The sequence below is a fragment of the Amblyraja radiata genome, chromosome 16 (assembly GCF_010909765.2).
Source record: "Amblyraja radiata isolate CabotCenter1 chromosome 16, sAmbRad1.1.pri, whole genome shotgun sequence".
Taxonomy (NCBI): Eukaryota; Metazoa; Chordata; class Chondrichthyes; order Rajiformes; family Rajidae; genus Amblyraja; species Amblyraja radiata.
Window position 1 is genome coordinate 29,356,661 of NC_045971.1, and position 144,179 is coordinate 29,500,839.

General features: G+C 44.9%; 2 protein-coding genes across 7 annotated transcripts in view; one reads left to right on the forward strand and one right to left on the reverse strand.

Moving 5' to 3' along the window:
* The first annotated feature begins 23,139 nt into the window (after window positions 1–23,139).
* gjc1 (gap junction protein gamma 1) lies at window positions 23,140–118,982 on the forward strand. 5 transcript variants are annotated; one of them, XR_004414346.1, is made up of 3 exons: window positions 91,925–92,104; window positions 104,288–107,057; window positions 118,971–118,982. XR_004414346.1 is itself a non-coding variant. In XM_033035387.1 (2 exons), exon 2 carries the CDS (start codon window positions 104,316–104,318, stop codon window positions 105,486–105,488), a length of 1,173 nt encoding a protein of 390 aa, XP_032891278.1. In that variant the 5' UTR covers window positions 23,140–23,485; window positions 104,288–104,315; the 3' UTR covers window positions 105,489–108,558. The 5 variants fall into 5 exon arrangements, 4 of the variants coding, with proteins under 4 accessions (XP_032891278.1, XP_032891280.1, XP_032891277.1 ...); XM_033035387.1 differs by lacking the exons at window positions 91,925–92,104; window positions 118,971–118,982 and adding an exon at window positions 23,140–23,485 and having other exon boundaries at window positions 104,288–108,558; XM_033035389.1 differs by lacking the exons at window positions 91,925–92,104; window positions 118,971–118,982 and adding an exon at window positions 88,679–88,705 and having other exon boundaries at window positions 104,288–108,558.
* A 22,057-nt stretch (window positions 118,983–141,039) lies between these two features.
* Window positions 141,040–144,179, reverse strand: part of adam11 (ADAM metallopeptidase domain 11) — a 140,530-nt gene continuing 137,390 nt past the window's right edge. The window contains exons 26-27 of one of the 2 annotated variants that reach the window (XM_033035391.1): window positions 143,546–143,563; window positions 141,040–142,525 (exon numbers count right to left, since the gene is read on the reverse strand). In XM_033035391.1, coding sequence (XP_032891282.1) covers window positions 142,510–142,525; window positions 143,546–143,563 — 34 coding nt within the window. In that variant the 3' untranslated portion in view covers window positions 141,040–142,509. Of the gene's footprint in view, window positions 142,526–142,840; window positions 143,564–144,179 lie in introns of those variants that run through there. The other variant, XM_033035390.1, reaches the window with a different exon arrangement.

Sequence of the window (144,179 nt, forward strand, 5' to 3'; positions counted from 1 at the left end):
TTTGTAACGCACCAGTGCAGGTGTGGAGCGCGTGGAGCGCGTGGAGCGCGTGGTTCAATGCACACGCAGAGGTCTAGAATACAGACATGTACACGGCTGGTAGACAGCTCTCCATGGAACCACCCCTCAGGGTGAAGAAAGAAAAGTTTAATTGGGTGTTTTTGAGAAGGTCTGGAAAGTTGGAAGTGGTGCTGAATTTAATATTACTTTGATCCACGTCCATGACAGATGTGGCAGCCACAGGTTCCCGTCCAGTGCACAATGCCAAACGTATTACAACTGTTGCCAAATCAATAATGAGATACAAGAGACCGCAGATGCTGAAACCTTGAAAAAAACTTCTGGAGGAACTTGGCGGATGCCCACGTCTCTCCTCAGCATCTGTGGGGAGAGACGCGGGCATCTGGTGTTTAGGATTGGGACCTTTCTACAGACTGATGGCGCAGCGAGGAGTCGGCTGGTGGTAAGACATAAGGAGAAGGCCAGAGATGCCAAGTGAGATCAAGGGAGGTGGGTTAATTGGCAGATGAGTCAGGAAGGGGAGAGGGATGGAGACAGTATTTCTGATTGCAGATGATAAGTGGAGAAGACAAAGTGGGCAGCATGGTGGGGCAGTGGTAGAATTGCTGCCTTACAGCGCCAGAGACCCAGGTTCGATCCTGACTACAGGTTATGCCAAGCTTGCAATGAAAGAGCTGCATACTGCCATTAGCAATCAACAGACTCACAACCCCGAGGCAGCCTTCATTGTTGCGGGTGACTTCAATCACTCTAACCTGAAGACTGTACTCCCCAAATTCCACCAACATGTATCCTTCCCCACTAGAATAGACAAGACACTGGACAAAGTCTACACCAACATGGCTAAAGCTTACAAAGCCGTCCCCCTCCCCCACCTTGATCAGTCTGATCACGTCTCATTGTTCCTGCTCCCTAAGTACTCCCCACTCATCAGACGGGTTAAACCAACTGTGAGGACAGTTAAAGTCTGGTCAGAGGAAGCGGACTTCACACTTCAGCAGTGTTTTGGAAACACTGACTGGAAGGCGTTTGCAGCCCAGGCCACCCTTGACTCCCACACAGACATTGATTCCTACACATCCTCTGTTCTGGACTTTATAAACTCCACCATCAATAGTGTCACCTCCCTCAAACGGGTGACCATATTCCCGAATCAGAAGCCATGGATGAACAGCGAGGTCAGGCTACTGCTGAAAGCACGGGACACCGCTTTCAGGTCAGGTGATGCTCGAGCCTACAGTTCAGCCAGGGCTAACCTGAAGAGGGGCATCAAGAAGGCCAAGCACTGCCATAAGCTCAGGATTGAGGAGCACTTCAACAACAACTCCGACCCCCGACGCATGTGGCAAGGCATCCAGGCCATCACGGACTATAGACCCACCAACAGCACCCCCACATCCAGCGGCGCCTCCTTCCTTGAGGAGCTTAACCACTTCTATGGCCGCTTCGACAGGGACAATCTAGAGACAGCCATCAAGGCTGTGCTACCTGCCGATCACCAACCCCTCACACTCACCCCCTACGACGTGTATGTGGCACTGAGTAGGACTAATGCACGTAAAGCTGCTGGCCCTGACGGCATCCCCGGGCGCGTCCTCAGGGCCTGTGTTGCACAGCTGACAGACGTCTGGACTGACATCTTCAACCTGTCACTTGCCCAAGCAGTTGTCCCCACGTGCCTTAAAACCACCTCCATCGTGCCAGTGCCAAAACACTCCACTGCGGCAAGCCTCAACGACTTCCGCCCAGTTGCACTTACCCCCATCATCACCAAGTGCTTCGAGAGGCTGGTCCTGGCACACCTCAAAAGCTGCCTACCCCCCACACTGGATCCCTATCAGTTTGCCTACCGCAAGAACAGGAGTACGGAGGATGCCATCTCAACGGCACTTCACTCCGCCCTCTCCCACCTCGACAACAGAGACACTTACGTAAGAATGCTGTTCATCGATTACAGCTCAGCATTCAACACCATTATACCATCAAAACTGATCACCAAACTCGGTAACCTGGGCATCGACCCCTCCCTCTGCAACTGGATACTGGACTTTCTAACCAACAGACCCCAGTCTGTTAGGTTAGACAAGCACACCTCTTCAACCCTCACCCTGAACACCGGTGTTCCACAGGGCTGTGTGCTGAGCCCCCTCCTCTACTCCCTCTTCACCTATGACTGCACACCTGTACATGGTACTAACACCATCATCAAGTTTGCAGATGATACAACGGTGATTGGCCTCATCAGCAACAACGATGAGTCGGCCTACAGGGAGGAGGTCCAGCACTTAGCAGCATGGTGCGCTGACAACAACCTGGCCCTTAACTCCAAGAAGACCAAGGAGCTCATTGTAGACTTCAGGAAGTCTAGGGGCGGCACGCACACCCCCATCCACATCAACGGGACGGAGGTGGTACGTGTTTCTAGCATCAGGTTCCTGGGGGTCAACATCTCCGATGACCTCTCTTGGACCCACAATACCTCAACTCCGATCAAGAAGGCTCACCAGCGTCTCTTCTTCCTGAGGAGACTGAAGAAGGTCCATCTGTCTCCTCAGATCCTGGTGAACCTCTACCGCTGCACCATCGAGAGCATCCTTACCAACTGCATCACAGTATGGTATGGCAACTGCTCTGTCTCCGACCGGAAGGCATTGCAGAGGGTGGTGAAAATTGCCCAACGCATCACCGGTTCCTCGCTCCCCTCCATTGAGTCTGTCCAAAGCAAGCGTTGTCTGCGGAGGGCGCTCAGCATCGCCAAGGACTGCTCTCACCCCAACCATGGACTGTTTACGCTCCTACCATCCGGGAGGCGCTACAGGTCTCTCCGTTGCCGAACCAGCAGGTCCAGGAACAGCTTCTTCCCGGCGGCTGTCACTCTACTCAACAACGTACCTCGGTGACTGCCAATCACTCCCCCCCCCCCCCCCCCCCCCCCCCCCCCCCCCCCCCCCCCCGGACACTTATTATTATTTATTCAAATCATTTGCTATGTCGCTCTTCCAGGGAGATGCTAAATGCATTTTGTTGTCTCTGTATTGTACACTGACAATGACAATTAAAATTGAATCTGAATCTGAATCTGAGGTGCCATCTGAACGGAGCTTGTACTTTCTCCCCTCTGGGGAGAAACCCCTGGGTTTTCACTGGGTGCTCCAGTTCCCTCCCACACTCTAAAGACATACAGCTTTGTAGGTTGACAAAAATGCTGGAGAAACTCAGTGGGTGCGGCAGCATCTATTGAGCGAAGGAGATAGGCAACGTTTTCTCGCCAAAACCATTCTGAAGAAGGATTTCAGCTCGAAACATTGCCTATTTCCTTCACTCCGTAGATGCTGCCTCACCCGCTGAGTTTCTCCAGCATTTTTGTCTACCTTCAATTTTCCAGCATCTGCAGTTCCTTCTTAAACAGCTTTGTAGGTAAATTGGCATGCATTAATAAGGGTTAATCTACATATGTTGTATCACTAACCTATATGAACATAATATTAAGAGTGAGTTATCGAAGTAGAGGAATGTTTAATTCGTTGTTGGGCTAAATTTGACGTTGACGAGATGGTAGTCAATTCATGGTCTTGGCTCAAAACACAACATTGGCTGTGGCATCACATTCTAGATCAAAAAACATAGAACATGGAAAAACAAAGCATAGGAACAGGCCCTTTAGCCCACAATGTTTGTGCTGAACATGACTCCAAGCTAAACTAATCTCAGCTGTCTGCACATGATCTATATCACTCCATTCCCTGCACATTCATGTGCCCATTTAAAAGCTTCTTAAACACCACCATTGTATCTACCTCCATCACCACCCACGACATTCCAGGTACACACCACTCTCTGTCCCACTCATCTTCTTTAAACTTTGTCCCTTTCAGCATAAAGCTATGCCCTCCAGTCTTTAACATTTCCACCCTGGGAATAAGGTTATGACTGTCTACCTTATCCGTGCCTCTCATAATGTGATATACTTCTATCAGGTCTGCCTTCAGCCTGCAACATTCCAAGGAAAACAATATAGGTTTGTCACCTTCTAATCCAGACATTCACATGGGTCCCAGCTATGCCTGCCTCTTTGTAGGTTACGTCGAACAATCACTGTTCCAGGTGTACACTGGCTCTATCCCCAAACTCTACCTCCGCTACCTCCTGCGCCCATGCAGAACTCACTGACTTCATTAACGACTAATTTCCATCCTGCACTCAAGTTCACATGGACCATCTCCGACATCTCCCTCCTATTTCTAGATCTCACCGTCTCCATCGCAGGAGATAGACTATAGACTGACATCTATTATTAACCCACTGGCTCCCATAGCTATCTAGACTACACTTCTTCCCACCCTGCTTCCTGTAAAGACTCTATCCCCTACTCCCAATTTCTCCGTCTACACCGCATCTGCGCCCACCTTGAGGTGTTCCATACCAGGTCATCGGAGATGTCCTCATTCTGTATGGAATGGGGGTTCACCTCTTCCATTATAGATGAGGCTCTCACTAGGGTTCCCTCAATAACCCACACCTTTGCTCTTGCTCCCCTTCCCTCCATTTGTAACAAGAACAGAGTCCCCCTTATCCTCACTTTCCACCCCATCAGCCGTTGCATATACAGCACATAATCCTCCAACATTTTCGCCACCTCCAACGGGATCCCACCACTAGCTACATCTTCCCATCTCCACCCCTTCCCGCTTTCCGCAGAGACCATTCTCTCCGCAACTTCCTGGTCACCTCGTCCCTTCCCACCCAAACCATCCCGTCCCCAGGTACTTTCCCCTGCAACCTCAGGAGATACAACACCTGTCCCTTTACCTCCCCCCTCGACTGCGTCCAAGGGCCCCAACAGTCTTTCCCGGTGAGGCAAAGGTTCACTTGCACCTCCTCCAACCTCATTTACTGTACCCGCTGTTCCAGATGTGGACTCCTGTATATCGGTGAGACCAAGCGCAGGCTCGGCGATTGTTACGCTGAGCTCCTCCGCTCAGTCCACCTAAACCCACCTGATCTCCCGGTTGCTCAACACGTTAACTCCCCCTCCCATTCCCACTCTGACCTTTCTGTCCTGGGCTTCCTCCATTGTCACAGTAAGGCCCAGTGCAAATTGAAGGAACAACACCTCATATTTCGCTTGGGTAGCTTACATCCCAACATTGACTTCTCTAACTTCAAATTGCCCTTGCTTTCCCTCTCTCTCCATCCCCTCCCCCTTCCCATTCTCCGACCACTCTTACTGTCTCCGACTACATTTTATCTCGGTACCGCCCACTCCTCGGACTCATCAGTCTGAAGAGGGGCCTCGACCCGAATTGTCACCCATTCCTTCTCTTCAGAGATGCTGCCTGTCCCGCTGAGTTTCTCCAGCATTTTGTGTCTATTTTCAATTTAAACCAGCATCTGCAGTTCTTTCCTAGGCAGCATTCTGAATAGGATTTGAGACGTTAATCGTGTGTGGTATAGTCACAGAAAATAAAAGCCAGCCATGACATAAGTTTTGAATAATAACTATTCATTTCTCATCAGCTTCTACTAAAAAGCAAGAACATATGACAATTGCATCAAGAGCACTGAGCTTATTCTACCCTACAGGTCTAAACACAATCTGTGTGCCAGTTCTTTATGCAGAGGTATACAATTTATAATCTAAAGAAGATAAATAATGTATGATCCATACAATGTGTCACAGCACAACAATATCAGTGTTGAAATTACGTGAAATAACTCTTATATTCTTTTGAAATGGAATTAAAATATTTTTATTCTCTTTTTCTTTTAAAACATGTTTTCAGATTGAGAAGGTTGAGAAGCTACAGTTGTAATTAAAAGGCTAAACGCTGCCGTGAATGATCATTGAAGCATCGAGTTGCTGCTTTACATGTCCAATTCCTCATGTTCCGTCCATACCTCTGGTGCTGAGGGGGGTTTACACATTCACCCTGCGACAATGGGGATATCCCCCTGTTTACCCGCATCCTAAAGACGTGCCGGTTTGCAGGTTAATCAGCAATAGTCCCTGCAGAGTAGGTAATTGACAGAATCGCAGGGCAGATGATGGGAGGATGGACTGATGTAGGATCAGTGTAAATGAGTGGTGGCACAGTGGCGCAGCGGTAGAGATGCTGCCATTACAGCGCAAGAGATCCAGGTTCAATCCTGACTACGGGTGTTGTCTGTACTGAGTTTGCACATTCTCCCTGTGCTCACATGAGTTTTCTCCAACTGCTCCGGTTTTATCTCACCCTCCAACGATGTACAGGTTTGTAGGTAAATTGTCATCAGTTAAATTGTAAGTTGTAAATTGTCCCTAGTGTGTAGGATAGTGCTAGTGTATGCAGGGATCGCTGGTCAGTATGGACTCAGTAGGCCGAAGGGCCTGTTTCCGCGCTGTATCTCTAAAGTCTAAAGTAAAGAGTGCCTGAGAGCATTGGGCTGAAGGACCTGTTTCTGTGCTGTATGTTCTCGCCCATGTTGTTCATCACAGCACAGGAGCAGGCTGTATTGGAAAACATTATGTTCTCCCATTGATAAAGAGTTATTATTTACAGAATTACGAGATCAGCCAAAATGCTTGTGCTTGCAATCTTACTTTTGAGCCTATGTCAAGGCCTAATCCAGATACAATCCCTTTCGGTCCAGACTCTGACCAGTCAATGGACATAGAGTCAGTGTCATAGTATCATACAGCATGGAAACAGCCCTTTGACCCAACTCGTCCATGCTGACCAGGATGCCCCATCTAAGATAGTCCTTTTTGCCTGTGTTTGACCCATATCCCTCTAACCTTTCCTATCCATGCCCCTGTCCATGTGTCTTTTAAGCACTGTTATAGTACCTGCCTCAACTATCTCCACTGACAGCTCGTTCCATATGCCCCACTGTCAGTTGCCCCTCAGGTTCATATTAAATCTTGCCCCTCTCACCTTAAACCCATGTCCTTTGATTTTTGATTCCTCTACTTGGGTAAAAGAATTGATGCATTCACCTAAGATAGACACAAAAAGCTGGAGTAACTCAGCGTGAGCTCTTTCCCGCTTAATGACGTCCTTCCTAAAGCAAGGTGACCAAAACTGAACACAGTCTTCCAAATGTGTCTTCATCAAAGTCTTGAGCAACTGTAGCAGGTGATCTTTGACGAAAACCTGAACTTTTATTGAAGGGTCTCAAACCGAAACGTCACCTATTCCTTATCTCCAGAGATGTTGCCTGACCCCCTGAGTTACTCCAGTGTCTATCTATATTCGGTTTAAACCAGCATCTGCTGTTTATTCCAACACATATTAGTATAGAAAGTTATTTAACGTTAATTTAAGATTAAAATATTACATTTTCCACTCTTTCTGCAAACATGTATCTTTTTTTCTCTGCTCAAGATAATACAAATTTCTTGAAGAGAATAAATTAATTTATTTGCATTAGCATCTTCTTATCTGAATTCACCTGAGAATTCCAGAGGCAAAGGGATTTAGTGCAAAGGAAGTGATGTCAGCCCTCAAGCCACATATCTTCACACAAATAATATGTCCTTATGATATTATTTATGGTAAACTTTGAGGAAGGCCCCAACATTTAGTGCTGCTCTTCAGATCAATTCTGCATGGGTAATGTACAACCCAATAGTATGAATAATAAATTCTAACTAACCAACAAACACACCCTCCACCCCCTTTTACCACCATCTATGTCCCACCTAGATGCGCACTTTTCCCTTCCATAATCCCAACCCTCTTGCTCCTTCCCCCCTGTCTCCTTCCATTTATACCCCTTCCTCCGGCTTTACATTTTTATGCCTTCCATCTCCTTATCTCACATCCTTTTATCTTTTGATATCTGGCCTTTGTCCAAACATCTGCCAATCTCACCCCCCTCACCTGTATCCACCTATCACTTGCCAGGCTTTGTCCTACTCCTACTTCTCTTCTCGCTTTCTCCTCCCTCCGCCATTCAGTCTGTAGAAGGGTCCCAACCCTAATTTGAGGAAGGACATTCTTGCTATTGAGGGAGTGCAGCGCAGGTTCACCAGGTTAATTCCCGGGATGGTGGGACTGACATATGATGAAATAATTGATTGACTGCGCTTATATCCACTGGAATTAAGATGGATGAGAGGGGATCTTATAAAATAAACATACAAGATTCTTAAGGGATTGGACAGGCTAGATGCAGGAAAAATATTCCCCATGTTGGGGGAGTCCAGAACCAGGGGTCACAGTTTAAGAATAAGGGGTAGGCCATTTAGGACTGAGATGAGGAAAAACCTTTTCAGCTAGAGAATTGTGAATTTGTGGAATTTTCTGACACCGAAGGCAGTAGAGGCCAATTCGCTGGATGTATTCAAGAGAGAGTTAGATATAGCTCTTGGGAATCAAGGGATATGGGGAGAAGCAGGAACGGGGTACTGATTCTTGATCATATTGAATGACGATGCTGGCTCAAAGTGCTGAATGGTCTACACCTGCACCAACAGTGCTCTCCATAATGTTTGGGACAAAGACCCATCATTTATTTATTTGCCTCTGTACTCCACAATTTGAGAATTGTAATAGAAAAAAATCACATGCGGTTAAAGTGCACATTGTCAGATTTTAATAAAGGCCATTTTGGTTTCAACACGTAGAAATTACAGCAGTGTTTATACATAGTCACCCCATTTCAGGGCACCATAATGTTTGGGACACAGCAATGTCATGTAAATGAAAGTAGTTATGTTTAGCATTTTGTTGCATATCCTTTGCATGCAATGACTGCTTGAAATCTGCGATTTGTGGACATCACCAGCTGCTGGGTGTCTTCTCTGGTGATACTCTGCCAGGCCTGTATTGCAGCCATCTTTAGCTTATGCTTGTTTTGGGGACTAGTCCCCTTCAGTTTTTTCTTCAGCATTTAAAGGCATGCTCAATTGGGTTCAGATCAGGTGATTGACTTGGCCACTTGACCATTTTTTAGCTTGAAAAACTAATTTGTTGCTTTTGCAGTATGTTTGGGATCATTGTCTTGCTGTAGAACGAACCGCCGGCCAATGAGTTTTGAGGCGTTAGTTTGAAATTGAGCAGATTGGATGTGTCTATGCACTTCAGAATTCATTATGCTACTACCATCAGCAGTTGTATCATCAATGATGATAAGTGAGCCAGTACCTTCAGCAGCCATACATGCCCAGGCCATAACATCCCACCACCGTGCATCACAGATGAGGTGGTATGCTTTGAATCTTGGGCAGTTCCTTCTCTCTTCCATACTTTGCTCTTGCCATCACTATGATATAAGTTAATCTTTATCTCATCTGTCCACAAGACCTTTTTCCAGAAGTGTGGTTGCTCTTTTAAGTACATCTTGGCAAACTGCAACCTGGCTATCCTATTTTTGCAGCTAACTAGTGGTTTGCATCTTGCAGTGTAGCCTCTGTATTTCTGTTCATTAAGACTTCTGTGGACATTGACAAATCCACACCTGACTCCTGAAGAGTGTTTCTGTTCTGTCATCAGCTGTGGAGGTCTTCCTTGGCCTGCCAGTCCCTTTGCGATTAGTAAGCTCACCAGTGCTCTCTTTCTTCTTAATGATGTTCCAAACTGTTGATTTTAGTAAGCCTAAGGTTTGGCTGATGTCTCTAACAGTTTCATTCTTGTTTCTCAGTCTCATAACGGCTTCTTTGACTTTCATTGGCACAACTTTGGTCCTCATGTTGATAAACAGCAATAAAATTTCTAAAGGTGATGGAAAGACTAGAGGAAAGACAAGGTGCTGTGAGCTCTCTTATTCCTGCATTAAGGAGGCAATTAAAAACACATGAGCAATTACAAACACTTGTGAAGCCATGTGTCCCAAACATTATGGTGTCCTGAAATGGGGGGACTATGTATAAACACAGTTGTAATTTCTACATGGTGAATCCAAAATGTATAAAAATGGCGTTTAATAAAATCTGACCATGTGCACTTTAACCACATGTGATTTTCTCTATTACAAATCTCAAATTGTGGAGTACAGAGGCAAATAAATAAATGATGGGTCTTAGTCCCAAACATTATGGAGGGCACATGCATTTGCAAAGACAATCTGGAGAACGATGCAAGGGTTCTTATCAGGGTTTATCCCAAACAGCTCTCCGTAACAAAGGACTGTTCCCAGGGACACTTTCGAAGACGGACACCAGTTGCTGCTGGAAGATCATTAACTCGATGAAAGACGTTCTTTGTTGACCTCCCAGCAGAGACTTGTTGACCTTCCAGCAAAGCAAGATGTCCATCGGGGAATGTGCCAACTGGCCCGCTGCAGACGGCAGGAGTACGTGCTGAGGGACATACTGAAGCTCGGTGCAGCCAACGCCAAGGCTCTGTGGGGGAGAACCAAAGCCTAGGGTCCTTCCGCTGCTGGACATCCGGTGGGAAGGGATATCACCCCAGGGGGCCACATGGATGGCAAGGGTGTTTGGCATAAGGATAGTTTGCAAACACTACCAAATGTAACACTAATGAATGTCGAGACACTGAGAATATCGGAAGAGTTTTGACATTGTTTTAGTTCTGTATATATTTTTTATTCTGAATAAAGTTTATATTGGGGAAGTGTTTTTATCGGTGTTCTCCAGAGATGCAGCCTGACCTGCTGAGTTACTCCAGTACTCAGTACCTTTTTTCTGTAAACCAGCATCTGCAGTTCCTTGTGTCTACCTCAGACAAATTTGGTGGTTTTCAGAGGTCAGAATTTTCTTACAGGGATCTGAGACAAGAAACAAGAGACTGAAAAACAAGAGACTGCATTTGCTGATATCTTCTGAGGAAGGAAGGTTCAGTCCATTTTCATTCACAAACATTGCCTAGTCCACTGAGTGCCTCCAGCAGTGTGTTTTTGTGAAGATAGGAGTTAAATAATCACTGGAGCACCCATTGCTCTTGCAAGCGAGGGGCCACCAGTTTGTTTAAAAGTCATCAGCGTGCACATATTTGATTATATACACTGAGTGTGGTTCTGATTTATTTACTGAACGAGTTGCTCCAGTCCTGGTTTTATTCTTCTCCTTCCCAACTATTCTCATCTAATGTGCATTTTCCTTTACTTACATCTCTGTATTAAGAGTTCTTGTTTCCAGTGAGTCTCAGAAAAGAATGTGGATTGGAACAGATTGAATCCCAGCATTTTGTGTTCAAAGACACAGCTTCAAGACACTTTTCATTCTGAGACATGTTCGAGCCAATTTTGGAACTTAAATGGAAAATGAGAAATGCACTACTACAGAAACATGTTCAAGACAAAGTAGAACTTGTACTTTAGTAGGGGTGACACTGTAACGCAGCTGGTGGAACTGCTGCCTCCCAACGCCAGAGACCTTAATTCGATCCTGACCTCAGGTGCTGTGTGTGGAGTTTGCACATTCTCCCTGTGATCAGGTGAGTTTCCTCCGGGTGCTCCAGTTTCCTCCCACACCCCAAAGACTTGAGGATTTGTAAGTTTGTGGCCTCTGTTAATTGCCCCTAATGTGCAGGGAGTGGTTGAGAAAGTGGGATAACATAGAACGAGTGTGAACGGGTGATCGATGGTCGTCGTGGACTCGGCAGGCTGGAAGGCCTGTTTTAAATGCTGTATTTTTCAAACAAACTGAGGTACTGAGCAGAGGCAGAGAGGAAATGTGAGGAGTCAATTGCACTGTGATATGCCCCACTTCAGACCAAACCTTTGCTCCAAACAATAAGGATTGACAATAGACAATAGATAATAGGTGCAGGAGTAGGCCATTCGGCCCTTCGAGCCAACACAGCCATTCACTGTGATCATGGATGATCATCCACTATCAGGACTCCGTTCCTGCCTTCTCCCCATATCCCTTGAGTCAGCTTTAAGAGCTCTATCTAACTCTCCCTTTAAGGAGCTCTATCTAACTCTCTCATGAAAGCATCCAGAGAATTGGCCTCCACTGCCTTCTGAGGCAGAGAATTCCACAGATTCACAACTCTCTGGGTGAAAACATTTTTTCCTCATCACCGTCCTAAATGGCCTACCCCTTATTCTTAAACTGTGGCCCCTGGTTCTGGACTCTCCCAACATTGGGAACATGTTTCCTGCCTCTAGCGTGTCCAATCCCTTAATAATCTTATATGCTTCAATAAGATACCCTCTCATCCTTCTCAATTCCAGTGCATACAAACCCAGTCGCTCCATTCTATCAACATATGAAAGTCCCGCCATCCCTGGAATTAACCTCGTGAGCCTATGCTCCCTCATTAGCAAGAATGTCCTTCCTCAGATTTGGAGACCAAAACTGCACACAATACACCAGTGGTGGTCTCACAAGAACCCTGTACAACTGCAGAAGGACTTTGCTCCTGTACTCACCTCCTCTTGTTATGAAGGTCAACATGCCATTAGCTTTCTTCACTGCCTGCTGTACCTGCATGCTTACTTTCAGTGACTGATGAACAAGGACCCCCTGATCTTGTTGTACTTCCCCTTTTCCAAACTAGATACCATTCAGATAATAATCTGCCTTCCTGTTTTTGCCACCAAAGTGGATAACCTCACATTTATCCACATTAATCTGCATCTGCCATGCCTCTGCCCACTCATACAACCTGTCCCAGTCTCCCTGCATCCTCCTCACAGTTCACACTGCCACCCAGCTTTGTGTCATCTGCAAATTTGCTAATGTTTCTTTTTATCCCTTCATCTAAATCATGAATGTATATTGTAAACAGCTGAGGTCCCAGCACGGAGCCTTGCAGTACCCCAATAGTCACTGCCTGCCACTCTGAAAGGGGCCTGTTAATCCCTACTCTTTGTTTCCTGTCTGCCAACCAATTTTCTATCCATGTCAGTACCCTACCCCCAATACCATGCGCTCTAATTTTGCCCACTACTCTCCTATGTGTGACCTTATCAAGGGCTTTCTGAAAGTCCAGGTACACGACATCCACTGGCTCTCCCTTGTCCATTTTCCTAGTTACATCCTCAAAAAATTCCAGAAGATTAGTCAAGCACGATTCCCCCTTTGTTAAACCATGCTGACTCGGACCGATCCTGTTACTGCTATCCAAATGTGCCGCTGTTTCATCTTCATTGGCTGACCTTGCTCTTTCCTGCTTTAAATCCACTTTTTATCAGATCCAGCTTCGTACAAAGTTAGAGGCGGGTCACAAGAATGCAAAGAAAATGTGTATTCATTAAACCCTTATTTCTGTAGAGTACTGGCAACAAAGTCAAGCATATGCTAACAATTTAGGAAGTGCTTTGTGTGCGATGGAAATTTATAAATTGCTTTGCACTACACTAAAGACTATTATGAGGCCTAATGATAGATAATGTCGACATTTTGTACAGAATTACTCACAGCATAGCCCTGCCAAGAGACTCGCCGCTTTTCCATTCAATCGATTTCCATTTGGAATGATCTGCCTGAATTTATGATGGCACGGTGGCGCAGCGGTAGAGTTGTTGCCTGGAGACCCGGGTTCGATCCAGACTACGGGTGCTGTCTGTACGGAGTTTGTACATTCTCCCCGTGAGCTCCCGTGGTGTTTCTCCGAGATCATCGGTTTCCTCCCGCACTCCAAAGACGTCCAGGTATGTAGGTGAATTTGCTTGGTAAATGTAAAAATTGTCCCTGGTGTGTGTAGGATAGCATTATTATGCGAGGATTGCTGGTCGGCGCGGACCAGTTGGGCCGAAGGGCCTGTTTCCGCGCTGTGGCTCAAAGCTAAACTAAACTAAATAAGTGGCACAGCAGCGCAGATGGTAGAGTCGCCACCTCACAGCATCAGAGAACCGGGTTGAACCCTGGCCTCAAGTTCTGTCTGAGTGGAGTTTGCAATGCGTGGGTTTTTCCGGGTGTTCCAGTTTACTTCCACATCCCAAAGACGTGCGGGTTCGTAGGTTGATTGGTCTCTGCAAATTTCCCCTTGCGTGGCATAACATGTAAGTAGTGTGAATTGGTGATCGATGGTCGGCATGGACTTGGTGAGCTGAAGGGCCTGTTTCCATGGTATCTTTCAATCAATGAAAAGTACAATTATTGAATGGTGTTTCTTTCCGAGAAATGGGATTGTAAGCGTGTACGGAGCAATGTCAGCTGGATGAAAGATATGAAGATGATCAACAAAAGCAACAGTTATATAAGGTATTTAAGAAGGAACTGCAGATGCTGGAAAATCGAAGGTACACAAAAAAGCTGGAGAAACTCAGCGGGTGCAGCAGCATCTATGGAGCAAAGGAAAAAGGCAACGTTTCGGGCCGAAACCTGAAGAAGATCTGAAGAAGGGTTTCGGCCCGAAACGTTGCCTTTTTCCTTTGCTCAATAGATGCTGCTGCACCCGCTGAGTTTCTCCAGTTATATAAGGTATCCAACATGACATGGGATTTAATAAAATTATAATGGAATTACAGGTTAGTTAACAAACAAAAGGCTATACACTAGATCACCCATTCATACTATATCCCTACATACTATATACATATTAGAACGGAGACGAGGAAACACTTTTTCTTACAGAGAGTGGTGAGTCTGTGGAATTCTCTGCCTCAGAGGGCGGTGGAGGCAGATTCTCAGGATACTTTCAAGAGAGAGCTAGATAGGGCTCTAAAAATAGCAGAGTCAGGGGATATGGGGAGAAGGCAGGAACGGGGTGCTTGGTTCTTGGTTTCTTGGTCCTCCAAAATATTCCAAATGGAATTTAAACTGGAGGGGATGATCAGCCATGATCACATTGAATGGCGGCGGTGCTGGCTCGAAGGGCTGAATGGCCTACTCCTGTACCTATTGCCTATTGTCTATTGTCTATCCCACTTGCTCATCCACTCTGTACACTCAAGGCAATTTACAGAGGCCAATTAACCTACGAACCCACACGTCTTTGGGATGTGGGAGGAAACCGGATCCAGGAGGAAGCCCATGCGGTCACAAAGAGAACGCACAAACTCCACACAGGTAGCACCTGAGGTCAGGATCGAACCAGCGTCTCTGGTGCTATGAGACAACAGCTCTACCAGCTGTGCCACTGTGCCGCCCAAAACATACAGTGTCACCCTGTGCTGAGAATAAGATTCATCATCAACCATGACACATGAGGAACTGAGGATCCAGAATAACTTATTGCAATTCCACACGTTGATGGATTTATAGTGATGGAATATCTCTCACAAATTTGACCAAAATACTTAAAAAAAACAGCAAACTAAATTAATTGGGAGTTATCTCGAATGTTACAATCAAGCCAAGTACAGTGTAAGATACATGATACGGGAATAATGTTTCGTGCAAGGTAACACCCGTAAAGTCCGATCAAAGTTAGTCCAAGGGTCACCAATGAGGTAGATAGTAGGTCAGGACTGCTCTCTAGTTGTGGTAGGATGATTCATATGCCTGAGAACAGCTGGGAAGAAATCCCCTGAATCTGCAGGTGTGCGTTTTCACACTTCCATAACATTTGTCCGACGGAAGAGGGGAAAAGAGGGAGACTCACCCTTGATTCTGCTTGGGTACACAAAATTGCTGGGGAAACTCAGCGGGTGCAGCAGCATCTATGGAGCGAAGGAAATAGGCGACGTTTCGGGCCGAAACCCTTCTTCAGACCCTTTCTACTCCACTTGATTCTGCTTGTCTGCTTGTCACATCCTGGAGTTCCAAATAAGGGTCCTGACCTGAAAGGTTGTCTATCCATTTCCCTCCACAGATGCAGCCTGACCTGCTACGTTCTTTCAGCAGTTTATACATTCTCCGTGTAGTTGTTCTGGTTCATAACTGCTGGCTAATGTTCTACATGCATATGTATTAGATGGGTGACTACTGAGTTAAAATGAGCATTATTTCTATCATGTTTTCCACTGATATGAGAAAGCTGATTAATGTAGCTTCATTCTGCATGATCCAAGGCATGACGATTCTATTGAATCTGCCTTATGCCCCAACTGAAACCCATCCCGGGTGTCAATAAGTGACTATAGTTATGCTATAGGTCGACAAAAATGCTGGAGAAACTCAGCAGGTGAGGCAGCATCTATGGACAGAAGGAATAGGCGACGTTTCGGGTCAAGACCTTTCTTCAGACTGATGTCGGGGAGGGAGGGGGGGGGGGGCGGGAAAAAGCAATGAAAAGGCGGAGACAGTAGGCTTGTGGGAAAGCTGGGAAGGGGAGGGGAAGGAGGGAGAAAGCAATGACTATCTGAAATTGGAGAAGTTAATGTTCATACCGCTGAGGTGTAAACTACCCAAGCGAAATATGAGGTGATTTTCCTCCAATTTGCGCTGGGCCTCACTCTGGCAATGGAGGAGGCCCAAGACAGAAAGGTCGGATTCGGAATGGGAGGAGCAGTTGAAGTGCAGAGCCACCAGGAGATCAGATTGGTTAGTTCGCATTTGTAGAAGACACCACTGTAGTGGGTTGAATCAGGAACAATGGTGAAACAGAGAACAGGCAGGAGATACAGAATGGAAACATGCTCGTTGGCCGACCATATCCATGCCGACCATCGATCACCTATTTACACTAGTTCTGCGTTATCCCACTTTCTCACCAACTCCCTACACACTAGGGGCAATTTACAGATACCAAGTAACCTGCAGACCTGCATGCATTTGGGATGTGGGGGAAAACGGAGCACCCGGAGGAAACCCATGCAGTCATAAAGAGAACATGCAAATTTCACACACAGACTGCACTCGAGGTCGGGATTGAATCTGGGTCTTTAGCGCTGTGAGACAGCAGCTCTACCAGCTGCGTCACTGTGCCGCCTGTAGATTGGTTATTTCTTACTATCCAATTGCAGCGCTTGTTAGTAGTTGCTTCGCCTAATATGCAATTTATATTACCAAGATCGTGCTTACGTAATTCAGTCTGAGTAACTAGTTACTATAATGTCCTGCAGGCCAATGCTGTAAGTGGACTTTAATAAATACGTGTTGTATCTTGACGTGTGTACGACTCGACTCGACTCATGACATGGTGTCAGAAGTGGGATTTGAACCCACCCCTCCAGATGGACAGGTTGTTCGCCTCCAAACCAACAAGAACTATGACCATCTAGGGTCACATCCACAGCCCTGCCAAAGAACCGCGCTCCCACCTGGTTAGCGCGGACAGGGCCATTTTCAGACGCAACCGTCAACATCTCCTTTCTGTGAAGGAACCACGTCCTGTGACTCCTTATCCAGAGGTCTCACGTTTTGTATACCCTCCCACTACCGGGCCGGCTGCTCCACTATCAGAGACTGTGTCATCCATGGCGTTCAGCGCCCAGCTCACCTACTTCACCACCTCTACCCGGCAGGTCTACGGTGCCATCTCCGGTCACATCCCCTGTCACCTGCCCAGTCACTTCACCGGTGAAAGGAGGAGATGCGGATTCGTACCGCACACGTGCCGGATGGATCAGCAGGCCACCCATTAGATACGGCGATTTTGGATATCCATTTATACTTCCCCATATGCGTTATTAATGTTTCGGCTACTATATTGTTTAGCCACCATGTTTCCACGTATCTATGCTTTATTTTGTTTCTACAAGGAAAGATGTAGATTGGTTATTTCCTACTAAAATTGTAGTGCTTGTTAGTAGTTGCACCGACTAATATGCGATTTATATTACCAAGATCTTGCTTATGTAATTCAGTCTGAGTAGCTGCTAGTTACTGTAATGTCCTGCAGACCAATGCTGTAAGTGGACTAATAAATATGTGTTGTATCTTGACGTGTGTACGACTCAACTCATTACACCGCCCATCCCATTAAGTCACCACATCCCAATAAACTGTTCAAGAAGTGTTTAAAGTAGTGCAGTATATAATATTGTTTACGGCAGAGAGAAAGAAGGCTATTCTAATTGCAAAGAGACATGTTTAATTTTTGATTTTGTGGTGGATGGGTTTTGTGCATCAGTGTCTCCGTCCAGGTTCACGGCTATACAAGTATGTTCACTACAGTGCTTGGCTTCATGGCTTGACTATATCTGTATGCTTAGAACATATCTGGAATAACAAATCCCCATGGATTGCAGGAGGCTGAGAGATGATTTTATAGATGTGTATAAAATCATGAGGGGAATAGATAGGGTGAATGCAGTCTTTTACCTAGGGGATTGGAGTCTAAAGCATGAGGACATAGCTTTAACGTGAGATGGGAAAGATTTAATAGGAACTTGAAGGGCAACCTTTACACACAGAGGGTGGTTGGTATATGGAACAAGCTGCCAGTGGAAGTGATTGAGGCAGGTACTTCAACACATTTAATAGACATTTGGACAGGTACATGGATAGGAAAGCTTTAGAGGAATGTGGGCAAAATGTAGCGAAAGTGACTCGCTTAGATGGGACATCTAGGTTCGCATGGACATGTTGGCTCAAGAGTCCTGTCGCTGCACTGTGTGACTATAGCTCTATGACAAGAAGAGATGTGTTGACAACATTTTGCATTGTGTCATCTTCTCTTCCCATTCCCAAATGCATGCATGGTTCACCTGTTTGTGAATAATACATTTATATTCCCCTCTGCATTCCAGAGATTGTACATCTTCAACTTCAACTAGAATCTCCTCAGTCTTGCTGCTGGAAGTGCCTTCTGCCCATTGAGTCTACTCTGCCATTCAATCATGGCTGATCAACTTCCCTCTCAGCCCCATTCTCCTGCCTTCTCCCCATAACCCTTGACACCCATACTAATCAAGAACCTATCAATCTCCACCTTAAAAATATTAATTGCCTTGGCCTCCACAGTCTTCTGTGGCAATGAATTCCACAAATTCACCACCCTCTGACTAAAGAAATTCCTCCTCATCTCCTTTCGAAAGGTCTGTCCTTTTATTTTGAGGCTATGGCCTCTGGTCCAAGATTCATAGGGGAAACATCCTCTCCACATTCACTCTATCCAGGTTATTCACTATTTGAGGCTGGAAGCCGGAAGAACGGGAAGATAGATGGGAATTATGAGCATTGTGAAGGAGTTTTTCTCTACAAATGGCTTAAGTCCAGAGTGTTTTATTGTCATCCGTTTCAAATCAGAACAATTAAATTCTTATGTAAACACAGTACACACCATAATAAACAACAAAAAGAAGTAATCAATATATAAAAAAAACAATATATTGCAAGACAAAAACAATGATCCCAAGTTCAATCAAGGCAGTTGATGTTCATAATGTTCAATAGCCTGATGATTGTTGACTTTAGTTTTTGTTTAGTTTAGAGAGACAGCAGGAAACAGGCCCTTTGACAAATCCTTGCTGACTAGCGATCCCCGCACATTAACACTATCCTACACAGACTAGGAACAATTCACAATGATACCAAGCCAATTAACCTACAAACTTGTACGTCTTTGGAGTGTGGAAGGAATCCAGAGCTCCTGGAGAAAGCCCCCGCAGGTCACGGGGAGAACATGCGAACTCCGTACAGACAAGCACCCATAGTCAGGATCGAAGCCAGGTCTTTGGTGCTGTAAGGCAGCAACTCTACCGCTAAATACCACCATGCCGCCCCCAACTTACATTATCAAATTCACACAAACAGTATTTAGGCACGTTGGATGCTAATGGACTTAACTGACTACTGGATGCCACAACAAAGTGGACTCAAAAAGAAAATTTTAGAATTCATCTATCTCACAGTAAGATGTCTATTTATCTTTATTTTTGTTGAGCCTAAATTAAGTAGACATTGACCAATGTAATGCTGTGTGATCTGGTCTGTGGACATCTGTGCATTCACTCTTGGTATAAACAACACAAATTTTCCACCTGACCAGTTTGTAACTGCTGCCAATTGTGGATTCCAATTCAATTGTTGAACAAGGTCAATAAACATTGATAATTCTAGTGAGGCATCTGGGGCCAGGGGAGATTACTGTCGGTAACGTTCCAACAGAAGCCAGCAACTCTTAGATAAGCACGTCCAATACCTGACATATATCTGACGACCTATGCTGGACTCCACTTGCCTTGATGTAATCATAAAGAAAGCTCATCACCACCTCTCCAACAGGAGATTTGTTATGTTGACAAATGCTCTCTTGAACTTTTACAGGTATGCAGTAGAGAACACATTGACTGGTTGCATCATGGCCTAGTTTGGCAACACCAACGCCCGGGAACGAAGAAAGTTATAAAAAGTGGCAGACACCACCTGGTCCATCATAGATACTGACCTCCCCACCATCGAAGAGATCTATAGGAGGTGTTGCCTCAAAAAGGACACACACCACCCTGCCTACAAAGAAGGAGGCCACCTCGGCAGATGCCTCCCAGGAGGTCGCGGAGAAGCCGGGCGGCAGAGCCTTGCGGGTCGGTGGAGCCTTGCGGCCAACGGAGCCTTGCCGGTCGACCCACGGTTGGCAGTACGGCGGTTGATGAGGGTGCTGACGGTTGAGGAGGGGTCACGTGGGAGCCGGAGGGCGGGTTGCCAGGAATAAAGGAGGACCCAGCGTGGGGAGACCGCCATGAGGAGGGAGGGGGACGACGACAAAGGAGGACCTTGCGCGGGATACTTTGTAGTTCTGTCAGCGCCCTTTATGTGGCATCTATTTACATACCTTGAGTATGTATGCAAGCAAAGAATTTCACCCAGACTTGCCACATGTGACAATAAAGCATTCATTCATTTATTCATAGGAGTCTGAAAATGTTGACTGCCAGGTTCAAGAATAGCTTCATCCCAAAACCCATCAGGTCACTACACTACACTACTCCAACGTGACCCCACCATTCGCCACATCTTCCCATCTCCCCCCATGTCTGCCTTCCGCAAAGACCGCTCCCTCCGCAACTCCCTCGTCAATTCTTCCCTTCCCTCCTGCACCACCCCCTCCCCGGGCACTTTCCGTTGCAACCGCAAGAAATGCAACACCTGTCCCTTCACCTCCCCCCTCGACTCCATCCAAGGTCCCAAGCAGTCATTCCAGGTGCGACAAAGGTTCACCTGTATCTCCTCCAACCTCATCTACTGCATCCGCTGCTCTAGATGTCAGCTGATGTACATCGGTGAGACCAAGCGTAGGTTGGGCGATCGTTTCGCCGAACACCTCCGCTCAGTCCGCAATAACCTACCTGACCTCCCGGTGGCTCAGCACTTCAACTCCCCTTCCCATTCCCAATCCGACCTCTCTGTCCTGGGTCTCCTCCATTGCCAGAGTGAGCAACAGCGGAAATTGGAGGAACAGCACCTCATATTCCGTCTGGGGACCTTGCGTCCTTATGGCATTAACATAGAATTCTCCCAATTTGGCTAGCCCTTGCTGTCTCCTCCCCTTCCTTAACCCTCTAGCTGTCTCCTCCCACCCTCCCATCCGCCCGCCCTCGGGCTCCTCCTCCTCCTCCCCTTTTCCTTCTTTCTTTCCCCCACCCCCCATCAGTCTGAAGAAGGGTTTCGGCCCGAAACGTCGCCTATTTCCTTCGCTCCATAGATGCTGCTGCACCCGCTGAGTTTCCCCAGCAATTTTGTGTACCTTAGGTCACTACACTAACATCAACTATGAACTTCCATGGAAAGTAGACAAAAATGCTGGAGAAACTCAGCGGGTGAGGCAGCATCTATGGAGCGAAGGAATAGGCAACGTTTCGGGCTGAAACCCTTCTTCAGAAGAAGGGGTTTGGCCCGAAATGTTGCCTATTTCCTTCGCTCCATAGATGCTGCCTCACCCGCTGAGTTTCTCCAGCATTTTTGTCTACCTTCGATTTTTCAGCATCTGCAGTTCCTTCTTAAACAACTTCTATGGACTTGGTTTCTATTCTACTGGTATTGTGGTATTAATTTATAGATTTTTTTGTTAATGATGGATTATCTATGAGTTTAGCATTCATAGGCCTGTTATGCTATAGCAAGTAGGAATTTCATTGTTCTATTGTGGGCACATATGACAATTAAACTCTTGATGATCAGTAGTTCAAGAGGTTAAGCATCTGGGAGGTTTCCTTCAACCTTTGTTGTCAATATAAAGCAGAATTCATCCAATGTATGAACATTTGAATTGGAGCTGGGTTATGATACTTGCTGCTCCACTGTTAATAATATCACAGCCAACCTCTCATCCCCTTGCTTATCAAGAATCTCTCTAATTAAAAAAATATTCCGACTTTCCCTTTGAAGAATAGTTCCAAAGCTTCGTGATCTCCAGAGCGAAGATTTGTAGCCTGTCAGTCTTCTTGGATGACCCCTTATTTTTGAACAGTGATCCCGAGTCTAAATTCTTTGAGATTGACAGTTTTGTTTCGAGATGCAGCAAGGAAATGAGTCCTTTGGCCCACTGAGTTCACGCCGACCATCGATCACCCGTTCATACAAGTTCTGTTGTTCCACTTTCTCATTCACTCCCTACACACAAGGTACAATTTTACAGAGGCCAATTAACTTACAAACCTGCACGTCGTGGGCATGTGGAAGGAAACTGGAGCACCCGGAGGTAACCCACGCAATCACAGGGAGGATGTGTAAACTCCACACAGACAGCACCCGAGGTCAGGATCAAACGAGATCTCTGAAGCTGTGAGGCAGCAGTTCTACCATCTGCACCACGGAGTTGCCTTTAAGATTTGTATTTGCTGTTTTAATCAGGATTCTTCTAGTTTCCAGCAAATACATTCCTAGAATACACAAAGTAACTCATGGGGTCAGGCAGCATCTCTGGATAACGTAGATAGGTGATGTATGAGGTCCAAGCACTTATTCAGACTGATTCAACCAAAGATCATAGAAGGCTATATCTCTTGCTCTCTAGTACCTATGGATTCAGCTGATCAGGCTAATCCTATTCATATTCTCCAGAGATGCTGCCCAAAGATCTAGTATCTTTGATGCTGCCTGAGGCACTGAGCTACTCCAGAAATTTGTCTTTTGGTAGACACAATATGCTGGAGTAACTCAGAGGGTCGGGCAGCATCTCTGGAGAGAAGTTTCTGGGGGCGAGACCCTTCTTCAGACTGCTCTTTTGTTTGGTGTCTTTTATTTTAAACCAACAACTGCAATTCTTTGTTTCTACAAATATAATCCTGGCCTGTCCAATCTCTCTTCATTAGACAATTCCGAGTATTAACCGAGCAAACATTCTCCAAACAGCTTGATGCCCACTAACTTCCTAACCTCTGAGCTGCTTCCAATTTATTCACATCATGGAACGCTCCGGATCCCATTTATCCATGACAGGGTTTCTTTAGCTCCTGGTTGCTTCAGTCCAGACTCGCACTCACACACACACATTCACAAAATGGGAGCCCCTTTCTCGCATTAAGCGCAGCCTAACCCCGACCACTGATGTGTGGAGTTGCTCGATGTCATCGCTTTACTGGGCGAGAGTTGCTGCACGGGTCGGTGCCGCACTGTGGAAGTATGTGGACGTTTACCTATGTGTGGGTGAAACTCTGCCAGTCATAAATAGACACAAAAGCGTTCCCACCACTGACGGGCCGTGTGGTTTTGTGAGTCAGTGGCTGTGAAGGAGTCTTGTCTACAACTCCCCATGGCGTGAGTTTGAATAGCTGGCTGCAAGTTGATGGACTATTATTGGAGGTAAGGCTGATTGGAAAACTCCGACCGACAGTAAACTGTTTAGGCTCGCCGTGGCATTAACTATCAGCGCTTATAGTCGCTTATAACAGCCACCGGGAGCAGCGGAAATCTAAGTAGCTCTAACGCTATAATGCGTGCGGGGGGAGTATGTATATGCTCCAGTGTGTGTTGTGAAAGTTGGAGACGGTCCGTTGTGTTGGAGCTCCATCAAGTATGTCCATTCTGTCCGCTTCTGAAGCCTTTGCGTTTGTCTTTTGCTTTTTAAATCATATAACTGGTATCGGACTGAAAATTGATTCATTTTCTTTAAGTCGGACCATGACACATATTTCAACACGAGGGAAATATACTGTTGTAGGAACGATACGATTTAACTTTATTTATCCCAGGAGGGAAATTGATCTGCCAACAGTCATAAAACACAAGACACGTGAAATTTAAGCGACGAGTGGAAAGGATGGGGGATGTGCAAATATTGGGGAGGGGAGAAGAAGAGGGGTAAGGGGAAGGAACTGCAGATGCTGGTTTACACTGAAGATAGACACAAAATGCTGGAGTAACTCAGCGGGACAAGCACTAGCATCTCTGGAGAGACGGAATAGGTGACGTTTCAGGTCACGACCCATTTTCAGTCTGAGTTTCCCGCGGAGTTACTTCAAGTTTTTGTGTCTATCTTCAGGGAAATATACTTTGCATGTTCGTTGTTTGTAAACGTGACTTGGCAGGAGCCACGTCGTCCCAACAATGTCAGTCTCCACAAGGCGCTGAGATCACTCCAGTTTTGTGCAGCAGCTTCTGAGAGCTTGCAAACAACCCAAAGGCGTGTAGCTGAGGCTAAAACTAATGCCTACTTTCACCTGATTCCTACACAATCCATTGATTTTTATCTTGTATCCTATTTTCCACATTGGAGCACAGCCACTTGGGTAGCTTACAACCCAGCGGTATGAATATTGATTTCTCTAATTTCAAGTAACGCTTATATTCCTCTCTTCCTGCCCCTCCCTGGCCCTCGTTGTCCTGCCAGTTCCACTGTTTGCAGCCATATATTCCTTTGTTGTCCCCTCTTCCACAGCCAGCAATGGACCATTGTGTACTCCACCTTTCCTTGGTCATCTGATTTCCTCGGCTCTGATTTGTTCTGAAGCTTTTCATACTTCTAGTTTCCCTCTCCCCTGACTCACTGTCTGAAGAGGGGTTTCGTCCCGAAACGTCACCTTTTCCTTTTCTGCCTGACCCGCTGAGTTGCACAAGCATTTTGTATCGGTCATCGGTGTAAACCAGCATCTGCAGCTCCTTCCTACACACTCATCCAGCCCGCTCCCTTCTAGCTCGGGATGTTTAATAGAGACTGTTTCATCTTTAACTTGCATCGTAATACATATGTGTCATTCTGCCTTCTATAAGAATTTGGCATTGTTATAAGCAAAGCAGTATCGTATTTGAGCAGAGTAACACAGAGACATAGAGTCATAGAGTGATACAGTGTGGAAACAGGCCCTTCGGCCCAACTTGCCCACACCGGCCAACATGTCCCAGTTACACTAATCCCATCTGCCTGCGCTTGGTCCATATCTCTCCAAACCCGTCTAACTGTTTCTTAAACGTTGGGATAGTCCTAGCCTCAACTACCTCCTCTGGCAGCTTGTTCCATACACCCACCACCGTTTGACCCACAAACAGTTAGACCATTGGTTTTAGGTCTAGGAAGACAGAGAGCATTTCTTCAGGGAGTCAGGGGAATTCCAGGTCTACATTTAATGTGCCAACTAAAGACACCTCTAACAATGCAGCTCTCCGTCCATGTTAGGTAGAGGCACCAACGCAGATGACGTGTTCATTCCCCAACTAGGCATGAACTCTGAACTGAAATATATGATGCCATGTGTTCCTGTGCTAGAGTGTTGTGTGTTTATACACCAGTGTGAACGTTGGGATGTATGGTTAGGGTTGATACCCTATTGCAGTACTGATGGAGTCCAAGTCTCTGTCCTTTAGACATGCCTTTGAACCAGATACACAATTGGCTGCTGCTCCCTCTACACTACGCCCAATTGTTACACTTTAGTTTAGTATAAAGATATAGCATGGAAACAGGCCCTTCGGCCCACTCTGTGGAAATGGATAAAACCTGCAGTGTTTGGCTTTTTGATTTTTAACTATCCCTCACCTTTTTCTGGGACCAATGCCTTTCACCCAAATGATTTTGCATTGGGTGAAACTCCACTATGACTCACTAGTCTTTTAGTTTAGTTTTTTTTTACAGATACAGCATGGAAACAGGCCGCTCATCCCACCGAGTTCGTGTCGACCAGCGATCCCCCATAAACTTTCACTATCCTACACACTAGGGACAATTTACACTTTTTTACAAAAGCCAATTAACCTACAAACATCCTTGGAGTGTGGGAGGAAACTGAGTACCCGGAGAAAGCCCACACGGTCTCAGGGAGAATGTAAAAACTCCATACAGACAGCACCCATAGTCAAGATCGAATCCGGGTCTCCAGCGCTGTAAGGCAGCAACTCTACTGCTGCTCCACCATGCCGCACCAAAATGATGAATTAGGTATAAAGCAATGAGGGAATTCTACAAACGAGTGGAAAAGTATCATATAAATGTAATTGACGATGCAAACCTTGTGTATCTAATCTTTCCCTTTTGTTTTTGTTAAAGTCGTCACATCTTCTAACTTTCTTTCACCACTACAACATGGAAACAAACAAAACATGTTTGCCTATGTAGAAACAAAGAACTGCAGATATACCAAAGATAGACACAAAGTGCTGGAGTAACTCAGCGGGTCTGGCAGCATCCCTGGATAGGTGACGTTTTGGGTCGTGACCCTTCTTCAGACTGAAAGTATACGGGGTGGGGAAGAATTGGAGGCTAGAAAAAAACCTCTCGTCCAGCTCTCCCTCCCTCACCCCCACCCCCTACTTTCAGTTTGAAGAAGGCTTGCGACCCGAAATATCACCTGTCCTTTTCCTCCAATGATGCCGCCTGACCCATTGAGTTACTCCAACACTTTATTTCTATCTCATGTGTGTCTATGTTGGCTTTTATCCGCCTCACCATATTTTTTCAATTCCCCTTTCTTTTATATTATCCGGTATCCATTTGAATGCATTTATGCCATTTGCCACAGTGATTCATTGGAATTGCAAATTCTCACTGTTTATGGGAACTTTATTTGTATAAAGATTTTATTTTCCTGAGTTCATAGTTGGACATTTTATTTACCATTGTATATTTATGACTAGTTTTGAACTGTCACTGGTGAAAGCTTTTTCTCTATCTATGTTACAATCGCTTTCAGTGTTTTTCAGAATACTTATCAGATCAACCCCCCTAGCAGTCCAAAGAGGGGTCTCGAACTGAACGTCACCCATTCCTTCAATTTAGAGATGCTGCACATCCTGCTGAGTTACTCCAGCATTTGTAGCTATCTTTGGCTTAAACCAGCATCTGCAGTTCCTTCCTAAAACACCCCCTCCACATTATTAGTTGCAGAGGCAGGCGAGCAAGCTTGTTAAAACTTAGATAGACACAAGATGTTTAGTTTAGTTTAGATTAGAGATACAGCGTGGAAACAAGCCCTTTGGCCCACCGAGTCGGCACCGACCAGCGATCCCCGCACATCAACACTACACACATTAGGAACAATTTTACACATACCAAGCCAATTAACCAAAAAAAACTGTACCTCTTGGAGTGTGGGAGGAAACCAAAGATCTTGGGGAAAACCCACGTGGTCACTGTGAGAACATACAAACTCCGTACAGACAGCACCCGCAGTCGGGTTCGAACCCGGGTCACTGGCGCTGTAAGGCATCAACTCTACCGCTGCGCCACCATGCCGCCATGGAGTATCTCAGCATGACAGACAGCATCTATGGAGAGAAGGAATGAGTGACGTTTTGAGTTAAAACCCTTCTTCAGACTCTTTCCTGATATATCCCCTTGGCCACAATATTGAAGCACAATCTTCTTTGCAACTTTTTAACTGTGTCTTGAGAACCAAGAATCTGCACAATTTTCCAAGTGGGTTGGCGTAGCAAAATTATTCTGCAGGTTTGTGGTGACTTTATGCATTAGGGGCGGAACAGTGGTGCAGCGGTAGAGCTGCTGCCTTACAGAGCTAGAGACCCGGGTCCGATCCTGATATTGGGTGCTGTCTGTGCGGAGTTTGTACATTCTCCCTGTGACCGTGTGGGTTTTCTCCGGGTGCTCCGTTTTCTCCCACATTCCAAAGACGTACAGGTTTGTAGGTGAATTGGCTTCTGCAAAATTGTCCCTACATGTGTGGAATACAACTAGTGTACAAGTGATCATTGGTCGACGTGGATTTGGTGGGCCAAAGGGCATGTTTTCACACTATGTCTAAACTAAACAAAAAAAAATGAGGGATTGCTTTTTTTTAATGTGAATGGTATTTCTTATGCATTTTTCTTCTGCTGATCTGTAGCTTGGCAGCTTTCAACCTAAAAGTTTAGAAAGATTTAAAATTCAATTTGGGAACTGTATAATTTGATGATATTTTTTCAAAAGGGTCGAGTATCTGCTTTCCAAGATGTCTTAGACAAAAATTGTTGTGGCAATTTGGGGGAAAATACCACGTTTGGTTGGAGTGATTACAAAAGCAGTATTGCATGCTGAAACATGTGGGCACCTGGTGGAGTTGTGACTATTCTAAATAAAATCACACTTTAAATCAACTTTTCTTTTCATTTTGTACTATTTCTGATACTTGGAAATTGTTTTTCTGAATTCAAGACCCGCAAACTGTTAACTGCTCCCGTCTTTTTCAGTGAGGGGTGAAAGAGGTCAGATTTTCAAGAGCTGGTATCTCTTGCATAAAACCTTAGATCTGTGTCTCCTAGTTCTTGTTCCACCAGCTAATGGTAACAACCTTTGCTAGTCTATGATACCACATCTCAATCAAATCTTGTGCAAACTCTTTGTTCCAAGAGAAACACCCAGCATCTCCAAGCCACCATTCATCCCTCCCTGGGTCCATTTTGGCTAATCTCCTCTGCACAGCTGCTGAATGTTGACATCCTTCCTAAAGATCTAGATACAGTATTCTAACTGTAGCCTAAACAGTGCCTTATAAGGAGATACAAGGAACCACAGATGCTGGTTTACAACAAAAAAAGACACAAAGTGCCGGAGTAACACAAGGGGTCAGGCAGCATCTCTGGAGACCATGGGTAGGTGTAGTTTTGGGTAGGTACCTTCTTCAGGCTGATTCAAGCCTATAAGGTTCAGTTGCTTTTGAACTCAACACCTCAATTTATGAATCCTAAGAATCTGTAAGTATTGTTAATCACCCATTCATATGTCCTGCTATTCCATTTAGTTTGGAGATACAGCATGGAAACACACATTAGTCCACTGAGTCCACGTTGAGTATCGAGCACCCATTCTTATTATGTTCGCCCACTTTCTAATCCACTCCCTTAATACTGGGGGGATTTTACAGAGCCCAATTAACCTACAAACTGCACAACTTTGGGATTGCGGGAGGAAACCAGGGCACCAGGGGGAAACCCACGTAGTCACAAGGGGAATGTGCAAACTCCACACAGACAACACCAGAAGTCAGGATGGAACCTGGGCTTCTGGTGCTATGAGGCAGTGGCTCTACTAGCTGCACCACTGTGCCACTATCTTCAAAGATCTATGCACATGGCCATCAAATCCCTCTGCAATTGCAAACTTTGTAGATCTATATCATTTAGTCTCCACCCATCCGCCAAAACACATCACTTTATAGTATGTGTTAAACTTTATTTCTATGTATGTGCAATATATATCTTCAACATTTGCCACATCTCCAAGCTTGGAATCGGTGACGAATTTTGAAATTGTATTGTATTTGAATGAAATCATTTACGTACATCAAAAAAATCACCTGTAGCAGAGAGACCTTCTTGCAGCGTTACTACCTGCTGCCCACCAGATCATTTGCATGGCTTGTTCTGTTCTGTCCCACAACCAATGACTTTAGATGGGGTGGATGTGGGGAGGATGGTTCCACTTGTGCGAGAGTCCAAGACCAGACGTCATATTCTCAGAATTATAGGACTTCGTTTAGGATGGAAATTAGGAGGAATTTCTTTAGTCAGAGGGTGGCAAAACTTTGCCACAGAAGGCTGTGGAGTCCAAGTCAATGGATATTTTTAAGGCAGAGACTGATTAGTACAGACGTCAGAGGTTGTGGGGAGAAGGCAGGAGAATGAAGTTTAGAGGGAAAGATAGATTAGCCATGATTGAATGGCAAAGTAGACGATGGGCTGAATAGCCTAATTCTGCTATTACTTATGAAATTATGAACTCTTCTAAACCATGAAAGTCGATTTTATTAACCTTCCTCTTGGTGGTGTTAAGGAATGGATGACGTTTCGGGTCTCGACCCTTCTTCTTCCTACACTCTTGGTGATGTTGGGTGGTTACTCTGTCAAACAGCATCTTAAAATCCAAATAAATAACATCCTCTTCATTCTTTTCATCATATCTAATATTTTATTTTGCCTTTCCAAAGAGCACAAAATTATGGAGGGCTAGGGGTTGAGATGGATTTGGGGGTGGGGAGAGGTGGTGGAAGTCAAACTGATGTATGTGGGCTACATTGTTGTGGGGCATGTGCTGATGCTTAGAGGTGAGATTGTCATTAAATTCTCCAATCTTTTCTATCAAATGTTCACATATAATGCAGGGAGGTGATTTTAACCCCCTCTGCCCAAATAAGAGTTGAGTTTGAATTAATAATGGGGTTGTGGTGTTAGAAATCAAGTTGGTAAAGTTACTTTACCAATCTGTTGTTTAGGAGGAAAATGGTGAAATGTTTTCTCTTAAGAGAAACATTACTCATTAAGATCCAAGTGGATGAGGTTTGTGTTTCTGTAAGCAATCTATCCTGGTTTTCCACCCTGTATATGAGCGAATCAGAGAAAAAGAGTTACCAGACTGCTGGTCGGCACAGTAATGGAGTTGCCTTACAGTGCCAGATACCAGGGTGTGATCCTGACTACGGGTGCTGTCTGTACGGAGATTGTACGTTCTCCCTGTGACCGCATGGGTTTTCTCTTGTTGCTCCGATTTCCACCCACACGCCAAAGACATACAGGTTTGTAGGTTAATTGGCTTTGGTAAAAATTGTAAAATTGCCATAATGTTTAGGATAAACTGGTTGGCACGGTCTTGATGGGCCGAAGGGCCTGTTTCCTTGCTGTATCTCGAAACATAGTAACATAGAAAATAGGTGCAGGAGGATACCATTTGGCCCTTCGAGCCAGCACTGCCATTTATTGTGATCATGGCTGATCATCCACAATCAGCAACCCGTGACTGCCTTCTCCCCATATCCCTTGATTCCGCTAGCCTCTAGAGCTCCATCTAACTCTCTTTTAAGTTTATCCAGTGAATTGGCCTCTACTGCCTTCAGTGGCAGAGAATTCACAACTTTGAGTGAAAACGTTTTTTCCCATCTCAGTTTTAAATGGCCTCCCCTTTATTATAAGACTGTGGCCTCTGGTTCTGCACTCCCCCAACATTGGGAAAAATGTTCCTACATCTAGCTTGTCCAGTCCTTTTATAATTTTATATGTTTCTATAAGATATCCTCTCATCCTTCTAAATTCCAGTGAATACAGGCACAGTCTTTCCAACCTTTCCTCATATGACAGTCCTGCCATCCCGGGAATTAACCATGTGAACCTACTGCACTTCCTCAATAGCAAGGATGTCCTTCCTCAAATTAGGAGACCAAAACTGTACACAATACTCCAGATGCGGTCTCACCAGGGCCTTGTACAACTGCAGAAGGACCTCTTTACTCCTATACTCAAATCTTCTCGCAATGAAGGCCAACTTGCCATTAGCTTTCTTCACTGCCTGCTGTACCTGCATGTTTACTTTCAGTGACTGGTATACAAGGCCACCCAGGTCACGTTGCACTTCTCTTTTTCCACAATCTGACACCATTGTGATAATAATCTGCCTCCTTGTTCTTGCTGCCAAAGTGGGTAACCTCACATTTATCTACATTATACTGCATCTGCCATGCATCTGCCCACTCACTCCACCTGTCCAAGTCATCCTGCAACCACCTAGCATCCTCTTGACAGTTCACACTGCCACCCAGCTTTTTGTCATCTGCAAATTTGCTAGTGTTACTTTTAATCCCATCATCTAAATCATTAATATATATTGTAAATAGTTGCGGCCCCAGCACCGAGCCTTGCGGTACTCCACTCGCCACTGCCTGCCATTGTGACAGGGACCCGTTTATTCCTACTCTTTGTTTCCTGTCTGCCAACAAATTATCTATCCACGTCAATACCCAACCCCCAATACCAGGTGCTCTAATTTTGCCCACAAAATAGTAAGATTAAACGAGAACTTACCAGTTCGAAGTTTGAACGTTATTTTATGAGGAGTACGTTGAGGGAATACGTGAAGAACCCCGCCAGGACGCATGCGTGTCATTCTTCAAAGCAGCGGTGTGAAATCACAGATAACTGTAATGACTTAAACATAGTAAGATTAGAGAAGAAATACCAGTTGAGTATATGATCATGGGTGGGAGCGGAGGGCACGTATTCCCTCAACGTACTCCTCATAAAATAACGATCAAACTTCGAACTGGTAAGTTCTCGTTTAATCTTACTATTTTACTTCGGAGTCACGTGAGTGACTACGTGAAGATTTCAAATCTCTGTGATTTCATGCCATGGAAACGAGTCCATGCATCACATCTGCCTTAATGACTGTAGGAGGAATTGTGTCAACATAATTTAGACATGAATCCGACATTGAAATCCATGAAATTTATTAACACAAAATTATAGCCCCTATTTATGGGGTAAATTAAATTACAGAACTTAAAATTGTTTCTGCAAACGTTCCAGGTTTAATGACTGGTTTATGATAAAATAGTTGGAATGTTTTTTCCCCTGACCATCCTGCTGTCTTGAGGATTTGGTCCATTGGTACATCCAACTGCATAGCTGCCGATGTAGCTGCAGCCCTGGTGGAATGAGATTTAAAAATATTAGTATCCACCCCAGCCTGTATTAGAACCTGTTTCAGCCATCTTGAGATGGTCTGGACCGTCACTCTTTTGTGTGGTTGCTTATGGCTGACTAAAAGTGCCTTCTCATTGCCTCTGATGATTTTCGTGTTCTCCATGTATAACGACAAATGTCTTACTATACAGAGACGATCATCTGTTGGGTAAGACCTAAATTCTATATTGAGGCCTGCTGATCCCTGTCTGTTCTGCTTAACTAATTCATAAATATGAAACGTAATATTTTAAGATGAAGAAGTCATGTTGTCCAGTCTTAATTTATGTAATGACTGTACCCTTTGTGCCGTGACCAAAGCCATTAGCATGACTGTTTTTAATGTCAGTCTATGTAGGGACAGAGCTGTTGCTGGAGACCAATACCTGAGCATCTTCAGGACAATACTCACATCCCATATTTGGGAGTACCTGGTTCTTGGGGAATTGGTATTAAAAATTCCCCTCATAAGTTTTGTTACCAGTGGGTGAGGCCCAACAGAGTGACGCTCTGTTCCTTGCCATAGATAAGTTGACAGGGCACTTCTGGCGCAGTTGATGGCACTATAACTGAGCCCCTCATCATAATGGAGGCCTGCCAGGTATTCCAAAACAGACGGGATGTTCATTTCTCTGTAGGTGATGCTGTTTTTGTGACAATACATCTCCCACTTCCTGATATAGACCAGATACTGTTTTTTGGTGGACTGTCTGTGGGCCGCCGAAATCATGTTCACTGTTCGGTCCGTCAGTCCCAGCTGTAGTAGAGGTATTTTTAGACTCTACAAATTAATAAATTCAAATAGTTATGGCATGGGTGGCTATCCCTCGTTACGGGATGAACCAATAAGTCTGGTCTATTCGGGATGGTGATACATGGTTCTAATACCATGTTCAGTATCACTGGGAACCATGGTTGAGGAGGCCAATCAGGTACTACCAAAATACCAGACGCAGAGTCTTGCTGTATTTTCCTTAATACCCGACTGATGAGGCAGAAAGGAGGGAATGAATAAATAAACAATTTCCCCCAATGCAGCGAAAATGCATCTGTCGCCGCTGCCCCAGGGTCTGGTTCCCACGAAACATAGTTTGATAACTGGTGATTAAGCCTGGATGCGAATAGATCGATATCTGGTGTTCCATACCGTGCTGTAATATCAGCAAATACTTTTTTATTCAACATCTATTCGGTGTTTTCATTAAATTTGCGTGACCTGGTGTCTGCCACTAAATTTAGTTTACCTGGTAGGTAAGTAGCTGATATCCAAATATCTCTCTGGATACACCATTGCCAAATTGTATTAGCCAGATTGTCATATGATGTCGATTTGTTTCCACCCATGTGGTTGATATATGCTACCACGGTGGTATTGTCAATCTGTAGTCTAACATGCTGGTGATATGACCCAGTACAATATGACTTTAGGCCATAGAATGCACCCAACATTTCCAGGTAGTTTATGCCCAGTGTTAGTAATAATGATGCCTCCTGAGCAGTCCATCTACCTCCACAGCTGGAGATGGTTTTGGTGGCACCCCAACCAAGTGCACTGGCATCAGTTTGTAGTACCATAGAAGGGTTGCTGATAATGATTGGATTGAAACAAAGCCGAATGTTATCTATCCACCATTTTAGTTTGGTTGTCCAATACAGCCTGTTCTTGTAGCTGGTTAAAGGACATATAATCTATACTGGCAGCTTGTTTTTGCTCCAGGTTTTGGCCAGTCTGGTCTGGCTGTATGAAGTTGAACACCATGTCCAGTAGATTTTCACGTTCCTGCACCCCCTGCACACTTGATTTCTCTTCTGCAAACCCCTCTTCAGGATCAGCCCAGTACTGACCCCCAGTACTCCCCTCTGACGAGGGAGAAGCACTGTGCAGCCCTACAAGAGGTGCTGCTGTGGGTTTTACATAGAGCCCACAGTGACTCGACTCCATCTCCCGGAGCCTGTCACGTTGGAGCAAATGCTCCACACACCGCTCCATCCGGCTCCAGCGCTCACGGTCGCTGGCCGCCCGCGGCTGCTCAAAGTCGGACTCATCTGAGTCCACGACTTTGTTGGTTTTTTGTTTTGCCTTACCGCCCGGCCGCGGAGTGGATCTGGCTGGTGCGGAGGCGACATCGGGCACAGCTGATCCCATTATAGGTGATTCAAGTGCTGCTGGTCGCTGCTGGCTGCCCGCTACTCCGCGGTCCTCCCCCACCAGCTTTGTCGCAGCCCTCGTTGCTTTCTTCGACTTGTCCATGCTCCCCACCTGTATCAGTATGGGAAAACACAAAAAGACCGCAGAGTACTCTTACCTGCAGGTTCCGGCTTTTACACTGCCGCTGCGGGGGAACGTCGTTCCACCCTCGCTGACTGTTTCGCAATGCATGTAGCGATATGACACGCATGCGTCCTGGCGGGGTTCTTCACGTAGTCACTCACGTGACTCCGAAGTAAAATTGTTCCAGTGTATGAAATTGGTTCACTTGGTCGGTCACCCCATTACAGAAAGGATGTGAAGGTTTTTGGAGTGGGTGCAAAAGAGGTTTAGCAGATTGCTGTCAGGATTAGGCAGTTAGCTATAAGGAGAGGTTGGACAAATTTGGATTATTTCCTCCAGAACGCCAGAGGTTGAGGGGAGACCTGACAGAAGTGTATAAAATTATGGGAACGATAGATAGGGTAGACAGTCGGATCCTTTGTTTTCCCAGGGCGGAGATGTCAGAGACTAGAGGGCACAGCTTTAAGGTAGGTGGGCCAAAGGGTAAAGGAGATTTGCAGGATATAAATGTTTTACACAGAGGGTGGTAGGTGCCTAGAAGTGCTGCATGGAGGTGGTGAAGCCTGATATGAGAGAAGTGTGTAAGAGGTTTTTAGTTAGGCACATGGATATGTAGGGAATGGAGGGATATGGATCACGTGCAAGCAGAAGAGATTTGTTTATCTTGGCATCATGTTTGGTGCAGACAATGTGGGTTGAAGGACCTTTCCCTGAAATGTACTTTTCCATGTTCTACGTAGATGGAGGCCTTGTGGCCTATAGATTATATGCTGCCTTTCATTTTCTCACTACCATTCCCTCCCTCCTCTCTAATACTCCTCTAAATTATTCTTCCTAAAGAGCCTATCCACAATCATGGAAGCATGGAATGGTTACAGCAGAAAAGGAAGCCCATCATGCCGGCACTGGTTTTCAACAATAGCAACTCTTTAGTTCCACCTACAGAACCTGTTTCCATAGCTGTGCATTATTTATTCATCATATATTTGGCTTGAAGACTGCAATGGAACCCAGCACATCTCCAGATAGTGCATCCTAGATCCCAACCACACATTGCAGAAACTATTTTATCTCTTGTTACTTTTAAGTGTTTGCCCCTTTATACTTGTGACCTCCGGTCCTTGAGCCTGGAGAGAGGATGTGGAGAAGATGTTTCCACTAGTGGGACATTCTAGGACCAGAGGGCTCAGCCTCAGAATAAATGGACGTACGAAAGGAGGTGAGGAGGAATTTGTTTAGCCAGAGGGTAGTGAATCTGTGGAATTCATTTCCACAGACGGCTGTAGAAGTTGTCAATCGGTATTTTTAAAGCGGAGATGGATGGGTTCTTGATGAGTAAGAGCATCAAAGGTTACGGGGAGAAGGCAGGAGAATCAGGTTAAGAGGGGAAAATTGATCCGCATGATCGAATGGTGGAGCAGACGATGGGCCGAATGGCCTAATGTGCTCCTTTGTCTTATTGTTTTATCTCTTCACCATAGGAAACAACCTTCATCTATTCATTTTGAACAGATTCATTTTCATGACGTATACTCACATCAGCCTTCTCTTCATGACAGCCTCACTAATGTTTCTTACAACTACTTTTCCTTATTTCAGGAACCATTTTCAAAAAACATTTTTTAATGTTTTGTGATGCCAGAAATAAACAGTTGAGGTCAGACTGGTGTTTAATAAGGTCAACATAACTTCCCTGATTTTATGCCTTATGTCTCTAATTCTTTTCAGAAAGCTCAATGTTAATTTGTTCCAGGAATGAGTTGCATATTTAAACCTACTCTGCATTAAAGTTATTTGCGTTCCCCCTTGTATACTAGTCTATACCGAGGGTGACGGAGGAACTGAAGGAAATTCACATTAGTCAGGAAATGGTGTTGGATAGACTGATGGGACTGAAGGCTGATAAATCCCCAGGGCACTGATGGGTCTGCATCCCTGGGTACTCAAGGAGGTGGCTCTAGAAATCGTGGATGCATTGGTGATCATTTCCAATGCTCTGTAGTTTCTGGATCAGTTCCTGTAGATTGAAGGGTAGCTAATGTTATCCCATTTTTTAAGAAAGGAGGGAGAGAGAAAACAGGGAATTATAAACCAGTTAGCCTGACATCGGTGGTGGGGAAGATGCTGGAGTCGATTATTAAAGATGAAATAGCAGCACATTTGGATAGCAGTAACAGGATCGGTCCGAGTCAGCATGGGTTTACGAAAGGGGAAATCATGCTTGACAAACTTCTGGAATTTTTTGAAGATGTAACTAGGAAAATGGACAAGGGAGAGCCAGTGGATGTAGTGTAACTGGACTTTCAAAAAGCCTTTGATAAGGTCCCACACAGGAGATTAGCAAATTTTCAGATGACACAAAGCTGGGTGGCAGTGTGAACTGTGAGGAGGATGCTATGAGGATGCAGGGTGACTTGGACAGGTTGGGTGAGGGACAGATGCATGGCAGATGCAGTATAATGCGGATAAATGCGAGGTTATCCACTTTGGTGACAAGAACTGGAAGGCAGATTATTATCTGAATGGTGTCAGGTTAGGAAAAGAGGAAGTAATAATAATAATAATGGATGGGATTTATATAGCGCCTTTCTAATACTCAAGGCGCTTAAACCTGGGTGTCCTTGTACATCAGTCACAAGGTACAGCAGGCAGTGAAGAAACCTAATGGCATGTTGGCCTTCATAACAAGAGGATTTGAGTATAGGAGCAAAGCAGTACTTCTGCAGTTGTACAGGGCCCTGGTAAGACCACACCTGGAGTATTGTGTGCAATTTTGGTGTCCTAATTTGAGGAAGGACATTCTGGCTATTGAGGGAGTGCAGTGTAGGTTCACGAGGTTAATTCCCGGGTTGGCGGGTCTTTCATATGGCGAAAGAATGGAGCGACTGGGCTTGTATTCACTGGAATTTAGAAGGATGAGAGGGTATCTTATAGAAACATATAAAATAGTAAGATTAAACGAGAACTTACCAGTTTGAAGTTTGATCTGTATTTTACGAGGAGTTACGATGAGGGATTACGTGAAGAGCCCGCTCAGCACGCATGCGCGGCATACTTCAAAGCAGCGGTGTGGAATCACAGATAGACACAGTTATTGAAGTAAACATAGTAAAGACAAGGAGACATCAGTTTATCAGTTTGATCCATATTATTGAGGGTGGGAGCGGAGGGCACGTAATCCCTCATCGTAACTCCTCGTAAAATACAGATCAAACTTCAAACTGGTAAGTTCTCATTTAATCTTACTATTTTACTTCGGAGTCACGTGAGTGATTCCGTGAAGACTTCAAAGCTCTGTGATTTCAAACCGTGTAACAGTTATTACTTCACGTACTGCCGAAGTCTTTGAGGGAGGAAGTGTGTTATCATAATCAACCAATGAATCTGTTTGTAGAAAAACACAATGGTATTTTTTAACAATAACAACAAAGAAATTAAATTGCTCCCCTGGGCTTAAATTAAATATTTGCAGTCTGTAAAATCTTTCCTGCAAATAAACGAGGTTTTGCCAATGGCTTATTATAACATTTCTGAACAGTCTTTCCCCCGACCATCCTGCTGTAGCCAGGATGTGGTCTATAGGCACGTCCATTCTTTTAGCCGTTGACGTGGATGCTGCCCTGGTGGAATAAAATTTGTACATGTTAGTGTTTATCCCAGCAGTTTTTAGCACCTGCTTGAGCCATCTCGCAATGGTTTGGCTCGTCACCCGACCATAAGGTTTTTTATGACTGACCCACAAGGCTTTTCATCTCCCTCGAATATTTTGGTTGTGTCTATGTAGGATAGTAGGTGGGTCATGGCACATAACCGTGGTTCTGGCGGGTAAGCCCGGAATTCCACGACTGGATTAGGTGTTCCTGGTCTGCTCTGTTTGATCAGTCCCTGGATAACGACAGAGATCTGGTCTGGAGCTGTGAGCATGCTGTCCAGTCGCAATAGGTGTAGTGACTGGACCCTCTGTGCAGATACAAGTGCCATCAACATGAGTGTTTTGAGCATAGATTGTTCCAGGTTGAGGGATCTGGCTGGTGGCCATCCCCTGAGGTATGTCAGGACCACACTGACATCCCATGTATGGGTGTACCTTGGTCTAGGGGGTTAGAGTTGTAAATACCCTTCATTAGTTTGACCACCAGCGGGTGGGACCCCATGGCCTGTTGTCCTGGAGCTGGTTTTAAATAGACAGGCAGGGCACTTCTAGCTGTGTTGATGGCTCTGTAGCTGAGTCCTTCATCGTGGTGAAGGTTCGCCAGGAGTTCCAGTACGTTGGTAACTGTAGCTGTTGAGTAGGTGGTCCCTGTATCCAAGCAGTACTTCGCCCATTTTTTGATGCTGGACAAGTGCTGTTTTTTAGTGGATGTTCGGAGGGATGCTGACATGGTGTCGACGGTTTGTTATGATAATCCCAGTCCCAGAAGTGGTTTGTGCAGAATCTGCAACCCAGGAGTTTGATTTTTTCATGGCACGGGTGGCTTGTGCCCGACACTGGGTGTTAATAACTCTGGGTCACTGGGGAATACCATCGGAGCTTCAACAACCATGTCATGGAATATTGGGAACCATGGCTGTGTAGGCCAGTCGGGTACTATCAAAATACCTGAAGCAGAGTCCATTTGTATTGTGCGTAGTCCCCGACTGATGAGGCAGAAGGGAGGAAATGCATAGAAGAAGAATTTCCCCAATCCAGCGCGAACGCATCTACCGCTGCTGCCTCAGGGTCTGGTTCCCAAGCGACATACATAGGTACCTGGTGATTTAGCCTTGATGCAAATAAATCGATATCTGGCGTGCCATATTGCTTGATAACTTTTGCGAAAAACGTGACCTGGTGTCTGCCACTGTATTTAGCTTACCTGGCAGGTAAGTTACTGATAGCCAAATATGTCTTTGGACACACCATTGCCAAATTGTGTTGACCAACTTGTCGCATGATACCGATTTTATGCCGCCCATATGGTTAATGTAGGCCACCACCGTAGTATTATCTATTTGTAACCGTACATGCAAGTGATGCATATTTATGCATATGCTGTTAAACCATAAAAGTCACCCAACATCTCTAGATAATTAATGTCCAGTGTAAGTGGTAACGATGACTCTGGGTTAGTCCATCTACTATTTGTGCTGGATATAGAGTTAGTTGCTCCCCAGCCTTGAGCACTGGCGTCTGTTTGGATAACTGACGTAGGGTTAGTGATGATAATAGGCTGAAACTATGCCAAACGTTTTTTGCCCACCACTGTAGTTCTGATATTACTTCAGTGGGTAACTTCATGACACGATCATAATGACCTGTATGTCGTTTTTGGTGCAAAGGTCCGAATTATGTAGCTGGAAATGCTGCTACCATTTTCCCAATTACTCTGTTACTTGTCGAGTAGTTGGTAGTTTGTTGACCATTAAATTGTTGCATGATTGTGCCAATTCAACTATTTTGTCTCTTGGCAATGTTACAGTCACGTAGACTGAATTAATTGTGAAGCCCAAGTAGCCCATGATTGTGGATGGCTTCAACTTAGATTTATCTGGATGTAAGACAATCCCAGGGTTTCGAATAACTGTTTGGTAGCTGATACAGCTAACATAGTCAATTCCATGGTCTTGCCTACCATTTAAGATATCATCAAGATATGCCATGACAATATGTTTTTGTCTTCTGAATATTGCCAGAGCTGGTTTTAGTGTCTTGGTGAACAATCTTGGGCTGATGTGAACCCATTGGGTAACGCTTTAAACTGCTATAGCTGCCCCATCCAGGTAAATTTCAGGTATCTGCGATGATCCTTGTGAATGGTACTAAATAGTGAACATCTTTAAGATCAATGCTTGCCATGAAGTATCCTTTGAAATTTAGTTGTTTGGCAGTAACAACCGTTTCCATTTTGAAAAGTATATACTTAACAAACATATTTAGTGAAGTTAAGTCAATGATGATGCGACATCCACCATCTTTTTTGGGTTTAGTGAATATATTTGATACGAATTGCAAGGGTTCAGGTTTTCCCATGATACCCTTTGTAATTAGTCTCACCAGTTCAGCTTGTCCCTCTCGTTTCTTTAATGGAGAGGGGAAAATACCCTGTGGGGTGAATGTTGACCTGGTGGCAATTTTTCTAGTATGAATTGTATTTGTATCCACTAATGCCATTGAGTATATACTGATCACTCGTGATAGACTCCCATGTGTTAGTATTGCTCTATATGCTGGTAGGAACCAGACCCACCTACCTCCATGGTTATGGGTATTCTTCTGTTTCCTGCCGGTCCAACGAGTGTTGCACGTCGTCTGACGTGGCGGTGACGTTGGGGGGTGGCACATTTTCCATGGGGTCCGCTCTGGGCCCTGGTCTAAAGAAAGACTTTCGGTGATAGAATGCGGACCTCGAGCTTTCATCAGTCCCATATGGTAGACGTCGACTGATGGACGCGATGGGGTGCTGCTGCGTAGGAATTATTGTTTTTGGTTTGCTCGTCCCGGCCCTGCCCTCATGAGACCGAAAGTTTTTTAAAACCTTTTTCATGTCCTTCATATGCTTTGTGAGGTTTTTGCCAAAGAGCAGTGGGTCTGGCTCAGTGGCTGGGGTATGCACAACCCCGCAAATGTAGGATTTTTATGGCAGGTCTTATGATTTGTTTACGAAGGTTGTGGTCATCTCCGTATTTGTCCACGGAACGAGGAAAACGATGTGATGGCTGACGTCAGGCTTTTAACGGCCTCCTGCACGTGGGGTTTCCACGTAGCGTTCCACCACACCTAGCAGCTCTTCCTGTTCCTGCACCCCTTGCATACTCCCGAGATCTTCAGCCATTGTCCCCTGTTCTTGACCAGCCCAGTCCTGGTCACCAAAGCTACCCTCGGGTAAGGAGGAAGCAATGGACAGTGCACAAGGCACTGTGGAGGGAGTGCCTGAACTCCCCCTGCGAGAGCGCCCCTCACGAAGCGCGTCTCGCTGGAGCTCCTGCTCCAAGAGCCGCTCCATGCGGCTCAGGCGGCTGTCTCCCCTCCCCGTGCGGGTGGAGAGACGTCCCCGTCCGACAAGTCGGAGCCACCGGCCGGACGCCTCTTCCGTGGCTTTACTTCCAGCCCGCTGCTCAGGCGCTAGCGGGCTGGGCTCGGCACGGTGTCGGGGTATAGCGGAGCGCCCGGTAAGCGGTCCTACCGCCTTGTTGCTGCCCCCGCCAGATGGAACGCTCCTCCGTGGAGTCGAGTGGGGGGCAGGTCTGTTCAGGCAGCTGTCTTTCCCCCCGTGCGGGTGGAGAGACGTCCCGTCCGACAAGTCGGAGCCACCGGCCGGACGCCTCTTCCGTGGCTTTACTTCCAGCCCGCTGCTCAGGCGCTAGCGGGGCTGGGCTCGGCATGGTGTCGGGATAGCGGAGCACCGGGTAAGCGTTCCTACCGCCTTGTTGCTGCCCCCCCCCAGATGGAACGCTCCTCCGTGGAGTCGAGCGGGGGACAGGTTTGTCTAAGAGCCTTTCTTCTCTGCCTGAAAGCAGAAGGCTCCCTGTGAAAGAAAAACCCGACCTCAGAGCTTACCTGACGGTCCGTTCTTTCACCTCCGTAGCGGGAGCGCCTGACTCCCGATGCGGCCGCTGTTGCTCTGCTGAACGTAATGCCGCGCATGCGTGCTGAGCGGGCTCTTCACGGAATCACTCACGTGACTCCGAAGTAAAATTAGTAAGGGATTGAACACGCTTGATGCAGGAAACATGTTCCCGATGTTGGGAGAGTCCAGAACCAGGGGCCACAGTTTAAGAATAAGGGGTAGGCCATTTAGAACTGAGATGAGGAAAAAACTTTTTCACACAGAGAGTTGTGGAATTCTCGGCCTCAGAAGGCAGTGGAGGCCAATTCAAAAGAGAGTTAGATAGAGCTCTTAGGGCTAGCAGAATCAAGGGATATGGGGAGAAGGCAGGAACGGGATACTGATTGTGGATGATCAGCCATGATCACATTGAATGGTGGTGCTGGCTTGAAATGGCCTACTCATGCACCTATTGTCTATGTATCCCTGGCCCATTAGCTTTCTGCCCAAACAGAGCAACTCTGCTCTATTTAACTATCTAACCAATGTTTTTCAAAGCTCAATTCTAAGAGGCTTCCAGTGGATTGGAAAACTGTGAATATAACTTCCTTGACAAGAAGGGAGAGAAACAAAAAATGGGAAATTATGGACTAGTTAGCTTAATATCTGTTGTTGGGAGGATGCAGGAGGTCACCATCAAGAAATACATTGCTAATCATGTACCAAACCTTATCGTAATCAAAATAAGTAAAGATGGTTCTATAATAGGAAAATTGTGCTTGACAAATAAGCTAGAGTTCCTGCAGGATGTAACAAGCAGAGAAGATCACGGGGAACCTTGTAATGCATTTGGACTTTAGAAAGTATTTGTAAAAGACGGCTGCACAAAGAGATCGAACTATGGGGATGTTAATGTGGAATGAAGTCTGGTTATTGCAGAGAAGGCAAAGGTAGGGTAGTGTAGAAATAGCAGGGGCTAAGGCAGAAATATTTCAAATGTCATTAGAAACGGGAATAGTGCCGGAGGATTGGCGTACTGCGCATGTTGTTCCATTGTTTAAAAAGGGGTCTAAGAGTAAACCTAGCAATTATAGACCTGTTAGTTTGACGTCAGTGGTGGGCAAATTAATGGAAAGAATACTTAAAGATAATATATATAAGCATCTGGATAAACAGGGTCTGATTAGGAACAGTCAACATGGATTTGTGCCTGGAAGGTCATGTTTAACTAATCTTCTTGAATTTTTTGAAGATGTTACTCGGGAAATTGATGAGGGTAAAGCAGTGGATGTTGTGTATATGGACTTCAGTAAGGCCTTTGACAAGGTTCCTCATGGAAGGTTGGTTAAGAAGGTTCAATGGTTGGGTATTAATGGTGGAGTAGCAAGATGGATTCAGCAGTGGCTGAATGGGAGATGCCAGAGAGTAATGGTGGATGGTTGTTTGTCAGGTTGGAGGCCAGTGACGAGTGGGGTGCCACAGGGATCTGTGTTGGGTCCACTGTTGTTTGTCATGTACATCAATGATCTGGACGATGGTGTGGTAAATTGGATTAGTAAGTATGCAGATGATACTAAGATAGGTGGGGTTGCGGGTAATGAAGTAGAGTTTCAAAGTCTACAGAGAGATTTATGCCAGTTGGAAGAGTGGGCTGAAAGATGGCAGATGGAGTTTAATGCTGATAAGTGTGAGGTGCTACATCTTGGCAGGACAAATCAAAATAGGACGTACATGGTAAATGGTAGGGAATTGAAGAATGTAGGTGAACAGAGGGATCTGGGAATAACTGTGCACAGTTCCCTGAAAGTGGAATCTCATGTAGATAGGGTGGTAAAGAAAGCTTTTGGTGTGCTGGCCTTTATAAATCAGAGCATTGAGTATAGAAGTTGGGATGTAATGTTAAAATTGTACAAGGCATTGGTGAGGCCAATTTTGGAGTATGGTGTACAATTTTGGTCGCCTAATTATAGGAAGGATGTCAACAAAATAGAGAGAGTACAGAGGAGATTTACTAGAATGTTGCCTGGGTTTCAGCAACTAAGTTACAGAGAAAGGTTGAACAAGTTAGGGCTTTATTCTTTGGAGCGCAGAAGGTTAAGGGGGGACTTGATAGAGGTTTTTTAAATGATGAGAGGGATAGACAGAGTTGACGTGGAAAAGCTTTTCCCACTGAGAGTAGGGAAGATTCAAACAAGGGGACATGACTTGAGAATTAAGGGACTGAAGTTTAGGGGTAACATGAGGGGGAACTTCTTTACTCAGAGAGTGGTAGCTGTGTGGAATGAGCTTCCAGTGAAGGTGGTGGAGGCAGGTTCGTTTTTATCATTTAAAAATAAATTGGATAGTTATATGGATGGGAAAGGAATGGAGGGTTATGGTCTGAGCGCAGGTATATGGGACTAGGGGAGATTATGTGTTCGGCACGGACTAGAAGGGTCGAGATGGCCTGTTTCCGTGCTGTAATTGTTATATGGTTATATGGTTATATGGTAGGGAGTAAAAGTTGAAGTAGACAAATTTTAGAAAGGCCGAAGAATCGAGGATTGATGAGGAACTGGCACTGAAGAGAAGGTGAGGCCCAGGGCAGATCAGCCATGATCATATTGTGGGGGTGGGGGGAGGGGGGTGAGAGTGGGGGTGGGGGTGGGGGTGAGAGTGAGCCGACACAAAAGATATCCATCCATCAGGCATCGCTACACCACAAATAAGTTTGTTCAGTCGGTAGCCTTTGTGACATCTGTTGTTATCCACACATCTGTTGCAGCCGTTTTTCAAACTTGCTCTTCTACTGGTGTGGTTCTCTGATGTTACTTGGGGTGTGACAGGATAATGATGTGATTTTGAAAATTCTCAATCAATCCCATCGTTTGATCAAAATGATGTGGGTACATTTGGATTAGGTTTGTTTTGCCTCATCTTCCGATCAGCATGTTATTTTGTTCTTAGTGTCATCTCCTCCATGGTGTAGTTTACATTTCTGTGGGCCCCCCTCACCTCTATTGCTTGCTACATTACCTGCCCCTCCTCTCTACCAGTATTCTCTTCACCCCCCCCCACCACAATCAGTCTGAAGAAGGGTCCCAGCCCAAAATGTCACCTATCCATGTTCTCCAGAGATGCTACCTGACCTGCTGAGCTACTCCAGCTCCTTGTGTCCTTTTGAGTAAACCAGCATCTGCACTTCCTTATTTCTTGGCCCAACGTTTAACTATTCCCTCTGGAATGCGACTCCGGACTGTCAAAGCTGCCACAACCAGACATAAAAACAGTTTTTATCCACGAGTAGTTGCTCTACTCAACAGCCAAAAATCTGTAGCCTCCCTTTGATCTGGTATTTTGTTGGTTCACATGCTTGATCAATGGTGTTTTATCATTAATGATTTATTATTATTAATGTTTAGTGTTTTCTGAGTCATTCGTAACTGTCACTGTATGTCATGTTGTCACTTGTGTGCGGAGCACCAAGGCAAATTCCTTGTATGTGAATACTTGGTCAATAAACTTACTTACTTGCTTCTGATTTTGCTTATCTTCCATGGATTCAGTTACTCTTCCTTTGTCATTTCCTCTATCATTTCAACTCCCACTAGTTGAGCTTGCCGCAGATTCTGCAGTTTAATCGGGTATGCAGAGCATTTTTTTCTGTGAATGTCTTGCTGCCCACAGTTCCTGCATGGCAGAGAATTTCAGTGAATTGTGGATGCAGCCCAGGCGATCACACAAACCAACCTCTCTTCCATTGAAGATGGACACAAAAGCTGGAATAACTCAGCGGGTCAGACAGTATCTCTGGAGAAAAGAATAGGTGACGTTTCAGGTTGAGACCCTTGTTCAGACTTCTTCAAGTTCAAACCATCATCTGCAGTTCCTTCCGACACACTTCCTTGCATTGACTCCATCTACACTTCACGCTGCCTTGGCTAGGCCAGCAGCATAATCAAGAACGAGTCTCACCCCGGACACTCTCTCTTCTTCACTCTCCCGTCAGGCAAGAGATACAGAAGTGTAAGAACGTGCACCTCCAGTTTAGGGACAATTTCGTACCAGCTGTTATCAGGCTGTGAACCATCCTATCAACAACTAGAGTGGAGTCCTGAGCTACTATCTACCTCATTGGAGATCCTCAGACCATCTTTAATTGGACTTTACTGGACTTTATCTTGCACTAAGCATTATACCCTTTATTATGTATCTGTATACTGTGAATGGCTCGATTGTTGCCATGTATAGTCTTTCCGCTGACTGGTTAGCACGCAACAAAAGCTTTTCACTGTACCTTGGTACATATGACAATAAACTAAACTAAACGTAATTATTGTCTCTATCTTCCCATCAACTACCCCTGGATTCTATCACTTACCCACCCTGCAGGGGTAATTTACAGCAACTAACAAACCTGCATGTCTTCAGGATGTGGGTCGAAAAGCTTTGAAATCTCTGTACCTCTAATTTAACCTTTCATTCATTTTTCCCATGTACCGTTTCATACCTCTCGTTTCCCTCTCCCCTGACTCTCCGTCTGGAAGATGAGTCCCGAACCTATTCCTTTTCTCCAGAGTTGCTGCTTGACCCACTGAGTTACTCCAGCCTTCTGTGTCTGTAAACCAGCATCTGTAGTTCCCCTGGAGGAACAAGGGGAAATGTGTAGGAGGGAACTACAGACTTTGGACTTTGGAACTTGATGCCGCGGATCCACTGGTTAAATTTCAAACTCAAAACGTCTTCTCAATTTTGCAAAGATCTTACCAGAATTTTTTATTTTCCTGACCGGTCCACTTCCCAGCATAGATCCAATCCATTCCCTCTTGCTCCTGACAAGATACAGCTTGATGGCCAGCTTCAGTTTTACATATATTTTCCAGCCCATTCTCAATCTCCCAGCTCATTATGGGCTGGAATACAGCCATCCTTCACACCCTCAGTGCCCACACTCACCACGAATTAGTGTTGACATTTCTGAAAAAGAATTACATTTGGCATTCGCCTGATTTCTTGTTGGCGTGGAGCGTCATTCATTGATCACTGCCAGCATGCTGCATCCTCTCGTGCCAAAAAACTCTTAATTGCTCTTTGAGATTCAAATCCGTTTATTTGTGTTGGTTTACAGATGACAGGACTTGTGCTCCCGAGAGACACAAAATATGTTCCCCACACAGAACATGGAGCAATAATGAGTGAAACAATGCGATGAGAGCAAACAGTTCACACGCATCTGTAGCTGCATAAAACTCTGATAATGCCGCACTTTACTGGGGCCAGATTAGCAAATGCTTAGCCCTTGTGGATGTTATCAATACCCAAACACATCCTTCATTTACCCTTTTCGGAAGCCACACATTATTATAAGAATTTTCTCGGATAAACCGTCTTAGTTTAAAAGGAGCTCAGGGAGAGGGAGCTTGGTTAGTTTAAAGAGAGCACGGGCATCGTACCCTGATGGGTGGACAGGAGGGCCCAAATATGGGGGCAGGGAGTGTGTGGGATGGGGCCTCAGTTAGAGGGGGTGAGGATTGGGGACTAGGGTTACCAACTTTCCTATTCCCAAATAAGGGACAAACTCCTGACGGCAATTCGTTGACCGACTCGGCCGTGGCTGGGTGAATGATGAGTTGGCCCGGGTGCTGGACTGCACACAAAGCCCAGCCGGTGGGCCAGCTGAGGAGTTTTGATCCCGGGCGCCGGGGGAGGGCACAAAGTCTGGCACCCCATCCAGCTCATGAACCGATGATCGGCCATGAGAAGGAGGGGTGGTGGTGTCGGCGGTAAGCGAAGGTCCGAAGGTCGGACAGCTGGCCGGGCTGCCGACCGACGGGGCCACGGGCGAGGTGCTGCTGCTGCACTCCATGGGCTGCACTGCATCGGGATGGGTGAGGCAGTGCCGGACGCGGCGCTCCAACCCGACAGTCCCCTCGACTCGAGTAGTAGCAGTCAAATACGGGACAAAGGCGGTCCCTTATGGGAAAAACCTATTTAGCCCAAAATACAGGATGTTCCAGCTAATACAGGACAGTTGGCAACCCTACTGGGAGCCCAGTGAGAGGGCAGAGAGTGGGGGGGATTGGGGCTCCAGTGTGGAGGTAGAAAGAGGTGGTATTGGGGCCCTAGTGAGAGGGTAGGAGATGTGGGGAAATGGGCGGGAATCCTGGAGGGAGCGGGGGGCGCGTCCCCCCCCCCCACATCCCCCCCATGCTTTGAGAGGTTGGGGACAATCCCCCCCATGTTTTGTAATCCAGACTTTATTAGACGCTTTCTAAGGGCTGAATCGGCCCGTTCAAGGGGCCTTTCAGCACCCGGCGTAGCTATAAAATCAAACTGCTGCATCGAGGCGATCGAGGCTCCCGATATTGAAGCCCCCGCCGGCTGATGAAAGACCCCGTGAACGGGCCGATTCAAGCCCCGCGATTCGGGGTGGACGAAGCTGCTGTTGCTGGAGTCCGGAGTAGGTCACCAATCAGGTCAGCTCCCGATGTTACCGTCCACAGGGCTCGCGGCCGAAGCCTCGCGTGTGTGTGCGCATGCGCGCGCACGGACGCCAATAAATTGTGTCTCCCCCCCCCCATGTTTTGATAGATATTTCCGTGCCTGGTGGGGACTGGAGCCTCAGTCAGTTGTAAGTGAGTACGTTGAATGTGACCTGGTGACCCAGATGCCAAACCATCAGATACTAGGACGTTGAAGTTTTACTGTATAGGATATCCACTTAATTCTTGCTAAAATCTGACGCTCTTCCTCTAGGTCTTCTTCAGTAGGACTTCCAATGCCATCTGATATAAGCTGTGCTCGTACTCCCTGGATCAGGGCTCTGCAGGAAACCCACAATGGATGCCATCACGTACAGTGGGTGGCTATAATCACCAAGCTGTTCCAGCAAAGGTGTGTCTGAACTGTAGCTCAACATTGCACCGTAGCTCCATTTTGGTAGAGTTCACATTGTGGTATTTGGACTTGTGTTTAAAAGTTTCTGTTTAGTTTCATTCAGTTTAGTTTTTAATTTAGAGATACAGCGTATAAAACAGGCCCTTGAGTCCATGCCAACCAGTGATCCCCGAACACTTTCACCGTCCTACACACTGGGTACAATTTACAATGATACCAAGCCAATTAGCCTCCAAATCTGTGGAGTGTGGGAGAAACCTCGGAGCGGGTCACGGGAAGAACGTACAAACTCCGTACAGACAGCACCCATAGTCAGGTTCGAACCCGGGTCTCTGGCGCTGTAAGGCAGCAATTTTACTGCTGCGCCACTGTGCCACCCTGTGCTAGGAGCTGTTAATTGGGATGTCTTATTTGCACCACATATCCGCATTAAAGTACTCTACTTGGTTCGTCTTGATGTATGCTTTAGACTTGCAGAATGAAATATTAGTGGAAATATGGGTGTTGGGTTTTCCATTCTTTGGATGTGAGTGGACCTTGAGCCCTTTTACTGGGGTTCAGTCCTGAAGGTTTCGGGATATCTAGGGGTTTGGGGCTGTTAATGAGTCCTCTGGGTTTCAGTCTCCCTTGTGATATGGGCTTCTTTAAATGGAAAACTGGAAGATAATAATGTGAAGGACGGAATCGCAGATGCTGGTTTAAACTGAAGATAGACACAAAAAGCTGGAGTAACTCAGCGGCACAGGAGTGGGTGACGTATCGGGTCGAGACCCTCCTTCAGTTCAGTTTGAAGAAGGGTCTCGACCTGAAATGTCACCCATTCCTTCTCTCCAGAGATGCTGCCTGTCCCACTGAGTTACTCCAGTGTTTTGTGTCTATCTTAGATAATAATGTGAGTCTGAAGAAGGGTCTTGACCTGAAATATCACCTATTCCTTTTCTGCAGAGGTGTTGGCTGTCCCGCTGAGTTACTCCAGCATTTTGCGTCTCTCTTTGGTGTAATCCTGCATTTGTAGTTCCTTCCTTCAGATAATAATGTGAAATGGGTTCTTTCCCTGAGGGTTTTCTGAACTAGGCCATTGTGCTGATCGGAGCAGGAGAGCAAGGAAGGATGGTACGGTAAATAATGAGGTAATAATGGGGCATTTGGATAGCAGTAAAAGGATTAGTCCAAGTCAACATGGATTTATGAAAGGAAAATCATGCTTGACTAATATTCTGGAATTTTTTGAGGATGTGACAAGTAAAATGGATGAAGGGATGCCAGTGGATGTAGTGTATCTAGACCAGGGGTGGGGAACCTTTTCATGTTGGAATGCTGAATTAAGTTAGCTGTAATCTAATAAGGCCGCATCCAAGAAACCTCAATTAGATATACTTCAAAATGTACATTGTTTTGTAAAATTCTACTACTATGTACTAACTTCAAGAAAAAGAAAAAAAATTGTTAATTCTAAAGTTAATTAACCTTTTAAAGACTTTGGTGTGACTCCCTTTTGTGGGAAAGCATTTGAATATTTGGTTGCAACATGGAGGTACGCAGTTTCAGCTGATCTTCTAGATTGGTATCCATCATTTGTGACCTTAAGGGCATCTTGATTTGGGCTAGATAGAAGAATGTAGATTTGCAGCTATAAGTGGATGAAAAGCAAGAAAGCATTTTTCATGCATGTCAAAGTTAACATACATTCTAGAGTCGCATTACAACTAAATCATGAGCATAACAGATGTTAAAATAGCCCTCATGACTTACTAGTGTTTTAATTGTGGCCATCAGTCGGGGAGGATTATTTCATTGAATCTTCTTTTACTCTTTGGTTTTTTAAATACGTTCATTTTAAGATTTAAATAAAAATAATAAAAGATGAACAAACATTTTTCTACAAAATTTGGATTCATTCAAAAGGCCGCACTTAATGGCCTAGAAGGCCGCATGCAGCCTTAAGGCCGCAGGTTCCCTACCCCTGATCTAGACTTTCAGAAAGCCTTTGATAAGGTCCCGCACAGGAGGCTGGTGACTAAAATTAGAGCACATGGTATTGGGGGTAAGGTGTTGACATGGATAGAAAATTGGTTGACAGACCGGAAGCAAAGAGTAGGAGTGAACGGGTCCTTTTCAGAATGGCAGGCAGTGGCGAGTGGAGTGCCGCAAGGCTCGGTGTTGGGGCCACAACTGTTTCCCATATATATTAATGATTTGGAAGAGGGAATTAGGAGCAACACTAGCAAGTTTGTGGATGACAAAAAGCTGGGTGGCAGTGTGAACTGTGAAGAGGATGTTAGGAGGTTACAGGGTGACCTGGACAGGTTGAGTGAGTGGGCAGATGCGTGGCATATGCAATATAATATAGATAAATGTGAGGTTATCCATTTTGGCGACAAAAACAAGGGGGCAGATTATTATCTCAATGGGGTTAGGTTAGGTAAGAGGGAGGTGCAGCGAGACCTGGGCGTCCTTGTACACCAATCACTGAAAGTTGGCGTGGAGGTACAGCAGGCAGTGAAGAAAGCTAATGGAATGTAGGCCTTCATAACAAGAGGATTTCAGTATAGGAGTAAAGAGGTTCTTCTGCAGTTGTATAGGACTCTGGTGAGACCACATCTGGAGTATTGTGTACAGTTTTGGTCTCCTAATTTGAGGAAGGACATCCTTGTGATTGAGGCAGTGCAGCGTAGGTTCACGAGATTGATCCCTGGGATGGCGGGACTGTCATATGACGAAAGATTGAATAGACTAGGCTTGCATTCACTGGAGTTTAGAAGGGTGAAGGGGGATCTTATAGAAACATATAAAATTATATAAAAGGACTGGACAAGCTAGATGCAGGAAAAATGTTCCCAATATAGGGCGAGTCCAGAATCAGGGCCCACAGTCTTAGAATAAAGGGGAAGCCATTTAAGACTGAGGTGAGAAAAAACGTTTTCACCCAGAGTTGCGAATTTGTGGAATTCCCTGCCACAGAGGGCAGTGGAGGCCAAGTCACTGGATGGATTTAAGAGAGAGTTAGATAGAGCTCTAGGGGCTAGTGGAATCAAGGGATATGGGGAGAAGGCAGGCACGGATTATTGATTGGGGACCATCAGCCATGATCACAATGAATGGCGGTGCTGGCTCGAAGGGCCGAATGGCCTCCTCCTGCACCTATTTTCTATGTTTCTATGTAAAGGGAGTCTTTAGTTCAGCTATTCAGCTGCAGTGAAGGTTTGTGATAAGGTTTCTGCACTGGTCAGTTATTTGACCATTTAAATTAATAAACACGAGGAATTTTATTTTGTATCAATTTGACTTTCCATTTCGTACAATTGAGGAATACTTGTTTCAATTCACTGAAGCTTTTTGGTCCCCTGACTACAGTAAGGTATGGCCATTGTGGTCTTTAATAGTTTCAGGTTTCTAGTTTCACTAGTTTACTAGTGGACTAGTTTCAAAGTCGTCTTGTTGAGTCTCATTGTCTGTAACTCATTTTCCCCTAGTCCCAGCTAACAATGGCCTGTTTCCTTTATCATTGCATAACTTTCATTCATTGTTCTATATCTCTCTACATCTCTCGTTTCCCTTTCCCCTGACTCTCAGTCTGAAGGAGGTTCTCAACCCAAAACGTCACCTATTCCTTTTTTCCAGAGATGCTGTCTGACCCGCTGAGTTACTCCAGTTTTTTGTGTCTATCTGTGGTCTTTAGCCTGTTTCCCTGCTTGCTTTGGCACACAAATGCCATGAGGATACTTAATCTCAGCACTGTGTTCTCGGTGCTCTCCATCATCCTATTTATGTTGCGGAAGTGGCGGCATAATACGGTGCAGCTGTTGTGCATTTCAAACATGCTGCTAAAATCAAGGGTCCGATTCAGAGACGTACAATCACAGTACTGTGCATTCATCGAGTCAGCACAGCAGCAGTTAAATTTGTGACTGTGCAGCTAGTGAGATCGTTCCATTCTCCACTCCCGTCGCCTCTGGCACCCCCATCCCCAGTTAGGGAATGAAATTGAATGCGATAATAAGCTTTTAGTTTGAGTATTACTAGAATGAAACACAGTCAAGTCAGGGTGGCACGGTGGTGCAGCGGTAGAGTTGCTGTCTTATAGCGCCAGAGATCTGGGTTCCATTCTGTCTGTACGGAGTTTGTACGTTCTCCCCGAGACTGCGTGGGTTTTCTCCGGGTGCTCTGGTTTCCTCCCACATTCCAAAGACGTGCAGGTTTGTAGGTTAATTTGGCCTCGGTAAAAGTTGTAAATTGTCTCTATTTTGTAAGATGGTGTTAGTAGACGGAGATCACTGGTCAGCTCAGACTCGGTGGGCCAAAGGGCTGTATCTCTAAACTAAACTAAACGTCTAAAATGGGATGTGCATGTATGGCACAAACTGCAAGAATGTATTTGTTGACATTGTTAGTGCACCCACACTAAATGCCTTTCATAATTAAAGAGAGAATGGAGACTATAGTTTCAGTCAATCATCTCCCCTGGAGCTGCAACTAATGATATCTCTTAAACACACTTAGCCAAGGGGGAACACCACATAAACCAACCCCTTTGGGCGGCACAGTGGCACAGCCACGGGTTGAGACCACGGGTTGATCCTGACTTTGGCCGTTTGTCTGTGTGGAGTTTGCATGTGATCGTGTGGGTTTTCTCCGGCTGCTGCGGTTTCTTTCCACATCTCAAAGATGTGCGAGTTTGAAGTTTAGTTTATTATTGTCACGTGCGCCGAGGTACAGCGAAATACTTTTCGTTGCGTGCTACCCAGTCAAAGGAACGACAACGTGATTGCAATCAATCAAACTGTCCACAGTGTACAGATAAGTGTCAGATAAATTACGATTTGAAGAAAGGTCCAAGGTCTCCAATGAGGAAGGTGGGAAGTCAGGACCGCTCTCTAGCTGCTGAGAGGACAGTGCGGTTGCCTGTTAACAGCTGGAAAGAAACTGTCCCTGAATCTGGAAGTACGCATTCTCGAACATCTTACCTGATAGGAGAGGGGAGACGAGGGAGAGGCCAGGGTGCGACTGGTCCTTGATTATGCTGTGGCAGCGTTAAGTGTCGATGGTGTCAATGGAAGGGAGGTTGGTTTGTTTGATGGTCTGGGCTACGTCCACAACTCTCTGCAATTTCTTGCAGCCTTGGATGGAGCTGTTCCCAAACTATGCTGTGATACATCCCGATAAAATGTATTGTACAGCACATCTGTAGAAGTTAGGGACATGCTGAATTTCCTAAGCCCTCTAAGGAAATAGAGGTGTTGATGTGCTTTCTTGACCAGAGCTTCGATGTGGCTGCTCCAGGTCAAATTTCTGGTGATATTTATTCCTAAGAACATGTAGCTTTCAACCTTCCCTAGATTCACAGGCTTCTGCCCATAGTGTGTACGGAGTGAATGTGAAAGGTGGATAAAATGGAACAAGTGTGACGGGTGATTGATGGTCGGCATGGACTTAGTGGGCTGAAGGGCCTGTTTCCATGCTGCATCTCTAAAACTAAGGACAGCACGGTGTCGCAGCGGTAGAGTTGCTGCCTTACAGCGCCAGAGACCCAGGTTCAGTCCTGACTACGGTTGCTCTCTGTATGGAGTTTGTACATCCTCCCTGTGACCTGCATGGGTTTACTCCGGGTGCTCCGGTTTCCACACACACTCCAAAGACCTGTGTAGGTTTTGGGGGGGGGAGAGGGAGAGGGGGGGGGAGAGGGAGAGGGACGACAGATGGGACGACAGATGGCACAATGGGCTAAGTGTTCGGCTGGCAACCGGAAGGTAGCCGGTTCGAATCCCGCTTGGAGTGCATACTGTCGTTGTGTCCTTGGGCAAGACACTTCACCCACCTTTGCCTGTGTGTGAATGTGTGTGAATGTGTGTGAGTGATTGGTGGTGGTCGGAGGGGCCGTAGGCGCAGATTGGCAGCCACGCTTCCGTCAGTCTGCCCCAGGGCAGCTGTGGCTACAGAAGTAGCTTACCACCACCGAGTGTGACTGAGGAGTGAATGAATAATGCGATGCAAAGCGCCTTGAGTATTAGAAAGGCACTATATAAATCCCATCCATTATTATTATTATTAGGTTAGTGTACCAGGTGATCGCTGGTCAGCATAGACTCGGTGGGTTGAAGGCCCTGTTTCCACGCTGTATGTCTAAAGTCTAAAAGGCTTCTATAAAAATTGCTCCTTGAGCATTTGACAGCACTGGGCCTGTACTCGTTGGAGTTTAGAAGGTTGAGGGGGGACCTCATTGAAACTTACAGAATAATGAAAGGTATAGATAGAGTGGATCTGGAGAGGATGTTTCCACTGGTGGGAGAGACGAGGACCAGAGGTCATAGCCTCAGAATCAAAGGGCGCTCTTTTAGCAAGGAGGTGTCAGAGGAGGTCTTTAGTCAGAGGGGAGTGAATCTGTGGAACTCATTGCCACAGAGGGCTGTGGAGGCCAAGTTAGTGGATATTCTTAAGGCAGAAATAGACAAATTCTTGATATGATCGGGTGTCTAGGGTTATGGGGAGGAGGCAGGAAACAGGATTAGGAGGCAGAGATCAGCCATGATTGAATGGCAGAGTAGACTCGATGGGCCGAATAGCCTAATTCTACTCCTATAACACAGAGAGCGCCACCATCTGTCTCTGCATTTCCTTTCGGACTGCTGGTATTCCTTCATCATGCGGGGATCGCTGGTCGGTGGACCGAAGGGCCTGTTTCCGTGCTGTATCTCTGAACTAAACTAATGCCTTCACTTGAGTTTCTTTCAAATTGGCTTTACATCAGCATGGGTGTTTTTGGTAGCTTTTAACTCATTTTTACTGCATTGATATCAACCTACTTAATCACACTGAATTATTTGTCCTCGTATAAGATGAGGCAGCTTTGATCGTTAAAAAGCTAAGAATTCAACATCCTACAAACCACTTTAGAATAGTTTGAGATGCAAATCTGCATTTTCTACAAAGTCGATTGATCAGTCAAATATCCAAACCCAAGGCCAGCTAGTAATTGACGGCAACTTAGTAGATTTACTAACATTTAGTTCATACTGTATTTATAAAATAAACCCACTGCCATTTAGCTGTCTGATCAAATTGATTTTCGGACATATTAGGAGTAACACTAAGTTGTAGAATTAACACAGGCACTCATGAGTTGGGAAGCACAGCTGGCTGATGTTTCTCAGCATTTTGGAACTCTTTCTACATCCTGTTTTGGACATGTCTAGAATGTGCATGTTCTCATTTGTGAAAGTAAAGAGCAGCTGGAAGTTGTTTTGTGCATCAAAGTAGAAAGAGCATTCATATGTATCTTACATATTTTTTATGTTGGACGTCACACCAATCTTCTGCTCCGACCAATTAACTGGATATAATGCAGTCAGTAAGCATTAAGGTGCAATCTGCTGTTTTTATTCAGCAGTTTCATCTGATATGGCAATTGCCATTTATTAATATGAGAAAGGATAGGTGATAGCCCCTCCATAAAGTTATTCCCATTCCGATATTGTACAACTTGTATAAAACCAGCCCTGTCTCCTAATCACGTGATCTTCAGAAGGGGCAAATAATAAGACGACTTTAGAGACTCAGCACGGAAATAGGTCCTTCGGGTCACCGAGTCCGTGCCTTTCAGCGATCACCTCGTACACTTGCACTATCCTACACGCTAGGGACAATAGACAATAGGTGAAGGAGTAGGCCATTCAGCCCTTCAAGCCAGCACCGTCATTCAATGTGATCATGGCTGATCATCCCCAATCAGTACCCCGTTCCTGCCCTCACCCCATATCCCCTGACTCTGCCATTTTCAAGAGCCCTATCTAGCTCTCTCTTGAAAGCATCCAAAGAACCCGCCTCCATCGCCCTCTGAGGCAGAGAATTCCACAGACTCACCACTCTCTGTGAGAAAAAGTGTTTCCTCGTCTCCATTCTAAATGACTTACTCCTTATTCTTAAACTGTGTCCCCTGGTTCTGGACTCCCCCAACATCGGGAACATGTTTCCTGCCTCTAGCGTGTCCAAACCCTTAACAATCTTATATGTTTCAATGAGATATCCTCTCATCCTTCTAAACTCCAGAGTGTACAAGCCCAGCTGCTCCATTCTCTCAGCAAATGACAATTTACAATCTTACCAAAGCCAATTTAACCTACAAACCTGCACGTCTTTGGGATTAGGGAGGAAACCAGAGCACCTGGGGAAAACCCACGCGGTCATGGGGAGAATGTATAAACTCCGTACAGTCGGCACCGTAGCTAGGATTGAACTCAGGTCCATGGCGCTGTAAGGCAGCAACTTTACCGCTGCGCCACCATGCAGCCCTAACTTAGAAAAGTCTCAAAACGTTCATTCTGACTCCTGCAGGCAAATAAAAACCCTGCAGCAACTGAAGAACATCACCAATCCCGATTACGTTTGTATGATTTGGCAGGGCTTTTCTCCCTCAATTACATCGTTTCCAAATCCTCCACCACTGACATCCTGGGAATAAATCATTGGTCCAGTTATACAAGTTCCATGGCTTCAAGTGCAAGCTGGTTATTCATCACTCAGGATAGGGGAATCGTGAACCAGAGGACATATGTTTAAGATGTAACGGGCAAGATTAGGGGTAACATGTTCACTCAAAGAGTGTTCGGTATATGGAATATGCTGCTAGAGGATGTAGTTGAGGCAGGTACTAGAACAGCGTTTATATAACACTTGTACAGGCACATTGACAGGAAAGGTTTAGAGAGAATGTTTAAGAAGGAACTGCAGATGCTGCAAAATCGAAGGTAGACAAAGATGCTGGAGAAACTCAGCGGGTGAGGCAGCATCTATGGTGCGATGAAAATAGGCAACGTTTCTGAAGAATACAATAGACAATAGATGCAGGAGTAGGCCATTCGGCCCTTCGAGCCAGCACCATCATTCAATGTGATCATGGCTGATCATCCCCAGTCAGTACCCCGTTCCTGCCTTCTCCCCATATCCCCTTTTTTAAGAGCCCTATCTAGCTCTCTCTTGAAAGCAACCAGAGAACCCGCCTCCACTGCCCTCTGAGGCAGGGAATTCCACAGACTCACCACTCTCTGTGAGAAAAAGTGTTTCCTCGTCTCCGTTCTAAATGGCTTACTCCTTATTTTAAACTATGGCCCCTAGTTCTGGACTCACCCAACATTGGGAACATGTTTTCTGCCTCGAGCGTGTCTAAACCCTTAACAATCTTATATGTTTCAATTAGATACCCTCTCATCCTTCTAAACTCCAGAGTATACAAGCCCAGCTACTCCATTCTCTCAACATATGACAGCCCCGCCGTCCCGGGAATTAACCTTGTAAACCTACGCTGCACTCCCTCAATAGCAAGAATGTTCTTCCTCAAATTAGGGGACTAAAACTGCACTACTCCAGGTGTGGTGTCACTAGGGCTCCAGCACTAGGGCTCCACTAATTTCTCCAGCATTTTTGTCTACCCAAGGTTTAGGGGCCAAATGTGGGCAAAATGTAGGCAAGTGGGCCTAGCTTAATTAGGCAACTTGGTCGGCATGGACAAGTTGGGCTGAAGGGACCTTTTCCGTGTAGTATGACTCTATAACTCAATTTTTAAATTAAAGGACGTTCTTTTAGGAAGGAGATGAGGGGAATTTTCTTTAGAGAGTGTTGAATCTGTGGAATTCTTTGCTACAGAAGGATGTGGAGGCCAAGTCAGTGGATATTTTTAAGGCATAGATAGATTCTTGATTAGGACATGTGTCAGAGGTTATATGGAGAAGGCAGGAGAATGGGGTTAGGAGGGAGAGATAGATCAGCCATGAATGAATGGCGGAGTAGACTTCAATGACCTAATTCTACTCCTATTCCTTGTGACCTTATGACCTTCTTGACCTGTGTCTTTTCCACTACCCACTGTCTGCAAGGTTCAACCTGCGAGCATCAAGTAACTTCCACTAGTCAGTCTATCAATACTCAAGAAGCTCAAATTAGAACTAGCTGCTTGCCTTTTAAACTCCTGAAGGATATAAATGTGTGAGTAGATAAATGAGGCCAGCAATGGATAGAGTATAACTCAAATAATATTTGAAAAGATAACTCACAAAGTTGTTGCATAAAATAAGAGCACATGAGTTGGAGTAAGATATTAGTGCAGTCGAGGAATAGTTAAAAGCAGATATTAGAGTAGGATGGCGCAGCAGTAGATTTGCTGCCTTACATAGCCAGAGACCCAGCTTTGATCCTGGTTATGGGTGCTGTCTATACGGGGTTTGTACGTTCTCTCTGGGACCATGTGGATTTTCTCCAGATGCTCCAGTTTCCTCCCATATTCCAAAGACGTGCAGGTCTGTAGGTTCATTGGTTTCTGTAAATTGACCTGGTGTGTCGGATAGAACTACTCTTTAGGGATCGCTGGTCGGCGTGGACTTGGTGGGCTTAAGGGCCTGTTTCCACGCTGTATCTCTAAACTAAACTGATTGTACCACAGGCATTTGTACTGGAGCTTCAGCTAGTCACAATATGAATCAGTGACGTGGATGTAAAGATGATTTAATGCAATGTAGCAGCTGATACAAAGCTGGAAGAGAAAGTTAGCTGTGTGGAGCACACACAGGTACTGGCTATTCGGAAGGTGGCAAATTGAATATAAAATGGCACTTTGATAAGAATTTAAAAAAACTAAATTTTGATAAACTATTTGTTGGTGTATAGAGAAGACATTGCTGTGCTGGTTTGTGGAATTCAGAAAGTAACCTACAGGTACTGCGAAAATTGCAAGGCAAATCATATGTTGGCTTTTATTGTGTGCGGTTGGATTGCCAAATGTGAGGAGATTTGCTGAGGCTGTAGAGGGCTTTTGTGAGATCTTTGTTATGATCACCGTGTGCATGCTGTTGTTCTGTCGCCGAGGATGAGCTTGCCATTTTTGTAACCTGGACTCTTGGTTGCAAGATGTAGAGATTGCCATATGATGTGAGATCGAAAGTTAAAATATCCAGACCCTGGATTTCCAAAACAAAAGCAGAAAGTAAAGTATTCAATTCAATTCAGGTCAGGCAGCATCTGTGGGGAAAGGAACAGAGTTAATGCCAAAGATAGACAGATGAAGCTGGAGTATCTCAGCGGGACAGGCAGAGAAGGAATGGATGTCGTTTCAGGTCGAGACCCTTCTTCGGACTCGACCCAAAATGTCACCCATTCCTTCTCTCCAAAGAAGGGTCTTGAAACCCGAAACGTCACCCATTCTTTTTCTCCAGAGAAGGGTCTCGACCTGAAATGGGACCCATTCCTATCTCCACAGAAAGGTGTTCACCCGAAACATCATCCATTCCTTCCTTCCAGAGTTGCAGTCTGACCCGCTGAGTTACTCCAGCGTTTTGTGTCTATTTTCGGTGTAAACCTGCATCTGCAGTTCCTGCCTACACATTCTTAAACGGCGGTAATGCTTCATGTCGGAGACTCTTCCACAGTTGTTGTCTGACCTGCTGAGTGTTTAAAGCATTTTTGATTTCTCATTACAAAGAAATTGGGTAAGGTTTGGCCCTTTGGCGTAGGGTGCGATGCCTGGCCCGGCAGTGACCTCCGCACACACTCGCAGTAGGGTAAACTCATGTGGTTTATTCTATTTACTCTGGTAAGAAAGGACACTGTACCTCACTGTCAGAGCGTATGTGCAATGAAGCTGGCGATCTCGGCCTTGTCCCAGCAGCTCAGTCTTGGTCTTCGAAGGAGGAGTCGTAGTGATCACATGCTTCTTCCTGCATTTCACCCTTGCCTTGAGAGTAGGCGCTGATGGTGCAGGTTTCTTCCTGGCAGCTCAGCCTTGGGCTTGAAGAGCCCAACACTAATCAAACAGTCTGAAACATAGAAAATAGGTGCAGGAGTAGGCCATTTAGCCCTTCGTCCAGCACCGCCATTGCTGATCATCCTCAATCAGTACCCCGTTCCTGCCTTCTCCCCATATCCCTTGATTCCGCTATCCCTAAGAGCTCTATCTAACTCTCTTTTGAATGCATCCAGTGAATCGGCCTCCACTGCCTTCTGAGGCAGAGAATTCCACAAATTCATAACTCTGTGTGAAAAGGTTGTTCCTCATCTCAGTTCTAAATGGCCTATCCCTTATTATTAAACTGTGGCCCCTGGTTCTGGACTCCCCCAACATCGGGAATATGTTTCCTGCATCTACCGTGTCCAATCCCTTATATATGTTTCTATAAGATACCCTCTCATCCTTCTAAATTCCAGTGAATACGAGCCCAGTCGCTCCATTCTTTCATCATATGACAGTCCCGGCATCGCGGGAATTAACCGCGTGAACGTACGCTGCACTCCCTCAACAGCAATAATGTCCGCCCCCAAATTAGGAGACCAGAATACTCCAGGTGCGGTCTCACCAGGGCCCTGTACAACTGCAGTAAGACCTCCTTGCTCCTCAACCCCAATCCTCTCGCAATGAAGGCCAACATGCCATTAGCTTTCTTCACTGCCTGCTGGATCTTTATGCTTACTTTCAGTGACTGATGTACAAGCACACCCAGGTCTTGTTGCAACTCCCCTTCTCCCAATCTGACACCCAAGATGTTCTTGCCACCAAAGTGGATAACCTCGCATTTATCCACATTATACTGCATCTGCCATGCTTCTGCCCACTCACCGAACCTATCCAAGTCACCCTGCAGCTTCATAGCATCCTCCTCACAGCTCGCACTACCACCCAGCTTTGTGTCATCCGCAAACTTTGAGATGTTACATTTAATGTCCTCGTCTAAATCCTTAATATATATTGTAAACTACTGGGTTCCCAGCACCGAACCTTGCGGCACCCCACTAGTCACTGCCTGCCATCTGAAAAGGACCCGTTAATTTCTGCTCTTCGCATTCTGTCTGCCAATCAGTTTTTTATCCATGTCAATACCCTACCCCCAATACCATGTGCTCTAATTTTGCACACTAATCACTCGTGTGGGACCTTGTCAAAGGCTTTTTGGAAGTCCAGATACACCACATCCACTGGCTCTCCCTTATCCATTCTACGTGTTACATCCTCAAACAATTCCAGTAGATTAGGCAAGCATGATTTCCCCTTCATAAATCCATGCTGGCTTTGACCAATCCTGTCACTGCTTTCCAAATGCGCTGCTATAACATCTTTAATAATTGACTCAAGCATCTTCCCCACTACCGATGTAAGGCTAACTGGTCCATAATTCCCTGTTTTCTCTCTCCCTCCTTTCTTAAAAAGTGGAGTTACATTGGCTACCCTCCAGTCCACAGGAACTGATCCAGAGTCGAGAGAACATTGGAAAATGATCACCAATGCATCCACGATTTCTAGGGCCACCTCCTTGAGTACTCTGGGATGCAGACCATCAGGCCCTGGTGATTTATTTGCCTTCAGTCCCAACAGTTTGCCTAACACCATTTCCTGACTAGTATCGATTCCCTTCAGTTCCTCCCTCCTACTAGATCCTCGATCGCCTAGTAGTTCCAGAGATTGTTTGTGTCCTCCTTAGTGAAGACAGAGCCAAAGTACTCATTTAACTGTTTGACCATTTCTTTATTTCCCATTATAAATTCACCTGTCTCTGACTGTAAGGGACCTACATCGTTTTCACTAATCTTTTCCTTTTTACATATCTAAAGAAGCTTTTAGAGTCCATTTTTATATTCCCCGCAAGCTTTCTTTCATGCTCTTCCCCCCCCCCTCTTAATTAACAACTTTGTCCTCCTCTGTTGAGTTCTAAATTTCTTCCAGTCCTCTGGTTTGCCGCTTCTTCTGGCCAATTTACATGCCTCTTTTAACACTATCCTCGATTTCCCTCGTCAGCCACGGTTGAGCCATCTTCCCAGTTTTATTTTTTCGCCAGACAGGGATGAACAATTTCTGGAGTTCATCCATGCGGTCTTTACATTTTTGCCATTGCATCTCCACTGTCAACCCTTTAAGTATAATTTGCCAGTCTTTCCTAGCCAATTCCCGTCTCATATCTTAAAATCTCCTTTATTCAAGTTCAGGACCCTAGTCTCGGAATTAACCGTGTCACTCTCCATCCTAATGCAGAATTCCACCATATTATGGTCATTGTTGCCCAAGGGGCTTTGCACAACAAGATCACTAACTAATCCTTCCTCATTACACAATACCCAGTCTAGGATGGCCTGCCCTCTAGTTGGTTCCTCTACATATTGGTTTAAAAACTCATCCCGTATACATTCCAGGAAATCCTCCTCAGCACTGTTACCAATTTTGTTGGCCCAATCTATACCTAGATTCCCCTCCCCTTCCCAGCTCTCCCACACCTACCGTCTCCGCCTCTTCCTTTATTTTACCGCCCGCCCCCCCCCACATCAGTCTGAAGAAGGGTCTCAACCCGTTGCCTATTCCTTCGCTCCATAGATGTTGCCTCACCCGCTGAGTTTCTCCAGCATATTTGTCTACCTTACATGTAGATTAAAGTCACCCAGAAGAAGGATCCCAACCCAAAACATCGCCTATTCATTTCCTCCAGAGATGCTGCCTGACCCACTGACTTACTCCAACACTGTGTTTTTTGTACACCAGCATCTGCAGTCTGTGTGTTCAGTATATATATATATTAATGAGTAGAAATAAGGAAATGCAAACGTTGGGTTACAAAAAAAGGATACAAAAAGTGGCAGAGTAACTCAGCGGGTCACCCCTGGAGATCGTGGATAGGTGACATTTCGGCTTGGGTCCTACTTCAGTCTAATTGTAATGTGGGGGTGGGGATAGGGGGGGAGGGGTGAAAGAAAGGTAGAAGTGAGGAGAGGCAAAACAAAGTATGGCAAATACTAGGTGAACACGGGCAAGGGGGAGAGGGGGTTAATCGGCAAATGGTTGGACAAAGGCCAGCGATGGGGGAAAAAAAAGTGTGAGACAAAAGGATATTCACAAAACAAGTAGCTTTTGTCTGAAGAAGGGTCTTGACTTGAAACGTCACCCACTCCTTCTCTCCAGAGATGCTGCCTGCCCCGCTGAGTTACTCCAGCATTTTGCGTCTATCTTCGGTGTAAGTGTAAATCAGCATCTTCAGTTTTTTCCTACACATACTAGCTTTTGAAATCGACGGGTCTTTTCCCTCACTTGGTTGGCTGGTGGATTGTAGATGAGTGCTAGTAAATTACCCATAGCCGTGGGTATTCTGCATGGGGTAGTTTGGAAAGTGACTGTGATAGTTTTTTGTTTAATCTTAGCATCAGGCCTTGCTTTTTTTTGCATGGAAGGTGTGAGATACTTTGGTTTAATGTGCAAACACCCGAAGGCTGCCGCTTTTAACAATGGAGTCTCGGCTTCTGTGGTTGCATTGTGTCCCCACGGCGGCCCCAAATGTGGGCCTCTCTCGCTATTCAGCCCCCCCTCCTGTAGACCTCCCCTCCTGCTGCCTGCATGCAGACTGTCATCAGACTGCAGGCTGGCAGACAGAGAAGGCATTAGGCTACAGCTCACTTGATTCCTACCGCGTAACAGACCACGGCCGTGTGACTTAAAATGGATAACATTTAAAGTTAAATAAAAATCACGTCACGGTTAAATAAACTCTCACGGCAAACCGAAAAAAGTTACACAGAAGAAACTCCCCCCAATATATGCACCCACGATATCAAAGATTAAATACATTCCTTGTTTCAAGAATGAAGAGTGTTTTATTGTCATATGTCCCAGATAGAACAATGAAATTTTTACTTGCTGCTGCACCAACAGAATGTGTAAACATAGTACACTGTAAACAATATAATAAACGAGAACAAAAGTTCAGTGGATGTATACACATACATACGCACTATCGAGCTTCTGCTGTTGGAATAACTTAGGTCACGTACAGTGGACACACACATCTACACACACATGCATACATATATATATAAAAAACAAACAATAATAACAGTAATAGTCTATGTAGTTCACTGATTTGAGGTTGTAGTGTTTGATAGCCTAATGGCTGTAGGATGGGATGGGATCACCAGAGGATAGGAAAAAAAAGCGATGGGAAAAATTCACCACAAAACAAAAAGATCAATAGGTGAGCATAGAGGAGAGACTCGGGATGGGTGGAGGGTGGTGTCGACAATGTAGCATTTGAAGAGAATATTGTTCATCATTTTCTGATGTAAACAACACAATTGTAGTTCCAGTGGGCATCACACTAACTGAAAATACCATTATCTTTCTGGAATTCCCAACAAATAATTTGCTGGCATTATTGACCTGACTGTGATTTCTGCAGTTTAGCCTTGGTTCACCTTATCATCTTGCATGTGTTGCTGCAAATAGTTAAGGAATATCTAAACACTGCTGCCTGGCAGAGTAAAACAGGACATCCCGGATATCTTTGACCACCTCCGTCTTCTGCAAGTGCCCTCAGTTTGGAGGAAGGAGGTTACAAACTCAACAACTGCTGCAGTGTGCGTAGGATATTAACCAGAGCTATGTCTGGAGTCATAGAAACATAGAAAATAGGTGCAGGAATAGGAGTAGGCCATTTGGCCCTTCGAGCCTGCACCGCCATTCAATATGATCATGGCTGGCTATTGACATCCTATCTACCGAGTTCAAAAGCGTATTTATTCTCAAAGTGGGCTATGAAGTTTAAAAAAAATCAAAATAGACTTTATTCGAAATAAAAAATATATACAAAACAAGAACTGTGCAAAAGGCCTCTGACATTCTCATAGAAGGGGATTGCATGACCCATTCACTGTCTTTTTAACACTTTGATAGTTAATTTGGCTTCTGCATTTCATGTTCCATATTGTGCTAATCGGTCTGTGTGATTAAATTAAAAATTGGGTACAGCCACTTGATTGAAAATGAACATTTATTTATTCAGTTGATTAAAAATTCTGGATTTTAATAGATTTTGTTTCCCCCTTAATTGGCAAGCATTGATCACTGAAATAATTTATGAATGTCCTGTGGAATTCTGAGCAACGAGTTTTGTAAAGCTGAGGTAATTGTCGTTTCCAGCTTTCTCCTCCTGCACCCACCCCACCCCCACCCCCACCCCACCCCCACCCCCACCCCCACCACCCACCACCCACCCCCACCACCCACCCCCACCCCATTAGGAAGGCAGGAACTACAGATGCTGGTTTACACCGAAGCAATTATTTGTGTAGTGCAAATCAATGCTGATGCACAAAAGCACCATTTGACTGAAGATATTTCCTTTTGGCTTTCAATATAGGTGAAGAGGATACAGGCTGTAACATTGAAATCTAGCTTTTTTTTCAGTGAATACTACTAATCCACACACACAGATTCTTGGCAGAGTGTAGGGTTTCCATTTCCAAATGGAAACATTGGCTTCAAGCCAGAAAAGTAGTTTTTTTTCCACTCGTCCAAATCCCCCCTGAATACTTTCTCATTCTTAAGTGAGTCAGAAGGATGGGAAAGAAATATGTGCGTGGCGCTGCAAGCGTAGAAGTATGTGTCTTGTGTGGTGAGGCCTCTCTCCTAACAAAAGAACAGCTAGAAATAGTGTGGCTAATGCTCTATCCCAGGCCTTTGTGTTTGTTCCATACCCAATTTCCATGTGAAAGGACATGACATTGGGTCCAGCTGGAAGAATCAAATGCTGGGGTCAAAGCTCAGCACTTCAGTATTTTCCCTTTGCAGTGAGACCGTGTACAGAATTGAAAAGACAAAGTTTCTCAGTCATTCTTGAAACATGAGGCTCTCGTCGTCAAAGTCGACTGTAATGAGTCCATAAGGAGAAGTGGTTCTCTGAAAACTTTATCAATGGTACTTTGCTTGTCACATGTACCGAGGGACGGTGAAATTAATTTTGTACTGAATTTTGTATTGAAATGTTGTATTGAATTGTATTTTTAATTTTATACTAATTTTGTATTGTTCTCCCACTTGTCTTTCTGTCTCCGACTACATTCTATCTTTGTCCCGCCACCTCCCCTGACATCAGTCTGAAGAAGGGTCTCCACCCGAAACTTCATCAATTCCTTCGCTCCATAGATGCTGCCTGTCCCGCTGAATTACTCCAGCATTTTTGTCTACCTTCAATTTTTCCAGCATCTGCAGTTCTTTCTTAAACAATTAATTTTATACACAGTTCAGTACAAGTATCACTACACGTAAGCACTAATATAATCTTAGACAAGCATCTCAGATACAGTACAAGTGTATAGCAGTAGTACACTGAGACAGTATACACAGTCACCAGTTTGGCGCCATTTTCAAGTCCCAGTTGTTGTAAGTTGGTGCTGCAGGGATCTTGACCTGACCATGACAAAATGCTGGAGTAACTCTGCGGGTGAGGCAGCATCTCCGGAGAGATGGATTGTGCGACGTTTCGGGTCGAGACCCTTCTTCAGACTGATGTCAGGGGAGGTGGCGGGACAAAGATAGAATGTAGTCGGAGACAGAAAGACTAGTGGGAGAACTGGGAAGGGGAGGGGATGAAGAGAGCAAGCAAGGGCTATCTGAAGTTAGAGAAGTCAATGTTCATACCGCTGGGGTGCAAACTACCCAAGCGAAATATGAGGTGCTGTTCCTCCAGAGAAGGCCCGTTGTCCTGGTGGCATTGCTGGGTCAGCCTGGACAAGCGTAGACGTGGTGTCCACCGCCGCTGCTGGCCACTCCATGTGCTCGGCCTCGTGGAACGGCTTTAGCCTTATTATTGTAACGAGGTACCGTGAAAAGTTTTGTTTTGCATGCCATTAGGCTATCCAAACAGATCAGATATACTATCCAAATATACAATCAGTTCAAACTCTGGTATAATAGATAGAGCAAAGGGGGAGATACAGATGGCAGAATATAGTTCTCAGCATTGTAGCACATCAGTTCCCTAGACAAAGTCCAATGACCTCAATGGGGTAGAGATGAATCAGACAGCACCCTTACTTATGGAAGGACCATAAGCCAAGCTATGGAAGAAAAAGCCTGATAACTCAGGGGAAGAGTCTGCCTGATAACTGAGCCAGGAAGTTTTGTATATTTTGCCTGATGGGAGTGGGGAGAAGAGGAAATGACTGGGATAGGACATCATGTTGGCAGCTTTTCCGAGGCAGTGTGAAGTGCAGTTGGAATCAATGGTGAGGAAAATGAACATGGAATTACAGCACCTCATATTCTACTTGGTTAACCTACAACCCAATGGTATGAATGTTAATTACTCCAATTTTAGGTCACGTCTAACTAAGCCTCTCTCTCCCCCCCCTTCTCCACCACACTTCCCCCTTTCTACCCCCACACCCTCCCTCCCTTGGGCCTCACCTGGACTCCCTTATTTCTCACCCTTCCTGCTACTTTCCCACCCTCACCGTGTCAACCTATTATCTGCCACGCTTTGTCTCATCTTTCCCTTTTTCCAGCTCTCTCCCTCTCTACAATTAGTCTGAAGAAGTGTCTCGATCCAAAACGTCACATATCCCTGTCCTCCAGAGATGCTGCCTGACCTGCTGAGTTGCTCCACCACTTTGTGTCCGTTTGTGTATTAACCAACATCTGTAGTTCTTTGTTTCCATCAAACGTGGGACGTCTGATCTGTGTGATGACTGGGATACATCTACAACTCTCTGTAATTCCTTGCGGTCTTGGGCAGAGCTTTTCTCAAATCAAGCATTTCTCAAATCATTTTCTTTTTCATCTAGTAATATTCGTGTCTATGAGGCCACCATTTTGTTGGGATATTTTTATTTAATAATTTACATTTGAATTCTTGACCATTAAATCATCTTTTAGTCTCTTTTCTAAAAATTTACCCCTAAAAGCTGAACATATGATGAACAAGCCCAATAGTATTTTATGTTTTAACCATAAAACGTGTATGTTTTAATGTCACCCGTTAAAGTATTCACATAGAGGTATCTAATTGGACTGGGTATTGGTGGCATGGCGGCGCAGTGGTAGAGTTGCTGCCTTGCAGCGCCACGGACCTAGGTTTGATCCCGATTACGGGTGCTGTCTGTACGGAGTTTGTGCGTTCTCCCCATTGACCTCCCACACTCCAAAGAAGTAGAGGTTTGTAATTTAATTGGCTTGGTAAAGTTGTAAATTGTCCCTAGAGTGTGTAGGATAGTGTTAGTGTGCAGGGATCGCTGGTCGGCGAGGACTCGGTGGGCCGAAGGACCAGTCTCCGCCGTACCCGGACGGGACGTCGAAGGACGAGAAGCCGAAGCCAAGATGTGGAAACCAAGTTACTGAACGGAAACAACGCCGAAATGCCAAATAACCAAACGGACACGACGCCGAAAAGCCAAATAACCGAAAGGGCATGACGCCAAAAAGACAAATAACCAAATGGACATGACGCCGAAAGGATACGAACCCGAACGAACACCACGCCTAAAGGACAATACGCAGAACAGACATGATGTCGAAAAGCCGCCAAACAGACATGACCTCTCTGGGGACGGGATTTGTCCAAGACCTTGTCATCGATTGGTCCAGACCCCCGCGTCCATCATATCATTGGCCGGAGGAGACGGGAGGGTGGGGGGGATTTTTAATTTTCCTTTGCTGCTTTTGGACTTTCCTGAATATAAAATAAAACCCCGTGTGATTGGAACTTTCGGTTGATTTAACAAAATGATAATCCAAATTGGATTACAGCGTTACTGCTGGTGTAAATATCTATGGAACCAATTTGGAACCAAATTTTTGTCTACCTTCTGTGAACACGTGATTTGATGCCAGCCATTCAGGGCGGGATGGGGGCGGGATCCATGTATACACATGATAGATGTGGCCCGCCATCCGCTCACAGACGTGCGTCTCGGCCCCTATGCAGAACAAGGTTGCCGACCCCTAGGTTAGAGGTTAGTAACTGATTGGGAAGATAGAATTCATAATGGAAGCACTCGTACGGTCAAGGTGAAGTTCTTGAACTTAATATGATAAAATTTCATGTTTCAAATTATTTAAACTCTGTAGCTAAAGTATTACCTGAATGAAATGTCCTCATTTGTTTGTTATTCCAAAATAAACAGGTTAGCCTTTCATCTGTAACTCCTTGGTTGACCCATCCCTTCCCACCGAAACCACCAGCCTCCCCAGGTACTTTCCCCTGCATCCACAGGAGATGCAACACCTGTCCCCATACGTCCTCCGTCGCCTCCATCCAGGGATCCCAGCAGTTCTTCCAGGTGAGACAGAGGTCCACGTGCTCCTCCTCCAACCCCATCAACTGCATTTAGTGCTCCCGATGCAGCCTCCTTTATATTGGCAAGACGAAACATAGACTAGGCGGTCGTTTCACAGAACAATTGTATGTGGTCTGCCAGGGACTGCTGGATCTTCTGGTTACTAACCATTTTAACTACCCTTCCCATTCCCACACTGATCATTCTGTCCTGGGCCTCCTCTTTTGCTAGAGTGAGGCCACACACAAACTGAGGAACAGCACTTCCTATTACTCTTGAGTAACGACAACCCAACGGTATGAACAGTGAGTTTTACAAATATAGGTAACTCACTTACTAACACACTGCCCCCTTCCCTTCCTTGTGTACCACCTGGATTTGGACCCATTTTGCCTTTTCCCCTTCCACCTATATTCCTTTTTCTGGCTTCACACTTCATGCCTTTTATCTCGTCTCATGAACCTCTTTGTCTTTTCACCACTGGCCTTTGTCTAACCACCTGCCAATGAAAACCCCATCGCTTGTATCCACCTATCACTGGCCAGGCTTTGTCTGGCTTCGCCCCCCCACCTCTCTTCCAGCTTTCTCCCCCCTACAACAATAAGTCTAAAGAAGGGTCCCGACCCAAAACATGGCCATTCATGTCCCCCAGAGATACTGCCTGACCCGCTGAGTTACTCCAGCACATTATGTTTTTTTTTCCAAAAGCAGCATTTCCAGTTTAGTTGTGTCCACGGCTTAGTAGCGTCAATAATTTTGGTTTTAGTTTTGGAGATACAGTGCGGAAACAGGACCTTCGGCCCACCGAGTCCACACCGACTGGTGGTCCCCGCACATTAACACTACAAAAACTAGGGAGAATTTTACGTTTATACCAAGCCAATTAACCCTCAAAAACATATGTCTTTGGAGTGTGGGCGTAACCCGAATACCTCGGAGAAAATCCACGTAGGCCACGGGGAGAACGTACAAATTATGTACAGACAGCACCCGTAGTCAGGATCAAACCCGGGTCGTTGGCGCTGAAAGCGCTGTAAGGCAGCAACTGTACCGCTGCGCCGCTGCGCCGCATGAAGTTGAAGCTTTCTCAAATTTTCCATCCTGTAGAAACACAAATTTACAAAACACAAACTGAAATTGATAAAAGCTTCTATCTTTTCCACTGGAAAAACTAAAAATGCTTGCAATTTGAACAAAAGCAGAAGCAAGTTCTTGTTGGAGCCTTTGATGCTGTGATTATCCCTCTCTCCAGTGGTAGTTTAGTTTAGAGTTACAGCGCGGAGACAGGCCCTTCGGCCCATTGAGTCCGCACCGACCAGCGATCCTCGCACATTAACACAGGCCTACACACACTAAGGACAATTTTGCACTTATACCAAGTATACAAACCCAAGCCAATTAACCTACAAACCCGTACATATTTGGAGTGTGGGAGGAAATCAAAGAACTCAGAGAAAACCCACACGGCCACGCGGAGAACGTACAAACTCCGTACAGACAGCACCCGTAGTCGGGATAGAACCCGGGTCTCTGGCACTGAAAGCTCTGTAAAGCAACAACTCTACCGCTGTGCCACCGTGCCGCCAGTAGGAATGCAATGCATCAACATTAACCAGAGTTGACCCCCCCCCATAGCTCCCTATTTCACCAATAGATGGAATGTTCTTAGAAATATAAATGCATTTGTTTCCAGTCTAGAACATTGTATATTTAATGTAACTAAATAATAACACATCAATCAGATTATCAGAAGGCAGACTGCTTTATAGTTTCTGTAAGCAGACTAAGTTGTATTGTCAAATATATGTTGTTCCCCTTCTCTATTTTGGCCCTGAGCCATCTACCTCATTGGAGACATTTGAACTTTCTTTAATTGGACATCAATGTTATATCTTTGCACTAAATGTTGTACCCTTTATCCTTGATCTGTACACTGTGGATGGTTCGATCGTAATCATTTATAGTCTTTTTTTTACTGGGTAGCACCCACACAAAAGCTTTTCACTGTATCTCGGTAGACATGACTAAAATTGATTGGTGTAAATAATAATAATAATGATAAACTTTATTACGGACTCGAGGTCCAGACAAGGGGCAACATTACATTAAAAAATGCATTGCATATTAAAAAAATATCATAAAGTACATATAAAATCTTAGTATATCACATAAAAGCATCATAAATTACATTAAAAAAAACAAATAAATCCCACAATACATAAATTAAAAATCCAGATTAAAAGAATGATCAATGTCCCACAACCAGGCAACGATACCAGTGTCTCCACAACTGGGATTCGTAGCGTGTAGAGCTAACCCTTATGTTTGACAAGGCCACAATAATTACATTTTTAGAGTCATTTATCCTGCAAATGAATTTATACATGTGATTTCTTAGGATAGCTTCTAAAGTACTGACTCCTGCAGCCACAAACATATTACTGGCACTACACCATCTAGGTTTCCTTAGCAGTGTTCTCATGGCATCGTTATATGCCACCTTTAGTCTCTGCAAATTTGTCTTTCCATAGTTCGACCACAGGTGCGCAGTGTAGAGTGGTGTGCAGTATGCTCTAAATAGCGACATCTTCACCACATCTGCACATGCACCAAATTTACGCAAGAGAATATTCGCCTGTAATACAGCATGCGTCGTTGCCTATAAATATCCTCATCATCTGTCATTTGTTCTGTAATAATATGCCCTAGATATTTTACCTTATTACAGACACTAAGATTATTGTCAGACAATTTAAAATCAGGAAATTTTAGACATTTATCCTCTTTGGTTCTACAGATCATAACAGCACTCTTACAAGCATTATATTTAATATCATGTTCCACACCATACACAGAACATATAGTAAGGAGCTGCTGGAGACCAGCGCTAGATGGACTAAAGACCACAAGATCATCTGTATACACACATGCCTGTGGAGATTAAGTCAATGATAATTTTAAGGAGATTCGTGATTAGTAAGGGTGTCTGGGGTTATGGGGCAAAGGCAGGAGAATGGAGTTGAGAGGGAAATATAGATTGGATAGATAATTGTATGGCGTAGTAGACTTGATGGGCCGAATGGCATAATTCTGTTCCTAGAACTTATGAATTTATCCTCACGTGTACCGAGGTACAGTGAAAAGCTTTTTGTTGCATGCTGGCCAATCAGCGGAAAGACTATAATGATTACAATCGAGCCATCCACAATGTACAGATACAGGATAAAGGGAATAGCATAGTTAAAGTGAGAAATGCTGCTGTTGGAATGGAAGTTTGAAAGAGTGGAGCGAATGTAATGAGTGATTGCAGATCCACATCTGGGACCAGCACGCAGCGAGTCGTCTGGCCTGTGCGCCATGTGCAGATGCTGGTTTTAAAAAAAATACTGGTGTAACTCAGTGGGTATTTATTTTATTTAGCGAATGCAAAGTCCTTTAGCCAAGCAGTTGCCTCTTGATCTGCTGTATGAAGGGTGACAAGTCCTCCTTTGAGTCTTTGTTGAGGGCATGCTTCAATGATGTGTTGCATTGTTTACTGCTCTCCACAAGCACACCATGGGGTTGGGCTGCTGCCCCATTTGTGAAGGCTGGCCAAGCAGGGGCCATGTCCAGTCCTGAATCTATTCAGCGTCGTCCACTGCTGCCTTGGGAGATTGGTGCCAGGGACCGGTAGGGTGGGGTCTGACACCAGATGTTTATTTGGGACGTCCTTGGACTCCCATTCCTTTTTCCAAGCTGATTGGATGGTGAAATCAGCTGGTGGTGGGTTCTTCCAAATTGGTCGTCTAGATGGAAGTCGAGCAGTGGGTGGGTTGAAGATGTCCATGTGAATTGGCAGGTGAGGGGAGTTTTTGGTCTTTTGGAGCATCCTTTGAGTGAGGACTACTCGCCGGATGTGTAGAGGGGCTATGTTGGATAGGACAGGGAGCCAGGGGAGTGGTGTTGAGCGGATTGTTCCTGTGATGATCCTCATATAGTGTTCAATTGGGTGTCCACATGGTGTGTGTGGGATGACCTGGACCAAACAGGGGCACAATATTCGGCTGAAGAAAATGCAAGGGCTAGTGCTGAAATGCGCAGTGTGGGGGCTGCTGCCCCCCACTTTGAGCCAGCAAGCTTACTGAGGAGATTGTTTCTGGACTTCACCTTAGCTGCTGTTCTTTTGAGATGTTCCTTGAAGGATAGGGTCCTGTCAAGGGTCACTCCGAGGTAGGTTGGAGTGGGGGCATACTTCAGTTTGGTCCTGCTCAGATAGATGTTTGGTTCTCTTGTGGCTTCTGCATTATGGAGGTGGAACACACTGGAGACCGTTTTTGCTGGGCTTGGTTTTAGGCGCCAGGTTTTGCAGTACTCGTCCAGTTTAGCAAGGTCTTCATTGAGCACCTGTTCTCAGTGGGTCAGGCAGCATCTCAGGAGAACACTGATAGGTGGCGTTTCGCAGACCAGACTCTATGAAAAGGCACATGTATATCTTGTGTAGGAAGGAACTGCAGATGCTGGTTTACACCAAAGATAGACACAAAATGCTGGAGTAACTCAGCGGGACAGGCAGCATCTTTGGATAGAAGGAATGGGCTTGGCTGGATCAGCTTGTATGTTATGTCCTGGCTGCCCATTTGAACAGCTCAGACCTAAAAATAAGTTCCCCTTTGTTCAAATGGAGAAATGTGAACTTCTGAATTTTAAAAGCAGTTAATTATGGTTCAGTATAATAGATGAATGGTTTGGAAAAGACTAGTCTATAGCTTTGCTTTGAACTCGGTTATGACATTCAGATACTTTTAAACTGACACAAGTTCCTTGTGCTGCGATCAGCTTTCAGAATGAACTTCCCAATGGAGTTCTGAAGGCTAAAAAACCCCATATCATTGAGGCAGTAGGATGTTTTAGGAGCACGGACAGAAGGTTTGTCTGGATGGATGAGCCAGGAAGGGCAAAATGACCTTCCATATTTGTATTTGTCTGTGAGGATTTAATCTAGTTGTAAATAGTTTACTGTATAGCTTTTGAAAATTTATTTTGGCACAAATGGTTAGATCGTTGTTAAACATGCTGACTGTAAGAGAGCAGATGCTTTCCAGACCCTCCTCCTTATCTTGGAAGGGAAAGAGTAATTTTTATCCCACAGCTTGTACTATGAGCACGACTTAATTTCTCCTTGGCTCCAATACACCCACATCAGATATCATCAGTGTTTCTACTGATACTGAAAGCTGGACTGCTCACCCTTTGCCTTTGCCTGCCATTACTTTCGTTAGCAATGAAGCAATGGATAAATATTTAAAAATCTTTGTCTAATTGAGCATACAAGTCTCGTTCATTGTTTTCACAAAGCTATTAACTATATACTTGGACTGTATGCACTTAAACATCACTTTGTAATATCATGTTCCAGTTGTTCCTTAAATTTCCTTTGCTAGTTTAGTTCAGAGATATGGCGCAGATACAGGCCCTTCGGCCCACCGATCACCGCACACACTAGCACTATCCTACACACTGTGGACAATTTACAATTTTTGCAAGTAAATTAACCTGCAAACCTGTGCGTCTTTGGAGTATGGGAGGAAACCAGAACGCCTGGAGAAAACCCACGCAGGTCATGGGGAGAATGTACAAACTCCACACAGACAGTACCCGTGGTCAGGATCGAACCCGGGTCTCTGGCGCTGTGAGGCAGAAATTCTACCACTGCGCCATTGTGCCGCACATGATGATTTGTGGATTAACTGTAACTGATCTCATATCTACCAGTAGGTGAATCAACAAATATAATTTGGCCAGATTTGTACTAGTTTTTCTAAGAGTGAAGAGGCTTTTGGCTTGCACTGTGATTTGATACGCCTAGAAGTGATCACTTTACAATCAGAGAAGAATGTATTAAAGTGAAGTGGGGGAAGAAAGATAAGTTTGCTAATTAAGGTACAGGGATTTATTAGTGAGCAGAGCACTCTGTATCTGTTGCCGTATATTCACTGCTTCTTTCCTCCTACACATTTAAGTATTAATAAATTACCTCATAAACAGGATAAAATCTGGAACTCTTAAAGTTGGGAACACTACACTAATCATGTAAAGTTTTGTTCCATGTGTGAGATTTGATACCATTCCATCTCCCTTGTATAAAACACCAATTAAAAATATTATACTACAGAGAAATGTTCAATGCTGTCAATTTTCATTACATAATTTGTAGTCACTTGCACTTTTTTTTATAACACAGTTGAAATGTTTTGCAGAAAGGCTTCTGGTAAAACATTTACTGTTTATAATTGTTTTTGGAAATTAGTGTCATTTTTCCAATTAATGGCCATATTCAGATCTTATTAATCTTGCTGCAGTTCTGCATTTTGAAATGCTGATTGTTGGTGTTACTGAAAATAATTTAAAAATGTAGATATTGGAAATTTGAAATATTAATGGAAAAACACTTGACAGAACAGACAGCAGTTGTGGAGATAGAAGCATAGATAATGTTTCATGTCAAAGGCCCTTGGGTCAGAACAAGGAAAGAGAGAAACGCTTACGTTTTTAAGTTGTGGGGAAGGAAGGGTTCGGACAGAAGGGACTTTGGTGACAGGGTAAGGCCTGGGTTGCCATGGAGATAATTGTAGAGGTTCTCCAGTCAATAGGTTAACAATGAAGCATAAAATGCAGATCTGTGGGATATGTCCAGCAAGTCAGCCTATATTAATGGTACCAAGGTCTAAGCGGAAGCTCAGAGGGGATAGAGCCTTTTCTGTTGCTGCTCCGGCACTCTGGAACACCTTGCCGTTGCACATCAGACAGGCCCCCTCACTGTCCATCTTCAAATCCTCCCTAAAAACACATTTTTATTCTTTGGCTTTCGACACTGGCTGAGGCATTGCTCCTGTTCTTAGTGCTTTTAATGTCTTTTAATTTTTAGTGTGTTTTTTATAGTCCTTCGTTTTACGGTTTTTAATGGTTTGTAATAGCTTTTTGTCCATGAGTTCTCATGTACAGCACTTTGTGGCAACTGCAGTTGTTTAAAGTGCTTTATAAATAAAGTTATTATTATTATTATTATAATGGAGAGAAAAGCTGAGCCAATGTCATAGATAGATGACTAAGAGCAGAACTGGGTAGTTCCGATACTGGCTGAGAAAACAGGTTGTGTAAAGGTCCTGTCCCACTTGGACGAGCTAATCCACGAGTTTAGAAGATCCTAGATGAGTTGAAAAAAATGTCAAGGTCGTGTTGACTCGCCAAAATAAAAGACCTCCTACAACTATGTCTATGACCTCCTACGACCCCCCTCGACCTCAGTCTTCCACACCTAAGACCAACTACGACTAGCTACGAGTGGCAAATGATCACATGATAAAATGATGTTTACATTTTTTTTCTCGGGCCAGTTACCGACCTACGACTATCTACGACTACCATCACGACCTACTACACTACAACCTATCTACGACCTACCTACAAGTAAAAAGTATCAATTTTTTCCATGGCATCCTTTTTTTTTACTCGTGGACATTTTTTATCAGGCTGGAAAAAATGCCGCAACCTACTTGAGGCCATGAGTACGCAGAGACCACTCACGAGCAAGAGGAAGAGTTACGAAGACCTCCTACGACCTCGTGGCGACCATGCTTCGAGTATGAGTCAAGGGCAAACTCGGCAGAGGTCGCCAATTAGGTTGTGAAAGTGGGACGGGGGCTTAATTCAAGATGTATAAAGGGTTATTTGATGGGCAGATGGTTGGACCCAAATACATTGCCTGTCCATGTTCTCCTGGTCCGAAGAAAGGTCTCGATGCGAAACGTCACCCATTCCTTCTCTCCAGAGATGCTGTCTGTCCCGCTGAGTAACTCCAGCACTATGTGTCTTCTCTTGTGTAACGTAATATTGATATCTGCAGACTGCAACATACACAGACGTAAGATGAGAAGTTGTTCCTGGAGCTTGCACTGGGGCTCTCTATAATGTAGTGAGTCAGATTGGAGTGAGATGGAGAATAAACATGGCAAGCATCAGGGAGCTGAGACATGATCGCACAGACAAAGTGCAACTATCTTTGTGTGATTTATCCAACGTTAGAGGAAGTAACATTGTGAACATTAAATGCAGTACACTGGATTTGCTGGACCTTTTACTATCATGCTGTGTAATATGTAAAAAAGGAATAAATTAAAGATGTGTTGGGATGTTATATAGAACAGCACGGCACAAGAACAGGCCCTTCGGCCCACAATGTCTGTGCCGAATGCTATACAAAATATATGAAAGACCATCACATATCTACCTGCACACAACCCATATCCTTCCGTTCCCTGTATATCCATGTGCCTATTCAAATGTCCTTGAACACCACTGTTGTATCTGCTTCAACCACCACCCCGGCACTCACTACCCTCTGCGTTTAAAAAGAAACTTGCCCCGAACATCTCCTTTTGAACTTTGCACCTTTCGCCTTAAAGCAATGCCCTCCAAACTAACTGTAATAACATCCATTAGTCTGGAAAATCTAGTAATCCTGTATCACCAAAACGTGAGCAAGCTGGATTATCAACATTATGCTCCTGTTGCAAGGACTTCTGCTCTAAGCAGGGATCCAAACATGGATATGTTGAACTTCCCAGTTTTACAGAGCCTTGTCCAGATAGAATCATACAGCATGGAAACAGGCCCATCGGCCCAACTTGCCCATACTGCCCAACATGTCCCATCTACGCTAGTCCCTCCTACCTGCATTTAGCCTCTATCCCTCAAAATCTATCCTATCTATGTACCTGTTTAAATGTTTCTTAATCGTTGCAATAGAACCTACCTCCTCCGGCAGCTCATACCATGCACCCACCACTCTTTGTGTGTAAAAAAAAAGTTGCCCCTCAGGTTCCTATTAAAGGGCCTGTCCCACTTTCACTACCTAATTCACGACCTCTGCCGAGTTTTCCCTTGACTCGTACTCACAGCATAGTCGTCACGAGGTCGTAGCAGGCCGTGATGCTAGTTGTAGGTACTCGTGGCATCAAGTAGGTCGGGGCATTTTTCTAGCATGATGAAAAATGTCCACGAGTAAAAAAGGTCGTGAATTAGGTCGTGAAAGTGGGACACCCTTAAATCTTCCCCCTCACCTTAAACTTATGTCCTCTGGTTCTCGATTCCTCTACTCTGGGCAAGAGATTCTGTGCATTTACCCGAACAATTCCTCTCATGATATTGTACACCTCTATAAGCTCATACCCCATCCTCCTGCGCTCCAAGGAATACAGTCCTAGCCTGCTCAACTGAAATCTTGGCCCAGCTCTAGTGAAACCTGCCTGCATGCATTTGTTACCTAATGCACTGCTGACTGTCCATCCTCATTCTGCTCTCTGTAGACATGTGGTTGCCCTCAATCTGATTTGCGGCCTCATCCTAACATGTGCTAAATTCTGCTCACTCATTGCACCTTTGCATGTTATAGACAATAGACAATAGGTGCAGGAGTAGGCCATTCAGCCCCTCAAGCCAGCACCGCCATTCAATGTGATCATGGCTGATCTCAACCCAAAACTTCTCCTACTCCTTTTCTCCACAGATAGAAAAATAGGTGCAGGAGAAGGCCATTCATGGTTGATCATCTAAAATCAGTACCCCGTTCCTGCTTTTCCCCCATATCCCTTAATTCCTTTAGCCCTGGGAGCTAAATCTAACTCTCTCTTGAAAGCATCAAGTGAATTGGCCTCCACTGCCTACTGTGGCAGAGAATTCCACAGATTCACAACTCTCTGGGTGAAGAGTTTTTTCCTCATCTCAGTCCTAAATGCCCCCCCCCCCCCCTTATTCTTAAACTGTGACACCTTGTTCTGGACACCCCAGACATCGGGAACATTTTTCCTGCATCTAGGCTATCCAATCCTTTTATATGTTTCTATAAGATCCCCTATCATCCTTCTGAATTCCAGTGAAAACAAGCACAGTCGACCTATTATTTCATCATATGCCAGTCCCGCCATCCCAGGAATTAACATGGTGAACCTTGAACAAGCTCTCTCTTGAAAGCATCCAGAGAACCAGCCTCCACTGCCCTCTGAGGTAGAGAATTCCACAGACTCACCACTCTCTGTGAGAAAAAGTGTTTCCTCGCCTCAGTTCTAAATGCCTTACTCCTTATTCTTAAACTGTGGCCCCTGGTTCTGGACGACCCCAACATCGGGAACATGTTTCCTGCCTCTAGCGTGTCCAAACCCTTAACAATCTTATATTTTTCAATGAGATACCCTCTCATCCTTCTAAACTCCAGAGTGTACAAGCCCAGCTGCTCCATTCACTCAGCATATGACAGTCCCGCCATCTCGGGAATTAACCTTGTAAACCAACGATGCACTCCTTCAATAGCAAGAATGTCCTTCCTCAAATTAGGGGACCAAAACTGCACACAATACTCCAGGTGTGGTCTCACTAGGGCTCTGTACAACTGCAGAAGGACCTCTTTGCTCCTATATTCGATTCCTCTTGTTATAAAGGCCAACATGCCATTCGCTTTTTTCACTGCCTGCTGTATCTGCATGCTTACTTTCATAGACTGATGTACAAGGACCCCCAGATCCCGTTGTACTTCCCCTTTTGGTCTACATTGGCGCCTGGCTAAGTAAACTAGGTAGATACAAAATGCTGGAGTAACTCAGCGGGTTAGGCAGCATCCCTGGGGGAAAGGAAGGAGTGACGTTTTGGGTCGGAACCCTTTTTCCTAACTGAAAGATGTAAAAGGCCAGAACAAAACAGGGCTGGGAACAGATGATCTCAGGGTGGATGGAGTCCAAATTGGCCCATTGTAGGACTGCACCCTAACTGAGGACATCTGTTCCCAGCCCAGGTTTATTCTGGCCTTCTCTATCTTTCAGTCAGGAAAAAGGGTTCCAACCCAAAACGTCAACTACTCCTTTTCTCCAGAGATGCTGCCTGACCTGCTGAGTTACCAGCATTTGTGTCTATCTTTGCTATAATTCCTTCCTACAAATCTTGGCTAAGAAAAGAGAGACACAAAATGCTGAAGTAACTCAGCGGGACAGGCTGCATCTCTGGAGAGAAGGAATGGGTGACGTTTTGGGTCGAGACCCTTCTTCAGACTTTAAGTAAAGCCTTTATAAAATTCACACATTATGTTTCCTGATCTCTCCCTATCCTCCTCCTCTCCTACATTCTTCCCAAGATATCTGCATTAGTTTAGTCATATCCCTTCAATCACCTCAAAATTTAATCACTACCACTAGCACCTGACCTTTTGGCTTTCAATACTGCAAGTCATAGAATTTCCTCCCACAACTGCTTTTGCTCTTTCTTCCCTTCTGGTGCTTTTTCAAACTGTTTCCTTAGCTTTATCCTGTCCCCACCTCTCTTCCAGCTTTCTTCCCCCTCAGTCTGAAAAAGTGTCCCGACCAGAAACGTCACCTATCCATGTTCTCCAGGGATGCTGTCTGACCCGTTGAGTTACTCCAGCACTTTGTATCTTTCATTCCTCAGCAGAGCTTTGGATTGTACACCGTGATATGTCATTCTGCTAAATTTTGTCAATGCTATTTTGTGAAGTTCTTAAGGATCGAGAGCGCCACATAAATGCAAGGTAGTGCTGCTGCCACTGGTCAGGAAGGATTTGGTGAGTGATAATACGAAGCTAGGTGTACAGTTTGGAATAATGCATCTTTCCTGAAGGTCAGGGTCGAGCCTGTTCATCTGTTATGGGTTTTCACTGAGTGAGCAATTTGGCATGTGTGCAATATTGTAAGAAGTCCCTGTGGCTATAGAAAGGGCCCAATAAGGTGGATGCTTTGAAAAGATGTCATGTGGTTGGGAAACAGTCGAATGAGACTGCGGCTCATCAAGTGAAGTGGAGTAATTTGGTCAGTCATGCAGCTGTCATGGAGAACAAAGGACAAAATCGCTTCTGTGGCAAGCTACAACCGACGCCGGTGGTTTAGTATACTTTAATTCAGAGATACAGCTCGGAAACAGACCCTTTGACCCACCGAGTTCGCGCTGACCAGCGATCCCTGCACACTAACACTAGGGAGAATTTTACAATTTTTACACATTATAAAAGCGTTTCACTGTACCTCGGTACACGTGACAGTAAACTAAACTAAACTAGATTTTACCAAAGCCAGTTATTCCTGCAAACCTGTACGTCTTTGGAATGTGGGAAGAAACCGGAGCATCTGGAGAAAACCTACGTTGGTCAACTGGAAAACATACAAATTCCGTACGGACAGCACCCATAGTCAGGATCGAACTTGAGTCTCTGGTGCTGTAAGGCAGCTGCTCTTCTGCTGCGCCATCGTGCCGCCCATTAAGTGATTAGTCACATATGCAATGACAAAAGGCACCTTGAATACGCAATGTATATGGACTTTGCCGATCTGTCGTGTGCCCTTTGCCCTCTGCGTTTAAAAAAAACTTGCCCACACATCTCCTGTAAACCTTTCCCCTTTCACCTTAAGGCTGTGCTCTCTAGGATTTGATATTTCCATCCTGGGATAAAGATTCTGAGTGTTCATCCTATCATAATTTTATATCATGTTCTATTAGGTTTCCTCTCAACCTCCGGTGTTCCAAAGAAAACAAACCAAGTCTGTCCAACCTCTCCCTGAAGCATAAACACACTCATCCAGGACTCATTCTGATAAATCTCTGCATCCTCTCCAAAGCCTCCACGTCTTTCCTGTAATGGGGTGAACAGAAATGCACGCAATATTCTAAGTTCTTACGCCGACCCAAAGTCCTATAAAGATGCATCATAGCATCCTGACTCTTAGCCACAATACCCCGACTGATGAAGTCTAGCATGCCATATGGCCTCTTTACTACTCAATCTCCTTGTGTTACCATTTTCAGAGAGTTAAGGACTTGTATAAAGAAAGATTTTCAAATAGCTTCTGCAATCGCATGCTGGTAGAATCCTTCAGATGCTTTGGCTTTGGGTGAAGTATTAAGGCAATGGATAATCTGGAGTTATTTACGATCATTCAGCAATGTTCATTTGCACCAAGAAGACAAAAATAAATGATCACAAACAATCTTCAGCTGACTTGCCCAGCTGATCAAGATGCTACTGTAATTTTTGATAACCATTTTCACTGACTAACATACCACCTACTTTAGTGTCATCTCCAAACTTACTAATCGTGCCTTACATATTCTTAACTAAATCGTTAATATAAACTATTTTACAAACATTACAAACAGCAATGGGCCCAGCACCAATCCCCGAGACACACCATTAGTCACAGGTCTCCAGTGGTGGTGGTGGAAGCAATCTAGTACCACCACCCTCTGCTTCCTTCCATGAAACCAATTTTGTAACCAGAATATGAAATAGAAAAGTGCTGGAACATTGATCCAGAAATGCGAGTTTTGAATCCACTATGACAACTGGAGAATTTCAATTCAAAAACTCAAATACATGTAAGATCAAAATAAAAATATATATAGTTTCAGTACATATAACCATGAAACTACTGAATTGTTGCATCACCAACATGACTCAATTAATTTCCTTCAAGCAAATAAATAGAAACTTAGAAGTCAAACCAAGGCAAGCCCATCACAATCAATGGTGGAGCCATGGGGAGTGTTGTAGAGCAGAGCGATCTAGGAGTACAGATCCACAGTTCCCTGAAAGTGGCGTTGCAGGTTGATAAAGTGGTGAAGAAGGCTTTTGGCACATTGCCTTTCTCAGCCATGGAGTTAAGTGTAGAAGTTGGAATGTTACATTACAGTGGGTACACAGAGTGTGGTGGGTATATGGAATGAGCTGCCAGAGGATGTAGTTGAGGCAGGTACAATAATAATATTTGAAAAGGATTTGGACAGGTTCTTGGATAGGAAAGATTTAGAATTATGTGGGCCAAATGCAGGTAAATTTGGACCAGCTTAAATGGGGCATTCATGGTCGGCATCAATGAGTTGGGTCGAGGGGTCTGTTTCTGTGATGTATGACTCTTTGACTCTGATTCTAAATCCACCATCTTTACCCAGACTCATGGATGTGATTGGCTCTTAACTGCCTTCTTGGGTCAGGCCAGTGATAACTGGCGGCATTTCCAACATTGTCCACAACCTGTGAGCAAATAGATGTAGAAATTTCCCAGCCTTGAAATATCTCTCTAAGTTTCTGGGAATAAAAAGCCACAGACGTCCATAGCCGTCTTGATTATATTTCTTCCCAAGCTTCTTTCAGGATTCTATTTCATTTTCCCAATGTTTCCCTGGTTACATCTGTGGTTTGCCAACTGTTTTAAACGCATCTTCAATCTAAGATTCACACTCGCCATAATAGATTATGTCCCCTATCATTGTCATTTCTAAACCATGACTTTAGAGATAGAGTGGAAAAAGTCCCTTCGTCCCACCAGGTCCGTGCCGACCAGCGATCCCCATTCATTATCACTATCCTACACACTGGGGATAATTTAGAATATTATCAAAGCTGATTAATTTACAAATCTGTACTTCTTTGGGGTGTGGGAGGAAACCGGAGCACCCGGTGAAAACCCACACGGTCACGGGGAGAATGTGCAAACTTGGTACAGAGAGCACCCGTAGGCAGGATCGAACCTGGATCTCTGGCGCTGTAAGGCAGCAACTCTACGGCTGTGCCACTGGGCCGCTCCTAAACCTTTCCATTTCTTATTCTTCTGCGCTCCCTTTCAGAGCCTGCAAATGTCTTCCACCTTTTACTATCTTGAATAATCCTCAGCCATCTCCAACATCAGGTCAACATCTCCTTCCTTCCCTCTCAGCAGTCGGGTGTCACCTCTCCCCCCCCACAAAGACCCTCATCTTTCCATGACACTTTTCCAGGCAAGTGGCTCCCTTTACCTCCTAAGATAGACACAAAAAGCTGATGTAACTCAGGTAGCATCTCTGAAGAAAGGGAATAGGCGATGTTTTGGGTGGAGACCCTTCCACAGACTGAGAGTCAGGGGAGAGGGAAACAAGAGATATTGAAAGGTATATAGAACAAATGAATGAAAAGTATGCAAAAGAACAAGTCAAAGCCAGCAACGATGATCAAGGAAAGGTGGAGCACACAATGGTCTATTGTTGGCTGTGGCTGTGGGGAAGGTGATAAGAGTGATACAGTGAAACTCAACAGGACAGTGAAACTAGTACGGTGACTAGGGTGGGGGAGGTGATGGAGAGAGAGTCAATGCAAGGGTTACTTGAAGTTAGAGAAATCAATATTCATACTGCTGGGTTGTAAGCTGTCCAAGCGAAATATTAGGTGCTGTTCCTCCAATTTGCATTTGGCCTCACCCTGACAGTGGAGGAGGCTCAGGACAGAAAGGTCAGTGTGAGAATGGGACGGGGAGTCAAAGTGTTTGGCAACCGGGAGATCATTATGCCGAGGCGGACTGAGCGAAGGTGTTCAGCGAAACGATTGCCGAGCCTGCGCTTGGTCTCGCCGAAATATAGGAGTCCACACCTGCAACAGCGGATACAGCAAATGCGGTTGGAGGAGGTGCAAGTAAACCTCTGCCTTACCTCCTCCTCCTCTCCTGGGTCTCAAACCCTCTAAGTCAGACTAGTTTCCTTGTATTCCTATCTAGTTTATTTGTTAACTGTGATGCATTCCTCTGTACAATAGGGAGACCAACGCAGTTTTGCACAACATCACTGGTGAATTACCAGGCCTGGCCATGAGTTTCCAATTATGTGGTTTTAATTATAATTTTAATACTCTGTCCTAGTCCCACTTTGGGCTTGGATTCCTGCATTGTTTAAGTGAAGCTAATAAGTGCAAGTTCAAAAATCAATAGCATCTTAGTCAATTGCATCTTTCTGGAATCCAAGAATTGGTTCAACAATCACAGATTCCAGCCATTGGTCTCTTTTGTTCAAACACCAATCACTGATATAGATTCCATGTTGGTCTTCACATCCTCCCCAGATCCAATTTTGGTTTCTCTTCCTCTTACCATATCACAATCCAAATTCTGCATTTTCAATGTTGTTTGTTCTCCCCTCACCATCCTACCTTTCCTTGCTTTCCTCCTTAAACCTCTCACATCTCCAGTATTTGCACAGCTGTTGAAAAGTTAACAAAATGATAACTCCATTCCATTCTCTTAGGTGTTGCCTTACCAGATGGTTACCAGAAAAGCCTTGAGATTAGAGGGGCAAAGTTTAAAGGACTTGTGCGTGGCACATTTTTTTTTTTTGCATTAGAGGGTGTCGGGAACGCATTGCCAGGGGTGGTGGTGAAGGCAGATACGATAGTGGGGGTGAAGAGGTTTTGGATAGGCACATGGATGTGCAGGGAGTGGAGGGATATGGATTATGTGCAGGCCGATAAGAGTTGGTTGGTCTTGGCACAGACATTGTGGGCCGAATGGCCTGTTCCTATGCTGTAATGTTCTATGACGTACTGCACTTCAGCTTTAACTCAGAAGATTGTAGATTCATGTGCCCTCAGAGACTAAAAGACAGATTAGCAGGGGAGCTATTCCCAATGCCCAATTTGTATTCTTGGATGGAGATAATTTTAGATTACCTGGTCATTATCCCATTGGGAGCAAGTTGGCTGCAGGGCTTCCTATATTACAGCGGTAACTACACTTCAAAATGTATTTCACTGTCTGCAGAGATCTTGGGATTTTCCATAAAGATACACTGGGATGTACTAAAAAAAGACTTTATATTTGTGGTAAAAAGGTGATTCACAAAAGAGGGACAATCATTATCGAACGCCGAGCCGAAGGAGAAGGTATTACAACCTTGATAAAAGATTGATCTAAAAGGTGAGTTCTAAGAAGGGACATAATGGAGCAGAAGGGAATGCAGACTAGCCTGTAAATGTTGAATGTTGGATAGGGTGGCTAAAGATCAGTTATGGAGCAAATCAGGCTATTGACTAGTCAAGTCAACTTTATTTGTCATATACACATACAAGGTGTGCAGTGAAATGAAAGTAGCAATGCCTGCGGATTGTGCAAAAAACTACAGAACAGAATAGAACAGAATCAGTATTTACATGTTAGAAAATATTTTTTTACGAAAGACACACTACAGTAAATTAGTACAGTAAATTAGTCCCTGGTGAGATAAGAGTATACCGTCCTGATGGCCTGTGGGAAGAAGCTCTGTCTCATCCTCTCTGGTTTCACAGCATGACAGCGGAGGCGTTTGCCTGCCTGTAGCATCTGGAACAGTCCGTTGCTGGGGTGGAAGGGGTCCCCCATAATGTCGCTGGCTCTGGATCTGCACCTTCTGATGTATAGGTCCTATACGAACTCTATGAATTCTAACTACACTACGAACTGCCTTGGTGATATTGGGCGGTCTGCCCACTGCTTTGGGTATCACGGTGGCACAGCCGTAGAGTTTGTCTTACGGCGCCGGAGACCCTGGTTCGATCCTGACTATGGGTGCTGTCTGTATGGAGTTTGTACGTTTTCCCCGTGATCGCATGGGTTTTCTCCAGGAGCATTTTGTTTCCTTCCACATTCCAAGGTCATACAGGTTTGTAGGTTAATTGGCTGCTGTGAGAATTGTAAATTGTTCCTAGTGTGTAGGATGATGTTAGTGTATGGGGATCATTGGTCGGCACAGACTCGGTGGGCTGAAAGACCTGTTTCCACGCTGTATTACTAAATTAGCCTAAATACCAGGAACTTTGGGCTTTGTGTTGTTTTGCACTATATTGGGTTTTTGATTACTTTAACTTTTTTTGTTTGTTTATTTATTATTGTGTTTACAACCCTGATTTTTCCTGTAAGAAATTAATTAATAGATCATGGAGGGATTGATAGGTAGATGAGAACTGCAGGAGAGTCAGGAAACTGGGAACCCAGTGTGGGTGGGTGGTGAGCAGAGAGAGGTAGTGCAGGGAGGGGAAAGCAACTGGGTGATGGTGGGGGAGGTGGAATGGAAAACCATGTGTGCATGGGAGGACCTGGGTAGTTGAGGAGAGAAGGGGAGGGAGTCTACCTGAAATTGAAGAAGTCAATGTTTATGTCTTTATGTTGTGGGCTACCCAAGCAGAATATGAGATGCTGTTCCACCATTTTGCATGTGTCCTCACTCTGGCAATGCAGGAGGACAAGGACATAGGTGGGATTGAGAAGGGGAATTGAATTGCGACTAGGAGCTTCAGCTGGCCCTGGTGAACAGAGAGCAAGTGCTCGGTCTACGCCTAGACCTGCTGGTGTGAGGAGAGAAGTTTGAAGATATCTACGTAGATCTCACTGGCAAAGGCCAGCTATCAAACGTGGTAGTCCGAGACTTGCTGAGAAATTTGGGATCTGTCAAAGGAATGCGGTAGCATTAAAAATAAAGTAACTCAACGGGTCAGACAGCATCTCTAGAGAACATGGATAAATGACATTTCAGGTCGGGATGTTTAAGAAAGAACTGCAGATGTGGGAAAATTCGAAGGTAGACAAAAATGCTGGAGAAACTCAGCGGGTGAGGCAGCATCTATGGAGCGAAGGAATAGGTGATGTTTCGGGTCGAGACCCTTCTTCAGACTGATGTTAAGAACTGCAGATGCTGGAAAAATCGAAGATAGGCAAAAATGCTGGAGAAACTCAGCTGGTGAGGCAGCATCTATGGAGCAAAGAAATATGTGACGTTTCGGGTCGAGACCCTTCTTCAGATTGATGGGCGGAATGCTTTTTTAGACTGATCGAAGTAGGAGGGAGGAAGCTGGAAGTGAGGTGGGTGTGGGAGAAAGCCAGGCAAGTGATAGGTGGATACAGGTGAGGGGAGTTGATTTGCAGACGGGTGGACAAATGCCAGAGATGAAAAGAAGACGAAGGTTTCTGAGACGAGGAGAGAAGGGGCATGAATTGTTAGGCCAGTAGTATTAATTGCAGGTATGGATCCAGTGGAGGATAAAGTGAAGGTGAAGTCCATTGTAGATCTGGGTGAGTGAGGCTCAAAGCTGCAGGAGAGATCAGGCAAGGGCCAGAAGTTGTGGGCGCAAGGCGGAGAGTGGAGAACGCAGTGCACAGCAAGAGAGCTGTTGTGGCAAGCGGTGGATGAAGTGTAAGTACCAGAGATCCTGCTTGGGTCCAAACTGGGAGACCTGGAAATGGAGCTGGAAGCCACATGGCAAAAGATGACCCTTACCATAACACTGGAAGACCCGAAATGCTGGAGTAACTAATTGGGACGGGCAGTATCTCTGGAGAGAAGGAATGCCATATCACTGTCCAGTTGAGTGAGGAAAGTCCAGCCATTTCTCAAGTCAGTTTGATCTTGGATCAAACGTCCACACTGTACAGAAAGGAAGCTTATTATTGTTTTATTGCCTTTTAATGGATGTTGGTGAGCGTTGTTGGGGATATGCCTCAGCCTTCCTAGGAATTAGAGGCGCACGGAGCCGCTAAATCCAACTGGAAGACATCCGTCACTTCCGGTACATGTTATTAATGCTAGAAACGTGTACGTTCCTACCTGTTAAAAAACGCCAAAACTTTGAATTTTTGCGCTGAAAAAAATTGTGGGAGTCGGGGTAAGTGTGAGAGACATGTACCCAATTTTAGAATTCCAAACGTGAAGCGAAATGAAGGTATAGAGAAGCGAGAACTGAAGGGACTACAGCAGCTAAAGTGCTTGGTAAACATTGAAAATATTGGGAATTATCGCGTTTGCTCACTGCATTTCATAAAGTAAGGCATTATTTGTGTTTTTTCTTGATTCCTTTGGTATCTAAAAATTCTCAAGTGATAAATCTGGCTGTAAATGTTTCTTCAGATGCATTTTCATTTTGTATGTAAAAACCCACGAGAACCATGAGCGATTTAAAAAAATTACAGCCAGATTTATCACTTCTGAAACTTTTTAGATGCCAAAGGAATCAAGAAAAAACACAAATAATGCCTTACTGTTGATGAAATGCAGTGAGCAAACGGCCAATGTTCGCCAAGCACTCTGACTGTTGTTGTCCCTTCAGCTCTCGTATTCATCTACCGTCATTTCTCCGCACTTTTGGAATTCTGAAGTATGCTAAATGTCTCACACGCTTATCCAGATTTCCATAATTATTTACAGCGCAAAAATTGACCATTTCAGCGGGTTTTTACGGGCCCGCTACACTGGAAACAATGGTAAGTGCCTACCTGCAGTACATCGCGTGTAATCCATTTGGAGTAGCCTAGCAACAGTACGGGTCATGGGTCGTGACCCGACTGCCGTGAAACCTCCCTATAGAAAGTTTCAGAAGTAATAAATCTGGCTGTAATGTTTTTTAATCGCCCATGGTTCTCGTGGGTTTTTACATACAAAATGAAAACGCATCTAAAGAAAAATTTACAGCCAGATTTATCACTTCTGAGGATTTTTAGATACCAAAGGAATCAAGAAAAAACACAAATAATGCCTTACTGTTGATGAAATGCAGTGAGCAAACGTGATAATTCCCAATATTTTCAATGTTTACCAAGCATTTTAGCTGCTGTAGTCCCTTCAGTTCTCACTTCTCTATACCTTCATTTCGCTTCACGTTTGGAATTCTAAAGTTGGGTACATGTCTCTCACACTTACCCCGACTCCCACAATTTGGTTCAGCGCAAATATTCAACGTTTTGGCGGTTTTTAACAGGTAGGAAAGTACGCGTTTCTAGCATTAATAACATATACCGGAAGTGCCGGATGTCTTCCAGTTGGATTTAGCGGCTCCGTGCGTCGAGCCCTATGACCCAGTGACCTTTCGTGCAACCTCCCTATAGTCAGGATCGAACCGGCACCGTCCCAAACCAGCCTGACTTGTTCTCACTGGAATTTAGAAGGATGAGAAGAAAATTCTTAAATTGGGCAGGCTAGATGCAGGACAAATGTTCCCCATGTTGAGCAGTCCAGAACCAGGGGTCACAGTTTAAGAATAAGGGATAGGCCATTTAGGACTGAGATGAGGAAAAACGTATTTACTTTTAAAAGGTTTGAATCGGTGGAATTCTCTGCCACAGCAGGCGGGGTGGGGGGCAATTAATTGGATATTTTCAAGAGAGAGTTAGATTTAGCTCTTAGTGCTAAAGGAATTAAGGGATGTGGGGAAAAAGCAGGCACGAGGTACTGGTTTTAAATGATCAGCCGTGATCATATTGAATGGCGGTGCTGGCTCGAAGGGCCGAATGGCCTACTCCTGCACATATGTTCAAGAAGGAACTGCAGATGCTGGAAAATCGAAGGTACACAAAAATGCTGGAGAAACTCAGCGGGTGCAGCAGCATCTACGGAGCGAAGGAAATAGGTGACGTTTCGGGCCAGTCTGAAGAAGGGTTTCGGCCCGAAACGTCACCTATTTCCTTCGCTCCATAGATGCTGCTGCACCCGCTGAGTTTCTCCAGCATTTTTGTGTGCCTGCACATATGTTTCTATGTTTTGGGGCGCATTGTGATATTCACCAGCAGTGTGTAATTGGCAAAGGCTTCGAGTGCAGTTCTCCCCCTGTGTGAACGATGGGGGTGGAAAGTGTCAGCGAGAGTACAATGCGGCTTTGTTAGCGTTCCTCCGGCCGCTGCCCACTGCAGAACTGTCCCAGACCCTGTCCCAGCCCCAGTCCCTGTCCCAGCCCCAGTCCCTGTCCCAGTCCCTGCCCCTGCCCCTGCCCCTGCCCCAGTCCCTGTCCCAGCCCCAGCCCCAAGCTCCAGCCCCAGTCCCTATCCCTGCTCCAGCCCCCAGTCCCAGCCCCAGCCCCAGGCGCCGGGCAAGCAGGGCAGGGCAGTGTGTGAGCGGGACGCTGGGGAAGTCCACGCCCAGCACTGTTCGGACAGGGAAGAGCAGCGGGCTGGCGAGCCCGGCCGGCTGTCTGTCTGCCGTGTGGGCTGAACCCCTCCCCACGATGAGCGGCCGCCCCCACAGGTAACAAAACTTGCCGCGAGTTGCCCGGGAGTTAGAGCTGGAGCCGGAGATCGGCCCCGTTATAGGGAGCGCAGCGTGGCCCAGGCACCGGGACACGGACTCTTCCAGCCCGGGGGGCACGGGACGGGGTGGGGGGGGGAGGTAGGGCTACGGGGTGGGGGGAAGGGGGAATTGAGGTAAAAGTTGGGAGGTGAGGAGGTGTCTGGCAGAGGGGTAGGAGAGAGGATGTTGTAGGGGAGAGGTTGAGAGGTGGTTTGGGGAGGGGGGGGGGAGAGGGTAGGGTCTGGGAGAGGGAGGAGGAGAGGTTGAGGGGTGGGGATATGAGGGGGCAAGGGTCGGGAGGGCAGGGGGGGGGAGAGCGAGCGGCGGGGGGGGGGGGGTGGGGGCTTTCAGGACAGACAGACCCAGGGGTGGGGTTGCCTCATTTAAACGGTGGAAGGGAGAGGAGCTCTATTTCACTTCATTAAACTGGTCAAATGTTACCGGGAAGTTGAACGTATTTGCTGCTGAAGTTTCGATGCAACTATTCCCCCCCCCGTGTTTCTTTGTGTCTTTGCTTTGCCGCTCTCTGCGGGACGTCCAGACAGCGAACCACTCGCCAGCCCCGAGTCTGGGCGGCAGCCGGGGTCTCGCTCACTCCCTCATCTCCACCCTCCCCTTTTCTAAGACGCGGCCAAACACCAGCGAGACAGAAGGTTTGCGAGACCCCGGCATCGTCTCAGAAACAGTGGGTAGAAAGTAGAAAGTTTTGCTCGGCATGACCACTGTGAGACAGCAACAATATTGCAGCTCTTGGTATGAGCTCTGTGTGACCACAGGAGTGGGGATTGGTTGCATCATTTAAAAATGGGCAAACAAGTATTAATACTTTAAAATGAAACTTATACTGATAGTCTGCTTTGTATAGCGTGTATCATCAAGGAACTAAAACCTTATGAAAGTAGGTAACTTTTGAGGTTTCAGATGCAGGCAGTTTTTATTTGATAGTTTCATAAGTTCCAGGAGCAGAATTTGGCCATGGCTGATGTATCTCTCCCTCTCAACCCCATTCTTCTTCTGCCTTCGCTCCCTGACACCCTCACTAATCAGGAATCTGTCAAACCCTGCCTGAAAAATATCCATTGACTTGGCCTCCACAGCCGCCTGTGGCAATGAATTCTGCTGGAGAACTGTGGGAGCAGCAGCATCTGAGGAGGGAAGGGGACGACCACGCAGGAATTGAATTGAATACTTTATTGTCACATGTGACAAGTCGCAGTGATATTCTTTGCTTGCGTACCATACCAAGGTATGTAAATAGTCGCCCATAAAGGGCACTTACAAAGTTACAAAACAAATTCCCCGCCCCTTCCCAGTTCCCTCTGTTCTCCCTAACGCCAGGTCCCCATTGTCCATTGTTCTACTGCCCCCCCCCCCCCCCTTCTCATGGCGGCCCTTCCACACCGGGTCCTCCTTCGCTCCTTCCCTCGGCAGTAGCGTCCTCGCTCCACGTATCCGTCTACGTCCGTCATCGGCCACCGCTTCGACCTTTCCACTAATGCTGCCAGGTCTTCTCTGGACACCTCTGGAAAAAGAGGGTTGCCTCAGCTCCCTTTGCCAGCTTTCTCCAGGATGTCCCTGGGACGTTCCTTCAGAAAGGACTTGAGGAGGAATTCCTTCAGTCAGAGGGTGGTGAATCCGTGGAATTCATTGCCACAGAAGGCTGGGGAGACCAAGTCAATGGATATTTTTATGGCAGAGATAGATTCTTGATTAGAACGGGTGTCAAGGGTTATGGGAAGAAGGGAGGAGAATGAGGTTAGGACGGAGAGATAGATCAACCACGATTGAATGGCGGAGTAGACTTGATGGGCCGAATGGCCTAGTTCTAGTATCATTTATGAACCCGCTGAGTTCCTCCAGCATGTTGTGCTTTGCTCAAGATTCCAGCATCTGCGGTCTGTTGTGTCTTCATCTATTTAAACCCTCTACAGTGTGTTTTTGGAGTATTTTTAGAGAAATTGCTCTGGGCCGATTGTACTGTTAATTACAGGTCAGTTGTTTGCATGTTTATAGAGATCAGCAAGGGCCATGTTCGAGGATGTTTCCCCAGGTTGTTGAACCGATATTCTTTCCTTATTGCAGCTTTTGTGGATATTTGGTTGCTAAATTGATGAGTACAGATCCACCGTCGATTTTTGTGCACCCTTGGTTCTAGAGCCTTGCCGGATAATTCATTTTGCCAGACCAACAGCGATCACGTCATAATGATACCGCAATACACCTCCGACCCACGAATTATACCCCTCCCATGTCTCTAAAGCATCATGGACTGCTAAAAACTTAAATAAAGAATTAACAATTAGCAAAGGGGTAAACAATCAACTCTTTCAGGAAAGAGGCACACATGCTAAAAGAGCGTGTGCCACACAAAATTCGCTTGTAATTTTGTCTGGATTAATGGAGGTTCCAGACCATCAGTTGCCAGAAAATCGATGGTTGACTTGTAGTTATTGAGGTAGTGTGAGTCTTCCAGCCACAAGCTTTGCCATTTAAGGAGTTTCAAAATGAATTACAAAAACACAAGCAATTTTCTTTTCATAAGTGATGGGAGCAGAATTAGGCCATTTGGCCCATTTAATCTACTCTGCCATTCAATCGTGGCTGATCTAACTCTCCCACTCAACCCCATTCTCCTGTCTTCTCCCCATAACCCTTGACACCTGGGGTGGTACTAATCAGGAGTATGTCAATCTCTGCCTTAAACATATCAATTGACTTGGCATCTACTGTCCTCTGTGGCAATGAATTCCACAGATTCACCACGCTTTGACTAAAGAAAGTCCTTATTCCAAAAGGTACGTCCTCTAAATTCTGAGGCTACGGCCTTAGGTGCTAGACTCTCCCACTAATGGAAGCATTCTCTCCACATCCACTCTATCCGGGCTTTTTGACCTCTTGAATTCTTCCCCGACGTTAAATTCTAAAGCAGACTTGAGTCATTTCAAGCGTCAAGAGAGTCAAGAGTGTTTTATTGTCATATGTCCCGGACATATACCGCAAGACATATACAGAATATGTAAACATAGTACATAACGGGGGAAAAGAAAAAAGTTCAATAAATAACAAATATAGTGCAATGATAATATAGTCTTTTGCATTTCAGAGCTTATTCGTTGTTGTGTTTAATAGCCTGATAGCTGTAGGGAAGAAGCTGTTCCTGAACCTGGACTTTACAGTTTTCAGACTCCTGTACCTTCTTCCTGCTGACAATGGTGAAATTAGATGGAAACGCGAGTCACAAAGGATTGCAGCCAGCGAAGCGAGTGGGCAAGGCCAGCATGGAAATCATTATGGTGATTCAAGGCATGCAGAGGCCAAGGGTTCGACAGCACTTTGTTCAAAGCCTAGACCAGATGGTGGTGTAAGTTGCTGCCTTACAGCGCATGCAGCGCCAGTGATCCGGGTTTAAACCCAACTATGGGTGCTGTCTGTACGGAGTTTGTACATTCTCCCCGTAACTGGGATTTCTCCGAGATCTACAAATTACTCCCACACTAACAAGACGTACAGGTTTGTAGGTTAATTGGCTTGCTATAAATGTAAATTGTCCCTAGTGTGTGTAGGATAGTGTTAGTATGTGGGGATCGCTGGTCGGTGCGGACTCTGGGATGAAAGGCCTGTTACCGCGCTGTATCTCTGAACTGAACCAGACCCTGTAGGGGTTCAGGATTTGGGCATTGTATACCATGTCTTTTCCTTAATCAGTCCCCGAAGATCAAAACTGAATTGCTTTCTCCCCAGTTTTGTAGTTCTTTAGTTTAATTTTTTGTCACGTGTACCGAGGTACCATGAAAAGCTTTAGTTACACGCAAACCATTCAGCGGAAATACTATACATTATTACAATCGAGCCCTGTACAGATGCATGCTAAATGGAATAACATTTAGTCTAGTAACGTCCGATTAAAGATAGTCTGAGGGTCTCCGATGAGGTAGATGGTAGCTCATCTGGAGAGTTGGTGATTGGATGGTTCAGTTGCCTGATAACAGCTGGGAAGAAACTGTCCCTGAATCTGGAGGTGTGCGTTTTCACACTTCTGTACCCCTTGCCTGATGGGAGAGGAGAGAAGGTAGAGTGCCCGGGGTAAGACTCGTCCTTGATTATGCTGACGGCTTTGCCAAGGCAGCGTGAAGTGTAGATTAAGTCAATGGAAGGGAGGTTGGTTGGTGTGATGGTCTGGGCTGCGTCCACAATTCTCCGCAGTTTCTTGCTGTCTTGGATGGAGCTGTTTACAAACCATGTGATGCATTCTGATAAAATGCTCTCTACGCCGCATCTGTAGACGTTGCTGGGGACATGCCGAACTTCCTAAGCCTTATAAGGAAGTCGAGGCATTGGCGTGCTTTCGTGACCATTGCTTCACTGTGGCTCGTCCAGGATGTGCCAATGAAGCTCAATGGGAACTGCAGACTCTTCCACAGATGGGGCAAGAGATGGCAGGCAGTTGGGTGGGTGATGGTTTGTGAGGCTGCCCCCACTTGGGGTTTGTGTGGGGTCGAGTTTCCCAGTAGCATTCTTAATGCTGCTTTGCCACATTGAGTAGTCGCGGGCCAGAGATGTCCAGGCGGTAGTGAGGATGTTGTATTTCTTTAAGGAGGCAGCCAGCCTGGTAATCTTCTCTCATATACCTCAGAATAGAGCATTTCATCTATGTGGCTGATGAATGCTTTACAGCATACGTTTAGCAAAATAACACTGGTTGAATAGTTAAATTACGAGGAAGCTGGAAATAAAATTGGTTATAATCCTTTGGTGATCTAATTGAAGTATTTTGAATGCTGTAAGAGTATAAAACAAAACTATTTTAAAGACATTTGGACATATATATGGATAGGAAATGTTTCGAGAGATATGGACTAAATTAGATGGGCCATCTTGGTTGGCATGGAGGCGTTGGACCGAGCGGCCTGTTTCTGTGCTGTATGACTGTGACTCATTCCTTGGAGCACAGGAAGGTGAGGGGTAATCTTATGGAGGTGTACGGGACCATGAGGGAATGCACAGAGTATTTTACCCAGACTAGGGGAAACAAGAACCAGTGGACATATGTTTAAAATGAGAGGGGATACATAGATACATAGACAATAGGTGCAGGAGTAAATAATTCGGACCTTCGAGCCAGCATCGCCATTCAATGTGCTCATGGCTGATCATCCCCAATTAGTACCCCGATCCTGCCTTCTCCCCATATCCTTTGATTCCGCTGGCCCTAAGAGCTCTATCTAATGCCCCTGTCCCACTTAGGAGACCTGAACGGGAACCTCTGGAGACTTTGAGCCCCACCCAAGGATTCCGTGCAGTTCCCGGAGGTTTTTGTCAGTCTCCCTACCTGCTTCCACTACCTGCAACCTCCGGGAACCACACAGAAACCTTGGTTGGGGCGCAAAGTCTCCAGAGGTTTCCGTTCAGGTTTCCTAAGTGGGACAGGGGCATAACTCTCTTTTGAATGCATCCAGTGAATCGACCTCCTTTGCCTTCTGAGGCAGTGAATTCCACAAATTCACAACACACTGTGTGAAAAAGTATTTCCTCATCTCGGTTCTAAATGGCCTACCCTTTATTCTTAAACTGTGGCCCCTGGTTCTGGACTTTCCCAACATCAGGGACATGTTTCCTGCATCTAGCGTGTCCAATCCCTTAATAATCTTATATGTTTTTATAAGATCCCCATCTCATCCTAAATTCCAGTGAATACAAGCCCAGTCGCTCCATTCTTTCATCATAAGACAGTCTCTCCATCCTGGGAATTAACCTCGTGAACCTACACTGCACTCCCTAACTGCAGCAGGACCTCTTTGCTCCTATACTCAACTTCTCACGTTATGAAGGCCAACATGCCATTAGCTTTCTTTACTGCCTGCTGTACCTGCATGCTTAGTTTTCAGTGACTGATGTACAAGGACACCCAGGTCTCGTTGTACTTCCCCTTTTCCTGACACCATTCACATAATAATCTGCCTTCCTGTTCTTGCCACCAAAATGGATAACCTCACATTTATCTACACAACAGGGACATTTAACCACAGGGAAAGATTCCATTGGAACCCGAGGGCCAATATTTTCGCGCAGAGGGCGGTGGGTATATGAAACGAGCTGCTAGAGGAGGTAGCTGAGGCAGGTACTATAACAGCATCTAAAATACATTTGGATATGTAAATTTATAGGAAATATTTAGAGCCAAACATGGGTAGATGGGATTAGTGTACATGGCATGTTGGGACGTTGGGCTTGTTTCTGTTCTGTATAGTTCTTCTGACTAAAAAAAAACAAGGTGCTGGAGAAAGACACAAGAGACTGTGTATGCTGGAATCTCGTGCAAAGCACAAAGTGCTGGAGGAACACAGCGGGCCAGGTAGCATCTGTGGAGGGAATGGGTTTTGGTGGAGGCCCGTCTTCAGACTGATGAAGAGTATGATAGACTTGAAATCAAAGCTAGTTCCTTTGTGTGTGAGTACCAGAACAAGTGGGTTTTTAAAGTTTAGTCTTGGGTGATTTGATTGAAAACTGGCGCACTTTTTATCTACCAAATTGTGCGGATTTGGAAACGGCAGCTCCAGAGGGCTTGGGTACGAGTTCAGGCTAAAGCTTAAAGCCTGAGGTTAACTTTACAGGGTAAAAATTAAAGATGGCGCGGGAGAGTGGTGACACCTTATGTGAAGATGTTGTCATGTTTACAGTATCCCTTCATGTGTACAAGTGATTTCATTGCAGCTGGTATATATGACCATAATCTAATCTGATTCTGATCTAAGACGAGTAGTAAGGACAAGGATAAGTGACTGAAGGAGGATAAGAGTTAAGGTACGAGATCTCATACATTTGATAAAATGACAGAGCAGACTCACAGGATTGAGAGCAGCACAGTGGCGCAATGGTAGAGTTACTGCAGAGACCCAGGTTCGATCCTGACTATTGGGTGTTGTCTGTACGGAGTTTGTATGCTCTCCCTGTGACTGCGTTGGTTTTCTCCAGGTGTTCTAGTTTCCGTCCACACTCCAAAGGCGTTCAGGTTTGTAGGTTAATTGGCTTCTGTAAATTGTAGATTGTCCCCAATGTGGAGGATAGTGTTAGTGTACGGGGGATCGCTGGTTGGTGCGGACTTTGTGGGCCAAAGGACCTGTTTCCGCGATGCATCTGTAAAGTCTGAAGATTGAGTGACTTGTTCATATTTCCCCATCTTTAATGCAATCGACTGCTTGTTGAAATTACTGAGGCTATTCACTGTACCCTCCACTAAAATCAGTAGTACTGCTCATATGATGATCAAGGCATCAAGGTAGTTCTGCTATTGTGCTAAACTTGTTTACAGGCAAACTTCAAACTCTAGAAGTCACAGGTATTTTCATTTTCCTCTTGTGTCATCTCTTGTGTCTACTTCCTGCTCTCTTCCTTACATCCCCATTTAAGCTGGTATTTCCTATTTTCTGTCTGACTTGCCAGCTGTCTGTATGTTTAAAGTTTCCCTTCCTCTGGAACGTTTTCTTCCCTCTGTGAAGCTGTCCTTTACACCATCCAACTGGACATCTACACCCACCCCAATCCCCACCTTTATCCGCGGAACGTCCAACAGATTTGGGAATGGCTGCATCCTCCAATATCGCAAAATGTCGCCCAATGTCTTTCACTCCGTGTAACCTGCTCCAACCTCTCGTAAAGCGCAGCATCGAAACTGCCCTGTACACTTCTTAACAAAGAAAGCATTTGAGTCACATATAATAAAGCTAGGACCATGGGCATCCACAGAGATATATGTGTGTTTGTGTGTGTGTGTGTGTGTACGAATCATCAATATGTGTTGACAAGGCTTGCTTTTATTAAAATAAGGTAATTAAAGGCTAATGTTATGTTGGCTTTAATGCCGTAATGGCTGGAAAATAATAGGGAGGGATGTAGATGCTAGTTTACCAAAAAAAAGACAGAAAGTCTGGAGCAACTTAGCGGGTCAGACAGCATTCCTGGAGAACATGGATGGTTAAAGTTACGGATTGGGACCCTTCTTCAAAAAGGAAGGAAGATTTGCTGTAGCTGTACAAAGCCCTAGTTAGATCGCTTCTGGATTACTACCCACAACTCCTGCTATGTTAACCTTGGAGGTGGCCCTGTGCAGAATCAGTGGACGTTGATCAGGGTTCCAAGAGTTAAATTATGGTGAGGTCCTGTAAAAGCCAGAGTATTTAATTGTCGTGTGTACTAACGATGGAACAATGAAATTCATGCAGCAGAATAACAGGCCTGTAAACACAATACTCATAGATAACATAATGAACCAAAAATCAATAATTTAAAAAAAACACAATTCTAGTGCAAAAATCCTGAAGTCCTCGGTGCAATCAAGATGGCTCATAGTTTGTGTAGGAAGGAAATGAAGATAGATGCAAAAAGCTGGAGGCTCAACGGGTCAGGCAGCATCTGTGGAGAAAAGGAATAGGTGACGTTTTGTTTAGTTAATATTTTGTGGCGTTCAAGAGCCTATTAGTTGTTGGGGCGAAGCATCTTCTTTCATTTTCCCTGCTCTCTCCCCTCTCCGTGACCTCTTCCTTTTTCTTGATGTGCCTGAACCTCACAGAGGAGGCAACCTGGGCTTGATCTTTTTGGAAAAAAATGGGAAGTTATTGAGTGATTTTATTGAGGTTTTTAGGATCATGAAAGGAAGTGATAAAGAAACCTTTTGCTGGTGGAGTTGTCTAGGAGAATAGGATTAAGAAAGTCATAGGCAGACGATTCACATTTGCTGAATAAAGGACGTCATCACCACATAACTGTTGCAGTGGCTCCACCTTGTGAAGGACAATATTAACACAAGAATATTTGCCAAGTCCGATTTTGAATGATGTAAAATATAAAGTTTCTTAGTTTCAAAAATGCGTGTGAAGGGCCACTCCTTGCAATTTATTATTATTTTTTTTAAAAAATGCTTTGAATTATCAGAAGACGGCAGTATATTTTTATATGTGTAGGAAGGAACTGCAGATGATGGTTTAAACCGAGGATAGCCACAAAAAGCTGGAGTAAATCAGCGGGTAAGTCAGCATCTCTAGAGAATAGGAGCAGGCGACGTTTCGGATTGAGTGAAGAAGGGTCTCGACCCGAAACGTCACTATTCCTTTTCTCCAGAGATGGTGTATGTTTATATATCTCTATGAATAGCTCAATTGTAATCATGTATTGTCTTTCCGCTGTCTGGTTGGCACGCAAAATAAGCTTTTCAGTGTACACGTGCCACTAAACTAAACTAAAAGCGAAACCATTTAATTATTTTTTAAATGAAACCATGAATCTGGTGCCTGTGAATTGCTGCAGACTATGTCATTAATGTGTAGGAAGGAACTTCAAATGCTGGGTTACACCGAAGGTAGACACAAATTGCTGGAGTAACTTAGCGGGACAGGCAGCATCTCTGGATAGAGGGAATGGATGACGTTTCGGATCTGAAGAAGGGTCTCAACCCAAAACGTCACCCATTCCTTCTGTCTCTCCATTCCAGGTCTATCTATGTAATTACTGTAATGGTTGGTGGGGATACTTGAATGCATCAAAAACTTGCACATTCGCACTGACTTGTTCACTTAGTTTTTTCGCCTCTCCTACCGCTGTTCTTTCATTTTCAGTTCGCTCTGTGACCTCTCACTGTTGCTGCCCTCTCCTCCCTTCTCCCCTTGCTTTAATTATGTTTTTCATAAATTCACGTGACAGGAGCAGAATTAGACCATTCTGTCCATCAACTTTACTCCACCATTCAATCTATCTTTCTCTCTCAACCCCATTCTCCTGCCTTCTCCCCATAACCCCTGACACCCATACTAATCACTGTTTTGATAAAGCAGCTGAAATATTAGCCTGTTTCTCTTTAAGATATTGATTGTTTTCATTTCAGACCTCCAAACGATGCTGAATGTTTAATATTTAAGAAAGAACTGCAGATTCTTGAAAAATCGAAGGTAGACAAAAATACTGGAGAAACTCAGCGGGTGAGGCAGCATCTATGGAGCAAAGGAATAGGTGATGTTTCGGGTCGAGACCCTTCTTCAGACTGATGTGGGGGTGGGAAGGGCGGGAAGAAGAAAGGAAGAGGCGGAGACAGTAGGCTGTGGGAGAGCTGGGAAGGGGAGGGGAAGGAGAGAGAAAGCAAGGACTACCTGAAATTGGAGAAGTGAATGTTCATACCGCTGGGGTGTAAACTGCCCAAGCGAAGGTGCTGCTCCTCCAATTTGCGGTGGGACTCACTCTGGCCATGGAGGAGGCCCAGGACAGAAAGGTCGGATTCAGAATGGGAGGGGGAGTTGAAGTGCTGAGCCACCGGGAGATCCGGTTGGTTATTGCGAACCGAGCGGAGGTGTTGGGCGAAGCGATCGCCAAGCCTGCACTTGGTCTCACCGATGTAGAGCAGTTGACACCTAGAGCAGTGGAAGCAATAGATGAGGTTGGCGGAGGTGCAGGTGAACCTCTGCCTCACCTGGAACGACTGCTTGGGTCCTTGGATGGAGTCGAGGGGTGAGGTAAAGCGACAAGTGTAGCATTTCCTGCGGTTGCAAGGGAAAGTACCAGGGGAGGGGGTGGTTTGGGTGGGAAGGGACAAATTGACCAGGGAGTGACGGAGGGAGCGGTCTCTGTGGAAAGCCGAAAGGGGCTGGAGATGGGAAGATGTGGCCAGTGGTGGGATCCCATTGGAGGTTGCGAAAATGTAGGTGGATTATCTGTTGTATGTGACAGCTGGTGGGGTGGAAGGTGAGGACAAGGCGGGCTCTGTCCTTGTTACGAGTGGGGGGGATGGGGAGTGAGTGGTGAAATGGATGAAGTCAGTGAGTTCTGCATGGGTGCAGGAGGTCCTCCCTTCCCACCCGCACCACCCCCTCCCCTGGTACTTTCACTTGCAACCGCAGGAAATGCTACACTTGTCGCTTTACCTCCCCCCTCGGCTCCATCCAAGGACCCAAGCAGTCTTTCCAGGTGAGGCAGAGGTTCACGTGCACCTCCGCCAACCTCATCTATTGCTTCCACTGCTTGCTGCCTCACCTGCTGAGTTTCTCCAGCATTTTTGTCTACCTTGAATGTTTAATATGTGTGCTCTTAGGTAGTACTGTGTGGAAGGTTTAGAATTTTTTAAGGTATGTTTGGAACATAGAAGTGTACAGCACAGCAATAGGCCCTTCGGACCAAATGACTGGGCCAAACATGATGCCAAGTTAAACTAATCTCTCCCTGCACATGAATCATACCCTTCCATTTCCTTCATATCGATGGGGCTATCTAAAAGCCATGAGGGTTTCAACCAGAAACGTCACACATTCCTTCTCTCCAGAGACGCTGCCTGTCCCGCTGAGTTACTCCAGCGTTTTGTGTCTATCTAAAAGCCATGATTAATCATTTGAAAAGAGCGTTATCTTTTAGATAGAAAACTACCTGCAAATGTAAAAATAATGGATTAATCTGCTGGAAAAGCATCAATTACTGAAAATTTGTTAGATTGTAACAGTGGCGCAGCAGAGCTGCTACATCACGGGACTGGAGACCCAGGTTTGATCCTGACCTCGGGTGCTGTCTGTGTGGAGTTTGCAACGTTCTCCCTGTAACTGCGTGGGTTTTCTCTGGGTGCTCCGGTTTCCTCTCACATTCCGAAGACGTGCAGGTTTGTAGGCTTTGTAAATTGCCCGTAATGTGTAAGGATGGTTCAATGGTACATTATCGGTACAGGGAAATTAATTTTTGTATTCAGTTCTGTACAAGTATCACAATCCATAATCACTTAGATACATCATAAGTTCTAGGAGCAGAATTTGGCCAATCAGCCCATCAAGTCTAGTCCACCATTCAACCATGGCTGATCTATCTTTCCCTCACAACCCCATTCTCCTGCCTTCTCCCCATAACCCCAGGCACCCGTACTAATCCGGAGTCTGTCAATCGCCACTATAAATCTCACATCTTAGCTAAGCATCTCAGATACAGTACAAGTGTTGCGGAAATGGGATAACTTAGAACTTATGTGAGCAGGTAATTGATGGTCGGCGTGGACTTGGTGGGCCGAAGGGCCTGTTTCCATGCTGTCTCTCTACCTAACTATAAATGTTAATTTTGTTTTTTCGATCATGCTCGCATCAATACTCCTGTCTGTTTTTAATAATGATGTTTGTTGTGCTGCAGGAACGGATTGGAAAACTGATTGAATAACATGAGCTGGAGCTTCCTAACGAGGCTTCTGGAGGAAATCCACAACCACTCCACGTTTGTGGGCAAGCTGTGGTTGACGGTGCTCATCATATTCCGCATTGTGCTGACCGTGGTGGGCGGGGAGTCCATCTACTACGATGAGCAGGCCAAGTTCGTCTGCAACACCAACCAGCCGGGCTGCGAGAACGTCTGCTACGACGCCTTTGCCCCGTTATCCCACGTGAGGTTTTGGGTGTTCCAGATAATACTCATCGTCACGCCATCCATTCTCTACCTGGGCTACGCCGTGCACAAGATCACGGCGAAGGAGGACCCCGAGGGCGGAGCCCGAAAACCAAAGAAGCACCAGTACGCGGTGCAGTGGAAGCAGCATCGAGGCCTGGAGGAGGCCGAGGATGATAACATAGAGGATCCCATACTCTATCCAGAAATAGAGCTGCACAGCGATCAGGGGAACAAAGAGCAGAAGAACCTGAACAAGCACGATGGCCGGCGGCAGATTAAACGGGATGGCCTGATGAAAATTTACGTTCTGCAGTTGCTTGCAAGAACTTTATTTGAGGTGTGTTTTCTTGTGGGCCAGTACATCTTGTATGGCTTTGAGGTAGAAGCAAGGTACGAGTGTGTCCGCGACCCTTGCCCTCACCGCGTGGACTGCTTTGTATCCAGGCCAACTGAGAAGACTATTTTTCTGCTGTTGATGTACGGAGTAAGCTGCCTCTGTTTAGTCATAGATATCTGGGAGATGATCCATCTGGGATTTGGGATGATAAGGGATATGCTTAAAAACAAACAAAACTCTCTAGCAGAGACTAGTTACATTCAGCCTTATACATGGAACTCCCCTTCAGCCCCTCCTGGCTACAATATTGCAGTCAAACCGGATCAGATCCCGTACACTGACCTTTCTAATGCTAAAATAGCCTACAAGCAGAACAAAGAGAACATCGCTCAAGAGCAGCACTACGGCAGCAATGATGAAAATGTGCCAGTCAACTTGGAACGCGTGCAGCGGCAGCTGAAGATGGCCCAGGAACAGTTGGACCTGGCGTTCCAGGCTTATAACGATCACAACCATCCTCCAAACCCCACCAGAGAAAAGAAGAAGGTAGGGTCAAGCAAAAGTAGCCTGAGCAGCAAATCTGGGGATGCGAAGACCTCGGTGTGGATTTGATAGCAATTTGTCCTTGCTCAGCCAGTTTCAGTTGGATGTAGACTCAAAGATGACTTTATAGCAATCGTTTTAACTCCTCGTTTTGTATTTTAAAAGGAAGCCATCGCAGTGTCAAAATTTACAGTCTGCTACAGTAGTGTTTTGTTTCAATTCCTTCAATGGAGGACTAGAATCTTTGGAAGATTCAGTTTTGTTTTAAGTCTTTTGTTCAGTGCGCCAACATCTATTGCAAGATAGAATTTGATAATCTTTGATTACGTTCCATCCAGCTACAAAATTGCCAAATTGGTTATGAGTATTTCAGAATCGGACCATTGATCTCATCAGCCATGTTGTAAATATTAAACGAGTGCCTTTTCTTTTGTATAAAGAGGGAAGCAGTGCACAAGAATCTGTGCAAACACAGCCATAATCTGCACTGCAGAGTCTGTTAATCAATGTTTATCTGAGGGTTTGGGAGTAGTTTTGTGCAAATGTCAAACACAAACACCTTCTTGCCCACAGTAAGTTGCTTCTAGGCATTTTCCTCATGCTTACTTCCATACAATCTTTTTAATGAGGGTTGTTTATCAGTATTAGATTGTGACTTCACATAGGACGCATTGCACTGCGTTTTGAGAATGGCGGCTGCTTCTTAAGATCATTGACATTTAGGACATATAATTAAATTTGAATGTGATTTATATTAGATCTTCCTTGGGTTAGGGTTGGTGCAGCATCTCTATTGATCTTTGATAGTTTACTGTGTAACCTATTATAGAAATGTCTTTCTTGTTAAGGTATTATAAATAACGGCATGCCATCAGTAGGAAGACTCTATCTCACTGACCATAATTTGGAATGGTGGACCTATTTATTACATGACAGCGGGCAGCATTAATAATAAGGACACTAAACAATCAACATAGAGAATCTTAAGCAAGAAACAAATTGCTGGAGGAACTCAATGGATCAAGCAGCATCTGTGGGAGTAAAGGGATAGTTGATGATTTGGGACTGACCTTGTATGAAGGTCTCCCTTTGATACCTGATCATGCGGCGTGGTGGCACAGTGGAAGGGTTGCTGCCTTACATCGTCAGAGAACCTGGTTCGATCCTGACTACGGGTGCTTGTTTGTACGGGTTTTGTACATTCTCTCCGTGACCTACGTGGGTTTTCTCTGGGACCTCCAGTTTCCTCCTACACTACAAAGACATACAGGTTTGGAGGTTAATTGGCTTGGTAAAATTGTAAAGTGTCCTCAGAGTGTCAGCGTGCAGGGACTCCTGTTCGGGGCGGACTTGGTGGGCCGAAGGGCCTGTTTCCGCGCTCTATCTCCAAACTAAACCTCAGATGCTGCTTGACCTGTTGAGTTCCACCAGCACTTTGTTTTTTGTTCCAGATTCCAGAATCGTCAGGCCCTTGGGTCTTCATACAACATCTCATTATCAATTGGGATCAGATTTTAAATTTGCATTAAGCAAGGACACTTAGTAACAAATCAAAGCAGTTCTGAATTTGCAGGATTGATCAGTGATGCTAAATAATCATTACAGGCGCATTCAGTTTCCATCTCAAAATACTTTTGAGTTGCATCTGGAATAATGGTTGTGGATTTGAGACATACAACAATTATTATTATAGTGGCGTTGTACAACAGAAAAATAGGAACTACAACATGTGCCACAACTTTTAAGTTGCTGTTAAACATTCCACTTGTGACATTATTTATTGTACACACAAAGCTAATCACAATTTAACTAGGAGGATTCCTAGGAGAATATTTCTAACTCTTGCCTTTTCCTTTCTTAAAGTTGCCATGTAGTGAGCTTGCTCTACTTGCTAGAGTTGCAATATGTCCCAACATAGCTTATTTTGACCGTCTTATTTTTTTTTTGATTTAGAATTATTCGTCCATTGTTCAATTAAATGGCTGGAAAAAAGCTTGTAACATGTATTCATAAAGGACAAAGCTCTTAATGCCAATTTTTCTATACTTTTTAAACATATGTTTACATTTGTTGTTCATTATCGCTTGTGAAAAAACTTGCCAGCTTTGGAATAAGTTTAAAATGCGGCGGTCCATGTAAGATTCAAATGTAATGGCCCACAAAAGGTTTAAATGCAATTCATTGTATAAGGGATGGACTCCCTTTATCAAATCTTCTGCGCATCTCCTTGCGTTTTGATAGCCCATCTTTTTACAGGGAACAACTGCCATTTTAAAATTCACCATCTTTAAATATTGTGTCGAAAACCTAATAGTTTTGACTTCCAAGGCACCAAATGTACTTTCTTGTATTTTTATACCAGAACAAGTTGTACGTTCTGTTCACTTGGTGGGATGCAGTCTGTTACAAATAACACAGTCCTTCAGTGGACTGGGATGATTTAAGGGAAAGAACTGCAAAAGCATTGGTAAGAAACTTTGCAGTTTATTGTAGCTTTGTATTTAAACAGAAAATTCCCCAAACATCTTTGTCCAAACCAAATGAGCTCTTGTTAGATTTAGGGGATCGTTTACTGCAGTTTCTTCCCTTTTATAGATGAAAAGATCTATTTTGGTTGAATGTGGTACAATGATTTATTGTTATAGGCGATTCTTCAAGACCCATACACCTTCCTGTTTGGGGAATTAAAGTGAAACAGAGGAGGAACTATTTTTCAAAGCTTTGAAGTATGTACATTTCTACAATAGCTTTTGTATATAGCTACACTTCGATGAAGGTTAAAGAGTGCCAAATGGGAAGAAAGGTGCTTCAGCTGGTCACTTATTGAACAATTATTTTAAAGAGTGTGGAACAAAAAAATAGGTGCCTTTTTGTTTTCTAGTTATTTACTGAAATGTACTTGATGCTACATTCCAATCTCTTAAAAGGCATATTTTGTTTTGGACTTAAGTTGCGCGCGTGTGTGTGTAATGGCTTCAAATTATGTCCTGCAGTTGTGTGAGGACATATACTGTACCTTGTCATTACATCATCTATGCAACTTATCCTAGTTTTATACAATTCCGATGGATGTTTTTTGTCACAAATAAGTCCACACATTTGAAAAGATTTTGTATTAAAAGTTTTTTTTTTGCATGTTTCAAAAGTATTTTGAATTGTAATTGTAAATAGAAATGTTGCTCTTTGGATTGTCTGTCTTATGCTGGAGTGGAGTGTGACTGAAACTCAAAATACTACTTTATGGCACTTTCGTGTGAAAAACCAATTGATGTGTTGAGCAGGGAGAGGTTAGTGCTGTACACTGGAATCCCTACCAACCCATTATATCTACAACAACTTTAAATGTATTCCAATTTGTAAGAGTTTCACTTCAGGCAGCGTTTTCTCTTTGATTAATAGAATTTGAGAGCCAAAAGCAAAGTACTGTATACACTTTAAACATGAAATATAGTCGCACAGCACAGAAACAAGCCCTTTGGCCCAACTTGTCTATGCCGAACAACATGCCCCATCGAAGTTGATTCCATTTGGCCCATATCCCTGTGAACCTACCCTATCCATGTACCTGTCCAAGTGACTTTTGAATATTGTTACTCTACCTGCCTCAACTACCTCCTCTTGCAGCTTGTTCCATATACCCACCACCATCTTCCGTGAGAAACAATTGCCCCTCAGATTCCTATTAAATCTTTCCTCCCTCTATATCTTCTGGTTCTTCATCCTCAGGGTTTCAAGTTTATTGTCACATGTACCAGTTAAGGTACAGTGGAATTTAAGTTACCATACAGCCATACTAAGTGAAAAGCAACAAGACACACAGCCACATAAATGTTAACATAAACATCCATCAAAGTGGATTCCACATTCCTCACTGTGATAGAAGGCAATAAAGTTCAATATTCTTCCTCTTATTTCTCCTGAGGTCAGGGCAGTCAAACCATCCCCAGTCAGGGCAATCAAAGCCCCCGCAGCCGACGATCGAAGCCCCGGTCGGAGTGATCGAATCTCCCGCGTCGGGGTGGTTGAAACTCTCTCCGCGGTATGGAGCTCCTGAATTGGCCTCTTCTCACCGGAGACCGCGGGCTTCACGATGTTAAAGTCAACAGGCTCCGCGGTTGGAGCTTCGATCCCCAGCAAAGGGATCGCAAGCACCACGATGTTAAAGTCCCGCGGACTCCTGCGGCTTGATAGGCAGATAGTGGACTAAAACAGAGATGAAAATACATTTGTAATAAAAGGATTGAAGAGTTTCCAGGCCTCCCAGTTTAGACTCAACTTACTAATGCCTTGCACATTCCTATCTAAATCGTTGACGTAAACTACAAACACTAATGGGCCCAGCACCGATCCCTGAGGCACACCGCTGGTCACAGGCCTCCAGTCTGAAAAACACCCATGAAGTCAATTCTGTATCCAGAATATGAAATATAAAAATGCCCAGCAGATCAGGCGACATCTGATGCCTGACCTGAGTTCCTCCAGTATTTTTGTGTTTTACTCAAGATTAGAAATATAGAAACATAGAAAATAGGTGCAGGAGTAGGCCATTCGGCCCTTCGAGCCTGCACCACCATTCAATATGATCATGGCTGATCATCCAACGCAGTATCCTGTACCTGCCTTCTCTCCATACCCCCTGATCCCTTTAGCTACAAGGGCCACATCTAACTCCCTCTTAAATATAGCCAATGAACTGGCCTCAACTACCTTCTGCGGGAGAGAATTCCAGAGATTCACCACTCTCTGTGTGAAAAAGGTTTTCCTCATCTCGGTCCTAAAAGATTTCCCCCTTATCCTTAAACTGACCCCGTATCCGTAAACTGTGTCTGCAGTTCCTCGTGGCTCTGCAGAAAGAGAACTGGGGTTAATGTGAGTCGATGAGAGTTCATCAGAGTCGAAGAAAAGTTGGGAGATTTTTAGCTAGAAGAGGTGTTACTGAGAAATAGCAAAGAGAGACGCACAACCCCAGCAAATGGGATTAGTATAGATAGGCAGCATCGTCTACATGGAGAAATCCTGTATCAATGCTGTATATTTCTATGACAATTGCAGAGGATTAAACCAAAAGTTATGTTGTTATGGAGAAGAGAATTTGAAAGGTTTCTGGAAGAAGAAATTCCTGCTCATTAATCTTAAATGAATTTCCCTTTTATTCTGAGACATTTTCCTCTGGTTTTAGAATCTGTTACATAGGGAAATATTCTCAGGGGATCAACCCATGGAATCTTGCATTTTTCAACTACATGACTGCTTTTAAACTCCAGAGATCAGAGGCCTAGTCTCGTAGGACAAAGGCTTCACCCCAGGAGTCAACCTAGTCACTGCACTGTCTCAAAGGCAAGTGTATCATCAAATGAGGCCACACCTGCACACACAACTCCAGATGTGAATTCGCCAAAGTACTCTACAGCTGTGGCAAGACTTCCAACTTTTGTATTTCATCTCTCTTGCAATAAAGGTAATTAGTTTAGCTTAGTTTAGAGATACAACGCCGAACCAGGTCCTTCGGCCCACTGAGTCTATGCAGACCAGCGTTTCCTGCACACTAAAGGCCCTGTCCCACGATGCGAGTTTACCCATGAGGTCTCCCGAGTTTAAAAAAAAATCAAACTCGTGGTACGTACGTAGTGGGTACGTCGGAGCTCATGGATGTCTCGTAGCAGCTCGTAATGCTAACGGCAGGTACTCGGGAAACGCAGTAACTCGTGAACTCTCTGCCACAGAGGGTAGTTGAGGCCAGTTCATTGGCTATATTTAAGAGGGAGCTAGATGTGGCTAAGGGGATCAGAGGGTATGGAGAGAAGGCAGGTACGGGATACTGAGTTGGATGATCAGCCATGATCATATTGAATGGCGGTGCAGGCTCGAAGGGCCGAGTGGCCTACTCCTGCACCTAATTTCTATGTGAGGTTTTTTCAACAGTGAAAAATTTGCAAGCATAAAAAAATACTCGTGATGAAGTACCACGAGTTTGATTTTTTTTTAACTCGGGAGAGCTCTTGGGTAAACTTGCATCATGGGACAGGGGCTTAACATTATTCTACACACTGGGGACAATTTACAATTTAACTGAAGCCTATTAGCCTACAAACATGTACGTCATTGCAGTGTTGGAGGAAACCGGAGCACCTGGAGAAAACCTACGCAGGACACGTGGAGAACATACAAACACCGTACAGGGGTCACAATCTGGCACTGTATCACCATGTGGTAATGTTCCATCCATTATTTGTTGGGTACACTTGCATTCTAACTTTATTTTGTGTGTGAGGACACACAGATCTCTGAGCTGCATAAATATTCTGATTTTCTGAAGTGATTATCTCATTTTGTATAATCAATCTATTTGTATCCCTTTGCACATCTTTTAAAGAACTTAAGATACAACATCCACTGAGTCTGCGTTGACCATTAACAACTCATTTTACACTAAACACACATTAACCCTAATTCCCATTTGTTTCTTAGACACAAAATGCTACCTGAACATCACCTATTCATTTTCTCCAAATATGCTCCCTGACCCACTGAGTTACTCCAGCATTTTGTGTCTATCTTCAGTGTAAATCAGCATTTGCAGTTCCTTCCTCCACTCCTTCCCATTTTGTTTTGTTCTCTGCACATTGTCATCAGCCTCCCCCAGATTCTACAGTCCACATGCACATCAGGGGCAATTTAGTAAATTAACATACCAATCTGCACCCTATGCGATGTGGGATTAAACGAGTATACTAAGAATCCAGAGGTGCTGCCTGACCCGGTGAGTTACTCCAGCACTTGGTGTCTTTTTTTGTAAACCAGCATCTGCAGTTTCTTGTTTCTACAGACAAAACCTAGATGGTCACGGCGAACTTGCAAACTCCACACAGACAACACTGGAGGTCAGGATTGTAACTCCAGTACTGTGAGGAGGAGGAGGCGAGTCTTATTAGCTGCTTCAACTTACTTTCCCGTACATCTTTGAATTTGCAACAAGAATTGGCTGTGAAACACTAGGTGTAGAAACAAAGAACTGCAGATGTGAGTTTATACCAAAGATAAATACAAAGTGCTGGAGTAACTCAATGGGTCAGGAGGCATCTCTGGAGTAAAAGGATGGATGATGTTTCGATCCGAAGCCAATCTTTTCATTCTTTTTTCCATAAACACTTAATACAACACAAGAGATAGTTAAACTATTTTGTGGCAGGTACTATCATAACAGTTAAGAGACAATTGGACAGGTACATGCATACGACAAGTTTAGAGGGATATGGGCCAAACGCAGGTGGGACTTATGTAGAAGGGGCATGTTGGTCAGTGTGGGCAAGTGGGGCTGAAAGGCCTGTTTCCACGCTGTATGACTCTATGACCTCACACTTGTTTGGATCAAACTCCATTTGTCATTTTGGTCATTTGTCTATTTGGAATATTCCACTGTATATTTTGATAGCCTTCCTCACTGTCCACAGTTCCAGCAATCTTGGTCTCAGCAAACTTACGAATCAACCCATCTACATTTACATTCAATTAGTTTGTATATATCATAAACAACACAGTACAGATCCCTGAACTCGCAGGGCACAGACCTGCAGCCAGAATACCACCCTTCCACCGCAACCCTCTCACTTCTATAAGTAGGCCAGTTCCGAATCCAAATGACTAAGTTGAGGCGGCACTGGTGCAGCGGTAGAGTTGCTGCCTTACAGCTCTAGAGACCTAGGTTCGATCTTTAGTGCTGTCTGTATGGAGTTTGTACAATTTCCTTGTGACCACGTGGGTTTTCCTCGCATGCTGCGGTTTCCTCTAACACTCCAAAAGACGTATCAGTTTGTAGGTTAATTGGTTTTGGTAAAGATTGTAAATGTCCCTAGTGTATAGGATAGTGCAAGTGTCTGAGGATCGCTGGTCGGTGCAGACTCAGTGGACCGAAAGGCCTAAGTTATGCTGTATCTCCAAACTAAACTAGTCTCCATGGATCCCATGCATCTTAATCTTCTGGATCAGCCTGTCATAAGTAACTTTATCAAATGCCTTACTAAAGTCCATGCAGCAACATTCACTGCCCGACCGTCATCGATTGCCTTTGTCACCTTGTCAAAAAACTCAATCAAGTCCATAAGATACGACTTGCAACGTTACAAAGCCTTGTTGACTATCAATAATTAGCCAATTCTCTTCCAAATGAGAGTAAATCCTATCCCAAAGTATATTTTCCAGAAGTTTCCCAACCACTGATGCAAGGCTCACCGACTATAATTTCTTAGATTATCTCCACTTCATGTTTTAAAGAAATTAACAGCATCTCCAGATCTCTGGGACTTTGCCTGTGGCTAGAGATACAACCCCCCTGCAATCTCCTCTTTCATCTCTCTCGGTCGCCTGGAGTAGATCCCAAGAAGCCCTGGGGATTTATACACCTTAATGTCTTCAGGAGCCCCAACACCATCCCTTTTTGGATCTCAAAACAAAGCCCAAACATATTGATATTCCCCACACTGATCTTCACAGTGCTCTGGCTTCCACCTTTTCCCACATCACAAAGATGCTGCAGTCATTATCTGGCTCCTGTAAATTATACGTTAGTGCAGATACTGTAAGTGGCAAAAGAACAGTTAATAGTAGTTGATGGACATGTGGGAGAAAATAAGTTGCTGTGGTACAGAGAATGAAGGAAATGTGACTGACAGGACCTGGCTTAGGCACCATGGGTTAAATGGCTTCCTATTTTTGGTAATATAAGGAAGGAGATGTTTCATCTGGTCTGCAGAGTATAAGGATTGTCATTGATGTAAACAATGTTATTTTTAGTATTGGTTTAATTTAGCGGTGCCAGAAATGAACTCGCTTTAAATCATGGGTTGTCAGTTGAAGTACGTTACCAATAATGATGCTTGGCATTTTGAGTGATATCAAAACTTAGCAGATAGGAAGCAGTTTGTATTCCTGACAAACTTTAGCACAGGAAGGAAAGAAATAACAAAAATGACTGTTTTTGAGCAAGTATTTTTAATTTGGTGCTCAAGCATACAAAAAATAAATCTTTATACTTTGGTAGAGCCACTAAAAGAAACGTGAAAGTATTGCATGCAAAGAACATAAAGGATAAAACAGTTTATGCAACTCTAAATTAGTTTAAACAGATCTAGTCAGCTACACGACTGATATTCAATGCACAGTCATTTCAGTGAAGGCAACTGGCCAAGGCCAAAAATGATGGATACAAACTTGGTAAATTGGAAAGGTCATGAAGTTCATAAGCTCATATGTTCATGTGAAAGGAGCAGAATTAGGCCATTCGGCCCGTCGTCTACTCCGCCATTCAATCATTGCTGATCTATCTTGCCCTCTTAACCTCAGTTTATCCAGACTTTAAATTTTGGCAAGCAAAAGGACAAGGATGTGGATTTTATTTATACTGATAGAGATACACAGCACGGAAACAAGCCCTTCAGCCCACATTGTCTATGCTGGCTGAGTTGGCAATGTGGACTAGTCCCATTTGCCTCATAGCCCTCTAAACCCTTCCTATTCACATATTTGTCCGGAGGTCTTTAGAAAGTCATAATTGTATTTGTTTCTAGTGCTTCCTCTGACAGCTTGTTATAGATATGGATTACCCTCTGAGTGAAAAAAATGCCCCTGAGCTCAATTCTTAAAGCTCTCTCCTCTCACCTCAAGCTTATGCCCTTTAGGTTTAGAATCCTCAGCACTGGGAAAAAAGGCTGTGAGTGTTCACGTTACCCATGCCCTCAGGATCTTGTACACCTCGTTAAGGTCACCCGTCACCTCCTATGCTGTAAAGAATCAAAGTCTCAGTCTATCCAACCTCTCTCTATAACTCAAGCCTGCAAGCCCAGGTAACGTCCTGGTTAAGCTCTTCTGCACCCATTTCAATTTAATAACATCCTTATGTAGCTGGGAGTATAATACTCCAAGTGTGGTCTCACCAACTACTAGTGTAATAGCATCATGATGTCCCAACTTTTGTACTCAAAACTCTTCCCTTCTTCCCCACCTTGTCCACTGTCAGGGAACCATGTACCCATACTCCCAGATCTCGGTTCTGCAAAACTCTCCTGGGCTCCACTATTGTGTAAGTCCTGCTCTGGTTTAACATACCAAAATGCAACACCTCATACTTGTCAGAGTTAAATTCCATTTGCCATTACCTGACCCATTTTCTTAACTGATCTTGGCCCTGATATCCTCCTTCACTGATCACCAAACCGCCAATGGTGGTCTGCAAAGTAATAAAACTTTGTTAAGTAGATGTCATCTAAATTGGTAATGTAGGTAATAAACACACAGTGGACCCAGCACTGGCCCCTGCAGCACTCCACTGGTCACAGGACTCCAATCATTAAAACAACCCCGTGCAACTACCTTTAGAGATACAGTGCGGAAACATGTCCTTCGGACCACTGAGTCCGCACTGACCAGCGATCACCAGCGGTACACTAGCACTATCCTACACACTGGGTCCATTTACAATTTTACCGAAGTCAATTAACCTACAAACCTGCGCGTCTTTGGAATGTGGGAGAACACCGGAGCACCCGGATAAAACCCACGCGGTCACAGAGAGAAGGTACAAACTCCACACAGGCAGCATCCGGCGTCAGGACCGAAGCCGGGTCTCTTGCACAGTAAAGAAGCAACTCTACCACTGGGCCACCGTACTGCCCCTTGACTCATTCCTCCAAGACAATTTTGAATCCAATTGGCTAGCTCACCGCGGATTCCATGCGATCTATCATTCCAGACCAGCCTGCCATGTGGGACCTTGTCAAAGGGCTTGCTTAAGTCCATATAGATAACACCCGTGCCCTGATCAATCCTTTTCATAAAACTCATCAGATTTGTGAGATACAATTTCCCATGCACTAAATCATGCTGACTGTCCCTAATCAACCTGTGCAAATGCTGATTGTTCCTGTTCCGCCACAGAGTCAGGCTCACCGACCTGTAGTTCCCTAACTTGTCCTTGCTACCCTTATTAAATAGCAGGACAACATTAACCATCTCCAGTCTTCTGGAACTTGTGGCTAAAAGATGATGCAAGGCCTCTGCAGTTTCATAAGGCCATAAGGAATAGGGCTAGAATTAGGCACAGGCCATTCAGCCCACATCGACCAGTGGGCACACATCTGTATTAAATCCATAGATAGACACAAAAAGCTGGAGTAACTCAGTGGGTCCGACAACATCGCTGGAGAAAAGAAATGGGTGATGTTTCGTGTGGAGATGCTTCTTCAGATTAATTTTATCTTCCTACTCTTGAGCCATTGCCTTCTATGCCAGCATTTCAAGTGCTTGTGTAGGCACTTCTTAAATGCTTATGTTTAAGAAGGAACTGCAGATGCTGGAAAATCGAAGGTAGACAAAAATGCTGGAGAAACTCAGCAGGTGAGGCACCATCTATGGAGCGAAGGAAATAGGCAACATTTCAGGTCGAGACCCTTCTTCAGACTGATGTTGGGGTGGGGGGGGGGGCAGGAAGAAGAAAGGAAGGAAGAGGCGGAGACAGTGGGCTGTGGGAGAGCTGGGAAGGGGAGGGGGAAGAGGGAGAAAGCTGGGACTACTTTCCTGTTAAAGTCTTAAAAGTTCCTGCTTTCTCCCTCTTTCCCCTCCCCTCCCCAGTTCTCTTTCTCCCTCTTTTTTCAACTGTTTTTCAACTCTTTCCTCGACGGAGATGCGACTTTTTCCGTATCGTATCTCCGTCCGCACTGCGGCCTAACATCGTGGAGCTGCCGGTCCCTTTGCTGGGGATCGACTTTTGTGAGCTCCAACCTCGGGAGCCTGTGGACGTAACATGGTGGAACTCGTGGTCCCTTGGTTAGGGATCCACTTCGGGAGTTCCATCTGCAGGAGCTTCGATTGCCCCGACGCGAGAGCTTCGATCGCCGGCTGCGGAAGCTTCGATCGCCCCGACTTCGAATGGTTCGACTGCCCTAACCACGGGAGAAAAGGAGGGAAGAAGATAAGACTTTATTGCCTTTCATCACAGTGTGCTGTGGTGGATGTTCATGTTAATTTTTATGTAGCTGTGTCTCTTGCTTTTTTGGTATAACTGCATGGCAAATCAAATTCCTTGTACGTTCTCACATACTTGGCTAATAAATTCTTTGTATCTTGTAAAATCATGAGAGGACTAGGTTGGGTAGATGCACAGAGATGGGGAATCGAGAACCAGAGGACATATGTTTAAGGTGAGGGGGTGATGTGGTCGACCTTTCAATAAGACTCAAGGACTCTTTATGATTAACCATCAGCAGTGAGTTCTACTTGCACAAGGGGAGAAGTGTCAGTCAAAGGCTGTGATCACAATTCCAAAGTTAAGTCGGCACAGCAGGACATTTAAACACCAAAAAGATGCCAACTGAGGAAGTACAGATGTGAAGATGCACAAAAATGCTGGAGAAACACAGCAGGTGAGACAGCATCTATGGAGAGAAGGAATAGGCGACGTTTCGGGTCGAGACCCATCTTCAGACTGATGTCGGAGGGGAGGGGAGGGGAGGACGGGAAAAAGAAAGGAAGAGGCGGTGGCAGTAGGCTTGTGGAAGAGCTGCGGAAGGGGAGGGGAAGGAGGGAGAAAGCAAGGGCTACCTGAAGTTAGAGGTCAATGTTCATACTGCTGGGGTGTAAACTACCCAAGCAAAATATGAAGTGCTGTTCCTCCAATTTGCGGCTGGACTCACTCTGGCAATGGCGGAGGCCCAGGACAGAAAGGTCGGATTCGGAATGGGAGGGGGAGTTGAAGTGCTGAGCCACCGGGAGATCAGGTTGGTTATTGTGAACTGAGCGGAGGTGTTGGGCTTAGCAATCGTCAAGACTGCGCTTGGTCTCACCGATGTAGAGAAGTTGACACCTGGAACAGCTGATACAGTAGATGAGGTTGGAGGAGGTGCAAGTGAATCTCTGCTTCACCTGGAAAGACTGCTTGGGTCCTTGGATGGAGTCGAGGGGGAAGGTAAAGTGACAAGTGTAGCATTTCCTGTTGTTGCAAGGGAAAGTACCAGGGAAGTGGGTGGTTTGGGTGGGAAGGGACAAATTGACCAGGGAGTTAAGGAGAGAACAGTCTCTGCGGAAAGCAGAAAGGGAAGGAGATGGGAAGATGTGGCCAGTGGTGGGATCCCATTGGAGGTGGCGAAAATGTCGGAGGATTATATGCTGTATGCGATGGCTGGTAGGGTCGAAGGTGAGGACAAGGGGGACTCTGTCCTTGTTACGAGTGGGGGGATGGGGAGTGAGAGTGGAGCTGCGGGATATAGAAGAGAACCTGGTGAGAGCCTCATCTAAAATAGAAGAGGGGAACCCCGTTCCCTAAAGAATGAGGACATCTCCGATGCCCTGGTCTGGAACACCTCATCCTGGGAGCAGATGCGGCGTAGACGGAGGAATTGGGAGTAGGGGATGGAGTCCTTACAGGAAGCAGGGTGGGAAGAAGTGTAATCCAGAAAGCTGTGGGAGTCAGTGGGTTTGTAGTAGATGCCAGTCAGTGGTCTGTTACCTGCGATGGAGATGGTGAGGTCTAGAAACGGTAGGGAGATGTAGGAAATGGTCCAGGTGAATTTGAGTGTCGGATGGAAGTTAGTGGTGAAATGGATGAAGTCAGTGCGTTCTGCATGGGTGCAGTAGGTGGCACCAATGCACTCGTCAATGTAGCGGACGTAGAGTTCGGGGATAGAAAATGAGTTACTGCCTTACAACCTATGAGACCGAGTTTCAATTCTGACTACAGGTGCTGTCTGTATGGAGTTTGTATGTTCTGCCCGTGACCTGCGTGGGTTTTCTCCGGGTGCACCGGCTTCCTCCCACACGTCTGTAGGCGAATTGGCTTGGTAAAATTATAAATTGTCTCTGGTGCGTGTAGGATAGTGTTACTGTACAGGAATCACCGATCGGCGTCGACTTGGTGGGCCGAACGCCCTGTTTCCACGCTGTATCTCTAAACTAAACCAAACTAAGCTAAAAGATGGATTTTCAGGGGATGGAGGGATACAAAATATGAGCTGGTAGATAAGTGAGGGTCTTGGCATCTTGTTTGGCACTGACATTGTGGGTCAAAGAGTCTATTCTTGAACTGTACAGTTTTATGTTCCAAAGGTCCTGACCTAAAGCCCGACCTAATGCCACTCTGTAAGCCCCAATGGTCAGGTCCTGTCATTCACACGTCCAGCACCAGATATCTGAAACATACACTCTACTCCTAACTATAACACACAGAGAGATTGCCAAATGACCAGAGGAAGAAATTGCAGCATGTCCTTAAAGCCTTTCTGAAAAGGGCCCACTCCTCGTGGGTATTGCCAGCCCAAGCCTATTCAAAATAGAGAAGGCATGTCATTGACATGGCATTGATAGGGGGCGCCGTCCTGTGTGGTATGGCTGCCCAGCCTGCAGCTGTTCATTTTTCTCTTTTTTTTATTTTTAGTGAGTTTTAGTGTTTTGTTTTTGGAGCTCTAGTCTTTTTTATGTGGGGGGTGGGGGGGGGGGGAAGGGGGAAACTACTTTTCTAGGTCCCTACCTGGTCGGAGAGGCAGCTTTTCTCCGGGCTGCACTTTCGACCCGTCCTCGCGGCCTACCAGCGTGCCTGGAGTGGCGTTTCCTGAGGGGACCGCCCAGAACCTCGGCTTCGGCGGCGGCACAGCGCTGGAACGCTATTGCGGAGCAGGCGATGCCTTGCCCGGGTCGCCGCGCTGGAACTCCGGTGAGCTGAGACCGCCGAGAAAAACATCGTGGAGCTGCGGGTCTGTGGACCGGCCAGCTGTGGGCGGCGGCGCTGAACTTAACATCGGGAGCCTGGGATCTCTCGATGAGCTCGCCAGTGGTGGAGCTCCATCCGGCGCTTCGGATGCCGGAGACCGGCTTCGGAAGCCGCGGTCTCCGGTAAGGGAAGCGGCCGTTCCAGGTGTCCCAAGCCGCTGAGAGGACTCTCCCGACGCCGGAGCACCATCGCCCGGCGAGAACGGCCTGGAACATCGGGCCTCCGTGGAGGCAACTGTGGAGGCCTCAATAGGCCCGACTATGGGTGAACTGGGGATGGGGACTGGACATTGTGCCTTCCCTCATAATGGGAACCATTGTGGGGGAATGTTTTTATGTTTAAATTTCTTTATTACTGTTATGTCTGTATTCTTTCTTTATGTGCTGCATTGGCAAGAAGCATTTCACTACACCTAGGTGTATGTGACCAATAAAATAACCTTTGAACCTTTGAGAACATGCATTAGGGGGCCAAGGAGCTTAACATAAACAAGGGAAGGAGGATAAACCATTGCCCAAACTACTTAGTCAATATAATTAATAGTGCTTTATTTATCGCATATATAACTGCATAGTGAAATTCTTTTAGCGTATAATACACACGCAGACGCTGCCACGCCGACATTTTAGCGCCATTAAAGTCCAAAGTCCAGTCACTTAGCTGCCAGTACTTATCTGCCCACTCCATCGAATAATTCCCATCAAGCCACAATCAACCTATGGGAAGTGCTGGAGTAATTCAGCAGGTCAGGCAGCATCTGCGGAGAACATCGATAGGTTACGTTTCGGGTCAGAACCAGTATGAATAAGGGTCCCAAACCTGAAACATCGCCTATCAATGTTCTCCAGATGGGCTGCTTGACTCACTGGACTATTCTAGCACCCTGTGTTTTCTGTTGTAAACTAGCATTTTAATAGTAACGGTTCCCTATTGTGGGTATTAACGAGCCTCGTGCATGGATGTTATCTCTAATTTGGTTGCACAAATGTCAGGGATGAAGAGACCTTTCTGTCAGGACTTTGATCTTACAAGAGACAGGAACGAATTTCACTGTACCCTCGGTACATGTGACAAATAAAGTAACATACCATAGCATACTATTAAATCTTTCCCCCCGTGACAGATGACTAAAGTTTGCCAGTGCACTGAGAACAGTGATGCAATTTATCATCAATGTCTGGATTCACTGAGAGGTGGCCCTGATGTGGGCTCATTCGTCATTCTGTCCTCTTTATTCATCTTCTGGTTCAATTAATAAAAATGGCTGTCATTCTTCTCCAACTTGGAGTGCAACTTGGTCCTAGTGTAGGTGGGATGGAAGCTAGTGGGGTGGAATGCTTGGCCTGTGGGTCATTGGAACTCAGGATGACGGCCAAAGTCCTTGAGGACTACTTCAGCAGGAGGCGCGAAGAGCGCATTAGGGAACTGGAGCTGCAGCTGGACGACCTCAGGCTCACCCGAGAGATCAATGAACTCATAGATCGGAGGGGATCGAGAGAAGGTCGCACCTAAGGTGCAGATAGAGAACAGATGGGTGACCAGCAGGAAAGGGAGCAGGAGATAAGTTCCTGAATCCACTGAGGCCACGCCCCTACAAAACATGTATACCCCTTTGATACTGTTGAAGGGGTTGACCATTCAAGGGACAGCCGCAGCATCCAGGCCAGTAGCACTGGGGCACTGAGACATAGTGGGGTAAGGTAGAGTCGGCAAAGCAATAGTGATGGGAGACTCGTTAGTTAGGGTGTCAGACAGGAGATTCTATGGCAGTAAACGGGACTCCAGGATGGTGTGTTCAAGAAGGAACTGCAGATGCTGGAAAATCGAAGGTACACAAAAATGCTGGAGAAACTCAGCGGGTGCAGCAGCATCTATGGAGCGAAGGAAATAGGTAACGTTTCGGCCCGAAACGTTACCTATTTCCTTCGCTCCATAGATGCTGCTGCACCCGCTGAGTTTCTCCAGCATTTTTGTGTACCTCCAGGTGGTGTGTTGCCTCCCTGGTGCCAGGGTCCAGGATATTTCACAGCGGCTGCGGGAGGATGGGGAGCAGCAGAAGTCATTGTGCACATCGGCACAAATGACACAGGTAGGAAAACGGATGAGGTCTTGCAGAATGAATAGACGGAGTTACGCAAAAGATTAAAATGCAGGGCCATGAGGGTGGTAATCTCTGGATTACTCCCAGTACCATGGTATAGTGAGGGTAGTAATAAGAGGTGTGTGGCTGAGGAGTTGGTGCAGTGGGCAGGGATTCAGATTTTTGGACCATTGGGATCTCTTCCAGGGCAAAGGTGACCTGTACAGGAGGGACAAGTCGCACCTGAACTGGACATCCTCGCTGAGAGGTTTGCTGGTGCTACTTGGGAGGGTTTATACAAAGATGTGTGGGTTTGTTGGTTAATTTACTCTCTGTAAATTGCCCCTAGTGTGTAGGGAGTGGATGAGAAAGTGAGACAATATAGAACTAGTGTGAATGGATGAATAATGATTGGCATGGGCTCGATGGGCTGAAGGGCCTGGTTCCATGCTGTATCTCTAAACTGAAGTCATCTTATTTCTCATACAATCGCCATTTATGTGCATTTAGCCATAGCTGCTTTCAGTTGCTTGGATTGTTAGGTCAGCCAATGTAGAAACCAGGGCCTCACCCCCATGTCCGGGGTGGGAGTTTGCAACCTTCACATGGTCCGCCTTGTTTCGACGAATGCAATCAACCTGGCGTGCACAATCAAATAGAACAAGTTGTCCTACAACTTTAGGCTGTGCATGCCATACGCAAGAAGAAGAAGACTCCCGTGTCCTATTTGGAAATTGGAATAATGTAGCAAAACAATTTTCTGCTACATTATTTAGATTTAGATTTTCATTCAGGTCTCACATAGGGTATTAGCCAACAAAGATAAGAGCATGGGCCAATAGATAAATTTTAGAGTTTACTGATACAGCAGAGAAACAGGCCTTTCAGTCCACTGAGTCCACGTCAACCATCGATCACTTGTTCACGCTAATTCTCAATTATCCCACTTTCCCACTCTCCACACACAAGGGGTAACTTACAGAGACCAGTTAACCTACAAACGCACACATCTTTGAAATGCGAGAGGAAACTGGAGCACTGTAAACCCATGCAGTCACAGGATGAATGTACAAGCTCAGCACAGACAGCACCAAAGGTCAGGATCAAACCAGGGTCCCTGGCGCTGTGAGGCCGCAGCTCTACCAGCTGTGCCAGGGTGACACCCGGGGTGAATGCACAGAGTCTTTGACCCAGGGCAGGGGAATCGAGAACCAGTGGTCACAGATTTGAGGTGAGAGGGGAACGATTTATGAGGAACCTGAGGGACAGCTTTTTCACTGAGAGGGGGTATATGGTGGGTATATGGTGGGTATATGGTGGGTATATGGAGGGTATATGGTGGGTATATGGTGGGTATATGGTGGGTATATGGTGGGTATATGGTGGGTATATGGTGAGTATATGGTGGGTATATGGAACGAGCTGCCAGAGGAGGTTGTTGAGACAGTAACAGCACTTAAAACACACTTAGCCAGGTACATGGATAGGAAAGGTTTAGAGGGATAGAGGCCAAACGTGAGGAAAATGGATGGAGCCTAGATACAGGTCATTGTCAGCATGAACGAGTTGGGCGAAGGGCATGTTTCTATGTTGTAGTGTCTTTATGACATTGAATTGAGGCTAATATACTGGAATAGATTGAGTACTGGTTAGCTAACAAAGAGTGCGAATAAACAGATCATTAGCAGGCCTGCTGCTGTGTCCTGTGCCCCAGCTATTCAATGATTTAATGAGGGGACACAATGTCACATATGCAAATTTACTGATGACACTCAAGTAGATAGGATTGATGTGGAGGAAGGAAATGCAAGAGCTGGCTTACACTGAAGATAGACACAAAATGCTGGAGAAGGGTCTCAATAGACAACAGACAATAGGTGCAGGAGTAGGCCATTCAGCCCCTCAAGCCAGCACCGCCATTCAATGTGATCATGGCTGATCTCAACCCAAAACTTCTCCTACTCCTTTTCTCCACAGATAGAAACATAGAAACATAGAAAAATAGGTGCAGGAGAAGGCCATTCATGGTTGATCATCTAAAATCAGTACCCCGTTCCTGCTTTTCCCCCATATCCCTTAATTCCTTTAGCCCTGGGAGCTAAACCTAACTCTCTCTTGAAAGCATCAAGTGAATTGGCCTCCACTGCCTACTGTGGCAGAGAATTCCACAGATTCACAACTCTCTGGGTGAAGAGTTTTTTCCTCATCTCAGTCCTAAATGCCCCCCCCCCCCCTTATTCTTAAACTGTGACACCTTGTTCTGGACACCCCAGATATCGGGAACATTTTTCCTGCATCTAGACTATCCAATCCTTTTATATGTTTCTATAAGATACCCTCTCATCCTTCTAAATTTCAGTGAAAACAGGCACAGTCGACCCATTCTTTCATCATATGCCAGTCCCGCCATCCCAGGAATTAACCTGGTGAACCTTTGCTGCACTCCCTCAATAGCAATAATGTTGTTCCTCAAATTAGGAGACCAAAATTGCACACAATACTCCTGGTACGGTCTCACCAGGTCCCTGTACAACTGCAGTAGGACATCCTTGCTCCTTGCTCCTACACTCAAATCCTCTAGCAATGAAGGCAAAATGCCATTAGCTTTCTTCACTGCTGCAGATGCCGCTTGCCCTGCTGAGAACCCCCAGTATTTTGTGTCTGTCTTGATTTGGGATTAATAATATGGAGGAGGATGTATCAAGGCTTCAAGATAACTGTATTCAAACTCTGTGAGTGAGCAGGGATACGGCAGATGGCATATAATGTAATTACGGAGAAGCAGAATTTTTTTTAAAATGGTGCCAAATTTGTAAGTGCTAATGTTCCAAAGGATTTAGCTTTCAGTGAAGATGGACACAAACAGCTGGAGTAACTCAGCGGGTCAACCAGCATCTCTGGGGAAAAGGAATAGGTGACATTTCGGGTCGAGAACCTTCTTCAGACTGGAAAGTCCCTGACGAAGAGTCTCGACTCAAAACGTCACCGAATGTTTTTAGCCAGAGATGCTGTCTGATCCGCTGATTTACTCCAGCTTTTCGTGTCTATCTTTGGTTTAAACCAGCTTTCAGTGACTTGTGTACACATAAAGCTATCAGGCAAATGCAACAAGTATTTTGGAAGGCAATAATATTGTTTAAATTGGAGATAATTATGGGGAGATATCGTGCTGCAATGATATAACGCCATTGTCAGGCCACACTTTGTATGTAGTTTTGGGCTCCTTACCCAAAAAAGGGATATCCTAGCTGTAGGCGTTGGACCTTCGGTGATGGGGTCTCATGGCAGATGGAGCCTCGCAGCGGCAGCGGTGAAGCCTCGTGGGTCAGTGGGAGCCTCGCGTGTCGGTCGGCGGTCGATGAGGGCGTGGGGGACCCATCGTGCGGGGGGGAGGGTGTAGACCAATAGAGGACCCGCCGTGGGGGGACTGCCGGGAGAGGGGATGAGCGAAGAACAACGGAGGGGGTACTTTGTATCTTTGTCAGCGCCGTATGTGGCGACTATTTGCATACCTTGAGCATGCAAGCAAAGAATTTCACTGTGCCTTGTGACAATTTCACATGTGACAATAAAGTATCCCATTCCATTCGGAAAAGGTACAATGGAAATTCACTAGACTGGTTCCTAGGTGTGTTTGCTGTATACTATAGATTGAACAGACTAATTTAAAATTCTCTAGAGTTTAGAAGAATGAGCAATGATCTCATTGAAACTGTCAAGATTCTCACTGGGAATCGCAGGCTTCAGCAATTGAGAATCAGTCTCAGAATAATGCAATACAGGAACAGATAATTATTTAGGAGTGAGACTGGGAGAAATGGGATGGCAGCTTTGACAGTCCAGAGTCGCCTTCCAGAGGGAAGTGATTCAAAGAGTTTGTCGCCAGGGTGAGAGGGGTCAGAGATGATCTTGCCCGCTCGCTTCCTGGCCCCTGCCGTGTACAGTTCATCAATGGAGGGAAGGTTGCAGCCAATAACCTTCTCTGCTGATCGGACGATTCGCTGCAGCCTCCAGGTGTCGTGCATGGTGGCTGAGCCAAACCAGACCATGATGGAGAAGGTGAGGACAGACTCTACGATGGCCGTGTAGAATTGGACCATCATTGCCTGTGGCAGATTGTGCTTCCTCAGCTGCCGTAGGAAGCACATCCTCTGTTGTGCCTTGTTGACTGTGGAGTCGATGGTAGCCCCTCACTTAAGGTCCTTGGAGATGATGGTTCCCAGGAACTTAAGTCTCCACAGATGTAACTGTGGTGTTGTTGATGGTGGGTAGGGTGAGGGGAGAGGGAGCTCTCCTAAAGTCTACAATCAATTCCACTGTCTTAAGAGCATTGAGCTCCAGGTTGGTGCGTCGGCAACAGGATGCCAGCTGTGACACTTCCTGTCTGTAGGCAGATTCCTCCCCATCCTGGATCAGTCCAATCAGGGTTGTGTCGTCCGCAAACTTGAGAAGCTTGACAGAGGAGTCTGTGGAGGTGCAGTCGTTGATGTAGAGAGAGTAGCGGAGAGGAGAGAATACGCAGCCTTGCGGTGGTCCTATGCTATCCATTAAAGGGATTAATGCAGTTCTAGTCACCCAGCTATAGGAAACTTGCATCAAGTATGCGAGGGTGCAGAAATGATTCATGGGTCTGTTAACGGGACTGGATGGCTTAAGGTACATGACACTGCATAAACACAAAATGCTGGAATAACTCAGTGGGTCAGGCTGCATCTTTGGAAAAAAATGGATTGATGACGTTTTGGATCGGGGCCGCTCTTCAGACTGACCATTTTTTCCAGAGGTGCTGCCAGACCCACTCGGTTACTCCAGCCATTTGTGTCCATCTGTGGCATAAACCAGCATTGGCAGTTCCTTTTTATTTCAAAGAGACCGGATTAGCTGGGCCTTATTGTTCCCTGGAACATGGGAGGCCGAGGGGTAACATTACAAAGATATACAAAATTAGGAAGGGAGTAAGGTCACAGTCTTTTCCCCAGGATAGGGGTGTCTAAAACTAAAGGGCACAGGGTTAAGGCAATAGGGGAAAGATTTAAAAGAGACCTGAGGAGCAACTTTTTCACACAGAGGGTGGTTACATATATGGAACGAGCTGCCAGAGGAAGTGTAGAGGTGGGTACGAGGAAACGTTTAAAAAGCATTTGGCCAGCGTCATAGATGGTTTAGAGAGATATGGGCTAAATGGATGGATAAAGGACTCACTTGGATAAACATCTTGGTCAGCATGGATGATGTGGGCCAAAGGGCCTGTTTCCGTGCTGCATGACTCGATGAATCAAGGACAATGGGGATAGTGCAGGGAAATGGAGCTGAGATAGATCAGCCTTGATATTGGAGAGTGGCAGGCTAGTGTCAAAGGGCTGAATGGCCTGCTCCAAATCCTAATTACATTCTTACAACTCTCCATCTGCTCTCCACCACTCCATCTCCTCCTTTTAAAATGCTCCATAGAACATACTGTTTTGACCATGCCTTTGTTTATCTGTTCCTGTACTGCTTTTGAGAGACACAAGTGTTTAATTGTCATATGTACTGGGAACAGAACAATAAACAGGCAATAAAATTCTTGCCTGTTGCAGTCTTAAGGCCCTGTCCCACTTTCCCGAATTACTCACAAATTCTCCCGAGTTTTCCGCTTGATTCAAACTCGGAGAATTACGGTAATAGTGGGTACTCGGGGCTATTTTTTTTACTCGTGGACATTTATCAACGCTGAAAAACCGTCCCGACTTACCTGATGCCCCGAGTACCTACGGCTGGCATTACGAGCCGCTACGAAATATCTACGGACTCCTACGGCCTCGCTACGGACATTCTCCGAGTTTGAATCAAGGGGAAAACTCGGGAGAATTCGTGAGTAACTCGGGAAAGTGGGACAGGGCCTTAACACAATAACTAAATATACAATGATCAATAATTCAATAAATTAATAATCAGTAATATGAAGGATATAGTGTGCGGAATTCTATGGTATAATGTCACTTTTATGTTTGAAACTCTTCTTTAGAATCTTGGAAGTTTAATTGCATTAGGACTGCTTTATAAATGATTTTAAATGCTACAATGTTATGCTAAATGTTTACAAATGCTAAATTTCAAGGCAAGTAGTTGCTCTATGCTGTACTCTAGCCGACCAGTGCCTAGTTTGAACTGACTTGGGGACAAATCTTTACCCCGCATTCTTTCATGTGGCTTTAGAAAACCACCTTGCTACACAAAACGACAGGCAGTAGTTATTATGGATACAAGGAACTGCAGATGCTGGTTTACAAAAAAAGGCATAAAGTGCGGTAACTCGGCAGGTCAGACAGCATCTCTGGGGAAAAGGAATAGGTGATGTTTTGGGTTGAGACCCTTCTTAGTTTAGAGGTACAGCACAGAAACAGGCCCTTCGGCCCACCATGTCCGTACCGACCAGTAATCCCCGCACAATTGCACTATCCTACACACTGTAGGGACAATTTACAATTATACCAACCTAATTAACCTACAAACATGACCGTCTTCGGAGTGTGGGAGGAAATCAGAGCACCCGGAGAAAACCCATGTGGTCACGGGGAGAACGTACAAACTCCGTACAGACAGCACCCGTAGTCAGGATAAAACTGGGGTCTCTGGTGCTGTAAGGCAGCAACTCTACCGCTGTTGCACTGTGTCGCCCCAGTAGCAAATGTTTGAATGGGGTAGTTATTATTATAAATAATTGAAATATAAAATGCATACAGGAAAATAATAACACTTTTTACTATTATAAATGTGCTCTCATGATCAGTCATTTTGATATCAATATTCTCCAGAATGATGTGTAAGAAGGACATCTGAAGAAGGGTCTCGACCCGGAACATCACCCATTCCTTCTCTCCAGAGATGCTGCCTGTCCTGCTGAGTTACTCCAGCTCTTTGTGTCCTTCTCCAGAATGATTCCTGGAACAGATGCTATTAGCTACAGGGAGAGTTTGGACAGACTTGGATTGTTTTCTCTGGATCCTTGGAGGTTGAGGGGAGACCTGATAAAAGTCTATAAAATTATGAGAGGCATTGATCGGCCAGACGGTCAGAACCTTTTTGCCAGGGTGGACATATCAAAGAGTAGAGGGCACAGGTTTCAGGTGAGAGGGGAAACGTTTAAAGGAGAAGTGTGGAGCAAGTTGTGCTTTGTTTACGCACAGACAGAGATGAGTGTCTGGAACGTGCTGCCGGGGGTGGTGGTGGAGGCAGATACGATAGTGGCGTTCAAAAGGCTTTTGGATAGGCACATGGATATGCAGGGAGTGAAAGGATGTGGGTTATGTGCAAGAAGATAAGAATTGGTTTTGACATCATGTTCTGCACAGACGTTGTGGGCCAAATGGCCTGCTCCTGTGCTGTGTTGTTTTATGTTCTATGTTGTGTTACAGTTACGGCACCATGAAGCACACATTCAAAAGCAAAGACCAACCAAGTTCTAGCGGAGAACTGAATGAACAAGGGTGCAATTCAAAACACTCAGAAAAGAGGTATGTGCAGCATGTTCTGTTTATTTTGTATTAGGTTTAAATGCATTGATGCCAGTGATAAGCATTGTAAAAACAGAGCATTTAAAAAGGTAGAGTGAGTCTGTTAGGAATGTGTTCATATTTTTTCTTTTGAGATTGTGGTCTCAAATATGCTTCATGGAAACTTACAGTAAGTTATGTTTCACATTAGTAGCAAATCTATGTGGACCACAGCTTCCAAAGAAACCATTATTTACAAAATATACAGTTACATTTATGAATATACAGAATAGTATTGTGAATGTTATTTTGAAATATACAATAATATACAAGTTCATACTTCAGTTTATATACAACTAATACAATTTACACAAGCTATATGATTAATGGATCTATTTTAAAGAACTCAATTGTATTCAATAGATCACATGTAACAACTCACACACTCTGGAGTCATGTATTGTGAAACTGTATAATAATATTGGACACATCAAATTACTCAAAATGGTAGCGTGAATCGAACAAGGTCAAAGGGATAGACACAAAATGCTGGAGTAACTGGCAGGTCAGGCAGCATATCTGGGGAAAGAGTATAGGTGACATTTTGGGTCGGAAGCCTTCCTCATACTCAGGCTTCAGAAGGGTCCCGATCCGAAACGCCACTCATCCTTTTTCTGCAGAGATGCTGCCTGACCCGCTGAGTTATTGCAACACATTGTGTCTATCTTTGGTATAAACCAGCATCTGAGATTCTTTGTTTCTACATGGTCAAAGGCGTGCTGGACTCACACAACACACAAGATATCATTATTTTTTCGTATGTTGGAGTGGCTGCAGACAAAGCTCCTATCATCCGTGTCTTATTCAATAAAAATCTAACTTCTCCCCATCCTTCCTTTCTAACCAACACACCCCCTCTACTTTCTCTCTCCTCCTTTACGCTCCACAAAGTTGGCATGGAACCCAACCCTCTGCCAAGGTTTTCAGCAAATCCTGTTGAAATCCCTTCTTAGCAGTTTCATTGCTGTCACAAAGCACAGAACTAGACTACCTAGTCACAGTAGCAAAAAGCTAGCATCACTGGTGAAAGAACAGGATGTGTCTGTTGTCCACACCTAATGGATTTTCTCCAAAGAGTTCCAGTCCTAGTTACCCCGATACATTGTTTATGTCATCCATATATTAGACCACCGACCCATTTGATTTCCATTCTTCCCCTCAAAATCATCATCTGGCTCAGTCTCCATGCACAGATTGATGATGTGTGACTATCAAACGGGCAGGTGGGACTAATTTAGGTGGGCATTTTGGTCGGTGTGGGCAAGTTTGGCCGAAGGGCCTGTTTCCATGCTGTATGAGTCTAACTCTACCGCACGGTCTATGCTCTGTCACTCTGTGCCTCGCCTCTCTCTATCTGTCTTTCTATCTCCATGTCTATCAGGCACAGATTTGCATTGCAAAGGTACAAATGGAAGTTGAACTGAGAGAAAGTACTGGAACTGACAGATACAAAATATGGCAGCCACGGAAAATCTGAAACCAAATACAACGCTGGAGACACCCGGCAGGCCAGGCAGCCTCTCCGGAGAGGGGAGATGGGGTTCAAAGGGTATTTTATTGTCACATGTACCAATTAAGGTACAGTGAAACTCGATTTACCGTACAGCCATACTATAAAAAGCAACAAAACATAAAAGTTAACACTGACATCCACCACACCGGATTCCCCACATTTCCCCAGAGATATGTTTTTTTTTGCCTTCCTTCACAGCGAGGAGAAGATGCGCTGTGAAGGATGTTTGTGTAAATTGTGTTGGGTCTTGGGTCTTTTTGTTTTGTATGTATGGCTGCAGAAACGGCATTTCGTTTGGACCTCAACGGGGTCCAAATGACAAATAAGTGTATTGTATTGTATTGTATGTATTGTATTTCTCACTGTGATGGAAGGCAATAAAGTCTAATCTTCTTCACTCTTTATTCTCGGGGCAGTCGAACTGTCCGCAGTCGGGGTGATCGAAGCTCCCTCAGCCAGCGATCGTAGCTCCCGCAGCCGACGATCGAAGCCCCCAAGTCGGGGCGGTTGAAGCTCCCGCGATTGGGGCGGTCGAAGCTTCTGCGGCTTGGAGCTCCCGTAGTTGGTCTCTAACCAGGTACCGCAAGCTCCAAGATGTTAAAGTCCGCAGGCTCCCGCGGTTGGAGCTCTCAAAGTCAATCCCAGCAAGAGTCCACCAGCTCCTTGATGTTAGGCCGCAGTACGGACAGAGATACGATACGGAAAAAAATCGCATCTCCGTTGAGGTAAGAGATTTAAAAAAGTTTCCCCCAACCTCCCCCCCCCCTCACACACACACACAAAACAAAGCTAAAGAACAGTAAAACATACATTTAACACATTCTGAAAAACAAGAAAAAAGGACGAGACAGACAGTTGGCGAGGCATCCATTGCGGGCGCCACCCGGTGGTCAGGTCACCACACCACTCAGCGGTGTAATTGTAAACAGTTGAATGACAGTTCATCAGAACTGTTCATTTCTGATAATATGCCGAGCTGGAGATCTTGATGCTCTCCTGTGAATTTGCATTAAGCTTCCTTGGTTCAATGCAATAGGGTCGGTGTGGGGCATGGAGAGGGACTTCAAACGACAGGATCATCTGTTGAAAACCCAGGATCATCCTTGGCAGATTGAACGGAGTTGTCTGCACTTGACCTGCACTTGGTTTCTCAGTTGTGGAGCAGATACATCATGAGCAGCAAATACAATGAACTGAAGGACGTTTAAGTGAATCACTGCTTAACCTACAAGTAACTCTTTTAGGCTTTAGAGAGACTGTGCAGACCTGGTACCCTGGCACTATCCTACATACTAGGGAATAGATGCCATTTTTCTTTCCGCAACCAATAAACCTACAAACCTGGTTTGTGGGAGGAAACCGGATCACCCGGAGAAAACGCACGCAGTCATGGGGAAAATGTACAAATTCCATACAGACAACAACTGCAGTCAGGATCGAACCCTGGTCTCTGGCGCTGTAAGGCAGCAACTCTACCGCTCTGCCACCCTGGCGCCCCAGGTTGATGGGAGAAACATTTTCCTCTTCTCTGCAATTTAAAACATCTTTGATCTCTACATTTTTACTCCCAGTATTAATGAACAATCATCAATCTGAAATATGAACTTTGTTTTTCTCTCCACAGATGCAGCCGAATATGCTGATTATTCTCATACAAAGGATTTCCTTTGTCCACTCATTGGATTATAGCGTGATGCTTTACAAATACATCTTTCTCTATACTGCACTTTTTCCTGGTGGACAAAGTACACTACATGTAAATCCATCCTCGTGTCCAAAACCAAAGAAGATCTGAAGAAGGGTTTTGGCCCAAAACTTTGCCTATTTCCTTCGCTCCATAAATGCTGCTGCACCCGTTGAGTTTCTCCAGCATTTTTGTGTACCTTTGATTTTCCAGCATCTGCAGTTCCTTCTTAAACACCAAAGAAGAACTATTCGGCTTCTACAAATAATCCACAAACTCTACAAATAATTTTCCTGTCTGTTGCTCGTCTGGTTCCAACCTTCGATTAAATCACAGAAACTACAAGCCCTTCTATCTGAAATTCTTTACAGTCCTTTCCTTGCAAGCTTTCCTTGAAACACACTCTCGACATCTAATGCCCCTGTCCCACTTAGGAAACCTGAACGGAAACCTCTGGAGACTTTGCGCCCCACCCAAGGCTTCCGTGCGGTTCCCGGCGATTTTTGTCAGTCTCCCTACCTGCTTCCACTACCTGCAACCTCCGGCAACCACCTGCAACCTCCAGGAACCGCATGGAAACCTTGGGTGGGGCGTAAAATCTCCAGAGGTTTCCGTTCAGTTTTCCTAAATGGGACAGGGGCATTACTCTGCTAAGCTCTTCAATTACTTCTTCTAAACTTCTTTCCCTTGTTTTTCTGTGAACTGCCTTACCTTGCGTTCTATGTCAAATACATCACACCAATGAAAATTGTTGTGTGTAAATTACTTTAAATAGTTTAAGTTCATTTCTAAGTAAAAGCTGATTTGTACAGTAAATCAATCTGAACTATTATCAACGCAAATTTTTTGAATAACTACTCCGTCCAAATGTCAAAAGATTTCCGTCTAAAACCTCCCAGGAATAGTTGTGAGCATATCGAAATTACCATAATGAAATGAGAACAGAAATATCATTGTCGGAATTTTACTGTATTTTATTAAACAAGTAAGGCGTTAAAAAAAGTAGTTTGTGTATAACAGTGAGCTCAAGACAAGCAAGACATAAAGTTCTGCATTAACTTTTTTTTCTAATGATGTTAAGCATGATTTCTTTGCCAAATACAAAGGCATTGTGAAAATAAACAAAAGACAGACATCTGCTGAAACTGTTGTGTGTGAATTATGTTGCATCCTATTTTAGTAATGAAGGTCAAATCTATCTCAACGCTCATTAAAAAAATTATTTCACATTTCCTTTTAAATACAGTAACTTGACTGTGATCAAATACCTACAATGTGATAACAGAATACATAGTAAATTACAAGCTGTACAGGCTTGTACAGATTAGATGGGTGGAAGGTTTCTGTATGGATGCTAAGCCTGATGCAAGGATTTGATGAGGGGCCACTTATAGGTTTTAAACCATTTGAAATCGCACATGAACCCCAGGAGTTACTGCGTGAATTGTCCCAACTTAAAATGAAACTTTAGGTTTTTCTCCCATAATGAAAATCTGAAGGAAATTATCCGGTTGAAATGGATATGGAGATGCCACAGTTCAAGATAGGGCATTGTTAATGGTCATTGTGGCCCTGATGGATTAGCCGAGATTGTTTTAGCAGCATACCCCCAGGTAAACTCCACGGGAGTGTTTCTACATTTTCTTCTCTAAGAGCAAGTCACAAAATTAAACACAATGCAAACTTGGAAGGAAGCATTGAGTAACTTCCTTAGACATGGAGAATATTTTCCCAACGAAATGACCTATTGACACCAGAATTGTGACCAACATGCGCTACCTGAACAGATTAGATGTGGATGGGACTAGAGGCATTTCTTCCATTGGTATCCCCAGAGTATCTATCTCACAGAGGCAGCACCTTGTTGGGTCCAGTGTATTGCAGGTGGATGTTTTGCAGGTTTCCAAGGCAATGAGTGAGGTGTTCAAGTGTGTTTGGAAAATGTGACGGGAACGTGAAATGTGAAATCTTGAAGTTGAACTTGAAATCAGGTGTAATATGACCGCTATTATCTACAGTAGTAATGAGTGCAGTTTGTACATATATGGACTTCATCTAGTTAAAGAAATCGAAAAGGCCACAGCAAACACCAAATGCTATGTTAAAATCATTGTATAAATCTGCACAGCTTAATTACAGCACCATGTGTCTTATAACGTGGACGTTTACAGTAAACCCTTTGTATCTGCGCCCATTCTTATCATTAACATTCTGCTGTCACAAATACATTCATTTTTATTAAGGATTTTGAATCTTCATTTCTTTTTCCAGCATTCACTGAAGATGCCTTGGCTCATTTTATGCTGCTGACGTGCATCAAGAGAGCAACTCATTTTTATTTCCCATGTTTAAGCTTCTGAGCTTCCAAGTGGGGGCACCTCGTGTTTTACGTGGGGTTTGCTCGCTTGAAAAGTAGCGCCTGATTCAGAAACACGTAAATTAAACATATATACGCAACCAAAGTGGGTCAGCAGCATCTCTGGAGAAAAGGAATAGATGACGTTTCGGGTTGGTACCCTTCTTCAGTCCGACCCAAAACATCACCTATTCCGTTTCTCCCGAGATACTGCCTGATCCGCTGAGTTGCTCCTCACACTTCTCCAACCAGCATCTCCTTCCTATACATATATGCAACCACATTGTCAGCAGTAAATTTGAGCGGGTTATTCCAAAAATATGAGTGTTAATCAAACTTTTATCGAGCTATTGAAGTAACAAGCGCGTTATTTTAAAAATGCATAAAACAAACGCACATAAAACATGAGGTGCCTCTATGGTCTTGCAGTGGGCAGTCAGATGCCCATCCTCGGTACTCCCTAGGTTATTAGACTGCGTGAGATGGAAATCAGTGCATCCTTCTGCTGGGGCAAGAACCTTTCAATAAAGATTCTGATACTGTCCATTCACCAGGAATCGGAGCAAACAAAACACTTACTGGTGCTTTCCGCAACTCCTGAAAAATGCTCTAGGGAATTACTTGAATTGTATTAAGTTGCGTGAAATGTAACATTTGTTTTAATTTTTGAGGATAAATTTTGATTAACCAGCTGAGGAAGTAAAAGTTTGCAGTAATTTTTAAGCCTTAGACAACATTGTACAAGACATGAACAAGATCCCTTTGAAGATTAAAAGTGCTGTAATGTTAAGTTTAACATAAATAATCAGCTAAAAATTTGATGAAAGATCATATCGTTAAATACCAAAAGGTTAGTTTTTAAGAAGGAACTGCAGATGCTGGAAAATCGAAGGTAGACAAAAATGCTGGAGAAACTCAGTGGGTGAGGCAGCATCTATGGAGCGAAGGAAATAGGCAACATTTCAGGTCGAGACCATTCTTCAGACGGTCTCGACCCGTAACGTTGCCTATTTCCTTCGCTCCATAGATGCTGCATCACCCGCTGTGCTTCTCCAGCATTTTTGTCTACCAAAAGGTTAGTTTTTATACCTGACCAGTTATTCTTAAAAAAAACAAGTGAATGAAATCAAGATCTATTTTATACTTCCTTACATCCAAAACTGGCCATGTTTGGTATTCTTACTAATGTATAAGAAGATCCTCTTATATAGGGATCAATGTATAATTTTCCTTTTTGTATTTAGTTCTGTAGTAATACAACTTTAGATGTAAAGATATTTAATTCTTTTTTTAAGGTTATGTACAGATTATCAATATTTTGAATCTAGCCTTCCATTGATGACAGGATTTGAAATTAATTTTTTGAAGGTCTTATTTTGGGATCTCTCTGAAGATATTTACGTGGAGTGACAAATAAAATGGAAGTAGTGCATTAAATTATGATGTTCTTAACAGCCAGCGTGGAGATGACCAGGTAACTCCCCTATTAGATGCATCTCTCACAGAGATTGATTTGTAAAAATGATTCTCAACTAGACCAAGTGCAGACCCGTTGGGTCTGTTCCCCCAACGTGCGGTTGTGGGAGGGGGGGGGGCGGCATGCAGCGTCACACCTACTAACTATCCCCCCCCCCCCCTCCGCGCACACACTAATTATCCCCCTTGATATTATATGAATATTATTAATTTGCTCATTTTACCCCATAACTACCCTATCTACTGACGCATAGCCCCCAACTTGCAGTCACATCTAGAGGGGGGGGGGGGGGGGGGGGCGGGGGTAGAGAGTGAAGGCAGAGAGAGAAGGGGCAGAGACAGAGAGAGAGGCAGAAACAGAGAGAGAGGGGCAAGAGGGAGAGGGGGGTGGAGGGGAGGAGAAGAGGGAGGGTGGGTGAGGGGGGAAAGGTAGGGGAAGGGGGAGAGAGGGAGGGGAGGAGAGAGGGAGGGGAGGGGAGGAGAGAGGGGGTGAGAGTGAGGGGGAGAGAGAGGGGGTGCTGAGAGGGGGGTGAAGGGAGCAGGGAGGGGGAGGGAGGGTGGAGGCAAAGAGGGTAGGGGGTGTGGAGGGGAGGGGGGTTTATGGGAGGGAGGGTGGGGGAGGGGATGGAGGGGAGGAGGAGAGAGAGAGAGAGGGGGTGCTGAATGAGGGGGAGAGAGAGGGGGTGCTGAGAGGGGGGTGAGGTGAGGGGAAAGGTGGGGAGCAGGGGGGAGGGTGGAGGGAAGGGGGTTGTGGAGGGGAGGGGGGGTTTAGGGGAGGGAGGGTGGGGAGGGGAGAAAAAGAGGGGAGAGAGAGAGGGGGGAGAGGAGGGGGAGGAAGAGGGGGGAGGGGAGGGTGAGAGGGGGGGAGTAGAGGGGGGGAGGGGGGATGGAGAGAGAGGGAGGGAGAGAGAGGGGGGGAGAGAGGTGTGGGGAGAGAGAGGAGGGGAGAGAGAGAGTGCCTTTTTACTTCAACCCAAACCCCCCCCAAACAACCATTTGCAGGCAGTGCCTTTTTACTTCAAACCAACCATATTTTCATTTTCAAACCACATTAAGGGCACTCACAGTTGAGTAGACATGTGTTCAGTGTTATTCATGATGTGACCTCCATCTTGCAGAGACTGAGTGAGGTACACCACTTCCTGGTTTTATAGTCCCACCCCCTCCCTCCAGCAGGGGCAGCAGAGAGAATGGTGAATTTTTAAAAAACATTAATATGTCTCTGATTTTTCATCGATGGGAAAAATCCTCTGGTCCAGGAAAGCAGACGTGGGCTCTGAGCGAGGTGGCCAAAAATGACGGCTGTAGGTGGCGGCGTTCTCTCGGAAATCGCAGCACAGTGGGCCAAAAGCGGTCAAGATCAGACTTTTAGTAATATAGATGGGAGAAGTGACTGGGATTTCTGGTGTAATTTTGGTTTAATCTGCTGTTCCAAAGCATTTACTGAGTAAATAGGCATGGTTTGCTGTGAGCCCAATCATATATTCCACCCATCTCACACTCAATGAGAGCAGCAATTAATCCCACGTTTCCTGTTATTTTACAATAGTACAAACTCTATTATCTTTGGTTCATTTGATCGGAGAGAAAGATATGATGGACAAGTATTGACGTGTCAATCTTTCGCAAGTTATTCATTTTTTGAATTTCAATATCTTTGTTATTATGTCCCTTTATTCTTTTCATTAGGCTATTATATACGCTTCATGTTTCTGATCGCAAAAAGGCGGCACAGTGGTGCAGATGGTATAACCACAGCGCCAGAGACCCAGGTTCAATCCGGACCTCGAGTGCTGTCTGTGTGGAGTTTGCATGTACTTTCTGTCACCGTGTAGGTTTCAAACTAGGGGCAATTCACAGAGGCCAATTAACTTTCAATTCCACACGGATGTGGGATGTGGGAGGAAACTGGAGCAGCCGGAGGAAACCCACGCGGTCACAGGGAGAATGTGTAAACTCCACACAGGCAGCAATTCAGGACGGGATCGAACCCGGGTCTCTGGCGCTGTGAAACAGCAGCACTACCAGCTGTGCCACTGTGCTGCCCTTAATTAAAGGGTGACATATTTTCTAAACCATGTTCAGTGCCGACAGTGTTGCTTTAATCCTTTCCCAATTGCATTTTTATATTTCTCGTATTTTCTTAATATATGGAAGGAGGCTATTCGGCCCATCAAGGACAGTCCCATTAATTCTATTCTCTTACTTATTTCCCTGTAATGTATTCTCTCTCATACTCCGCCTGGGTAATAAACACTCAGCAATATGCCCTACCACAGTTGGCATTGTTTTTGGATGGTGATGATTTTATGTTAGGCCCCGCTGCAATTTTTTGACCTGAGTCATGAGTGCAGATTTTTAACCTGCTCACTGCTGGGCAATCTCTCTCCCCCTCCCACTCTCTCCCTCCCTCCCACTCTCTCTCCCCCTCCCTCCCACTCTCTCTCCCCCTCCCTCCCACTCTCTCTCCCCCTCCCTCCCACTCTCTCTTCCCCTTCCTCCCACTCTCTCTTCCCCTCCCTCCCACTCTCTCTTCCCCTCCCTCCCACTCTCTCTTCCCCTCCCCCTCCCTCCTGGTTTCTCCCCCTTCCTTACACACTCTCTCTTCTACCCCACTCTTCCCCCATCCACTCTCTCTACCCCCCCACTCTCTCCACCCCCGCCCCCATATGTACTGACTCTTGATATTCCTGAGCTCTGGTCTGGGTGGAGAGACAGCTGTGGTAACTGAAGGTAGGAATACATGTTGGGACTGGTATGAACAATGTTGGGCGGAGGTATCATGGAGACATTCCTTCCAGCCAGTGGAACCTGACCCAAGTCAGATGGGGCTGAGTGTTGGGACTGCTCTCCCTCAGCCCAGGTACTTGGAAAAGAAGTAGTGTCTTCTGCAGGCCTTCAATGCGACCTGATCCTCATTGAACAGGGAAGGCTGAGGAAGGACAGAGGTTGGTTTCTGACCACAAGCACTAAGCAACAGTGCCAGTAAGAGGTATAAAATGCTTTTAAATAGAAATGATATGCTAATGCAGTTTAAATAGCTTTCTCCTCTTGAAGCAAAGATGCCCATCAACTAGGATATTATTGCTCTTAAAATTTGAATATTACTTCATCTTTGTCCACCCCGTCTACAACTTACTGCAATTTTTTAAAGTTCATCCTGCGGTTTCAGTTGGGGGTTATTCATGCCACGATGGTTGTGGAATTTACAATTTCCAGCTGTTCCACAACATAATTAATGTTAATGCTTCCTTCATGCTGATATGGATAGTTATGGTGATGCTATACTGTAAGCATAGGAAGAACACTTTGGCAAAAAGTTAATTATTTCAAGAATGACTGATATTTCTTCTTCAACTGGACAATTTTTTTTTACACAAGGTTTGCTGTTGGTGATGATTGAGGCTTTGTATGATTTGGAACCAAAGTAAAATATATTTTCGCTCAGGAACATTTTGTTGTCCTTCATCAGTTCATAACAATGAGAATTGATAGTAGCAGATTCTATGATTTATAATCATGAATCATTACATCCCCTATATGGATGGGACAGGTTTGAAGGGATATGGACCAAACGCGGGCAGGTGCGACTAGTGTAGCTGGGACACAGGAAATGCTACACTTGTCATGCAACCGCAGGAAATGCTACACTTGTCGCTTTACCTCCCCCCTTGACTCCATTCAAGGACCCAAGCAGTCTTTCCAGGTGTGGCAGAGGTTCACCTGCACCTCCTCCAACCTCATCTATTGCATCCGCTGCTCTAGATGTCAGTTGCTCTACATCGGTGAGACCAAGCGTAGGCTTGGCGATCGCTTCGCCGAACACCTCCGCTCGGTTTGCAATAACCAACCCGATCTCCCGGTGGTTCAGCACTTCAACTCCCCCTCCCATTCCGAATCCGACCTTTCTGTCCTGGGCCTCCTCCATGGCCAGAGTGAGGACCACCGTAAATTGGAGGTGCAGCACCTCATATTTCGCTTGGGCAGTTTGCACCCCAGCGGTATGAACATTTCAGGTAGTCCTTACTTTCTCCTCCCCTTCTCAGCTCTCCCTCAGCCCTCTGGCTCTACCTCTTCCTTTCTTCCTCCCACCCCCCCCACCCTCACACCAGTCTGAAGAAGGGTTTTGACCCGAAACGTTACCTATTTCTTTCGTTCCATAGATGCTGCCTCACCCGCTGAGTTTCTCCAGCATTTTCGTCTAGCTGTAGCTGGGACATGTTAGCTGGTGTGGGCAAGTTAGGTCGAAGGTCCTGTTTCCACACTGTTTCACTCTATGACTCAATGATCATCTACTTTTGGAAACAAGCTTGGCAAATAATATCCTATGCCCTTTGGTATATTCTCATGTTCTTTAAATTCCATACTTTAAGCCCAAAGTTTTAAATTTTACTTCCCGAAAACCAATCGGAACAACATAATGTCAATGCTGTTTCAATCATGTGAAGGATAGCAGTTACAAATGTAGAACGTCCTTAGCTTACACTAAATGGATCTAGAAAAATATTTAATTCCTGCATTGAATGCATTCTGCATGGTTCTTTTCATGATTTTTCTGAACAGATTCCTTTGGCCAACCAAACATTTTGGAAACAGAGTGGATGGGGATTGTCCTGGTTTCAAACTACAGTAAAGGCCATTCAAACATGACACTCCTCAGATATTGAATGTATAAGACCAAGTGGGACCTGTTGGGTCCCTGTCAGGCCTGGTAATATATTGGAACGCGATATAACATCTGAAACCTTTCGGCTCACAGTAAGGTAACTCTGGAACCCTAACACCAACTGACGCGGGCTTCAAACTTGCTGTTAACTTTATTAACATGTGAAAGTTAAAAAACTACTTGCATTTTACTTTTTAATTCTCTTTTAGGTTTTGCTTAACTGAGAATTGAGAAAACAGAATTTAGTACAGTCCACACCATACTCCTTTCCTCATGTGTTTTAAATCGGTGCCTAAATATGCTTAGATAAGTCATCTTGGCTGGTATCTTGCTAAGTCCATTTAAGTTATTTTCCCAGTAGATATCTCATACGTAGTTATGGATTTATTCACTACTCATGCTAATAAAGCCGCTTTGAATTCTTCAAACTAACAACATTGGGAGAAGGACAAACCAGGAAGTAGGGAATGTAAGCATAATAGAGAATTAAGGTTTGGATATCTGTGGGTTAAATATTCACAGTTTAGACATTTGCACTGTGACAACATATCGTTGTTCGTGACTATACCATCTTAGTGTTCAGAGTGATCTGCACTCAGCCTTATTTTAAACATAATTGTATTCATGTCACCAACTATGGCCACAAGAATACTGCTACAAGATCCAGAATGGTTATTAAACACAAAACTGGCTTATTTTGCCATTGGATTGTACATTTTCAAAATGGCAATCAATCTCGCCCCACACTTGACCTTTTGCCATTTGAATCCCAAGTTGTAAACAGGATAAAAATGTAACCGTTCATTAAAAAGTTGACGCTAGATTTCACTATGTTTCAGAAGTTTCTCTTCAGCTTTTCTTTGAAATTACAGTTCAACTTCCTTCAGTTTCTGGAATGTTGGATTCTCCCAGTATTACCTGGCTATGTTCAACAGCAACATCAGAAAGTTAAAGTTCATCACATTGAGCATTGGTGGACAATGGTTTTACTGGAGCAGAGAGTGTATATTCTACAGACGGAAGATAGTTTATGCTCCTCCAGATCTGCAAGAAAGAAGTCAAATATTGCACAGATAGATAACTCATAGCACAGCTAGAGAAACAGGGCGAAGGCATAGCAACTTGGAAGCAAAATAAATAACTTAATGTTGCAGTGAGAGTTGGTGTAACAATGGAATGAAATGATACGAAACGATGCACAATGGCAGTGGGAGAATTCAGATCTGAGACTATGGCTCAAATATGTAGTTCCACTTCAAAAGAGCAATGAAACGAGTTGCAAATAAAATACCAAGCAAAATCAAGGATTAGTGGTTAGTATTTAAGACTATAAATACTGGAAAGAACACAATTGTTTGAATCGTCCCTGGCTCACAACAAAAGGGTTCTTCACGGGCACATAATAGTTGATTGTTGCAGAGAGCTGCCCATTAAAAATACATGATATGTCCCGTGGCAAGGCAAAGCAATTTTTTCTTTGTAAAACTGTAATCCTTTCACTGGAGTGATTTTTGTTTTGAGTGGTTTTTAAACGCTACATTATATTCAAAGAAAAGTTCAAAGAACTCTCCTTCACACAATTGCAAATAAAAATATCCCCAAGAAGGCTCTATACCCAATGCCCCAGCCCTGCTAAACCCATGGCACTCCATTTAAGATGTTTTAAGCATATCTTTTGTCCCGCACCTTTTCAATAGATCCTTCAGTTCACTTATTCCCTTTTCAATATCAGAGAACTCCTTTGAGTATCATTACGTTTTAACCCCAAAACAATGAAAACAATTTCTCAGTAGATACAAATTGTTAAATGTAGATATTGTTCATTGATTAATTAAATGAACCAATCACAAAAAAAAAATACAAAATGTGGAAGTAACTCAGCAGGTCAGGCAGCATCTCTGGAGAACATGGGTAGGTGACGTTTTTGATTGGGACTCTTCTTCAGACCAATTACAATGTATTTTTGAGCAGTAAATGAAATGGCAATAATAAGCTTGCGGATGCAAAGCAGTAGCAAGAAGATTAAGCAGTGATTAAATTGCTCCTTGTTGTGCAGCATCATACCTTCCTCTCCGGATGTTCCTTTCCGAGGTGAAAATAATAAAATAAAATGTGTTTAGTTTCCTTGTCATTAAAAAGAAAGATCACAGAACATGCAATAATCAAACAAGACCCGATTAACATCACACAACCAAATGTGAACGCACTTAAATTAGTGTCACCCATCAGTTGCAAATTCTTGAAGATGAAAATGTAATCATGTAAATATTTGGTCATAATTAGTCCATTTGGCCCATCAAATCTACTCCGCCATTCAATCATGGCTGATCTATCTCTCCCTCTTAACCCCATTTTCCTGCCTTCTCCCCATAACCCCTGACACCCGTACTAATCAAGAATCTGTCTATCACTGCTTTAAAAATATCCATTGACTTGGCCTCCACAACCATCTGTGGGAATGAATTCCACAAATTGTATTTTTTGCTCTTTTCAGGAACCTTGGCACATTGTTTAAAAAGTGCCTTTACTCAGAGCAAAATAACTAAGCAATTACAGTACCCATAACTTCATGACTATTTCCTTCCGGTCCCAATCACTATGTTTGGAAAATGCTTTGTTACGGGAAGATTTTGTTCCATTTTCAGCTCTCAAGAAAAATAATCATCATTGTTCTTATTTAAAATAAAATCCTTTGAGG

Coding starts and splice junctions, on each gene's coding strand:
- gjc1 (XM_033035387.1), top strand. CDS start 104,316: ATGAGCTGGAGCTTCCTAACGAGGCTTCTGGAGGAAATCCACAACCAC.